The sequence below is a fragment of the Carassius auratus genome, unplaced genomic scaffold (genome assembly GCF_003368295.1).
Source record: "Carassius auratus strain Wakin unplaced genomic scaffold, ASM336829v1 scaf_tig00024766, whole genome shotgun sequence".
NCBI lineage: Eukaryota > Metazoa > Chordata > Actinopteri > Cypriniformes > Cyprinidae > Carassius > Carassius auratus.
In genome coordinates this window covers 104,797-221,440 of record NW_020525372.1, presented here as the reverse complement: position 1 = coordinate 221,440, position 116,644 = coordinate 104,797, and the positions used below count along the sequence as shown (strand labels likewise).

General features: G+C 37.4%; 4 protein-coding genes and 1 long non-coding RNA gene across 7 annotated transcripts; 4 read left to right on the top strand and 1 right to left on the bottom strand.

The window, feature by feature from the left end:
• Positions 1-6,343: 6,343 nt before the first annotated feature.
• LOC113078237 (beta-2-microglobulin) lies at positions 6,344-8,202 on the top strand. The gene is made up of 4 exons (XM_026250561.1): positions 6,344-6,542; positions 7,184-7,456; positions 7,539-7,584; positions 7,722-8,202. The coding sequence occupies exons 1-3, from the start codon at positions 6,479-6,481 to the stop codon at positions 7,550-7,552; spliced, it is 351 nt and encodes a 116-aa protein (XP_026106346.1). The 5' UTR covers positions 6,344-6,478; the 3' UTR covers positions 7,553-7,584; positions 7,722-8,202.
• Positions 8,203-9,421: 1,219 nt separating this feature from the next.
• Positions 9,422-16,301, top strand: LOC113078231 (interleukin-1 receptor-associated kinase 3-like). The gene is made up of 13 exons (XM_026250553.1): positions 9,422-9,950; positions 10,308-10,490; positions 10,986-11,029; positions 12,170-12,236; positions 12,408-12,559; positions 12,949-13,013; positions 13,107-13,218; positions 13,309-13,427; positions 13,514-13,712; positions 13,947-14,009; positions 14,804-14,971; positions 15,044-15,497; positions 15,627-16,301. The coding sequence occupies exons 1-13, from the start codon at positions 9,836-9,838 to the stop codon at positions 15,737-15,739; spliced, it is 1,854 nt and encodes a 617-aa protein (XP_026106338.1). The 5' UTR covers positions 9,422-9,835; the 3' UTR covers positions 15,740-16,301.
• A 2,004-nt stretch (positions 16,302-18,305) lies between these two features.
• Positions 18,306-24,905, top strand: LOC113078236 (deoxyribose-phosphate aldolase-like). The gene is made up of 9 exons (XM_026250560.1): positions 18,306-18,438; positions 18,913-19,010; positions 19,089-19,236; positions 20,218-20,313; positions 20,437-20,571; positions 20,786-20,914; positions 24,112-24,224; positions 24,305-24,454; positions 24,675-24,905. The coding sequence occupies exons 1-9, from the start codon at positions 18,408-18,410 to the stop codon at positions 24,729-24,731; spliced, it is 957 nt and encodes a 318-aa protein (XP_026106345.1). The 5' UTR covers positions 18,306-18,407; the 3' UTR covers positions 24,732-24,905.
• A 4,828-nt stretch (positions 24,906-29,733) lies between these two features.
• On the top strand, positions 29,734-60,136 carry LOC113078235 (uncharacterized). Its single transcript, XR_003281472.1, has 3 exons — positions 29,734-30,117; positions 40,042-40,124; positions 59,870-60,136. It is a non-coding gene; the product is annotated as an uncharacterized LOC113078235 (long non-coding RNA).
• Positions 60,137-60,632: 496 nt separating this feature from the next.
• On the bottom strand, positions 60,633-102,362 carry LOC113078233 (LIM domain only protein 3). 3 transcript variants are annotated; one of them, XM_026250558.1, is made up of 4 exons: positions 102,285-102,362; positions 94,292-94,505; positions 70,648-70,773; positions 60,633-62,165 (listed from the first exon to the last, which is right to left on the bottom strand). In XM_026250558.1, exons 2-4 carry the CDS (start codon positions 94,495-94,497, stop codon positions 62,060-62,062), a joined length of 438 nt encoding a protein of 145 aa, XP_026106343.1. In that variant the 5' UTR covers positions 94,498-94,505; positions 102,285-102,362; the 3' UTR covers positions 60,633-62,059. The 3 variants fall into 3 exon arrangements, with proteins under 3 accessions (XP_026106343.1, XP_026106341.1, XP_026106340.1); XM_026250556.1 differs by lacking the exon at positions 102,285-102,362 and adding an exon at positions 98,961-99,360; XM_026250555.1 differs by lacking the exon at positions 102,285-102,362 and adding an exon at positions 97,909-98,292.
• Between the last annotated feature and the right edge of the window lie 14,282 nt (positions 102,363-116,644).

The window sequence follows — 116,644 nt, the reverse complement described above, 5'->3', positions numbered from 1 at the left end:
TAAAAATTATAGTTATTAAAAATCGTTATAACTAGTGTTTTTTAGTATTTGTTACAAATGTCGACCTATAGGTTTTACAGTGTAACCATGATGAAGATGCTTCTTCAGGCAGAAAGATGGTGTACTTAAGATGACAATCCTCTGAATAGTTTATTGATCGTGCATGAAGTGCAGTCCAGGGTTTTTTCCGAGTCTTCAGGTGGCATATCTGATCCATCCCAGCACATTTGGACCACCTTGGCCTCATTCAAGCCTTTAAAGATCAAATCAACTCAGATAGAGGTGAGTCAGCATTAAATTTGTACACTAAGTTCTACACTAGTGAGATGTCTGAATGGCCCTTCAACACACAATCCTCCTCCATTCAGAAGTGTCTATTTAGAGAAGTGAGTCACATTGGACACCAGATCTTCAGGCTGTGTAATCCTGCCTGCTTTATTCTGAATATGAAACCATGTCTGGTTTCCTCCAGCCTGTGTATAGCAGAGGCAGACCGCCGCTGAATCTGTCCCGGAGCTCAGCACGAGTTGCCCTTAAGGTGGGCGTGTGTTTTTCTTGGTTCCAGAGCCAGTGTGTGGAGAGGTGGAAGCATGGACGGGATGAATGGAACGAGTGGGTGGCTGTGGGTTTGTGTGTGTGGCTGACATTCCAAGTGAGACGAGTGTCTGTTTGTGTTTGGGACCTGTTGAAACTGAGTACATCTTTGTGTAGCATATGAAAAGATAAAACAGAGCGTTTGAAAACCATAGCTTGCAGGGTTACAAATGTCAAAATATGTTTAGTTTAATCTAAGTACCAGTTACTAGAGTTGTTAGATGCCATTTGCAGTTTATTTAATTGTTCTTAATTTGTTAAGATTTAACTTTTTTAACTTATTGAAACTGTCATTATTTGTCATGTTTTTAATAATTTATCATATGTATTTATTAATAAGATAATGAATTGCATGTCCAGATAGACAGATAGATAAACAGACAGATAATTAAGAAATATGTTTTTAATTATAATTTAATTTTTAATTTACTGCGATCATGAATTCTTCATGATTTTACTATTAATATTTATTATGTCACTATTTTTATAATTTATAAACAATATATAATTACATAATATTAATATAATGTTCATTAAATTACTGTAATTTTACTTTTAAAATTTGTTTTATGATTTATTTTATTTTATTTTTTGTATTTATTATTAGTATTATTATTTGTAGTAATAGTAGTAGTAGTAGTCTATATTTGGTATTTATTTATTATTGCACAGATGGCTTTTATGTTCATTCGGTCAGGCGTCTTATATCATCCAGAAGGGGTTTATTTTGTAGTAACTGGCCAATTATACAGATAATTACTACATAAGTAAATATGATATCATAATAAATAGTTATTTAAGTTGAAATAATTTTCTGTCATAAGAAAAAGAGTGTAGAGTGATACAGGAGTCATGAATCTATAGGAGATAAATACATAGTTCAGTGGGAACTATAAAAATATAGGCTGTGACTTACCAATCAGAATCAAATTTTCCTTCTGTATTTATATCAAAGCTTCCTTTTTTCAGTTTAACCGTAGTTTTTCATTTATGTATGAAAGACCATTAAACTGTTTTTTAATCTGCTACATAAATATGAGTATGATTTTCCGTCTTTAATGTGTATTTATGGATGCTTTTCGAGCAGTGAGTGCTACTCAGAGCACCAGGCTGCATGAATATGTGTTTGTTTACATTATATGACTGATGGGTGTGTGTGCACTTCTGTTTGAGGGTGTGTCTGACCCGAGTGTCATGCTGTCACTGACTCACACCGGCGGTCCTGACTCATCCCACCATCACCAGCTCCACGAGCTCGCGTGCTGCTCCGCACAATCCGGCCACACTCGCACAGTCATTGAGGAAAGATTTCCCTTTCCTCCTCTCCCTCTCTCTTTCTTGTTCTTGGTCTATGTGACTCATCTTGGTTTCATTTTGCCAACCCTCCCCACCCGCCACCCAACGCGCCTCCATTACAGCCTCCTCCCTCAATGGGTTTATCTCTCTTTTCACTCGCCTGTCTCATTCCTTCGCTCCCTCTCTTTCTCTTTCCTTCCTGGCTCTGTAAATGACCTCATTTTAATGAAGCACAGTCTTGGCGGGGAGACCAAACCACATGGCTGGAACCTCCCTCCCTTCGTCGCTCTAAACCACCCTGTACTCCAGAATCTGGCACTGAGAATTCTCAACGTTAATAGAACCGACCAGGAAGTCTGGGAATTCTAGAATAACTCTAAGAATTCCACAACAAATGTTTGATTGCATTCCATCACTTATAGCAACAACACCACATGTAATAAAGCTGCTTTCCATGGCTCTTGCTACATCATTGTCCAATAAACTTGGAGACGATGTACACAGTCTGAGAACACGGAAGGTTTTAGGATTTTGTAGCCTTTAAAACGAGGAAATGTAAAATAAAGAAGAGACATTTAAGATACACTAAGCCAATTTGTGACACCTACGCTCTTAAAAATAAAGTTTCTTAGTTCTTATGCATTGATAATTCCACAAAAATCCTTTACATCCATGGAAACTTTCCATTGCACAAAAAGTTCTTAAAAGTGGAATAAGATTCTTCAGATTATTAAAATATTTTTCACACAAGGAAATAATTGTTCTTTTTAAGAACTGTTCAGTGAAAGGTTCTTTTAGGGAACACAAAATGGTAATTCTGTTATATTGCTACAAACTCCCCTTTTCTGAACCTTTAGTTTTAAAAGTGCAGAAGCCCTGACTTTTTACATTGTAACAGGTGACAATGTATGATGGTGGGGTCTAAAATCTGAGAAAGAAAAATCTACGATTAAAAGCCTGAAAATATGCAATATTTTAAATATTGCAATATTTGTGATTTTTTTTTAAACAGGAAACACCATGACGTAAAATAAAATTTGTGATAGCTACATTCTTTAAAATATTGTTTTGTTTTTTTTTTTCATTGGCAGGTTAGTTCTACAAAATGTAAAAACATTTTGTAGAACTATCCTGCCAATGAAAAAAAATATATATATTGGAAAAAGGTTCTTTAGAATGATAAAATATTCTTCACACTAAATTTTTTTTAAAATAAATAAATAAAATAAAAAATAAGTTCTTTAAATGGTTCTTCTGTTGCATTCTATTGTATTTTAAATAGTGCAGAAGCCAAGATTACTTCTTTTCTTTCTTTTATTTTGCACAGACAGACTGAAAGTACGCCTCTATTGTCATGTCAGTGCAAAGAGTAAAATACTTCCTATAAAGCCTGATGGTTTTGTTATGGCCTCTGTCTGTAGCCTTTATGAGGTTGTGAATGCTACCACATGCTTGTGCTGCCGTCCCAGTAGGCTACACCGCAAAGATTTGTAGTGCACTCTAGATAGAGACATGAAAAATGAGACAGGTGCAAAATAAGTTAAAACAAGGTGGTGTTACGTTTGAGTGAACATCTTTCTGAGCAAAGAGCCCTGACTTCCTCTGTTTGACATTAACTGAAGGCTGCTAATTGATCTTTAATCGCAATTTAAGCTTTGTGTTGGATAGGAACATTAACTGACCATTGGACAGAGACTTTGATGAAAAAAAAAAAACTTTTATGATATTTATTATAGGAACATATGTTATATGACCAAGTCAGCCATTAGAATTTATAGCTTATGGTGAGCTTGTTTTTAAGTTCTGGTGGTTTAAATCATATAAAAGTTTGTGATGCAATGACATAAATCAGTCTAAATCTGAGGTACGTTCAGTAGCTGCTCCAAACCTGTAGACCAGAATATTTTTATTTAGATGTATTTGTGAAGTTTTAGTGCATGATGAAGTTATATATACTGCATGAGTTAAAGTCTGCATGAACATGTTAAGATCATATGACAGACACAGTACATGTAACTTGTTCCACTGATGCCTAGGGTGGCTTGTTCTTTCCACCGATGTATACTTGATGTAATCTATTTTAAACAAACCAACATGTTTTATGTACCTTGTAAGGAATTGGAAATCTTTTGGTCAGCTATGGTCACTGTTAAAGCCCCAGAGAAAAACAAATATACAGCTGGCAAAGACAACTAGTTTCTCTCCTATGCCTGATACATATGACAATAAAGATTTTTGACAAGGCAACTGGTATGCGGCCCTGTGATTGAATTGTAAAAGGGGACAAAGACTGATTTTAGATCAACAAAACCTCAAACTTTAGTTTTCACTGCCTGACTGGAGATTGAATTCTGTGCATGATTTTAGTTTCACCTTCGATGCTAGTACAACACTGACAGCTAGTGGGAAAAAGTGTGCCATTGCAGACTGCCCTATTTATTAAGATCTACAAAAGTACCAGTTTGAGGGTTTGACCACAGAAAAAAAAAAAACCCTTACCAGATAATCAGATAATGTTTGTTTACAGTTTTTCATTTTCGGTTTTAGATATAGAGGTAATATTGGGTAATAGTCATTGTTCTTGAAATTTACTTCCGTATATTACGTACAATAAAAAAATCCCAGGGTTTATCACATGATTTCCCAGATATGTTGTTCGAGCCTTGGAATCTACTTTCGCTTTTTTGTTTATACAGTGGCCTCAAATGTATTTAGACACTTAAGCAACAAACCTTAGATATAAGACATAAAACCAGTTGGCAAGTTCATAGGTGTCCTGTAGAGTGGCAGCCATTTAATAAAATGCTACAGGGGAAAGTATAGTTCATCAAATCAGTTATGGACATGTTTATTTTAGCCACTAAGAAACTTGTGTTCTTGTGCTATTTTTCCTTAGTATTGATTGTCAGTTGATTTATGCATGATTTATCTGATGCAATTAGATATTTTTTCACTCAGTGTATGCAAATTATTTACAAGAAGGCTAAGTATCATTTGCCAAGATGACAAGTCATCTGAAATGAGCCCAGACTGGTAAATCTGCTTTGGTTTCATCCAAAGGCACAAACAAACCTATGCACTGGGAAACATCCTTCCTGTTTGAACTTAAAGTGAAAGCACTTTCAAAGCAAATGGGACAAAGAGTGCATGAAAGTAGAGTTTATAATTTTCCCCAGCAGTTTAATACATTGGATTACAGATCTACACAAAGCACAGTGTCATAATATTGTGCTTAGTATCCATAGAGACAGAGATGAAGAATGTTGTGGCAGGGAATCTGGCATCCAGGCCAAGCCACAATTCATATAGCTTTAATGTTTCTATGGTTGATGCTTTTTATTTAGCTCTTTGTGTTTTTTACCAGCCTTTTACCACACTTTGCACTCTGCCCCAAAAAATGAATTGGTAAAAAAAAAATTTTTTATGTTGTCATGATGTCCACTGGTATGGAGACTATTTTCACACAGAAATTGCTAGGAAATGTCACAAATAATTAGAAACAAACCGAAACACATTAAATTAATGTGAAAGAAAGACTGAATTTGTATTAATCCAGTGCTGTGGTAATCTTTGTTTTATTAACAAAGTAGTAATATGTAGTAATCTTTGTTTTACAGTGTATTGGGGAAAAGGCATCTGGAGCCCCTTGGAACATTAAAAGATATAGTTAAGTGGTACAGTATATCTTTTAATGCTCCAAGTGTGTTTTTTTTTTTTTTTTTTTTTAATATGGAACTAAGAGTCTCTACATCTATGATGATTTCTATACTATGCAGTTACTTTAATAGACTTGGTGTGATAAATTTTTTTAACTATAAAAATACCATTGTCTATCAGTTTTTAAGAAGTTTTTAAGAACTACCGCTAAAATAACTTTTCCCCATTTGCAAATTGCATTACCTTATCTTTACTATTATGATGACAATTTACAATAATGTTCCATTTCCATTTGTTAACATTAGGTAACTACATTTGTTAACCTGAACTAACAATAAAAAAATCATTGTAACGCATATATAAATCTTAGTTAATATTAATTTCAGCATTTACTTATGCATTAAACGTTAACATCTGTTAACATTATCTAATGAACCTAAGCTGACATGAATAATCGTTGTATTTTTTTTAACTAATGTTAATAAAGATAAATACATACTGTAAGAAATGTATAGCTTATGTTAGATTATGTTAGTTAAAGCATTAATAATGTTAATGGATGGGACCACTATATAAATACAGGTTTTTTAATACTTTTGTCGATTTCAATTTGCATGACGGTGGATTGGTTATGTTTATGTGAACAAATAAAAGGGAGGAGTCTTATTATTGTTTTGGTAAATTAGGGTATTTCCAAAGGGATTGTTTCCACCAAACCGATGCCACAGTCTGTACAACCTCCCTATGTCAAATCTACCTAGTAACAACTTGTAGCAATTTTGCTATTGGCTGCGTCTTATTTTGCATGCTGTCCTTGTGACGGTGATGACAGTGCATTTAAGGATACTGGTCGTTTACTTTCGATATTAACTGCATTGTGCCTGAGAGCTGAAGCATACTCTTCTTAAAACTCTGGACTAAATCACCAAAAATGAGATCACTCATCACTTTTGCCCTATTCTGTGTGCTGTACGTCACTGTACAAGGGAAAACATGTAAGTAATTCATAATGAATATGTAAATACTGTATTGTATTGTTTGTTTATTGTGTTGTGTTACCGTTGATAGTTTCTGATATGCATGAAAAGTTCCCCTCGGGAATTATCTAAGTACATAAATTTAAGTGCTAGCCTATGTGTGTATCTATAGTAAAGTGATTTAATCAATATTTTCTAAGGGTCGTCTCCTAGCATACATTTGAAATAGCTTAAAAACAGTGCGCCATGTCAGTTAAAGTAGTTTCATTTGAGTTTAGAACCATAGTTTGTCAAATTGTAATTAAAAAAACACAGTTTAAACATATTAAAAGTCTTTATTTTGTGGGCTTACAGTGACTAATGTTAAGAAATATAATAAATCATCATTTGTATGTTACCTGCTGCTAAACACACTGTTTTTCTTTTTTTATTGCATAATATCTTTTTCTGCATGTTAGTGAGAAGAAATTCTATTGTTTGGGAAAATTCCCGAATCAGAAAACATTTCCTTCCCAGATTCCTTTGTATAGAGTCAAAAAGGACGACATACATTTTTATTTGGTGTTTTTTGTTATGTTTATCATAATTTAAATGTGTGTTACGATAATATTTATTTCAATGTTATCTTTGTAAACCAATATTTTGTTTTCTACTTTCAGCCAGTCCCAAGGTCCAGGTGTACAGTCATTTTCCTGGAGAGTATGGGAAGGAGAACACCCTAATCTGCCATGTCAGTGGCTTCCACCCTCCTGATATCACTATTGAACTGCTGAAGGATGGTGAGGTTCTCACAAATACCCAGCAGACTGACCTGGCCTTCGAAAAGGGCTGGCAGTTTCACCTTACCAAGAGCGTCACCTTCAAACCAGAGAGAGGAGAGAACTACGCCTGCAGTGTTCGACACATGAGCAATAAAAATGTCTATGTTTGGGGTTAGTGCAAAGTGTGTGTTTCAAGAAGATACCTTGTGAATTGACATTGCATGTTTATTGAACATCTCATGACTTTCCGCAGAGCCCAATATGTAAAGCTAAAACAGTCAAAGGCAGAGAAAAGGACGGTAAGTTTATTATTGTTTATTATTCATGGAAATAAATAGCCAAAAACCAAAAAAAAAAAATTCTGCCAATAAAATGAGGCATTTCAGAATTGTTAAGATGAATTCATTGGTTTCTTTATTTCTTTCCTTTTTCTTAGGATAATTTCACGTTTTGGACATTTTCCATCATCTACAGAAACTACAATATCCTGCTGTTCAATATTACAAACCAGATGTTGCTCAAGAAGTTGCTACTATTGATACAGATGACTTCCACAATCCATCGATTTTAGCTTTTTCTTGAGTTACCATTTTTTTCTTCATGAATTTAAGGATAAATTTAACCAAAATAGCTGCTACATGTTTTTGAATATGTTTTGATCAGTTTCCGGGTTCTAACACTGTTTCATTCCTCTCTGTGTAAATTCTGTAAAGTATGCAATAGTGGGGAATATTTCTGCCTATTTTTGGGCTTCATTTTGTATAATCAAATATACAAATTTCACAATCAATTCTCTCTTTAAACAAATAAGACCACTGCAAACTGCTAGCCTATTTAATGACTATGAATAATTCAAGTTGACACTTTTAAGATAAATGTCATTCTAAGTGGGGAAAATAAAGTTTAGAAAACCCTAATGGAACAGTTGTGTTTATTTGCTTCAAAAAAGTTCTACTACTAATGCCTGTACTGAAGTTAAATCAACGTTATAGTGAGTTTCAGTTATTTCCCCAACCTAAAACATAAATGTCTGCCTAGCAACAGAACAACTAAGGTGGTGATTGGATTAAAAACAGGCGACAAGTAGAGTTTCGCTTTTCTATGAGGCTATTGAAAATTTTGCGTTATGTGGCGTTTTTTCCTTTTATCATAGTTCTTTTATGGCCTGAAGTACCAGAAAATATAAGCCGTTTGTTTCGCGCGCCATTGCCGAGTCTGCCGCGCGCTGAAGATAAAGTCACATGACTTCTCGTGAAACCTGTGACAGTGACGCGCCTCTGATCATCAAGAGCATAATCTCTGGCACAACTGACGTCAAGCGGTCATATTAATATCACAGATCATGCAACCATGAAGCTGAAATACCGTGAATCATACTGCTGAAAATCACCAGCTTTTGTAATTTTAGAGACACTTTGTAAATAAAGAAATGTGTTTTATTTCTGAGTGAATCTATCTTTATTGATGCACAACTGTAGATTGTGTAGTCAACAGTATTAAAAAAATGTATTTGTTTAGATCATATAGCCTTAGATACAGTTTGTCAAGCTAAAATATTAATTACATTTTGTGTTCATTGTCATTCTAAAAAGTATATTAAGACTATATTATAGAATATTAAATATATTTAATTTATATTTTTGTGCACTTGCTCTTTTAGATAAGCTAGTCTAGTTTTTTTTCACTTATTCTTTAAATTGAAGTCTCCTCTATTGTACATTGTAGAGCTATAAATGAACTTGATCTCTGATTACAGTTAGAAGGATTGCCAGACCGTTAAAACTTATTTTACAGTTTACGTACAAAGTATCAATCATATATCAATTGTATAATTCGATACAACTGTATTAAAAATTGTATCAAATACGTATTAATATGTATGTTTTATTATTGTCTTTTATTTTACTGTCCATATAAAATGAATAATACAAATGTATAATACAGTTCTTAAATAGGCTATTAAATTAGTAATAAAATAGTAACTAAATGATATAAGGATGTAATAAAAATACATAATTTATTAATAAATAATAATAATTTTTCTTAAGTATATAATGTATTTATTATCTGCTAAATTAATTGCTGGATTGTGTGTGTATGTGTGTGTGTACATACTTTTTTTACCCAAAAGTGAGCAAAACTGGTATAAAAATAGAGTAAATATTTGTATTATTTATTGTAAAAATGCAGGAAGATTTCTATGAGGAGTAAGGTTAGGGGTACGGGTGGTATTAGATTAAAACGTGTTTAACTATATGTATATAAAACAATAGAAGTCTGTGTAATGTGCCCATGTAGATAACTAAGTAAACGTGTGTGTGTTGATTTGTTTTGCTGAATGGGTCGCAACCTTTCTCATAGAAGCAAATACTCTGAGGGTATTAGCCAAATTATTTAGAGGATGTAGGTGGGGTTTGGGAAATTCCATAATGTAGCAAGAGTTATCAACACAAGAGAGCACTGTCGAGTCCTCACTTCGAGAGGAATGAATTTAAATCTAGTCATAGCATAGGCTACTTCACACACCTGTGTGGTCAAGACTAGCGAGACATGTCAGGTAAAATAGACACGTCGACATTGCTCTTCGACGTCCCGCCGGTGCTGATGGGGTCTTTCTGCAGACTGATGGACAGCGGGATCGACGGTCTGGGATGGAGAGCTTTAGGTAAAAAAAAAATCACTTTACCATCATAACTTTGTACGACCGTTACCAGTTAAGTATGAGGCTCAGTGACTGTCTTATCAATTTCTCAATATTTATTTTCTTTAGGAATGTGTCAAAGTTAAATAGTCACTGTTAAAACTTTTTTCTTTTTTTTTTTTTTTTTTTTTTTTTTTTTTTTTTTTGTAACATTGTAGTTATTAGCTGGTCCTGTCAGTACAGTGTGGTCATTAGTTGGTCCAAGATGGTCTACCATCAACGAGCAAGCTTCTAGTTTTTTTAAGTCATTTAAGACATTTGCTAATTTTTTTGTAATGTTTTTAAGTAATTTGATATTCATCCCTGTCTGATTCCTTACAGCTGCTCACATCCTTCCCAGTCAGCTTGAAGTGAGATGTACTGAAATGTATGTGGCTGCTGGAAAAAGTCCAACCCAAGAGCTCATGTGGTTGTGGGCCCAGCAGAATAAAACTGTAGGGGATCTTTTGAAGGTTCTGGATGAGATGGGTCACAGTAGAGCCAGGAGTCTTTTCCAATCGCAAGGTAGAATCTTCATCTTAATCATAAGACTACTACAGTTATTGTAGTCTACAGTAAACAATAATTTACTAAAGAAAAATCATTTGAAATGGCAAAAAAGTTAATATATTAAATACTTAATAGTTTTAATGTAAAGTAACTAATATATTAACAGGAAGTCAAGGGGTTTGTATACATTTTACTGCCTACACAGCTTCCTCTTTTAAGACAGAAGCTTTGAATAGCATATGGCATTATTATAGTAGTAATATATATTTTTTATTTTAAAGAGGAACTTGACAAACCTATATATGAAGTGAACTGTAAAGCGAAGCAAAACAAAACATGCGATTGAAATAACCACAGCGCTGCATGTAAACCACAGTGCAGTTCTAACGAACCATATCACCAACAAAACCGCGATCCATCAGGAGACAACATATAATGAAACTGCTAGTGATGTTCCTTTGAAAGCACTTTATAACAAACCGTAACCAAACATATTTGATTTTTTTCTAGACTCGTGCAAACTGAAGTCATCCTCAGCCCCTCTGTTTGCCAAGGTAATGTCTTTTTTAAAGGGGTCATTTGATGCGATTTCAAGTTTTCAAGTTTTTGGAGTGTTAAAAGCTCAACTAGAAATCAGTGGTTAAGTTGTATTTACATGTTCCAGAACAGTTCAACCCAAATATGCAGACGTAAGCAATGTATTTTATGTCTATAAGTACATTTACATATGTAAAGGATTTGCCACTGATGATTCAAATGTGAGTTTTGAGCAATGTGGCTGTGGACTGAGCAGCTGTTCTCAATTCCAGTCCTCGTGCCCCCCTGCTCTGCACTTTATGTCTCTCTTATCGCTTCGGACGTTTGTTCTAATCGAATGTAAGTGCCCTGCGAAGTGCACATCAAAGGATATTCCTCAATGATTCCAGTTTCAAAGCGAACATATATGTTCCATTCAAAGTGCACTGAAGTGTGCGAGATGTGAACTTAAATTCGATTTATTTAAGGAGGTATATCATTTCACACTTGTCCGCGTGTGAAGATGATTCGCAGCGTCAATCTGTGAATGAATGTTCCGAAGTGAGGTCAACTTCAAAAGTTTTCTTCTGCTCAGAGATTAGGGAGCAATGAACACTGTGTAGGGACCATGTCAACGGGAACACAATTCATGCACGGAGCTCTTTTCTAACGAGCTGGTTATCTGAATCAGGTTTGAACAAAGAGAGACGTGTGAAATATGCAGAGCTGAAGGGCGCGAGGACAGGGATTGAGAACCGCTGGGGTCGAGTAGCGCTTGTTGTTTGTCGTTTCTCCAATCACAAATGCACACATGGTTTTATGTTTACGCGGCGTGGCGCAATGCAACACAAGACAAAAACACAACACAAGTAAAAACACAGTATATGACATTTCCGTCACACGCATGAGGCATTTGGCCAATCAGAGCACAAAAGCTCAGACCAACGAGCTTTTTTTTGCAACATCATATGACCCCTTTAATGTTGTTATCAGCCTGCAGAGTTTTAAAGCAGATGCTGCTCAGGTGCTTGACTTTATTCTGGTTCAGGTGTGTTAGAAAGTAAAAAGAGTGTGCACTTGCAAAATGAGCAATTTTGTTTTTGCTTATTTAGTTGCATTATGCGAATATATTATGTTTCCACGTTTCACTCTAACTGTATTTTTCGTTTTCCAATCAGTATCTGCCAAACTCTGAGAAGTCCTGTCAGACTCCAGCTCTTTATCCAGAGTCTGTGTCTGTTAAAGGTAACTGGTACAAGCGCATTTCAAATTGACCTTCATTGTCTTTCATTGTAAGATGCCATTATTGTACATACTAACAGTAGCTTTCTCTGTAGATATTAGGTAGAAAGTTTCATTTCTGTTTTTAGTGGTTTCATGAGGATCTGAGATTAAACCTTTTTTTGTCCATTTCAGGTGAAAAACAGAAGTATTTCATCACATTTTCTGATGTCTTAGAGGGAACGAGACATTTCCACCAGGACTTAAAAATAGGATCGAGCGTGTTCGCCGAGGTCTACTGCGGAAAATGGGGAAACAGGTCTTTTGTGGCAAAAGTGTTCAAACAGGTCATAATATATGAATATCTAAAAATGTAACTCAAATCATCTTTTGCGAATTGTGTACAAAGCAAGTATTGAACTAAGGTTAATTTTCACACACCAGTTATTGTTTAGTTTAGTTTCTTAAGTATTTGCACATTAATCTACAGAGCCCCGCACATGACATGCAAGAAAAAATAAATAAATTGTACAGATGATTTACTAATTCATTAGTAAAGAAATTATTTTACTATTTTTAAATTTAAATAATTTAATTTGTTTAAACTAATAAATACTAACAGATATTTTGCTGTGAAAGTTTTTCAACAGGTCCGAACTTATTAATATCTGATTTCACATACACACATCATGATATTTTGAAAAAACACTGATAACATTTTGTATTATCTTAACAGGAAAACAAGGCTAATTGGAAGGCGTTGTGGGAAAAATTCACCAAAGAAATTAAAGTTCTACATCTGTAGGTTCAGTCGGTGCATGCTTTATCATATTCCAGTGACTTTTTGAATGGTGTTTTTCTTTTTTGACATGGCTCTCAATTTTGTCTACTTAGCTACCTCCATCCTAATATCTTGGAGTTATGGGGCAGCTTTTCAGAGGCAGATCGCTTCTGTTTAGTTTATCCATACCTTCATAACGGATCATTGTTCCACAGGCTTCATGAGGTAAATCATCTGCCAGCAGACTGTAACATGTTTTATCACAGCAAACTAAAGTTGAAGTCTTCAAAGTTTTTACACCTGCCTTTGTTACAGGAAGTTCAGAGGCCTCTATCATGGCAGGAAAGGCTGAACATCATCAAAGGCACCGCAAAGGCAGTCCACCATCTACACACTGCACAACCGTGCATGGTTATTTGTGGAAACATTACGAGGTGCCAGTGTGAAGCCAAATCTACAGATTCTAGGTGCCTGTGAAGATGATGCATTGAAATGAGCTTGTTTTGTGTTCTGTTCACAGTTCAAACATACTTTTGGACGAGCACCTGCAGCCCAAATTATCCGATTTTGGATTAGCTCATCTCAGACCACACTCTGTGGACCAGAGCTGCACTATCGTCATGGATACAGCCTCCCATAGCAACCTTGGCTATCTGCCAGAGGAGTACATCCGTGATGGCAAGCTATCAGTCAAACTTGATGTTTATAGCTTTGGCATGGTGAGTCCAGCATCCTGTTTAAACAAATTATATTAAAATGATCACAAATAAAGCTTTTTGTCAGCATTTTAATGTCAATGATTCAATTCATTGATTCAGTTCAGTTTTAGCTGCAGAATATTGGCCCTTAAAATTTATTTCTCATTTATTACTAGTCTGACATGACTGACCCAAAATTATCAAAGTAAAAATTTTTTCAGAAAATGCTTTTAATATTTATTTTTATGCTTGTAGGTTATACTAGAGACCTGTACAGGACAAAAGGTGAAACACGAGTCAGCAAAAAATCTGTTTTTGGTAAGAATCAACTTAAAGAATAAAAATTATACAAATTGTTACTTTAACTAGTTTAAAAGGGGTCATATTATGAGATTTAAAAAAAAAATTATCTTTGGAGTGTTACAATCTCTGGGTGCATAAAGAAGACCAAAGTGTTCCACCAGTCACAATGCACTGGGTTAGTTGGCCAATCAGAGCAGACTGCGCTTGTTGGAAGGAGGGGCTTGTAGAAAACAACGCTTCTAAGAGATGCGGGGCATAGAGGACCTACAATAATGTACAGTATTTGAAAACAAATGTGTTTTTTGAACATTAAAGCAAGTCAACATATTCTGTTACACCAAATACACAAAATAATGCTATTTAAAAAAGCATCATACAACCCCTTTAAATTTTTGCTTTTGAGAGCCATAAATGCTGTTCTTTCTATCCATCAAAAAATGCTAAAAAGAATCTGTCTCAGTTTCCAGAGAAACATTTTGCAGCAGTAATGTTTTCAAAATTGATAACAAAGGAAATATTTTACTCAAGCACCAAATCAGTATATTAGAATTATTTCTGAAGTATCATGTGACACTGAAGAAGACTGGAGTAATGATGCTGAAAATGCAGCTTTGTTTTCACAGGAATAAATTACATTTGAAATGTATTAAAATAGTAATTGTCATTACAACTACTTGTTTAAATTGTAATAGAATTAAATTTCCAATATTATGATATTATTGTGAAATTTTGAATTCCGTGAATTTTTTAATATAATTCATATTTTAGATTAATATAACTGACTGACTAAAGCCATTGCATTTTTTTAGAGAGATGTACTGCATTCTGAGTTTGAGGAAAAAAGCTCTGTGGATGCCTGTCTGCGGTTTTTAGATCCCAAAGTTGAGCATTGGCCCACTGCGGTGGCACTTTGTCTGCTCCGAATCGGACTGGAGTGCACAGGCAGCAAAATGCGAGTCAGGCCGAGCATGGAAATGGTTAGTAAATATTCTCATTTATGCAAACATACACATATAGACTTCTATATAATTAATTGTATTCCTCTTCAGGTGCTTCAGAGACTAAACCAAATCCTTCCCACACCTGCACAGCTTGAGGACCAGCCGAACACACTAGATGATACATTCCCTCTTCAGCGACCATATAATGGCCTCAGTCAGCGTCTAAACGTGCCCATTGAATTTGATGAAATGTACAGCCCACTGGAGGAACCGCTACCTCCCAGAGTTCCCAGTCTGGCAGAACCCTGCGAGTGCAGCCAGTCTGAGGTTACTTTCTTGAGTGTTGGAGATGCAAACTTGTCGCATTCCATCAGGGAATGTCTTCAGGAAAATGACAAAGTGGTTTCAGCATCACAAAGTCTGCAGTCAGACTCTGCAGCTCGCTTGGACTTATATGGGAGCTGGCCTGTGGAGTGCAGCTGTAGCACTGGAACCGAAGTGCTGGGATGTGAGGACTGCTGTGCAAATGGCTTCAGTCAGTCTGTTTTATGTGCCACACTAGGCAAGTAGATTCAAGAGACCATTCACAGTGAAATCTGTCTCAGAATTGTCAAACTTCATTGTCAGCACAAACTAATTTATGTCCAAGCAGGTTCAGTATTCATTAATATCCATTATTTTTCTTTTTCAGATGATGATGCCCAGCCCTCTCAGAATGGCATCACAAATCCAGCAAAAGAGAAAATAAAGAATAAAATTCATCTGTACAACCAGGGGTTAATAAAAACTGAAGAACTTCTTTAGCTTAAATCAGAGTGAATCAGTAAGGTTGGACGTCTCCATAAAAAAAATTATAAAAATTCAGCAATGGGTAGTGCTGGTGATCATTTTGTTTAAATGTCTGTTACTTCTTTCAAAAATTATTTGAAGGTATGTTAACAGTATTTTTACATAATATCCCAAAACGAGTTTATAAAATAAAAAAGATTAAAAGTGGGTGTGGGTGATGTTACATAAAAATTGTTTCTAAAAGAATATCAAAAGTAAAAAAAAAATTATGTAGACTTACAACTACTGTCACTTTAAGAGGGTGGTGGTAGTTTATAGTAGTTGACGTTACATATTTATAATTCATTAAAAGAGTGATTTTAAAGTTTAAAGATGACACCATGTTAAAGAATTTGTTGTCATCGCTACCTTATAGTGTCCATGAATCTCTCAATATCTCTTTTGTTTTAGACGACTCTAGCAAGTATAACTAATTTGTGGAAACAAAAGTGCTTTTTGATCTAATTTATGTGCGGACACATTTTAACCACATGAAAATGATGTACAGAGTTCTTGACAATAAAAGAAACGAAAGAAACCACAATACGTGTGTTTAATTTGAAACTTTTATTTTGGGATAATCTGATTGTTGTGTGCTGCAGTAATATCATCATCTATAATATGTATTTTCTAAAAGCCATTCACTCATTTAGTCCTTTTTATTTTCTAATCAAGCAGTTGTTGGAAAAGGAAGTAATATTTTTTTTTTTTTTTTTTTGGAGTTTCATTACGTGAACTAATCAGTTATTTCTCCAAAACCAGGGGCTTGATATGCAGGGCATGCACCTGCATATGGGCCCGGGCTAATTGGGGGCCCAAATACTGTGGGCCGGATTGCTGGTTTGAGCTGGTTTAAGCTGGTCCAGCTGGTCATGTGCTGGCTTAGGACCAGTGATGACCAGCTTAAATCTTAATAATACATTTAAGCTTTTTTTATACCCTTACATCCCATAAATAAATGTTGGATACAAGTGTTGTGTTTGAGTAAATGGGTTAATATTAAAAAGTAGCAATGTTTAGTGATTGCACTGTTAATTGTTTAAACTGTACATTTATACAGGTAAAATTAACTTAAATTTTATTCCGTTTCATGTAAAATTACCATGCTCTTTCTTCTCACTCCTGATAGAGGAACTAAACTTTTTTTTTCATTCCGTGTTGTTAGTGGCTGGTAACAAGAAGTACAAGGTCACAGGCCAATTTCACCTTGGTGATCCATGGTGGAAAGTAAACTGTAGAGTTAACTGTGGGAGGCGCAGGTTTTTTACCGTTCGCTCCAGCTATCCCTCCTATAGTCTCCGCACCAATCTGAGATCAGAGGACTGGAAACTTGTCTCTTTTCTTAAAGAGTATGAGGCATACCCTCTGTTAACATGCTTATGGAGTGGTTGCACAATGACACAGATGTGGAGCCTATCAATGTCCCGGATGTCCTGCAGGATTTTGAAGATTCAGCTGTGGCTGAACAGCTCAAATCAAATGTCAGTACCTCAGGTTGGATCACTTTTATCACCTACTTTCATAGCCTTTAAAACTATTTGTTTCTTCCATTCAATAAATTCACGAAAGAACCTCTGGAAGCACATACATTGAACAGAAGATGCTGCTGGAGAAGATGCAACAGTGGAAAATTGCTTTGAAGGGGCCTTTTTCCTAAACGAGCAAGAGGTGCTGATAAATAAGAACAACAAGGTGGCACAACCTCTTCAGCTACGAAATAGACATTGCTGAATGCTTGAGGGACCTGTTGAGGGAGACTCTTAGAAGATCCACTTGGATGTGAGGAAAGTTCTTCAAAGAGCTGTGATGGAGAGACTAAGGGGGAAGGCGTGTGATGCAAGAACATCGACCTCAGAACACAATGACCTTTTGTGTCTTGTCCTCCTTGTGCAAAGTGTCAATGGTCATCTTTTGGACAACTGCCAAGACATCAGTCATCTCCATGATTTTGTAGCATACAGAACTAGACTGAGGGACCATTTAGAGGCCTTTGCAGGTGTTTTGAGTTAATTAGCTGATTAGAGTGTGGCACCATGTGTCTTCAATATTGAACCTTTTCACAATATTCAAATTTTCTGAGATTTTGGGATTTTCCTTAGTTGTCCGATATAATAATCAAATTTAAAAGAAATAAACATTTGAAATATATCAGTATGTGTGTAATGAATGGATATAATATACAAGTTTCACCTTTTGAATGGAATTAATGAAATAAATATTGATATTCTAATTATATGACCAGCACCTGTATATATTATAATACGTTTTCTATTTAGTATTGTTAACTTTCTGAAATTTAGGTTGCATTAAAAATGTGTTTGTGTAATTGGTTGCTATTGACATTCACAGAGCCAAATATTAATCATGCGATCAATGTTGGTTTTTTTTTCCTTAAATTTGATTTATGCCTTATTTCCTTTTTATTATTAATCAAGAAAATATTACAATGTCATGTTAAATACAATTCTACGCCTTGCGTAGTTGTGAAATGATTGGCTGAAAGAGTTCTGTAGCGACGTATCAGTGACGAGCAATCCCGGAAGACGCGCAGTGTCGTCAAAGCTGTCAGCAGTTTGTGGTGCTACTACTTCAAATCAACGCTATTGTTTTCAGTTCATTGCATTCAGTAATTTATATTTTAATCATGTCCGCTAGAAATCCAGGAATGCATCTTGGTGAGTCGGTTTTTATTTAATTCCATCCTATTAACATAGTCTCCAAACGAAGCAAGGCGTTTACGTTAATTAAGTTATCCTTTCCACGTGATAGTGTGAACATTTAATTAAACGGGACAGAAGATGTTTTTTGTGAACTACGATTGAGCTAGAGATAATATGGGTGTGATGTAGTTTATACGCTGAAAACTGTAAAGTGCAAAGTATATTCTTAGTGTTATGTGTAGTTAATTTTTAACTCCATCTGACCAGTTATGAACTCCTTATTCAACCTTCTGGCCTTTGTAGTTAATTTGAAATTTTATTCTGGATTTCTTCCTTCCTTCCATATATACAGTTATTTTAAAACTATTTACAGATGAAACGCACTTAATGAATCTCACATGACTTGTGTGTCTCATTGAGCAGAGGGAAATAACAGGACAGTAACTGACTTTAAAATGTCTTTTATTATTTATTTTTGCCTTATTTTAGATCTGGAATGGGTGTCAAAAGTCCGAGTCAACACTCAGGCTGTTCTTAAACGAGCTCAGCAGATCCAGGGACGCAAAGTGGCTAAAAAACAGTGGCAGGTAAACAGTTTACTGTATTCCCGATTTTGCTTTATGCCAGCTCAAATACATCTTTAATGACCTGCATTGTTATTGTAGGCTGCCTGGTTGCTGAAGGCCGTCACATGCATTGATCTGACGACCCTCGCTGGTGACGATACACCTTCCAATGTCCATCGACTCTGTATGAAGGCCACACAGCCAATCCGTCATGATCTGCTGAAGAGCATGGACATGCACAACAAAGGTCTGTCAGAAAGGTGCCTCTGCCTGGAGGATTTTTTCAGACTTTTGTCACCTCATCCCTCTTGTTGCTCTCGAATGACTGATTTCAAATCTGTGTTACCTTCTGTTACTAATCTTGCAGTTTGCAATGTAAGATAAAAAAAAATGTCCCTCTTAAATGTAACTAAAAATGCATTTTAAACCATTTAAATCCATTTAAAAAAATTACTGTTACAAGCATTTTAGATCATAATGACTGACAAATCTATTCAGAAATTTGTATCCGTGCAGATTATTAGAACATTTAATGATACTATATATTAATACAGCTTAATGATAAATAAAGGGAGTCTCTCACTTTAAATATAATACACTACTTTTTAAAAGTTTTCAATTTCAAATAAATGTAATGAATAATTTAAATCCACATATTAGAATGATTTCCATGGATCATGTGACACTAAAGTAATGGCCGCTGAAAATTCATCTCGCATCCCATTTATTATTATTATTATTATTTTAAAATATGTTAAAATAGAAAACAGCTATTTTAAATTGTTACAATGTACAAATAACACTTTTTCTGTGTTTTTAAGTCACTAACAGTCTTACCATGACTCAAACCTCTGAATGGCCATATCTATTTTATTTATGAAATTATTTTAATTATATATTTTTGTGTTTATGGTTATCAGTGTAAATAACATAGGCTTGTCACTGTAGATCCGCCCACAAGAGGGAGACAAAGCTCTTTTCACAGAAGTTGACTGACTGAAGAGATCAGAGACTTCAACAACTTAAATTCTGCCGTTTCCTAAATAAAACAATTGTATGCAACATAATAAACATTAGACATTAAAAGGACTTTTATGTAGTTTTCTTTATATTTTCATTCTGCATTTTTATGTGTTTTTACATTATATTGTCTTACGTTAAATTAATTTTAGTTTTCTCCAACCTGAACACTGTGTGTGTGTGTGTGTGTGTGTGTGCATGCTTTCAGGTATCACGACTGCAGCAGTCTGTGTGTACCCCTCACGGGTGGCTGATGCCGTGAAGTCTCTTAAAGCAGCCAACTCTAGTCTTCCTGTTGCATCTGGTAAGACATTTGAAACAGCTGATCTCAAAACCCGTTTCATTCCTTCCTCAGACATCTTCCCAGAGAGGGTGCAACCGCATTGTCTCACCGCACGCTCTCTTTTTTTCATTCTCTTTGCTTCAGTGGCCACTGGTTTCCCTGCTGGACAGACGCCATTGAAGACCCGTCTCGCAGAGGTACAGATGGCTGTGGAGGATGGTGCTACGGAGATCGATATTGTCATAAACCGGACTTTGGCACTCACTGGGCAGTGGGGAGGTGTGTGTAACAATGGGTACTAAGGGAATTCAGATACTACTCCCACAAAAAAATAATATTAATAATTTTGCTGTTGGTTTAAGCTGGTCTCTTCTAGACTGACTAGCTGACACTGGTCATAACCATCAGCATGTTTTTTTCCTTAGTTCTAGTTTGGTAGTTGGTGAACATACAGCTGGATGACCGTTAATTTTAGTCTCTATAATCTCCTCAGCCCTCTATGATGAGATCCGGCAGTTCAGAGAGGCCTGTGGAGACGCCCATATGAAGACCATCCTGGCAGTGGGAGAGCTGGGAACCTTCACGAATGTCTACAAGGCCAGTTTGGTGTCCATGATGGCAGGTGAGAACATTAAACATAGATCTCAGAATCAGAAGTGCAATTGAGTTGTAAATTGCAGAAATGGGATTTCTTTAGGAAACTGCTTGCAGTCGTACAGCCTTGAACTTAGAAACAGATAGATTAATAATTAGTTTACAATGTCAATATTAAGAGTTTTTCATAAGTTTGTTTATTAGTAAAATGTTAGAGGTCTGTTACACACCATTATACTTCAAGCTTGATTTGCTTCAGTGATAAATATGCCTTACAAAATATGCGAAAATGTCAGGGCTCATGATTCAATGCATTTATGTTTAATTTAATATATATATATATTTTTGGTAATTTATATTATTTCAATCACCATTGTCTATTATTATTTTCTTTCTTTTTTTATTGGGGTTGCTCCCCATGACTTCGGACATTATTATTATATGGACATAGTTTATAATATTATAATATTCAAATGTAATAATATCATAAATTATATCAATGCATACTTCTTTTTTCTGATGCCAAATTTATGCCAAACTACTTCATGAGGTTTTCTTTTAAAGAATTTAACTATATTATGATATCAGTACGGTTGTATCGATCTTCAAAACTTGAATTTCTATCAAAGTTTATTCCAAAACATATATATACATTTTAATTTTAATTCATAGATGCTGAAACATTTTTTAAATTGCATTTATTTTTTGAAACATATAATTGTAATTATCATTATCCATTATTCTGTAATTAGGGCTTCAGTTTTTTATTATAACATATAGTTAAGTACATGTTTATTTTATTTTAATTTTAATTGTCTAACAAACATTTATGTAGCATATAATTGTTTAAATGATCATTATATATTGCTGTGTAAATAAGGCTTTTATTTATTATTATATATATATATATATATTTTTTTTACAGTATGATTTAATTTCTACCTTTTTTCAGAAGAACACAAATAAGTTTGAGTTCACCAGCAGGAACTAACTTCACAAGCTAACCAGTTAAATCTGGTCTCCTGTTAGCAAGTTTGATAGTTTGATCTTTTGCCCACAGCGTGGCGCCATTGCTCATCCATTCTGCACTCTGCATCCAGATGTCCAAACACACACACACACACACACACACATGGAACAGGCCAGTGACTGTATATGCTTAAATAGCCATTGCACATTAAGCCGATTACTGTACCCAGTTGTCAGCGGCTCTGATAGGGATCGTTATTAAAATGCATTGCTTTTGTCTCTGTGCTCATTCCTTAATCTCCCCTTGTTCCTATGAATTGCGTACAAGGTTTCTGAAATTGAATGATAATTTCACCTATTAATCTCCGACGCCGGAGCTATTTTACTCCCACGCTCTCTGGCAGTGTCCCTCCGCTCCGCCGCAAATGAATAGAGCTTCATTACTGTCGCCTGCGTTTAATAACCGTTATCCATTATCGTGTAATTAAGACTCCCCAGAACGAATCTCAAGGATTATGTCAGTTTGAGGGAGAGGGTGAGAAATGGAGTGAAAGAGTGTCAGAGGAAAGAGTGGAAAAACATATAGAACCTATCTTTAATGAACTGGAAAATGTTCATCTTGTTCTGTGCGGTAATGAACAGTCATTAGACACAAGGAAGGGCAGGCGGGACACGGGTGATGGGGGTTAGAGCTGGTCCACAGTTTGTGGTTCATCTATTAGAAGCATCATTTTATCTTCTATTTTTATCAGAACGCTGATAAACCGTAATTGGCTATGAAGGAGAGGAAGGGAGAAATGAAAGCTCTTATTGATGAATGAACGCACACCCTCTGCGCCCTGCAGACGGGACCATATGTTCTTGTCTAGCCTCCCTTGCCCTCGCGACTAATGTCCTGACGCGGTGCAAAAATCTGACGCCTCTCTGAAGTTCTTGAATGGAGATGCTAAAAATGTGCAGGACTTTCTATTTTCAGATCTCGTTGGAGTGAACTTTGACTAGGGGTTCACGATAAATATCGGGCAATAATTAATGCGCATCTCGTCGGTTATCTATCAGTCTAATCAATCACGTTCGTGGATTTGCGCAGTTTGTCAGTTAACAACGGCTCTGTGTAGTAACAGCTGCTCTGTGTGAAATCACACACCTGATGGAATTTACCGCTGATTAGAGAACCGGCTTTACTGATGAGATGCACATTAATTATCGGCCGATATTTATCATGCACCCCTAACTTTGACCTGTCTGTCGGAAACAAAACAAATGTCAGATGGAAGATTTTGCATTTAGAATTACTAATCAGTGGAGTATGCGGATTAATTTTGACAGTTAAGAAACATGTCATGTTTTAAGAAATGTACTTTTTACAGTACATTCGCAGTTTTTAAAATCTTTTGTATACTTTAAGAAAACTTTCAGCTTGATGAAAATGGCATGTGGTTTAATCCTCAAGTCAAAATTAATAGCATTTTTTCTTTACAACTTGAATACATGTGACTGTACGCATCTTAATGATTATGTTCAGAAAGTTTTTTAAAATATTTTTTTAGAGGTCAAAATTATTCACTTATTTATATGGTTAGTTCAGGTTGCTAAATGTCAGGTGGTGTGACTCCCAAAATGCACTGATATTTATATCGAGATATGATATATGACCTTAAAAAATATCAAATTAATTAGATATAATTCATGTTTTGTCTTCTTCTTATTTAATTAATTTAATTAATTATTATTATTATTTTTCTATTTAGTAAACTTTTAATTATTTGCTTAGATAAATAGAATATTTTCCTTACATTTTGAATACATGTGAGATTATATCTTAATGATTATGTTACAAAAAGTTTTTTACACATATTTTTTGAGGTCATATATCAAATTTTGAGGTAAATATCATTGTTTTTGGGAGAGGCTTCGCATGACATTTAGCAGCCTGAACTAACCATATTGTGACTGATTCATAAAAAGGTCAAATTATTTGATCATTCAAAGCTTTTCAAATATTAATAATATTTGCATTATTAAATGAATCAAGATTTTAGTAATAAGAAAAAAAAAAAAAAAAAAAAAAAAAAAAAAAAAATATATATATATATATATATATATATATATATATATATATATATATATATATATATATATATATATATATATATATATAAATTGGCTTTTTTGGCCTAAATAACCATGAAAGTGGACCAGACCTCATGCCAGTAGTCAAAAGGTTTTATGTCTCCTGTACTTTCTATCTACTAGGATCTGACTTCATCAAAACTTCAACTGGCAAGGAGACTGTCAATGCCACTTACCCCATTGCCATAGTAATGGTCCGGGCAATCCGTGACTACTTCTTACGGACAGGCTATAAGGTAAAGGTCCCACTGTACCTCAAAATCACCATATTTTCCATAAATCATCCTGCCTGCTGACTGATGCTTTTGTTCCTCAGGTGGGTTTCAAGCCTGCGGGAGGCATCCGTACAGCGCAGGAGTCTGTGGTGTGGCTGACCCTGATGAAGGAAGAGCTTGGAGACGAGTGGCTAAATTCTCACCTTTTCCGCCTGGGAGCGAGTAGCCTGTTAGCAGACATCGAACGGCAGGTAATTAAACCAACACAGTGTTTCACACTCTCACAGCTGCTCTATTCTGGCTTCAGGTGTGAGAAACTGATAATTACCACCCATTATAGATGGAAACAGTCACTAGTATGTGTCATGACCCTGGTCTCCTGTGGTGAACAGGATATAGATTAGCCCTTTTAGTTATGTATAAATAAGATTGATTTACTGAAGTAGAATTATTATGTTTTTATTATTACAGATTTACCACTACGTGACCGGACGCTATCCTGCATATCATGAACTTCCTATGGCCTGAATCTGTGAAAAATCAGGGGAGATTTGAGCCAATGAAAACTGAAAACAGCCTCACATCTGTTTATGAGGTCTATAAAGAAAAGTCATATTGTCTTTAAAGGGGAAGTTCATGTGTTCAGAGTGAAAATTCTGTCATCATTTACTCACCCTCGAGTTTTTCTTCTGTTGAACACAAAATAAGATATTGTGAAAAATCTTGGTAACCAAATAGTTGACAGTCGCCATTGACTTCCAATAGTATGGAAAAAATACTGTGGAAGTCAGTGGCTACCATCGTGTGTTTAAATGTGTGTTTAAAAAAGTTACTCATACAGGTTTGGAATAAGCAGACACTGAGTAACTGGTGACAGAATTTTCATTTTTGGGTGAACTACCCCTTTAATTGAAGTCTTGTATCTTTCATAAACTAAGAATATATTTTATTATAATGTAAAAACTTGAGATATGGTACGAAAGTCTTTTTCAAGTCGTCTTGTATAATATTTTAACCTTAATATTGCAACCTGAACCATCAGAAGTAAAAGTGCTCACTTAACATCAGTGCAAAGGCCTCTTGCATCACTTTCTCATCTCTGCGACTCCCAGCAGTAGTTGTTCCTCAGACAAGCGTACAGATCTCGTAAGCTGCACCTGGGGTTAACGCTGTCACTGTCCGAGGCTGATGTTATTTGACTTCCGCTGAGCTAATTTCATTAATCAAGAGCTGGATGTCAGAAGTGTGTGTTTGGGATTAATTAAGAGGGGTTAAAAGAGTTGAAATGATCAGATAAAGCCGCGTGCCAGTTAGAGCTTCGTTTGAAGACCGAGAACTTTCTTTTCCTTCTCCATCTTTCGTCCTTAATTAAGAGATCTCGGGCCGTGCCCTTGACTGGGATGGAGGATAAATGACTGAATTAATTGTAGAATGGGGAATGAGCCGAGAGGTGCGAGTGGGTAGCAAGAAAGAAACTTCCGTAAGTTCAGTTCGAAAACTGGAGCACAAATAGATTTGTATTCCCAGAGAAGCGATAAAAGCTTAATAATACCTGCATGAGCACTATTGTAGTGCTGGTATTAGCATTCACTAGAGATCCACAAAGCAGCGGGCTCCAGAAAGAATCAGCTAATTAATGCACAGAAATAATTATTTAGAACTTGATTAAAGCCCAATCGATCCTCCTGTCCATTTATCTGTCCTTTTCTTTTGTGTATCCATCCATCCATCCATCTATCTTACATGTTTATTTGCTGTGCAGCTGATTGTCAGCTGTGTTTTGTGCCTGTGTTTCATTAGCAGTGGTAGTTTATGAGGCCACACTGGCAGGACTGAGTAAGAGTGATGGAGCCCCTGCGCTCTGTCTGGCTCTCCCCTCCTCCTTCAGGCCATGACAGATTAGCTTCACTTACATAAAGGCATGTAGATCATCTGCAATCTGGAGCCGTGGCCCGTGCCACCAAGCCAGATAATGCTGAGCGATTGAGTTAGCCTTCAGATTGATTCTCCCCTCCACAGACAAACACTTCCTCTCCTTTTGCTTTCTTCCCTGTTTTGCTTCTAGCTCTCACATCTCTCTTACTCCAGTTGTGCTTTGTATTTCATACGAGCTCATATATAAAATGTTTTTTTTTTTCATCTTCATCTTCCTCCCTGCTTGTCCAATACAAAGCAGCCCTTTAACTGCATTCTAAGTCAAAATAAATTAATTTGACTAAATATGTGAAGAAATATGCTATTGAATATTATACAACATTTAAGTGTCAGTAAGTTGTAGGCAAATAAAATATAATAAAAATGCAACTTTTCAGAGTATTATTTTTTATTAAATTAACAGAACAAAAATGTAAACACACACACACACACATGTATATATATATATATATATATATATATATATATATATATATATATATATATATATAAAATACATAACTTCAATGTAAGTATTTTGTTTCTGAAGTTTGTTGTAGTCGTTATTGTCAGTGGTATTGTGAATGTGTTAATAAGCAATATATATCACCAAGTCCTAGTTTCTCCCCAATGTTACATTTCTTTATTTCGAATCTTTATGAACAAATCCATTTGCTCTAGCAGTCTAATTTGATTATGAGGTCATGCAGTGAATGAAATGTAAATGAAGCCAGGAAACAGCTGAAGTGCCAAAGGGAATGACTGAATTACATGTGAATTATTCATTAGAATATGAAGGTCTACTGTTGAAGGCGCTGTTTTGCATTTGAAGCATTTCATTGCATTTGACACACAATCTGAGACAATTCTTAAAATCCCATAGAAAGCTTGTAATAGTAAAACTTTGTGGTTCACAATGCATTCCCAGTGGGATCCAAAATTAACATTCACTAAGAGCCAAATGTTAAGTGAAAATTGGCTTTGGTGCATGAATAAAACTTGCTTTCTGTTTGGCTGGTTACTTTGCCACAATACATGTTTTAAGATTTGTAAGAACAGTAATCTGACCTTCAATGTGATTGATGTTAATCAGAGACTTGTGACTTGGAATAGCTCCCAAAATTATACTATTAGGACTAAACGCAATTATTATATAAAATAAAATATACAATTATAATATATACAATTGTTATCATTTATGAGCTCCTTTTTTCTTTATTTTGTTTTGTGTTTTCATTTATTTACTTTTTATTTATTTATTGCTGTTTTGTTTATATTTCAATTATGAGCCCTTTTTAAAGTTGTTATTAGTTTTGTTTTCATTGTGTTTTTATTTTTTGCTATTATAGTTTGTTTTCATTGGAGTAATTTAAACTTTTTAATATTATTATTATTTTATTTTTATTTATTTTTTGCTGTCAGCTTTCATGGAAACCCGTGGAATATTTTTCTTTGCATGAAGCTTCCAAAAATATAATATGTTTATAATCTAAATTATGCAAAGTTGTTGTTGTTGCTGATGTTATCATTCAAATTATTTATATAATTTATTATTTATAAAGTAATTAGAAATAAATACATATTTTGGGGTGTATTTGTGGACTGAATATGGACCTTACTTTCCATCTCACTGGCAGCGGTGGCAAAAAAGTAAACCTGGACCACGATTGCCAGCATTATCAGTCCAGGTTTTTATTAATAAACTAATGTACAAGGAGTCAATCTGTCATATAGTTTTAACCCAGTAAACGGCGGTGCAAACGCTCTGGTACACTGCGGCAGTAACCCGGTTTCTGAAACAATCTGATTCTGTCAGCTGGTCACCACTCACTCACTCTCTGACAAATGTCTTTTTTCAGATTGATTGCTTCAGTGCTGTTTTATTCATAAATGTTTTCTCTTTCTCTTTGTTCCTTGAAGCAGTTGTGAAAAATTGTGTGCTCAGGGTGGTGTTTCCAGGCTAAAGAAATCATTTTTAATGGCATGTGAGTCACCTGTCAACTACATTCATCACAGGCCAGGATTTTGCGTGTTGGAGGTTTATGTGTGTGCTTTTCACATATTACCCAGCGGCAACACCTGCCTAGCTCTTAATCAATTGCTATGGAAACATGTTATTCTGTGTGATTAATAGCATACACACATCTTATGTTTCTCTCATTTGTCTGAGAGTTGCTCAAGGATGCTTAAACAGAAATATCCAGCGCTGTGCTGCGTTCATTCTGGTAGCTTGCCTTTGCTTATCATTGGGAAGTCATATCTCGGCTGCTGAATTTAACATACTGAGAGACAAAAGAGAGCAAAACGACTGTAAAAGATCTGTGACAGAATGTCAGAAGTTGTCTTCGAAACACAGCCGGTGAGATTATGAATAATTGGTAGAATTTGTTGAGCTGACATACGACAGTGAAGCCTGACAGTTTTGTGTCAATTGCATGTTAACTTGCTTGTTTTGACATCCTCAATTTTTGGAGTTTGACAAAACCGATATTGTCCATTTATACGTGTAATGGTGTGTTCGCATTGTTTGAGAACCTGCTTTTGACAACTTAACTTTCTAAGCTACATGCAAGTCACAATCTAATAGAATTTAGCTACAGTCAATCTACTCTTATGCTGAAAATAGCTATAGCTATTTTTCTCCTCTAATAAATCTTAATTCATTCATTCATTTTTGCGGGCCTAAGCCTTTCAATCTGGGACACTTTTTTATTTAATACTATATTTTAGTACATTATTTAAATTGTATTATTATGGAGCCCCACACATGACATGCAGGAAAAAATATAAGGCTAAATCGTGTGCATGATTTACTAATTCGTTCCCTAACTGTACTAAAATGTGCACACTATTACTATTGCGTTCCCTCGATTTACTATTGCGTTCACTCAATTTATAAATTGTGCACATGATTTACTAATTCGTTTCACTGTACTAAAACGTGCACACTATTACTATTGCATTCCCTCGATTTACTATTGCGTTCACTTGATTTATAAATTGTGTGCACGATTTAGCAAATTGAGTGAACGCAATAGTAAATCGAGGGAACACAATACTAAATCAAAGGAACGCAATAGTAAATCGAGGGAACACAATACTAAATCGAGGGAACGCAATAGTAAATCGAGGGAACACAATACTAAATCGAGGGATCACAATAGTAATCATGTGCACATTTTCGTAAATTGAGGCAACGAATTGGTAAATCGTGTGCACAATTTATTTATTTTTTCTTGCATTTCATGTGCGGGGCTCCATATATTATATATGTTTTCATCTTATTATTATTATTATTATTTTTTTTTTTTTGTGATCCGATCTGATCTACAAGAAAATTTGCCAACATTTCCAGGTTTAAATGAGATTATGATTCATTTAGAATGAAAATATTTCATTCAGTTCTGCCAGAAAGGTTAAAATGACAGCTAGAATGAATAATAGTTTGGGAAAAAGAATTCTGCACATAAGAAAAAAACGTCCTTCAAGTACACAGCAAGAAATTCCATTCAGCCACTGGAGAACATATTTATTTTGTTCTCTTTGGGTTGAAGGTCATCCAAACTCGCACTTTGCACCTCATCAACGCAATAAAAGTGAACCAGTCAGAGGAGACAATTAATCCCTTATGACATTAATGATGCAATTAGAACATACACTAGCTTTTCCTGTGAAGGGGACGGAAACCGGTAGCGATGGTTGCTATCTTCACTAGTGTCAGTCTGGACTCTCTGATGCTGCTGTGATGGGCACAACAAAAGAGTCACGACTCGTAAAGCACCGCTCGTGCAGGAGTGTCTTTCACTGTGTACAGTTGTCTTCGAATGTTGACCTTGGTACGGAGCTCCCTAGCGACCGAGTAGTGAAGGAATACATGTATACGAGATCAAACCTGCACTCGGGCCTTACCTGGCAGCAGCGGTCTGATGTCTGACTTTCTGAAGAGTCTTTGCTCCAACCACACTTGTCAAACACTGCTGCTGAAATTAACGAGGAAAAGGTAATTCGCTTTGATCTGTCTCAGATATGCAGAGGATAAATGATCATTGTCATTGACCGATCAGCCAAGTAATCCATTAAAATGCTATAGTGCTGACGAAACGGGAGGTGAATGGCTTTTACAAAGACTAACGCGAGTTTTACTGTTGGCATTTAACTTACCCAATAAATCCTCATTCAAGTAACGTTAGAAGGTTATGTAAGCTGAGAACAGAAAACTGTACCTAAAAGACTGTTTATTGTGAATCACAGCTAAAATATGTTAATTATTATTTTTATTTTTTTTAATTCTATTGAGCAAATCTTCCATTTTGATCCCGACACATGATCAGTTACATATTAGCTGGCTAGTCTCATTGGCAGTTGCTATATCATGTTGTTTAGCATTAGCATTGACATTATGTAAGGTCATGCCCTGGCCAAAAACGTTTTCAGCTAATCAAAAGCTTTTCTAGTGGGCTGTTGTGTTAGCTTTTTTAACAAACAAACAAACCAGACCCGTTGGAAAAAAAATTGCCTGTGGCAACATTTCTGCAAATTGATATTGCATTGTCTCTTGCACATTTTGCAAAAAATATTTTGTCCCTGTAATTTAATAATTAATTTATTTGTGTGTTAAAAATGGGTGATTTTAGTGTTTTACTACCACTGTGTTTATTTCAGCTGGAAGCTGCAATAATTTACTTTTTTTTTTTTTTTTTTGTGATTTAAGACGTATTAAAATAGTTTCGTTTCTAAATAGGCATCTAATTGAGTACCCATAAAAAGTTTTTCAGGATAGTTTATTTTTTTAACTTTGTGGACTTTTGCAACTACCTGAACATAATACTAATTAATAATTTGTGTTTGTAATGACCACCGCAAGCTCTCAGCTTCTTGATAAGGGAGAAACTGAACATATGCAACCTGATATACATTTACAAGGGCATATTTCAGGCTGACTTTGGGTTTTACCAAACAAAAGGCCACATTTGCAACACAATCAATGCTCCATTAAAAAAAAAAAAAAAAAAAGGCTGCAGAGGAAGTTCAGGTGGTGGAGATGAGTTTCAGCGAGGGGCGCTGAAAGATCAAGCTCCATTCGTAGATTACAACATTTGATGGATACTCCAAAAACATGCCGGTGATCTTTATTGATCGTCTTGGTTCTAATCAGAATGTGTAATTATTGACTCCTGTGAGGCCGTCTGGGCAATTTTATAAATGTCATTTTAAAATTCAGGTTTGCACATCATGAAATGTGGTTAAATTGGACCAATCTGACTATTTTAAAATTACAATTTATACATCCAGGCTTTTGGGGCAAACGTTTTCCAAAGTAAAATCAAATAAGACTAAAAAAGGTTCAGATTGCACTCTTAAAAGTAAAGGTCCTTTATTGACTTTGATGGTTCCATGAAGAACCTTTAACATCCATGAAATCTTTCCATTCCACATTAGTTCCTTAAGAGTGGAAAAATGTATAGTGGATGTTTAAAATGTTCTTCATTCAGAAAAAAGACTTTGGGGAATCAAAATGTTGAGCTGTTAAAACCTCCACTTGGAAGCTTTATTTTTAGTGTACTTTGGTAGAGAGGTTCTTCACATGAGCTTCTGTATCTAGAGAAGCTCCTCGCTCACTGCTGCATTCACGCAGCCTGACTGTGCACAGGTTTCCTACCCCAGCTTTCTATATTATCAATCTAATTAAATGATTTAGTTTCACAAGATGAAATCCTGTTGTTTGTTTAACAAAACTTTCTCAGGTACAGTCACTGCCTGAAGCCTGCCAAAGGTCGAAGATACACAGAGAGAGCGTTCGCACAACCCAAACATGTTCTTCAGGCTTTCTTGGTTCTAGAAACTGGCATCAGCGCTGCTCGTTCATATATATTAAACATGATAGCATATAGAAGCATTACTGTATTCGAACCTGCCTATGAGACGAATATGTATCAGCAAGTCCTCGGCATTGTTGATGGTTCAAGGGGACCTTTTCATTAGCCGTAATGCTGGGAAGAGATCTGCCGATGTTTGGGAAATGGAATAATTGTTTGGAATGGGGATTCACAGCGGACTCTTCTGAGCTTGTCAGCTGGTGTTTGAAGTGTGCGCTGACATTGAGAATAACTCAAGGGCAGGGGTTAAGCAGGAAACAGGCTCTCAAATAGAAAAAAGGAGGGGAGCGAAAGAGAACAGAAGAGGAAAAACAAAGATAAAGGCGACTTCACACAACTTGTAAGTGTGTTTAAGTTGCATGTGTATGTTTGTATATGTGTGGAGAGAGTTGCTTAACTTTTTTTTTTTATTAAATATGAGATGTAACCGTTTCCCTCAGAGACTTTCGAAAGGCTTAAGAACCTCAAGTACCTGATAAAAAGATCTCGAGTGGCTCATGACTTCGAGAGTCCTCACTTAGTCTTCACTTATAGGTGTCTCTCTCTTCTTCTGAAGATAAAGAAAGAAACCAGTGTACTTTTAGGAATCTGAATATCATATGAAACGCCACAGGGCCTGCAGATGTCCCTTCTGGGGTGGGATTGTGTGCAGTTGATTGTCTTGTGTCCACAAAAGCATTCTGTGGCCAAGAAGATGCTCTTCAGTTTGAGGTGGCTGTATTTTTTTTATTGTACAAATAAAGGTGACTGGCTGTTTTGAGTTTGTCTTCGTTAAAGCTGTTGTTCGCAATAGCACACGTTTTATTAACCATTAAGGTTCAAGAGTCTGATATATTTTGAAAATAGTAAAATGGTGTTTGTTTATACGGTAATTATGAGATGATTAATAATGTTCACAAACTTAGGAATAATTTGTTTCTATGGTCAGAACGTGTGTTTTTTATAATGTCTTTTTTTATTTTCCAATATTTTAAACACAATCTTGTATTGTTTTAGGTATATTATCTATAGCTAAATTATTGTAAATGTCAAACAAAAATATGTAAAGGTAACTAATTAACAAACAAATTAGTGGTAACAAAAAAAGGAAACTATTATAGGTCAATTATTATATAATATTGTACTTTTCATAAAAATAAATTATATCAATAATACTAATACTACACAGACATAACAATTAAGGACAATAAATGTAACTTTAAACATAAAAGCCTATTTGAAACGTCAAACCTTGTGTTGGTAACGGGCAGTTATTATTATTGATTATTACATAAATTTGCACCTTTTTATATATAAAATGTGTGAATATACAGTACACTATAAACGCTAGATGTTTTCTCTGAACTAACTTTTCCCATTAACCAGCTGGTTCTGAAGTAATTTTCTAGTTTCCAAAACTGCTGTCCCATTGCACTTTTTAATATCTATCTGTAATAAAAATAAATAATAATAAAATGTTATTTAATATAAAAAAATATGTAATATTAAAAATCAACCAATCAATCCTTTCCTGTTACAAACATTGGTTAACACTAACTCTGAAGTTATTAGTAAATATCCAAGATTTGCAGACAAATGAATAATAGTGTTTGTATGTACAGTGTCAAACACTGTCATTTTAGGCCACTCACAACACATGCTTGACACTAAAAGTCTGTGAACTCCAACCTGGAACAATGGGATAAATGATAGCAAACAACAAAAAGTTGTATGAAGTTCCCCTGGGTGTCCTTGTGACAGAGGACAACCCACTAGACAACCAGATGAAAAAGGAAACAGTCATGAAGAAAACATGATGCTTGTTTTCTCTTCCTCGACACACATTAAAACTGAGCGAGGCTGGAAATGATTAAATAAAACCCACCGTCAAGGGAAAATATATATAAAACCTTTTTTTTTTTTTATCAATCAAAACCATGACAAAATTGTCTCAGTCTACTTTAAAAGTTAGCGTTAGAAGCCAACGAGGGACCTTGTAAGTGGGTAAATAAAAGCTGGAGCATTTCTCCCCCTCTTTCCTTCGCTGGTTAACAGGGCAGCCCCCGCTGATCAAAAGAACATTAGCTTTGATTAATCAATCAATGCCCTGGCAGCCCGCTAGTTTCCTGTTGATGATTGGGGTCGCCAGCAGCACACCGAATGGAAGTTAGTGTATGATCCAGAATCCTCCTTCAAGCACGGCAAACATCCTGCTGCCGTTCTCACGCTGTGATACCTGCTGAAATCCCCCACAATCGATCTTTAGTGCCTTTTACGGCTTTAATTTGTGAAGTCTTTCCTGCTAATGACTATGTTTGAGGTGTATTCGTTTTACCACCGCAGACTTCATCTTATCTGCGCTTCCTCATTTGAAGTTTTATTGCTGCTGTAGAGCTGAATAACAAGCAAAACTTGCAACTTGCAGTTTATAGACATTTTGACTTTCTTTTACAACAGTGGAGGACAATCATTGGAGTTGATTTGCTAGTTTAAAATTGAAAATTTGTATTTCATTGTTAAAAGGTGACCGTCTTTATGAGTGAGTCAATTACTTATTCACTCATCCAGTTAGTTAGAAAACACTGATTTATTTCAAAATGAAACAAATGACTGTATTTGTGAGTGAATCATTGTATAATTTACTCAATTTGAATTGGAATGAAACACTGTGTGTTGTGGTTCTGCTTTAGTTTCATTGGTACTGCAAAAATACAGTAACTGTGTAACAGTTACAGTAACAGTATTGTGCCTACAATGTAACTTTGTCTTAACATTGCTTTTATACAAAGTTCAATTAACAAGATCATGTTCACCACTCTGCCTTGGGCTGTTGAACTTTAATGCTAATGTACCTATATTAGGGCTGGGACAACGCGTCGAGGTCATCGATGACGTTGACGCAAAAAATAAGTTGAAGCAAAATATGCGCATCGATTCGTCGACCTGTTTTTATTTCTCTAAAAAACGTTTGCAAAACGTTTACCTTATGTGCGCTGAATATACGCGATGGCTGGATCAACTTTCTGTCCAATGTCCAATATATAACCAATCCAGGGGCATTGATCTTTTTTTTTTGGCGGCTGTCAAAGCCTTATTTGATCGGTGAGTGATGTAGAATAGAATGACTGCTGCGCCTGACGGGGCACGTACGAGAGAGAGCCCCGGCTGCCCGCGCACTCACAGTCTTCAAACAACACGAGCGCTTCTTGCTCACTCTCTCCCTTGTGCATATTAATCAAAATCATTAAATTTTATATAAATATATATAATTAATCACGGCACACCAAGATTCCTGACTTGATTTTTAGTTGTTTGACCCCTAGAGTCAAGGTATGCATTCAACTTGAAAACTTCATCTTTGTTTCCAAATGCAATGACTTCAGTTTTTTCCTTGTTTAATTGAAGAAAGTTATGAAACATCCAACTATTAATTGCATCAATACATTGGCAAAGAGAGTCAATGGGAGCTTAGCTGTGATAGGCCTTTTGGTTCTTTCTCATTATTTGACTTAGTGGGAGCTTATACATGCTAAACAAGAGCAGTGCAATAATTGACCCTTGTGGGACTCCGCATGTCATGGACGTCCACTTAGACTTATGCTCTCCTAGACTCACATAATAACCTCTCCCTTCTAAGTATGACCTGAACCATTTGAATACCATCCCAGAAAGCCCGACCCAGTTTTCCAGTTTTTCTTGTAGTACTGTATGTTATGATTGACAGTGTCAAATGCAGCACTGAGATCTAGCAATACCAACACTGATATCTTGTATCAAGATAGCAGGTTGACGATTTTAGGTGCAGCACTATTTCTTCCAAAATGTTGCTATCAATTGCTTAATAAATAGACATAGCATCTTTTTGATATTGCGGCCAAATCTGTCTGAAACTCTGCATTACTTGAGGATGTGCTAATCGCCTTGCTGATATTGATGATCTTCTCAGAAAAGAAAGAAGCAAACTCATTGCATTTGCTGTCTGAGCGCATTTCACTGGGAATCTGACTTGAGGGTTTGTCAGTGGCAAAAAGAGTACGAGTGTTGTTTAAGTTAGTGTTTATAAGGTTTGAGAATTAATGCTGTCTAGCTGTGGCTGGTTTCACATTAAAAGCATGAAGGCTGTCTTTATAGATGCTATGGTGAATTTCAAGTTTTGTTTTCCGCCACATCTGCTCGGCTTTTCTGCATTTTCTTTTTTTTTAATAGTCTGAACTGCTGTTGATCTTCTCCAAACTGATTTCTGTCTGTTTGTTTTCTTACTGATTATTATTGGACCAATATCACCAATAACATTCTTTAACTTTTGAGTTGAAGGAATCAAGGAGAAGTTCAACAGAGTCTGCAGAAATGCTTGGCTTTAAAGATATAGCCTCCATAAACAGCACACTAGTGTTCTCATGTAATGCATCTCCTTCTGACAGAGACCGATCTAGATTCAGTGGTAGCAGAGATCAATATATCAAAGAAAATACAGAAGTAATCAGATAGTGCTACGTCCTTAAAGTTTAGAGTTTAGTCCCAGTATACACCAATTCCTCCATTTTCTGTGAGAAGCACAAAAGTTGAGATGCTGGAGAGAGTGTTTGGTGAGCGGGACTGTGGCTCTGGTGTTTCCGGTGAGTGTGATATGTTGTCCTGGCTTCCCTGGCTGTTTTCCAGAAAGTCGTCATTGGGTGCTGAATCTTGTAGCTGTTTTGATACATCACAGTCAGTCCGTGAGGAGCTCTGTGGGCAGGGCTCAGCCGGGATAGTGTCCATCAGCAGTGCTTGTTGTGGCTTCATGGTGTTATCAGTGTCCTTGTGGGATATGTCAGCCTCATTATGACTCAGACCAGGTGTGTGTGTGTGCTGAATGGATTGCCACACTCTGCTGAAGGATGATGGAGGGAAAAGTACATATCCTGAAACACTCTAGCACCAAGTTTGTTTGGGTGGAGGCCATCCGCTTTAAAGAGTTGTCTATGACCACAGAAAAAGATTGAAGTTGACAATGAAAATCACACCTTTTATATTACAAGATCTTTGTAGCCATGTGTTCAGCCCAAACAACCCGTGAACACATATTTGTTCCCCTTGCTGGGAGTGGTCCACTGATGAACGACTGAACTTTGAGAAGTGTTTCAAAGAGTTCACTGAAGTCCTTCACTATGACCAGCCTTAAAGATCTTTCATATGTTTCACAACAAACCTTACTGGTTTCCAAATGCAAATGTAATTTCATATGACAAGGAAAGTAAACTTTCTTTCCAGAGTTGTGTGTGTATGTAGGGGGATGGGGGGCTCCCAGTGGGGGATAGAGTGCTGAAGAAGCCCTGTTCCAATTCTGTCATTGTCAAAGTTTGACATAATAAGCAACTGTTCACGCGACTTTGAGTGATTCAGGGTCCCAATTCCTCAGTGTTAATTTTGTTGTTTAAAGGGAAAAACACAAGATGTCTATTCCTTTAAGTGATGCTCAGCAGTGCTTATGCGAAGTAATATAACAAACCTGTTGTGATGTCTGTTTGAGCATCTTTTATCTTTCCAAATCCACAGTTTCTGAAGTGATTTAAGTAGCCCTTTTTTGAAGCCAAGACAAGTTAAGAGAATTCACATCTAAGACCAAAGCTGTGCTGTTGCAGTGCCGTTGGAGTAAGTATTGGCTGTCTAGCTTTCTATGTTGTGATCAAGTGCTATTTTTTTGTGATAAAAAGGCTGTGTTAGCTTTTCCTAGCGTTTAACTATAAAGTTGAGCGTGTTTACTGCCAAGTGTGTGAACAGCAAATTAAGTGTCAAGATATATATGATGTCCACTGATGGAAAGCAAGCATTTATTATGTACCAACCGAGAGACTGATTGATCTCTAACACCAACATCAATGTAAGTCAACAATGGTCATTCATATCTTTTTGCTCTTTGATATATTGCATCCATAAATAATAAAAAGGTAATTTAGAGAAAAAGGTTGTGAAAATGAAAAATAAATATGCAATTGTGAGATATTAAGTTGCAATTGCCTTTCTTCATGCTGTGCCAGAAACAAAACCCAGCATAATAGCTGTGCTATTTTATTAATTTAGCAGATGCTTTTATCCAAAGCCACTTGTAGGATATAAGCAGAAGGAATAAACCAAGCATGTAACCCAACATAAGTATTTTTAACTTTTTTTTTTCCTGTAAGCTTTAGAATAGTGCTAGATCTATCTATCTATCTATCTATCTATCTATCTATCTATCTATCTATCTATCTATCTCATTCAGAATAGGTCTTCTGAAACTGAACGATAACATTATGTGAAGAAAAGTCTAAAATGATTTGCAGATAATGTTGAATCTTGTATATTTTCAAGTCTAGAATTGAAAAAAAAAAAGGCTTTTGCAACCAAAGCCAATAGTGTATTTGTTTATTTATTTACTGTGGCCTGTTCCTCACACAAAACAGAAGTATGACTTCAAAAGTCATGGAATATACTGGATTAGTCATGTTAAGCCATTTATTATCCAGATCATCATTGCATTTAAATTGCAAATATTAATCAGTTTTTGCTTTCCCTGGGAATCGAACCAATGACCTCGCGCCATGCTATACTTATACTGTTTGTTCTAAAAAAAAGTTATATTTCCGTTTCATTCCATGAATTATTGACAGAATTTTCACTTTTAGGTGAACTGTTCCTTTGATAACACCCTGTGGTTTGTCTAAGATTCATCCAAGCACCATTATGTGTAAGGTTGAAGACAACAAAGTTATTTTGCTAGTTTCTTTATTCATCTATTTTCTTTTTTGACGGATAAATCTGCTGGGATTTTCTCTTATTTATTTTTTTTCTTAGACAAGATCACCTCTAATTTCATCAGCTCTCCTGACTGACAAGCATCATTACGGATAAAATTATCTTGGTAATTATCCTGCCGAAAAGAGATTTATTTCCCTTTGTGAGGAGGAGAGCAGATCTATGGGGCCACGCAGTGATATGCAGCATGGAGACGCTTCGTTAAAATAAGCATCCTAATGAGATGAGCCCTCCTGCAGAGCGCCGAGGCCTAAACGTTACGCCTAGCAGGAACACTCGCTTTTGTTCAGATGTGCATTAAGTAAGCATGAATAAGGTATCGTCTGCGTTAAGAGGGCCACTTATGCAGGAATTCACAGTATGTAATTATCTTAATTTGCACCCCGGAGCCATATATGATATGAGACCTGTCCATGACTACTCTGACGTAACTCACTCGTAGGCCCGTATCACAGAAAGGTGTCAAGCTACTGTCGCAAATGTGAGATGATGAACAGAGAGTTTTTTGACTCAAATACTTTGAGATATTTAGTTTTGCAAAACATTTCCCGTAGTTGCAGTTTTGAAAATAGTAGACTTAACATGCACTAGTTAGCTGAATGTAAAACCATTGTAAACCCTAGCATTATGATTTTTCAAATGATAGAATTGTTTCTGGTTCTTAGTTAATCCCATTAACATATGCCTTTGGGTGAAACATTCATCCAAAGTGATTTACAGATACATTTTATCATTATGTGTTTTCTGGGATTCGAGCCCACAACCCATTGCAAGTGCATAGGATTTATTTCAACACAGTGCTTTTTGAAATATGTACATGATTTGTGTTGGTAATGTTTTCTGAAAGTGACTTTAAAGTCTCCACTTAACTGTTGTTTGTGTGTTTGATTTTCATAATTGATCATTAGCAGCTGTACAGGTTGACTAATTTTGTCATTAAGCTCAAAGTTTAGGTGACGCTGATGAGGAAACAAGCACTCTAGTATAATCAGCACCAGTGGTTGTTGTAATTAAGTGTGGAACAAGTGGCCTCTTTTCCTAATGGCTCTGCTAGTTAAGGGTCATTGTCGATAAAGACTGAAAGAACCTAACAGGCACCTACGGGAACTGTAGGACAACTTTCAAGATTCTTAACCAGAAGGAGTCATGTTTTTTTATATATATATTTCCTTGTGTTAACCTTAGGTAACATTGCTAGATGTTTACAGTTGCAGTACAGATGGACTAAGGGCATCTCTAACATTAAGCAGGGTCCATCCATCAATCCATTTACCATAACACTTTATCTTCTGCAGGGTTGCAGGTGGGTTGGAACATATCCCAGTGCCTCAGACCACAGGAAAGGGGCTCCCTTAATGGATGGCCAATATTAAGCAAGGTAAAAAAAAAAAAAAGTGTAAATCATCTGAATGGCCCTTCAAGGTTTATTTCATTCATGTAACCATTCATGTAACTAGGAGTTGGTCTTGCACGCCTAAAAAAGCTGCAAATATGGCCACAAAGTGACCTGATTTTCTTTGAAATGGACTTTGGTAGCACTGTTAAGTTGACATGGACAGTGGTTAAGACATACTGTTTGGTAATCATTATGCAAGAATATTTAGCATAATGCACAGTTAGCAAATCAGAATCAAGTATTCCAGAGAATCTTGTAAAAAAAAAAACAGGTAGACGTGTTTTTGGCGGCATAAAACTGTCAGCCCTATCAAAGCAAGTCACCTTCACAAGCAGATTGCATGATGTGAAATTTATGGTGTACACATGCACTGAAACACGTATTCGTTCATACTCAGCATTCTGCTTTTGAATGTCCAGGCACAGTGCATGTGACAGTGCTGGAAGAAATGTAGACGCCGCCTTGGGTCGATACAAAAATGTATGTGCTTGGAGCCCAGGAGGCATTCAGTAATGAAATCAATAGCTGTGCTTGGCTCCTAGCATTAAGATCATTGGTCTGGCTGTTATTTAGTCATCGTTGTCCTACAACCCGGTTGCTAGTTGGCTGCCAGTGAAAAATCAATAAAGTGACACCACAGTCTGCATCCCAATTACTGGTGAGACTAGTGAGAGATCAATTCATGTGTTGGCCATTAGCAGGTCCTTTTGGGAAATCATACTGCATTATTTGTGTTCGGTTCTCACTCGTACAAGCGTTCTCCTTCACTGCCTTGCTCTAAAACAGCGAATTATACAAATCAACAAGAGATGGTACAGCCAGTCCTAGTTACCTTGTTTTGCTTTGCCTCATGCGACTCTCACATCAATGACCTTACAATAACATTTATTATTAGGTTGTGTGCTATACCTACCAGAGTTACTGCAAAATGTAACTTAGAAAGACGTTAAAAAGAAACTTAGAATCTCATTTAGAAAGACATCAAATAACATTAAGTTGTGATTGTTTGACTGCATGATTGATTTTTTTTTTTGATTTTTTTTTTTAATATGGAAGAAAGAAATGCTACTTTAGTCATAAACGTTCTGACTAAATTGTGACAAGCAACGTGCAAAGTAGCAAAAAAACAATTAATACTTTTAAATAGGTTTCCTGAACATTTCCTTATCTGGACAAACATAGATACTACTCGGAGCATCCCGACCAGTAGAATGTTTTAAAGTTTAATCTTAACTCTAGCAAAAAATATTTTAGCGTTTAAAAATTATCTTTGTCTTTAAAAAAAAATTATTAGCGTTTAAATTAAATTTGTGTATAAGGATATAATTGCTTGCTTTTATATTTATTATTTTATCCTCAACAAAGCTGCATTTATTTATAAAAAAATACAATAAAGCAGTGATATTGAGAAATATTATTAAAGTTTAAAATAACTTATTTATCAGCAGCCATTAATCTCTTTCATAAATCATTATAATATGCTGATTTTATTATCAATAAACATTTCTTATTATTATTATCAATGTTGAAAAAGACTGCTTAATATTTTTGTGGAAAACGTCCTGCATTCTCTTTTTTCCTTTTTTTTTTTAGAATGTTATACATGTTATTTACTGTCAATTGATTAATTTAATGCATCCTTGCTGAATGAAAGTATTCTTTGAAAAAAAGATCTTCCTGACCTACACTTTTGAACAGTTGTTTGCTTATACTTAACTTTGCAATGTATAAAAAATGGTCAATTAATGCAAATGAAAGTTGCTTTGCCATTCACCAAATGTATTGTAAGAGTTTTAAACATTCATACTTTGTTTTTTTTAATTAGTTACTTTGTATTTGTATACTTGTATACTTTGTATTTGCAAATCCAACACAAATGATGTGTCTTTCAGCATTACTGTTCTGATGGGAAAGTTGTTGACACCTGACATAGACCACACTCATAAATCTCTGAGTGCAGCACGACCTCTTTAAATCCCCTGTCCCATGTTGATTGACATCTCTCATGTGCTCCTCTGGTAAAGTAGCACAGCCCCACATTTCCCCCTGGCATGGTAAACACGAGTTAAAATGTATTACTAGGAGAAGATAGCAAACAGCAGCATGTCAGTAGGAGAATATATCATCAGTTTACATTCTTTATCGACTAGTTCTCCACGCCACAGTTTCTCGTGCAGCTCATGCATATATAAAGACCAGAATATGTTCCAGCAGAGATAAGGATGTTGCTCGCACCTGCAATGCCTTACAAAAACACTAGCACAATGGCAACATGAGGTGCAGCTTTTTAGTGTGACAATGGTGTAATTGTAAGGAGGGAATTAGACGTCATGCTCTTCACTCCGCTTGAGACAAGACTAACTTCTCGCTCCGAGATACTCTGCAGAAGAAGATGACAGTAGTGGAGATGACTAGATCTCTTTAGTGCCTACAATTACATGGCATGATGCCTTTATGTGTGCAGTCAACCGAATAAAGCCTAATGAAGCAGACATCTTAAACACATGGCTACAAGATAATATTGGTTGAGAATGCACCATGCAGCGTTCAGCATAACACTGAAAACATCTGAGGTAAAAAAAGAGAGGCACATTTATATAGAAGCTGAAGAACACAAAATTTATATTTTTTCAGCTGTAATAATTTGTAGTCAAAATCATACGACTTATTTTGTTCATAATTTCTTTTTATTTTATTTTTCTCATTAAAAATTCCTATAGCTTCTCATGAGACTGGGTCGGACCTATAACTTTCCCATTACGAGTGTCATAACAGCACTTTAAAATCATTTCTAGAAGTGTTTTGTGATTATACTAGTGCTAAGTTTAGATGTATTGTGTGATACAAACCATAACTTCAAAGCTTGAAAACACTGTTTAATTTTAAAACGAAATAAAACCTCCTTCAAACCTTGTTTTGTTTACATCTAGTATTCACACATGAAGTACTCATTCAGACTTTCACATGTGCTGCTGATTAATTTTATATATATAATATGTATACAATATGTGTATATGTGTGTATGTCCCTGTATGTAGCTGTATGCAATTTCCAAAATTGTCAACATGTCATCTGTTTTTTTTTTTTTTTTTTTATAATTTTTCAGTTACCAGTTAACAAGTCGTTGTCACAGTGACTCCACATTACAATAAGGGTTGCTATCAATGCTAACAAGCTTTTAAGGGCGTGCATTCAAAATGCTCAAACCTGCTTTTCTCCATTGCTTAAACATGACCTTTTTATTTTAGGTTTTAATATATCTATTGCAGTCTTATCTCATCTGCTCGAGTGTGCAAAGAACAGTTTGGGAGACATTACAAAACCAAGTCAAAGTTTATTTATTAAATGCAAAACAGTGCAGCATGCAACATTCGATGTTTCATTTTGTGTTTGTGTGTGTTTCACATTAATTACATTGTTTAAATTTACAGTTTTTAATCCGTTTAAAAGTCTATTGAATAGACTATCAAATGGCATAACTTTATTTTTTTTGAAATAGCTTTAAGATTTGTGTTAACCATGAGAAATATTAATAAAATAGGCAAATAAAAATAACTAGCTTTTACTTTACGTTAATGGCATTTGAGGCAAGATTAGTGACTGCACTCAGTAATATTTGCAGTAATAATGCATTTCCTGAGAATCGAACTCAATTGGCGTTGCAAGTAATAGCAATGTAAACAAATTGTGCCAAAAAAAGAAAAAATAATTGCTTTAGTATAACAGTTGATGGCCAAAAAGCTAAGAAATGCATCAAAACACTAATATTTAATCTTAAATTTCAGTTTAACTTCCTGCTATTGTACTTTTGTTTGTTTCTTGTAAATATTAAGGCTATTTAAAGTGCATTTGCATAATTTTTTTTTACATTCCAAAGAGGCCTTGTGGCATCCTAAGTTCGTTCTATTGTTTCTATTATAATCGTTAACAGACAAATCGATACGTTTGTGCAAATTAGATTTTATGTAAAAATAATAAACATCCAAAAAAAATTTAATCCTTTAAATTATGCGACATAAACAGTATTAAATGAGTTTGCTCTGTAAATCCAACTAAATCCTTTTTAATTTGGTGTGGGGCTGTTCATAACTTTTCTATGGCTTACCGGGTGCTCACCACAGCTCTTTTTCTCTAATGGGTAACAATCAATTCATCTTAAATAGTTAAGTTTTAATTTACATGTCTTATGTCAAAGAAAATACATTGATGAACCAAAAAATGCTGTTTTTATGTCACTTTGTTTTAGTTGGCTCTTTTTATGTGCATTTTCTATTGGCTTTCACTACCACAGTCCCATGAATGCTTTATATAGTATGAATGTAACTAAACATACGACTTTACACTGCTGATAATATTTAATTAATCTAATATTTAACTCCTGACACACAATTGAGGATGAAACTACAGCTTTGACTCCTACTGTACACTAAAGACATTAGTTTTTTGTTACTCATTAATCTTGATAAGACATTGAGCAAAATCTTTTCTATTTAATACATTTGGAGTGTCAGGTATATAGGTTTGTCTGCACAGTTTCTCAGTAGTTGCAAAGACAAGAAAAGGAAAATGTTTAATTAGCAATGCATCAATGAATGACAACAGAAAGTGTATTAATGGATTTAATAAAGTCTAAAAATAAAAAAAGAGGACGTTTGTGACAAGTGGTTGCAATGCTTTTAATGCTGCAAGTGTAAGAAAGCATTACATGTTGTTTCACTAGAGGGAGCTATTTGAAAGCCCAAATGGTACCAATGTTAAGTTCAATGTTTGTCTATTGCACACGGATTACCTCAAAGTACTAAGTGTTTCAGTCTAAGATTTCAAAAATAGTTCGGTTTTTGAAGTCATGAAATCTAAGTTCACTTTGTTTCAAACTAATTCAGGACCTCCATTCTTTTGCGACTAATCAAATCTTCTGGAAAGCAACTCTTCAACTTCGAAGTCAAACAAGAATATCTGAAATTCTGAACCACATGAAGGTAAGTGAAAATATGAACTAGCCTATTTGTGTCTAAGACTGTGAAAGTATATTATTTGCCATTACAGGAATTCAGTTTTACACTGTCAGACAACTTTGGGACCTTCTGAAATGCAATTTATGACTGACTTTAAGTTTGTGACTTATTTCTAAGTGAAATGGCACGTTGAACAACAAAATAAGTAAGGAGGAATTTGATCAATTGGTTGTTGATTAAAAAAAATTATGAAAAGTGAATGTTGAATGAGTCAGATCAGGGGAATAGCAAGTCATTTGGATTAAAAATGACCTTAAAGTAATGCATGGATTTTTTTATTTACATTAAGACCAGCAATGTGCAATAAAAAACAATCAAATTTGACTGTCAGAATTTCAATGGACAAGTTCCTTCAGCTCCTTCCTTCGTCCCTCTCTTGGTGTCACAGTAAATACTACTACTTAGCCTCAAGGTCACCACGGCTGGCCATGCATATGCCCCGTAAAGGCTTTTTCTCATTTGTTTTGGGTCTGTGCCCAGCTCCAGGGTGTGCAATATTTCAGTCAAGCCAAGCAGTTTACAGGCTGGCCAGATGAAGAACAGCTAAACCCTGCTCTGTGATCAATAATCACTGATCCGCCCACAACGGGCTCTCTCTCTCCACTGGGGAAAAGCAGGGGTCTGGTCTATCTGAGAAGATTTTTGGAAACCTGATGGAAACTCAAGGCTCTTCGATTCAACATTGAGTGTCCATCTTAAGAACAACTTCAGTGACTGACATGTGCTCAAAAAAGCGCTAGTGGTCTATATATATTGATAGACCAATGCTAAAACGGTGTATTCCTCCCACACTGTTTTTATTTTACAACAGACATCATATATTTCTCAAATCTTCCAACTGCCTTATTGTAAGGCTCGTTAACTGTTCGGACGCTTAATTAGGCAGCACTACGCAGTCATGGCATGGGCCAGTATCAAGGTTCAGAAGAGATTTATATCACACAATGGCTCCACAGTCCTGAAAAATTAATGAACGCTTAGCCAGGATCCGACTTATAGGCGACACGGCGCAATATAAATCAATTTGCGTTTGAGCCTTGCAATCCGGAACCGACTGTATCTGCTGGACTAGACATTTTTAGAGCATTTTTGGAAGTGCATTGGACGAAATAGGTCAGGGGCTAGATGTGAATGCACGGTCTTGTGGCCTTTCGTCAATGACGGCATGCTTTCTTTCTTGCACAAACGAATGACTTGTGAGTTTATGTGAAGGAATTATGGGTGTAGAGATCAGCCATAATCGCATTGAGACAGTAGCTAACGCAGGTCAGGAACATGTGTTTGACTCCTTTCTCAGCCCGAGAACAGAGTCAGTGGAATGCAAACATAATAAGGACTAACTAATGCCTTTAGCATTGCTGCTCTCTTCTCTGCCCTCAATCTCTAACGAAGCCCATTATTGAGCTTTTTTTTACACTTGTCAGTGCCATTTATAGACAGGAAGTCATATTACCTCATGTGGGGTAAAACTCGCATTGCAGAGGCCTCTTGAAGGGGCAAATAAATCTACCTTAAATGCTCAGTGAAGCAAATGCCCTGTGTTGACTCAATGATTTCAGCATATTTATCTCAGCGTTATGCCTTATAGATGGCCTGTAGGCCAAAAGCCATGAGAAAGTGGTGCTTCAGCTAACATTTAAGCATAAGGATCATTTCAGCGCTTGTGTTAACAGCAGAAATGCAGCCGCAAGTGCGAGTAGATTTTCAGTACTGAGCCTATTTTTGCAACATGTCAGACAAAGAATGACCTGAAAATGTACTTGAAACCTGACTTATGCATTTAAGAGCTCAGTGCTCACCTATTGTTTGAAAAAAAGATGTATGAATTCAGATGTATCAAAACTTATAAATTCTGTTTGAGCCAACTCTTTAATTCTGAAATGATTAAAACTCTGTGCAATTGCTCATTCCTGATAACCATTTTATCATTTATGAATGACGAATTTACTATGTTTTCAATTCTGCTGTTGCATATCGTCTGCTGCTTTGTTTACACGTGCAATTTTCATTCAACTCACACCACGAGTCCCATAATAGCAGTCACTAAGGCAATGCCCTGACCCAATCTACTTTGAGCATTGGAAAGCGTGACCTTTACATATGTGATTCAGTAGGAGATTTTGAGTGCTGGAGCTAGGGGAGTGTTAGACTCGGCTGGGGTCAGCAGATATCCTATGCTGATCTTAGTGATTGGATCACTGGTGATTACCATAAGCAATTTAAATTATATTGATTTATCCTCTTGCCTGCTGTAATTGAACACCATGACCAAGCCCCTGCACCCTTTCTCCTTTTCCTCTTTTTACTCTCGCATTAACCAAAACGCATTGAGCGGCCTGGGGAGTGCCCCATAAAGAGGAAAGGATCTGGCCTTGAAGGGCCAATCAATTGGCTGTTTGCCACAGCAACAATGGAATTGTTCAATTAATATCCTATCTCTGGTTAATTTTGCTGCTTAGCATCCCAGCCCCCTTCACATTATACACAGGGAATATCAACGTAGCAGTGGGACTTGTTCCAATTTGGATGCAAAAGTCCCCCATGTTTCTCATCTGGACAAGAATAATAGAAGAAAATGTTGTTTCCTGAGAGCTTCCTGCCAGATAACCCCCCTAGTGTAACAACCTTGGGAGTTAATCAACTTCTTTTAAATCAAATGGCTAATTCGAACGATAATTATAATTTGGCATTTAGATAGCATTGACTAAGCACTTGATTGAGGTAACAGGACAAAAAACAGGCCTAATGACAATTCTTCCCATGAAAGGACCCTCAAATAAATTTCGTATCTACAATATTCCCTTGTGCTTTTATGCGGAGCTATATTTGGTGCTAGGATCAATGAATGAATGGAAAAACTCCACCTGGGAGACACGCTCATGCGTTCTCCATTTTTCACCCACCTTTCCAGCACCTCGGGAGTGTGCGCAAATTTCTTGTTTTAATATTTTAGCGCTCTGACTTAAGTTTCGGAGTTCTCTGCAGGTAGCGTACTAGATCATTCTGACATTTCAAAGTACTGAAACCTCTGGAATAAAGTGTTTTTTATTTCATTCTATTAACATAATTTATGTTTGTCAGAGAGCCTTCCTCTGTGGAAGTCAAGTAGGGAGGGGTCTTGGCATAATTCATCGGCAACGTGGCTCTCTGTGTGTTCACGTATGTGTGTGTGAGACACATGAGAGCGACTGCGCGACATTCGACTTCATAACTCGGGCCTGAAACATTGATGAGGTAGAGAATAGACCATTTGGACTCTGTTATCATGAAAAGATCAAAGCGCTTTTTCCCACTCAGACAGAAAGCTGGTGTGATGTCATCTTGATTTAAGAACAATCACAGTCAAAGATTACACCCGTTGACCCCTAGGAAGCTGACAGAGAATAGCACATTAAACACCTTTACGAAATGACCCTCCTTCGTTGATCGGTAAAAAAAAAAAAAAAAAAGTTTTTCTTTACTTCTAAAAGCAAAGCCATTTGACTAAAACATTTTGAAAGTATCTAGGCCATGCGAATACTGTATTTGATGGGCTGTTGCTAAGTTTTTTTAATTGGATGTTGCTAATTGGATTCAGCCGACCTACAAACTTGACAATCTGAAGATGAACGTGGCATTGAAGGCTCTGCACACAGAATACAAGACTTGAACAGTTTAATCTGAGGGAAGGATACATTTGATTTATTTGACTATTGTTGTATTGATTAGAGCGTATAGATTCTTTGTGCAGTTTTGTGTGGAGCCATTCAGTCAGTTCTCCAGACCTTCAATACTCTTGTTTCATGACCCCATTGGGCATACACACATCACATATGAGTCATTGTGCTGCTAAAATGGCAAAAGATTTAACTGATTTAGCTTCTCCAACTACTTACAATGCTTTAAGTGTTTATAATGTCGCTGTTCTTGAGAGCGTCTTACAGAAGTTGTTCCCTCTGTGGGTGAATCTAGACTTTCAAAGTTCCAGTATGTTGCATGCTGCAGTGAAGGTGCAATGGGATTGTCTCTCAGCATTACTTCTGCTGTACCCTCATAAGGCCATAATCAGAGACGGAGCTGAAGCCGGTCAGAGGCCCTGGTTTGGAGCTTCGCTGCCTTCTGAAGGAAAATCAATAACCTGGAGGCAAGCTAATTAACTGAAAATCATTTAACCCTGTCTCAGCAATACATAAAAATGTGGCTGCTATGAGGAGCAGAGTTAATAATAGATAAATCTGCCCGGTTTTATGAAAGAAATAAAAGCTGCTTCAGAGGCTGTGAGTGGCCTGAGGGAGACGGCTGGCAGCTCAATCACTCTGGAAATATCATTCAAATCCATCCTGTCAAAAACTTACGATGGGAATAGTACCGGACACAACTGATCCGAGATGTCATAATAGAAGTGAAACTGATGCTGTCCGCATCTGTCAATTATAGAAATGGACCATAATAGACTGCATGTTACAAAGGTGTTGCAGCATTGTGTGTCTTAACAGAACAAAGTGCAGTCCTCTCAAACCTTTACAGTCTGGCTGATAAGCTGGGAAGCCCACATTTTGAACCTGTGGAGCAGATGTTTGATTTCTTCTTGACTTGAGAAATAATTGTGGTTTTAGCATCATCATTACTATCGCAAGTCCAGGGAGTCGAAGGCACAGCCTAAAAAGTCCAAACAAAGATTTATTTGGTCTTCGTATAGCGCACTTTTGGTCACCCTGTGGCATTCACCAATCAATAATTGAACAGACCGAGGATAATAGCTTCTACACACACAGCACCATTTCTGAACACGGGAGAAACTCATCTGCAGGTGAAATAAATTGCTGCTTGAATTCCAAATGCAGCCTGAAGGAGAGAGAACTTCAGAACAACTAGTGTATTAATGTTTGGCAGCACTTTTTTAAGCATTAAAGACAAAAAGTCCATGTCTATTTCTTTTGAGGACTGTTAGATATGTCTGAAAATCCAAACTAGCACTACCTAGCAAAACTAAAATTTTCACCCATTACAAAAAACAACAACCGAAAACATTTAATAGAATTGTGACACTCAATGCATAACATTTCTTGACAAGTATAATCTGCAATAATTATTTTTCTTGAGAACATTTGTTAAGCACAACTTTAATCGCTGCAACTCAAGTTATTATGAATTTTTTTTTAAACCCCCCCATTAATTTGTGAGAAATGTAAGAAAAAGAAAAAAAAACTTCTTCTGGTCTAGTTAACTTTCATATAAATTAGTTCATTTTACTTTGATGCTTATTTTATTAAGTTTATTGCGACAAATCTAGTTTACACTATTTAAGCCCTATGTTTAGGCCCATTTTTCTATTTGTGTAAGAAGCTTATCACAAATATGTATGAACTTGAAGATGTAAAGACTGAGTGATAATATCTACTACATAACTACTACAATAACTAGTACTATTGGGATTTCAGTGTTTCAATAAAGTGTGTGAACCCTTAATTTTTGGTACTTCTGCACAAACATGGTTAAAACAATATGTTGGTGTTATTTTTGTATTTTGATTTTCGTTGTAGGTCAAATTTATGCAGAAATACAGAAAGTTCCCAATTTTAATGGTGCCTTGAGTTGTCGGGAGTTCAGTGTGGTTCAGATCTGGCTTGGGAAATTTTGATCCAGACAATGGCAGAAGCCCTCCTTGAGACAAATAGGGATGAACTATATAAGCAAACACACCGGTGAAAACCGAACACCATTAAGTGTGTTGCCTGCAAAAACCTCCATGAGCTGTGAAAAAGCTCCATTACTTTAGGTTAAAGAGAGGTGAAATGCAGAAAGGCACTTTTCTGCTGGGAGAAGGCCGTAATGTGGTGCAAATGGGCAAAAGTGAATTGTCACCTCCAGACTTGATGCACTACCATTCTGGTTTAACAGACGCAGTACTATTATTGCCCATACACACCTGCTTTGTTACCACAGACACTGAGCTACGCTCCCAAAGAATGGATTGTGTAACACCCATCAAGTCTTTCAAAAATACTTAGGGTTTAGGGTGTATTTGAGCTATTTTTAACAAATTTTCGTACAGCTAATGGTTCAGCGCACATGCCAGTTGTTAAATCACAGCAGGCTTTCCACCCAATTACAGTACGACTTTGTGCTTACAAAGCATAACAAACTTGTTGCTCAAAAGGGAATGCGGTGGATTCGCTCTCATTGGTCCAGCCCATCAGCCATCTAAACCAATTGTCGCAGCAAGGGGACATGGTTTAGATTACTCTAGATGTCTAGCCTCTCCAGCTAAAACATCCGTGCCAAAACCAAAAGCAGATTACCGGGCAGAAGGAAGGAGAGAGAGAGAGTAGTTACATGAGTGTTTATTACTTTGGCATAAAACTTTGGCAATGAGTCCCAGACGCAGGACAGCAAATTCATTTTTGATGACGCAATCGATTGCGAAATACTACTTTTTATTTTTTTTTACTCCCTTCTTCCCATCTCCCTAACACAGACACGTCTAATTTGTTGCTTATCTTACGCCAAGTTTGAGCATTGTTAAATCGTACCTTTCAGCTGTTTAATATCACTTGCTGCCTCCCAAACACTTGATATTTTACCGGCAAGCCTAAAGAAAGGGAGACGCCCAGGGTGCAATTCGAAACGTTCTCATCTTAATATGGCCTCCATCTCCCACTTGGAGCCTCTTTCATGATGGAGGTGCTTGTGTGAAATGCTGATGTGGAGTCTTTCCTTCTTTACACCGACTCTCTCCCTCAGGTCTTTCTTCTCCCCGTTCTCCCTCCTGGCAATAAATCCGATCTCCTCAGGGGAAATCATTACATGGCATCATTACCATTCCAACACTTTCATCCACCAGCCCTTGTTTCAAGCCCTCATCATTTGATTAAGTTTAGGGAGGAGAGTGGTGGTGGTCGAGGAATAAAATGGCCAAACTAACAAATGGCTCCTGGAGGGCTCTTTTTAAGATCAGGGTGCTCTTAGGACACAGATAATTCAGTATGGTCCAGATGGATGCTCTTTCCTTCCACGTGACGCTTGTTTTTGTGTGGAGAGCTGTGATTGTGGGTGGAGATTCGTCCTAGCAGATGTTCAGCGACTCCTTGGTTGATTTGCAATGGAAATTAGTGCTGTGGTATGCTTCACAGAGGTCATTTGTGTCTGATATTTCCAGTTATCCAACTTTGTTTCCATCAAGCGAAACAAGAGGTGTTAGAAACTAGACTTTCACATTTTCTGAAGAATATTGGTGTTTGCGTGTGTGAAAATCATGATTCGTTATCATGATTTTTGAGTGCTTGCCGTAGCATTGCCGTGTAGTTTCTAAAAGGTTCTGAATAGTTTTAATGCTAGTTCACACACAACAAATTTTTTGTTGGTTAAAAATGTGAGACGCAAGCCAGTGAAATTAAAAAATACAAAGGGCTAAAGACAGTTGTTTAAAAGTTTAACTTGTGCTCTGTATTTTTAGAATGCAAAAGATGCAAGATCGAAGCACAATTTTTTTTTTTTTTTACTTTTGTTCAAATTCCTAATCCTAAATTAAATTAAAGTGACAGAATTTTGGAACTCCATGAAACTCCATGTGTTGAACATTTGTTGGGTCTTTTGCGACAACTTTCTATCGTTTTATGCTTTCCGGGTATTCTCTGAATTGCTCTTGTGCATAGTTTTCTAGGAGGTGCTCGAAGGTGACGTGGAGAGACAGGAAATAACTGTGTGCTTTATTTTCCCAAGCCTGCAGTGGGCTGGCAATAGTAAAGCTTTCAGACGACCATCCAAGAACTAATCACTCACATTTAGAATTTGCTCAGAGGTTCAGAACAAGCGAAACACACTTTCTCTCTCCATCTCTCTACTGTTCTCTTTGCCCAACCCACATATCTGACCCAAGACTAGAAAGCACAGCAGGAGTGTGGGTGTACTTTTCTAGCTTCATCCAGAGGTCACGGGTCACCAGTCGAGGAGGAAAACAGACGTCTTTATCGCCATTTACTAATATAAACACATTTAACTGGCAAATAAACAAACAGCGGAGATAAGCAGACTTTATTTTGCACATTTCGTGATTGAGGGAGAGTTGTTCAGTATTCCCATGCAGTATTCCTGCTCGACAAACATTGTCAAAATCTATTGTTTGTGTTGCGCCTACTTTTTTTCTTGATGTTAGCTTACAATCTCTGATAGGTTAGTGATGGGTCAGTGATGAGACCCCAGTCTCAAGTCCAGTGTAAAACTAAAGTCTCGTCAGGTATTACAGCCGTCATAAGTGTGATGGTGGGCTGTAATTGCATGGCTCCGCTGCTCTGTGGTGTCAAAACGGATGCCGTGGATTGGCAGAGTCTACTGGCCCTGGTCTCCTGGGTGCCCATTAGTAACGTGGCTCACTTGACTGATTAGCACCCCATTCTCTTCCCTCTTCTCATATTCTTTCTTTCTTTTTGCTAGCTATGTGGACACAAGGTGTAGAATATTTACTGCAAGGCTTCTCAACCTTTTTTGGAAACCAAATATATTTTTCTTAATAATAGATATCTATACTCATTATTATTATTATTATTAATATTAATGCAGACTTTTAGGAATCTTGTCCACAAAAAATATAGTTCATGACCTGCAGCTATGGCGATCCCAGAGTTGAGAACCTCTGGCTTATTTCGTTTGTTAGGACTGACTTTGTGATTCAAGTCCATCCTTAGTAGTAGAATTTGGTTTATGTAGCTCTACCCTACACCTGTTAAAAGCACAGAAGTCGTGTGCAGAAATCCCTGTGCGCAAACATAACCTTGACAGATGTGGTAGTGCGCCAGCACTCCTCCAGTAAATGAGGCCATAAAAGCCAGGAGTCCAATTATGCACCTGAATTAAAGCTCTCATCCACCGAAGGCTTCGGCTTGACGCTCAAGGCCACACGTATGTGCCGGCCCACGTCTTCAAGCGCTAATGCCAGACAGATCAACATTCTTCTCATATCGCTCATCGGGTAACTCACCACTTGTTTGAGAAATCACAAGCCCATCTGCTGCAAATAAGTCTCAGTGGAGGGTTTGCGCTTGTTTCTGAGGTTGCTCGAGATGAGGTAGTGCAGTTCTTATCTCACTGGACTTTAGTTTAAAGGGCTTTAGTCGGTTCCCATAGCAGTGCAGCAATGCTTGATTACTCTTAAATCACCCGCTGAGAAAACCTGGAGCTCAGCTCTCTCTGTTGCCGCTGCCATTACAGCCTGGCAAAATAAGATGTTTCAAGTCGTTACGCCTGTCCTGAGTAAGTAAGCTCGAGGTAGGGATGGTAGAAAATTGCCTTGAATAATCTCAAATATTTGCTTTGAAAGGGTTTGTGAGGGTGTTGTCAGGAGCTACGTGTGTCTCGCACCCCCCGCTGAATACAATCATCTCTCCATTTTAGTATAAATTAGGTCAAATGGGAATAGCCCATCATAAACAGCTAGAGCTATTCTCGGCTTCAGCTGTGTAGATGTACTTGAAAGAAGGTGTTAACTAAGACACTAAAATAGCCATTAGTGCTGCGCTGCATGACCAGCTCAAGTGCAATCTTCATTTAAATTCCACAAATCTGGGTCTTTACAACTCAAGGTCTGTAATAACACAGTGATGCATGTTTGCCGACCTGAGGTGTATCCCAGTGTGTAGTTTACTAAAGCCCCTTTCACACTGCACGAACACTGCCAGATTGACTTCTGTGTGAACGCATACACGTCCCTGAATTGATTTCAGGATCGATACTGGGTTGGGGACCTACTGGGTTCAGTCCCGGAACGAGCTCGGTGTTGAACAAAAGCCAGAACCAATGCCGTAAAGGGTGTGTCGTAGTGATGACGCACATTATCGTGCAACTCTTTTAACGGGTGTTTTGAAGGCAGATCAACCTTCGCGACAAAAACATATGTGCAAACTGTAATAAAGCAAACTGTAATCCGTGCTAAAGCTGAGATCGTTCACAAGCTTAAGTGAAAATTAACGTGCCTAGCGTTTCGACTTGTACATTACACGTCATACCCTGATGTCACGTGTCATTACGAGACCTTTATGGGTTGTGTGTGAACACGCGCACATTTTCCGGGAAATCACTAGCAGTGTGAAAGAACCAAAAACTAACAATCCGGGAACAATTGCCAGGACACATTACCCATGTATTATCCGGAATCTCAGTGTGAAAGGGGCTTCAGTGTTATTCTATACTGGAGGCTACTAAGGGGTGTAAAGTATAAAAATATAACATAAATAGAAAAGTACAATACTTACGATAGAAAATTGTAATGATAAATAGTTAAAATAAATACAATGTCTTGCACCCTTTTGGCTTTATATATATGTATATACATATCTTTTATATTTCATATATTTCTCCTTGTTTTGTTCTCAGATATGTGTCTTTGTTTGAGTCTGTTTATGTGTGTTTCCTTATATCTCCATTTGTCTGGCATGTACATTTGTGTCATTGCTGGGCCTCCCTGCTGCACCAACCCTGGTCCATCTGGTATAGCTTACTGTGCCACATCAAAAGGGAGAACTTCACAGGGCCTGCAAACTCCGAATCTCTCAGTTCGTTTGGCGGCACTGCGCTATCCAGAGCACATTACTGATAATGGCATGCCGCCTTTGCAGATCCGTCTGTGTCGATAACACGCCTTGCATTCTTTAAATAACAGATCACAGATCAGCTGAATGAGCCGCATGGAATAAATTGCCAGTGACATTTAAGGTGAAATAACTAGCATTCTTCCCGCCTAACAGTGTATGATGAGCCACTTATGTGCATCTGCGGAGTTGAGATTGACGCGAGGATGGAGAGGCATGTTTGTATGTGCGCACAAGCTTGGGTTTTTGTGGTGTGTGCATCTTTATTACAGACCCCTAGACAGGCATTTTGTCATGTGCCATGAGCATAGATTATTGTGTTAATGGTGATGGTAATAGTTTAAGCAGCGATAACAGAGTCACAATGATTCGTCTGATCTATGGTTTGCTTCAGATTTAACATAAAAAATGATTTGGTTTTAGTACATTGAAAAAGCAAAAACTTACAAAAAACTCAAGGTCATCCATCTATTTGTGGACTTTAATGTAAATGATGTTTAATGTTTAAGTTTTCTCGTCATTTAGGAGAAACACTCCTAGTGTTGTTTAAGTGAATTGATTTTGTTTTAAGGATATTTCAGCTGTAAAGCAAGGCAAAAAAAAGCTACCTCGTAGCATAGGCTATGTCTTAAAAATGTTTGATATCGATTTTCCTGATATACTTCATAATTTGTGCTTGGTAACAGGTGCATATTTAGGCTAAGAATAGCATTTTTAGCTTAAGTTAAATGTTGACAGTTTAAATTAACTGGTGCATGTTTAGGCTAAAAATAACATTTAGATTAGCATAATCTAAATGTTGACATTAATATATATAGCTTTATTTCAGCTGCTCAAATTAACTTTAAAACCCAGGCTGACGTATAAAACACCTTCTTTTACTGATTGTATGTGGATACTAGTCAAGAATGAGGCAGAAAATATATAGTTTGTAGCTTTCTATTTTGCTGAATGATGCTAAAGGCTAATTTCTCACATAAACATCCTTTCAGGTACTATACAAATACCCGAGACACACTATAAAGAACAAAGACAAACCATATATTATAATAAAATTATATATATTAATTCATGTTTGATATATAATTTTCTTAAGCTGTATAAATGGAAAAAAAAACATGCTAGTGTTCACTGTTTTCTTGTAAAGGGAACTACATGGATCAGATTTGACCAATATTTTGCAGCTTGTCTGAACAAAAAGGCTAGCAAAATCCTCGAAAGTGTGACGTGTGATTAGGGATGTGTTTTAAAGTTTGAGTACAGTGATTACCATTATCCAGACACAATTACAATGTCTTTATCAGGTTTTTGAGTAAGAAAGTGTCATTGTGTTTAGCCGATACCAGCTAATGATCCGCTAATCAGGAATGGGAAAAGTGCTCATTGAGCATCCTTACTAGCCATTGGCTAATCTATCCAAGGGCCGTTTTCCACTGGGTAGCGTACACTAGAATTGGACCAAAAATTCTTAAGTCCATTATCGGTGCAATAAAGAGCTAATGACCCAATGACGAGAATATATGTGCTGTGGCACACATCTCAACGAAAAGGCCGAAGGATAAGGAGTCATTAAGACAGCGTTATCTGGTCCAGATAGCATTGGCATGTCTACACAGATCATTATTTTCACCCCTGGAGCCATTTGCCAAACGAGAAGAGTCGTATGAGCAGAGCGGCCGCTCAGACTTGGCGGTCAGCTGCGGTGTGGAGGGGGAGCCGCTAACGATACGTGCCCTGGCAGCTAATTCTCTTTCTAAATGCCCCTAATGACTATTTTATGAAAGGATCTTACATTTTATTATTCGCTTTTGGTTTAGTCAGCTTGCTGTTTTTTAGAGGTTTGAGGACGAGAGGTTTCTAAGTCACACACACACACATCATCTTTTATTCTTTTGTCGAAGACTGGTTTAAAACAAACGCCCTTGTGAATAGCCCATGATAAAACAATAAAAGTGTTAAATAAGACAGTTTGTGCTGTCTCCCTCAGTGCTTTCAGAGTGTTCTTTCTCTCTGATGTGATGAAAGAAGTTGTATTTACATAGAAATACAGAAATGCAAGATGAGGAGATCTGACAGAGGAACAAAAACCCAAATTTGATGCTATTGTATGCTATTCAGACAGGTAGCAAATAGCTTTTTGGTGCATCTGCCTCAAATCGGTTTATTATTTATTTACACACCTGAGCCAAACCACATCCGACAACTGAAATCCCCTCTGTTCATTCATTTTCAATTTCAAGATCTGATCCAAATCACATTCACCAATTAAAATCTGATTTAAATTTGATTGATTGATTTTTCCTAGATCTGATCCAAATCAAATCCAGCAATTAAAATGTGAAATAAAATGTTTATTTTTTAATTTTTAAATATTAATACAATTATTGATTTATTATTCTGAACATTTGACTTTTGTTTATTTTGTATATATTGTTTTTATTTTAAGTAAATTTCAAGACCTCACTTACAAATTATTTATGTATTTTATTTTAAGACGTGTTCCAAATAACATTCAACAAGTGAAATTTGATTACTATTATTTATTTGAAGACCAAATCTGACAGTTGAAATCTGATTAAAATTGTATTTAAATAATTTTGGAATTATTATTATTATTATTTTAGTTCAGAATGTAGCATGCAAGTAGTGCTGCACACTCATGCTCATTCAGACCCTTTTCTTTATATGTTGTAAACAACTATTTGATATTCATCAACAGTGATATTGATATTGTGCAAGATTGTGTTGCACTTTTAAGTACTTTTGTTGTATAAATATATATATATATTATATATATAATGACCACAGTGTTACCGCTAACAGTATGGTTTCATTATATCTTCCTTCAAACACTTCAACATATGAGAAAATTACGATAAATTAGCGGAGTAGATCCCCCATTTCTCGTCGACTGGATTGTTATCTAGTGAGGTTTCAGAGGCGTCTCTGCTTTTTATGGAAGGACTTAACAGCTTGAGTCTAATCAAAGACATTTTTCCCTCTGTGTTTCAGACTAAAGAAATTCAATTAGTTTAATTGGTCTGCTTATTATAGGCTGTAATGCGATGTGAGTGCCGCTGTTGTCAAACTTCACAGGCTACTTTAAACAGCCTCCTTAATTAGATGGAGAACTTTAATCTCAGTGTTTCAGTTGTACAGTAAAGAGGATCTTCAAGTAATATTCTGGCTTTGCTTGCAACTAAGCAAACTACAAAAGCTGTTAAATAGCTCAAGTGTGGGCCTCTCTTACATACTTGTATAGATTTATTGGCAGACAATATCGCCGGTTTTTACTCTCTGGAATACATAATTCTGATCAAATGTTTGTGTAATGACCTTTAATATGTATCTGATTATTGTCTCAAGCAGCTGATTTTTCTACACACAGTTGCTATAATAGTTTCATGTCTCTTGTATCATTTTGTGGTTGATTTATTTTTTTTATTTTTATTTTTTTTTGGTTATATAAAAAAATAAAAATGTTTTAACTTCTGATTTATTTAAATTGTTAACTTTTTTTTTAACTTATTAGATTTTTGTTTAGAAAATCAGCCACATGATACGAGACATATATGTGTGTATATGTGTGGTATATATGTGTGGTTATTATTTTTATGAGATATGAGAATATACAAATCTTTGTTCTTTAGTTATTTATTTGTAATTATTTAGATTAAATTTTTTGCATCTTTTTTTTTATTTTGCATTTCATTTTGTCATCAATAAAAATGTAAAATATATAAAAAATGAATTGAAGAATTTAATTGCATTTTAAGGCTTGATGCAAATCACATCCAATAATTAAACTAATTAAAATATTCATCTGCTTAAAAAAGCATTTTATTTATTTAGTCAGTGGGTTATTTTTGTTACTCATTATGAAGTTTATAAATGTAACGAATAAAAGCCATATCACACTTGCTGTTGTTCTGAATCTCAGCAGGATATTGACTATTTAAAACTGCACTCTGTGTGCATTACATAGTCTAAAAAAACCCTTGCAGGATAAAATAGTTTTGTGTCAGGGTTATTTTTTTACTGGGTGTCTACCCTAGCCAAAGCGGAGTAACTTGCGGTTAAACACGCAGCTGTTTTCAGCTGGACTGGTGGATCCATTTATTTCTCTCTTGCCCTTTTTTCCTTCCTACAGACTAAAGGGGTGGAAAAATTTGAGGGGCAGTGACAACAAAATGGATGACAAAATGACAAATTGCACTTATGATCAATCTCAGAACCGGAAGTGGAGCATGGTCTGGTGGATAGGCTAATGGAGTGGAGACCTGAAGCTTCACCACTGGCTGCTTGGCATCCACAGTTGTGCCCTTGAGCGAGGCACTTAACCCAAATTGCTTCAGTAAACACTCCGTCTTAGAAATGACAGTGTATGCAAACTGGCCCATCAGCTTTCTTCACACAGAGAGAGAGAGAGAAAAGAAAGAGAGAGCGAAAGATCTATCCATATTTGTTATTATGAGAATACTATTACATACATTTTAATAAACTATTATCAACAGTACATAAACTGAAGGTAAGTTTGCATGATGTCGTTCTTTAAAATGGGGATTTTGACCAGTTCCAGCTTCATCTTCACTTTATTCTAAAATTAAAAACAGTTAAAAACAATAACATCATTTGGACCCATTGTAGAAGCTCAAATTTAACCATTAAACAAATTATATGTAAAAATAAATTAAGATTTTTTTAAGAAAACATTTTATTTTATTTATTTTTTATTCATTAATAAAAATGTGAATTCTTTTTTTAAATATATATATACTTTCATTCATTTTATTTTATTTTTGGTAATGAGGAAAAAGTATTTCAAATACTATTTTGTTCCCTTTTGTGGAAAGTGCCAAATGCTTTTTGTGAAAAAAAACAAAGAGGACACAAAGAAAGCCATCAGACAGTGCTAACACAATAAAACTGTATTACATTTGTGCTTAAAATGATTACAGTACAGTATGTACACGTCCTAAAAATAAACATCTCATGCTGAATAACACATAAAAAGAAAATCCATATACAACAGCAAGCAAAAAAAAGAGTTTTTTAAAATATGTACAACCACCATTATACAAATTAGGTTTGTCCTCATATTTTCTAGGCTATGTCCTCGGTTTCCAAAGGAAGTCATAGCCCAGGAAAAGATTATCAATGTAGTAGGCTACAGTAGTGATTTGCGTTTGTGTGTTGCCTTGAGTTGACAGTAAACAAAACCCGGTAAAGGCAAATCCTCCAACCAGGTATTCACGTGCTCCAGTAATGCCAAGTTTATGCAACCTGATTGTGTTTAAAGAGGACCATGGCAGCTGATCAACACAGCCTGCACAAAAAAAATATGAGGTGACATCCATCACGTCTGGAGGAGATGCTTGGCGACTGAGTGGTGATTCAGTTCAGGTATAAACATGTCAGGAATAGAGCCTTGAGTTATGTGCAGTGACGAAAAGCCTATTAAATAAATATAGTGAAGAAAGCAACAAACCCATCATTTCCCAACCCATTACACATGTGCCAAACCCAAATGTTCAAAGAGTTTGCATTTGACCAGTGGGGTCTTTAAGGTATAAAACAGGCTGAAAGAAGTTTTTCAAAACGTCGCTTATGAAATCACACCACATGTTGAAGCCCAAAGATCTGTTAGAAAGCGAACACCTTAACCAGGTGCGATTTTGCGAAAGGTATCCTAAACAGCCAGGACATTGCGTCTATATCTGTGGCATTGTTCTGGGTAGCTCCGTCCACTATGAAATCTCATTGGTTCTCGCAACTGTACATTAAACATCAAATATCTTCTGATTGGCTGTTGGTGTTTATTCCAAATAACTTGTCACTGGAAACGTAATTAAAACACAATGTAATGAAAGAGAAAGGACAATGAGGAAACCCATTCAACCTGAGATCTTATGTTGACATGGCTCATTTTCTTCTCGCAAACTCATTCGCCAATAAATACTTGATTTTTTTTATTCTTTTTTTTAAATTGTGGTCTTCACCCTGTAAAGCAAGTGACTTAGAATTGCAATGTGGACTTTGTGTGTGTTTAAGTTCACAAAAGTTGGGCCTTTGAAATGTCTTGTCTTCATAAGGCCGTTAGGCAGCGTCATTAAAACCAAACCACAGACCTGGTCCATCTTCGAAAGATTCTTCCACTTACCAAAAATGTCTCTATGGCTAATCTGTACAAAACACGTCCCTTATTTGGGCTCTTCGTATATACAATGCAAAGTACATGGGCTGGAGAGGACACTAGTGCTTTTTGTGTCTGATTGCATGTCCTCCTTCAAGACCTCTCACAGCTCTTTCCCCTTCTTAGAGCAGCGGGGTCTTGGGGTGGTCAGCGAACCTGTGGCGCATAGCCCTCCTTCATCAGTCCTTCCTCGTAGTCTGTCTGGCACAGGATCATGTTGTTCTTCAGGAAGAACTTGTCTCCGACGCAGAACCTGCATGGAGGCGAAACGAGAAACAGAAACATGGTGTTTACATAACTCGAGAGAGACGCAGAAGGACTCATTACTAGCTAAAGTTGCAGGCTTCCCCACAGAGTCGCATCCCGCCCCCACAAATATTAGTGTACATTATCCTGCGGACACGTCAGTCGGTTTGGAAAGAGTATCTCTAGAGTGCACCTAGCATCTTCTTCACCTGCAGCTGTTTCATAAATATACCCCACAGACGGAGCGCAGGCTTTAGCGCTGCCTGACGGGCTACTGTCTCACTTGACCTTTTGGAAAGTAGATTATGTTGGTCAGGGAGAAGAGAGAGACAAAGAAGGCGGCAGAGAGGGATCGAGAGCGAGCGCTCTGTGTGTTTAGCCATCCTGAGGGCCACTTATCTTGCTTGTAGCGAGAGTTCGACAAGGTCAGAGCGCCGGCGAGCGCTCGTGTCTACTGGCCAGCGTTCCTTACTAAACTCTCCTGCCTGTGTACGAGGAGAAAGGCGATGTGTTCGAATGTCTGCTGGTACCATTTTAATGATTAAAAGTTTGTATTGGGAATACAATGTTAGGCAAACCGAGTTTAGCTCCAAACCTAATCAAACACAGCTGAACAAGCTAATAAAAGTCTTCAGGATTACTAGAAAGTTACTGGCATTAAAGGAACGGTCTGGGTTTATGCCAAGTTAAATTCTGCAATGTAAATGGTAAATCTGTCTGTTATTGATTTTACTGTGAATGATTTAATTAGATTTGACTACATTTTCAAAATATCATGCTTCGATCTTCTAATGAAGAACTGGTGAAAAACCAGTGGACTGTACTGAAGTGATCTGAAGTTCCCGCCCTACATTATTTATATATATATATATATAATTATTATTATTATTATTTTTACTTTTTCAATTACCTGTTTCACTATGATGGACACCAAAATATTGCAGATACTATTTCTGTTACATAATGACTTTAAGCTTGAGGGCTTTGTGGCATAACTGTCATTTACCAAAGAAAATCATTTAGACTTGTCCATCGTTTTCTTTAAAAAAAAAGCATAAATCAAGGTTACCTTGAGGCACTTACAATGGAAGTAAATGGGGCCAATTGGTAACACTTTCTGACAGTCCACTTTAGTCTTTCTACTTATCATAAGTAACTTTGCACTTAAATGTCAAATACCACTCATTAGAGTATTATCTGCTAACACTTTATGTTGACGGCCTGCCAACAGACTTATTCTACTAACCCTAATGCTAACCTAACAGTCTAATACTCTAATGAGAGCTTGTTGACATGTAATTGCAAATTTTTGAGAGATAGTTGACATTTAGTTGTCTAGAATGTCTAAAGTGGACTACTGTAATAAAATATAACCTGAGAACTTTTGCAGGATTTCAAAGCAGAAATGTGAACCTCATTTTATAAAGCACAATTTTTCTGTTTAGACTTGTACTATTTGACATGTAATCATGTTAAATGATTTTTAAAGTCATTTTAGGGTTTTAGGCTGTACATTGTCATTGCAACAAAGTTATTAATTGGATGTTTAGACAAAAGGTTAGTTAGTGATTTTTTTTTTAACTAAAATAATTTTGTACACATTATGGATTAGCCTTGCTTCACTGTGATAAAAATTTTTTAATTTTTTTTTTAGAGAAACGTAATGTTTTTTTTTTTTGTGGTAATCACTATTATGCATAATTTGTATTGAGCATACAGTATTCCTTCAAACATCCTCAGGAGGGGTTGAATATGATCGGAGCGCCTTTACCCTTTCCATCATTGTTGAATATAATGAGCAAGCACTGCGATACTTTGTAAAAGGCTTCCTCCCTCACAAACACACACACGCACTTCTGAAAACTTTTTTATTTGTTATACACGGCAGTGTCAAGCGGGAAGCCACAGCCATTAGTTTGGACCAAGTATCAACAAGTAATATCCATTAATCGCGCTTGTTGACACGGTGATTAACACAAAGCAGAGGTGTGCTTAATGTAATGGTGTCATTTACTCCAATAAAAACGTCCTGTTTTAAATGACACATTCTTGCCAGGAATCCATTAGTGTCTGTCTTCTCTGACATCCTGGCCCTCTCCACCTCTTCTTCTGAGCACCTCCATCTCACTCGTTCGTTCTCTCGCTTTTGCGGCTAATAGGATCTCTCTGTGTTTATTTACAGCCTGTGTTTTCTGTTTCCTTTTAGCCTCGTCGCCGCCCAGTTTTGCAGTGCCAAATTGGTTTCTGCTTGGTGAAATGTCAACAGCGTTTGTGACATCTGTGTGCCAATTATGACGAGGATATTGCAGTCAGCCCGTCAGAGGTAGCGGTAATCAATGCCCTTGTGCTGCCCTCCGTTTTTTCTGCTTGTGTAGTCATTACCGATCACCACATGTTTCCGAGCACCTACATTACCCTTAGTTTGATGCATCCTCCTCGCCCTCCCTTTCAATCTCTCATCCCAGATGAGTTCAATTTAAGATTGCTTTAATTACATTTAGTATTTCCCATCAAGTGGAGGAAAAATAAGTAAATGCATTTGATATGCTGTAGTGTTTGCTCTGGTATGACCAATAAATCTGGGGCTTTTCAGCTATTTTTTTTTTTTTTCGAAGGCTGCCACTTTAAAACATTAATTGAGTGTAATTAATTATAAAGAAAAAAATGTGATGAAAAAAAAATTCTGCAATTAATCATGGACCCATATGTAAATTACATTTACAAATTTATCTGAGCACTGTGTATATATATATATATATATATATATATATATATATATATATATATATGTATATATATATATAGATAGATATATATAGAAATATATATATATATAGATATATATAGAAATATATATATATAGAGAGAGAGAGAGAGAGAGAGAGAGATAGATTTTGGTTTGGCCAATTTTATTTAATTAACAATAGAATATTTAGAAATTAATATTAACCTGTAGATTGATAAATGCTGTAAAAATATTTTGTTGTTAGTTCATGATACCTAATGCTTTAAATAATGTTAGGAAATGTAACATTATTATAAAAGTTTTTTCCTTACATCTGAGCAATTAGAAAAGTACCACCTTCATTTTTGCTTTATTCTGCCCTTGTTTTTTTTTTGTATTTTGTTTATAGTATTATTAAAATAAATTAAATACAAATATTTCAATTCTCTTCATTTTCTAAACAAAACCTTTATAGATATATGCATTTTATGAAATGCTATTTTATTTGATCAATTAATCGGCATATTATTCTAATTAAATCAGTTATATTTTAATTGATTGTCAGCCCTATATTTTTGATTAACATTTGGCTTTACATTGTTCTATTTTTGTTTCTTATATTCCCTTTCATTTCTACGTCATTGCCTCTCTCCTTTTCCTCAGGTGTGACAGTAATGATGAATATGTCTTTTGAGACCCATCTTGTTAAAGAAAAGATGGCTTCCAAGGCAGTGGACTTAATGATGTATGGCTTCGCCAGCTATTTGCCTCCGAGGTCTTTGTTAACTAGAGTAGTAACATTCCTCTTCTGTGAAATAACATGTTGGAGCTGAGTGGGGGAGAGTGGACTTGAAAGAGTGAGGGAAAAGAGAGAGGAAATGAATCACGGAGGGAGGTCCGTAGACGGAGAGAAAGAAAGTGAACGTCATTAGATGTGAACAAGACATTATCCGACAGAATAGAGTGGATCTGCCGCACCGTCTGCAATGCTACCGCATGGTTTCTTCTATCGAATGAGCTTTGCAGATGTCTCTGAGTGGTCAAGACTGTCGTCTGTGGCGTAGTTTAGTTATTGCAGTCCCTAAGGACATAAAGCCCAATTTGGCTCTGGCTTTCCAGACTTTATGACAAAGACGGTGACCCGCACCGATGACCTCCCTGCCCTGCCACCCAGGCCTTCTCCGGATCTCTCATGGGGCCTCGGAGCATCTTGGCCTGGGCTCATCACAAGGAACTGGGACTCCTGAGTTTGGCTCATGAGGCCTGAGCGGACGACAGCCTCATCGATTAGCTGTCTAGAGCCTCAAAACCCCACAAACACACTGTGCTCGCGCTCACCGCCATGGCTGTTGCCATGATCCCTGTTAAGCTGAGGATATAACCTCAAGCCAGGTGAGCAAATTCATATCCAACCCATGAATAATCATGCCAGATTAATTATAGCTGCACGGAATGATTGGAGACTTTTACCGACGACACAGAGCATGTCTGATGTCCTCTGTAATGTCATGAAAATCTGAAACATAGTGTTCAGTCAGTGATTAGCAGTGCTGTTATTGTTAACTAAAACAATAAAAGAAATATCATTAAATAGAAACTTTAATTTGATGCAAAAATGGGTGTCAAATGCTAGTCCGTCTTCAAAGTGAGGATATTAACAACTTGTCCACTTAAAAGATTTGTTACCATATTGTGTGGAAGTTTCTGGTTTTTCATATATGCAAGCCAGTCATAGTTCAACACTGTTTGTGGAAATCAAGCTAATCACGGTATTTAATGGTGCTTTTGTGTGGCCTGACTAATGAAACGATTCTGTAAGAGACGATGGCCTTGCTGATGTGTGTGGGGAAAAGGAGGGGTGGCCCAGCTGTATTAAAAGCTTGACTGTAATAATTTAAGCATCAAACGGTAATGTCGGGACATTACTGACCCTCATAGAGAAGCATAATTATACGGTGTGACCTCTACCGACCCGATAGCCTGCTCCCAGCATCAGAATGCCTGTCCCATGTCACTGACCGCGAGGAGAGCGTTTTGTAAGATGGATTAGATGGCTCTTTTAAAGGCCACAGCCTCTTTAATATTGTTTGAAGAGTCGAAATGAGAAGGGTACAAGCAGGGTGGGATGTATATGGAAGTAGATAAAAGCCATAAAACTCTATTTTTGATTTCATGTGGCCCTAGAACTACAAAAATTAGTGATTTTACCCCTGATTTATTGATCGTTTTCATTCAAGCTCTAAGTCCATAGAACAAAACAAACGGAAAAAATCAAATCAGGCCCGATTAGTTAGTGGAAACAATAATGTGCAATGTGTTTCTCCTTCTATTAAAGGCTCTTGAGACAGTCTTGCTGTTTGTGTTGATGTTTATCAAAGAGCATCACTGAACTCAGGCTGTACTCGGGATAATGCGGCGATCTGTCACAATGACGGACGTGTCATGAAAAGCCCTGCCATCCTTTTCTCTTTTGGAGGAGTCCATCAAAATTTGCGAGGCTTTCATGAAAGGCACTGACAGAACAACAAAGTGTCTGAGACGTGTCGGGTGGCGGGTGTCTGTGGAGATAATGTCTCGTCAGCTTGTTGACAAATGAATTTTCTTTTGGTCAAATGGGGGGTATTTGCATATCAGGTCCTCTCTTGGGTAGTGTTTAGACCATAGGAGATCTGATGCAAGAAGTCCTTTATAATGTATCGATTTATTTGTTAAGTCAGGATAAATACAGCGTTAAGTAATTTGTAATGTATAGTGGGCCTAATGCATATTTAGACATCTTTTAAAGCTGCATACATGAATTTCACTTAATTAGAAAAACATTAATTAAATTGGTTACTTAATTAGAAATCAAAGTGGCATCATCATACTGTTGACCTATATTTAATTTAAATGTATTTTAATATTTATTTCTGTGATGGCAAAGCTGAATTTTCAGCACTCATTACTCCAGTCTTCAGTTTCACTTGATCCTTCAGAAGTCATTGTAATATACTGATTTGGTGTGCAAGAAACTTTTTGTATTATCAATGTTTAAAACCACTGTGCTACTTCATATTTTTGTTGAAACCATGATACATTTTTGGATTGAATAGAAAGTTGAAAAGATAAAAGTGTTTATTTGAAATGGAAATCTTTTGCAGCAGTATAAATGTATATACTTTCGCTTTAAATCAATTAAATGTGTCCTTCCAAAATAAAAGTATTAATTTCTTTCAAAACATCTTACTGACCCCAAACTTTGAACAGAATAAACTGGATCTCATTTTATATTTTTCATGTAGTGCAATGCATTTTAAAGCATGGCGTAAGAATACTGTTTAGAACCTCCGAATGTGAGTTTGTTGCGAAGGCCACCATCCGACTCTTTGCCAAAACAACCAAAAATGTCAATAAACTGACAGGAAATTTAAGCTTCAGTCTGAAATGTGGGCAATTAGCATCATCTCCATGCTATAAATCTTGTTGTAATGGACGAATGAAAGATGCATTCTAGAGGCCTCATCAGAGCGTGTAAAGCAGACTGACGCAGATTTTATATTTAACAGTTGATCGGCTGGCCTAATGTAAAAAGAAAGATTTGCCTGGCTCTAAATGGGCTGTAATGTTGGGTGAGCGGGTGGACCTGTCTGTGACTCTGCTGATGAAGATTAGCTGACTTCTTAGATTAGGTGAGCGTGGTTCGTGCAAGCAAGTGAAGAGGCAAGACAATAACCCGGTGTTAATTGAGCGTAACCGGATCCTGCAATCTGCCCCTCTCATGTGTACTGCTCTCCAGCACCTATGTGTTAATATGAAGCAGATATCTATTGAATAGCCCGTGCTGAGGCCACGTTCTAAGACAAATGGCCTTTCTTCTTAGAGAGAATGAAAACAAATAACACAATTTTTCCCAAAGTAATGAAGAAAACCACAGGCCACAGAATATTTAGGTGTTAAATTGCTGTTTTTGTAGTGAACCACAGAAATAAATAATTTATTTAGACATTTCACAAAAATGTTTGAAAAAATGCAATGTGGTCCTCTCATGACAAGTGTTGCTTTCGTCAACTAAATTTATGACTAAATATCGTTGTCAACGAACCTTTATCACGTGGCGAACACCAGATGAGATGCAACGTAAATGCTGGTCATGTGACAATGAGAATAATTGAATGTATAATGCAATATTGTTGACGAATAAAAACGAGACTAAATGTGGTTTACAAAATAACAACTATGCTAAAATGTCTCTTCATTTTCGTTGACCAAAATGAGATGAAACGAAATGTTATAACGTTATTTTGTCTTGTTTAATCGCGTTATTATTATTATTATTATTTTGCAGTATTTCTGTCTCTCTTCAGGGGCCGCATCAGGTCGCACTGCGCAGACGCAGGCGACAACACTTCAAGTCCCACTCGCAGTATTATTTAGAAGACGACAACACACAAAGTTATGTCTGACACAGAAAAAGGGACCGATGTGTATACTTCTAATATGTTTGGTGGGAAAAATCAAAATCAAACAGAGCGTCTTCCGTGTCTGGAATGGATGTATTCTTGAGTCTATAAGGTAACAATAATATAATAAGATAACCTTGTTTGAAATGGGTTTGGCTAAAAGAAAATGTTGGTTTTGTCTATACTACTAGGTACTTGTACTATATTGACTGGGTTAAATAGAATTGCATTACTAAAAAGAGACTAAAATACTCTAAAACTAGAGTAAATGTCATCAGTTTTCGTCCTCTAAAACCAGACAAAAATAGTTGTGAATAATTCTGACAAAAATGAGACTAAAATGCTCAGATTTTAGTTGACTGAAACTTGACTAGACTAAAAAGAGCATGAACGTGACTAAAACTAATAAAAAAAAATGACAGCTTCACACAAAGGCTAGACTAAAACTAAGATTAAAACAGGCAGCCAACAACACTACTCATGACTGCAACAACAAGGACATATGCAAATATTCAAGATTAGGGGTGATGGAATGTAAAAAAGAGAGAAAAAAAACATAATAATCTCTACTCTTTAGAATATAAGTAAATTCAATACAATGAAATGTAGAAAAGTACTTGTTTACTTTTAAAACCTAACATGATCAGCAGTGATTGTTTAAACCTCAAATCGATTTGAGGTTTAAACTGAGTTATTTTGTTCCTGATGATCACTGTGTCTTGATGCTTGAGGGTGAGATGCACTATAAACCTCTTTGGAGACAAAGGTGTCTATTATTTGTGACACAAATGGGCTTGTGGTTCAGAGGTTGTTGGTAACAATCACTAGAAATTGCGAATGATGGTGGTTCACTAGTTGAATATAACTGTGCCCGCAATCGTAAGGTTCTGGTTCAAACCCCAGAAGGGCGATTCATGTGCTTGAGAGTTATCCCCTAAATCACTGTTTTGCCCTTGAGCAATGTACTTCTTGCTCCAGGAAGACTGTACTTGTAGTAAACACACTGATGTAATTTGGATAAGAAAAAATCTGCCCAAACTGTCTTTCTGTGGTAGGGTGGTGGGCTTTAATCCGAAAGTCATTTTTCAAACCCTAGAGGGTATGATTCATGGACCGGAGATTTGCTGGGATTCCCTATCTCCATTTTGCCCTTTAGCAATACACGGTATGGGGGTTGACGGGGACTGTCCTTGCAGTAAATGTACTGTGAGATGCTTTGGATTCAAGAAAGCCTTTTAGTTTTAAGAGGCTCAGCACATCTGCACAGAGATACATATGTTTAAGTACTTCAAAATGTTGAAAAAGCTGAACATGATTTGACTAACCTCTGGTTACACAGCTGGCAGGCGAAGCAGTCCAGGTGATAGACGTTCTCCTTGGCTCTCATGACCATCTCAAATGCTGGGATGAGTTTGCTGCAAGCCGCACAGTTCCCAGTCACGCCGAACAACCTGAAAGATTGAAAAATATGTGTTAGGGTCAGAAAATAAGTTTTTTTTGGGTCAGAACCACTTGATAAAACCATATCGTTAAGATTGAAATGGGAAAATAAGGGTGATTCATGAACAAATGAATCTTGCGAAATAGTTCTTTTAAGAGAATCAAAAACATAAAAAGCAAACAGTTCTGTCTGATTCACAAACAAATGACATTTATGAAAGTTTCTTTCTAGTGAATCAAAGATATAAAGAACAACCACGTAATACAGTTAACTCTTGTCTCTTGTGAACCCAGTTTTTTTTTTCTTTAGTAAATCAAAAACACACAAAGCCACCAGTGAAATCTGATTCATAAACAATGTCTCTTATGAACCCATTCTTTCTAGTAAATCAAAGACATACAAAGCAAACAGTGTCGTTGGATACACAAGCAAATGACTCTTATGAACTGGTTCTATTTAATGAATCAAAAACAGTGTAGTCCAGTTCACACTCAAAATACTCTTTTAACCTTACTGTGTTACACAGATAATTAGATAATAAGCTTTACTTTTTATCAACCAGATTTGATAATGCTCAAAAATATTAAAAGTTATAGACACTGAAGTGCCTTGAACTTGATTTTTTATTTTATTTGATTAACGGGTTCTTTCTAATGAATCAAGAACATACAAATGACTCTTATGAGTTTGCCCTTTAATGAATCATCTTTTTCATTCTAATTTATGGGGGTTTGTTGTACAAGTTTATAATTTTATACACATTATTATAGTGTTTTACTCCAGAATGATTAACAAAATGAATCTTGTGAAGCTTGTGAATATAATCCAAAAAACTATAGTGATACCAAGAGTCTGCCAGTATTTCCATAATGCATTCTTCTACGATATTTAAGGCTCAAAAAGACTGTGCATTAGACTAAAACACGTAAGTGGAGTGCGATGTGACCATCATGGAGATGTCCAGGCCGTATGAGGTTAGTGCTACTGAGCCGCTGCCCAGGGATGAGCCTATTATCTTCCAGTCCGCTCATGGGACATTACGGAGAGGATTCATTAGGGATTCATGGCTGTTACGCCACCGCGACCTAGACCGAGTAAAGGGAGGAAGGGGGAAAATAAATATCTGATAACAAAATCATATAACAAAATAACCTATTAGGCGGACTTCTTCGGGCACTTTTAGCTGTCGTTGTTAAAATGATAAAACTGCATGCCACTCTCCAGCTCTGTAAGAGATCCCAATCTGATAAATGATCTCGGCGTCTGGGATATGCAGGGTTGTTTATTAACTTTCAGAAACTATGTTTCCCACAGGCAAATAAAAAAGAGCTGAGCAGATAGATTGTACTCTCATGAATACCAACAAAATTAAGGGTTACAATAGCTTTCCAGTTATGAGGAGAAAGGAAACAAGAGTTCATCTTGTGGATTGGTGCCGATTTAGTTAAAAGGATTTTACCTTTTTCTTTGAGCTGTCTAAATATAGACACCTTCGTGATATCACGTCTCCACTATTTTCAGAAAAAGTGCATAGCCAGAAGGCCTCAGCATGAAAGAGATAAAATGATGAGGCATATTTTCTTTCCACTAACATCTTGCAATTATATAGTTAAGATCTAAATGCAAATATAAAAAAGGATAGATTCACTGCTCGCTGATATATTATTACGATGCATGTATTTATTTGCATGTTAATTTGCATTTATGCACATGCCAGATTTCACCCTGATGAATGATAGACACTATCCATATGAAAAATGACGCTCGAAGGTCTTTTTGTCATCAGGTTGAATCAAACTAATATTGGGTTTGCCACTCTAGCGAGCTGTGAGCTCAAAATGTCTGGTCTCGTGCAAATTTAATGTAACCAATACCTTTACTGGAATTGGACAGTCATGCCTTTTTGCTTTGAGCATTTGAGGACAGAGGTCTGTGCTTTTCAAAAACACAAAGCATTGAGTGAAGACAACTGCTCTCACCTGAGAATCTGGCTGTGTATTACATGCACTACACAGAGAAATGTGTTTTTTTATTTAAAGAAAAGACAGTATTTTTTTTCTGTGGAATGGATTGTGATCCATCAGAAACTAGATATAAGTGGGGTATCTTGATGCACAGTAATGTTCCTTGGGGAACTTGTTTTGCAGCTTCATTCTGACTGCTGTTTTTAGCTATTCCCTTGTTTCAAAACTGACAGATTTACTCTTGGCTTACATTTCACACAGCACATTAATATACTCCTTTATGTTTGAGTTCCAAGTTGAGTTAGATCTTGTGCAAAGGTAGTCTTGAGAATTTACTGAAATGTTTTTCAAGCCAACCAATTTATGTATCTGAACTCGTATTTGATATATAAACATTGTACAGCTTGTTTTAAATACTAGTTTTAAAAAGTTTGACGCAAGTTAAACTCTATTTGCAGCTTTTGTGGCATAATGTTGATCTGCAATCCTTAAATTATTTTTTTAGAAAAACACAAAAAGTGCAGCTTAAATTTTTAGAAAGTAATTATTCATTTTTCAGTAGACCAGTTATTATTTATACACTTTTAATTTTCCAATTTTTTTTTTACTATGTGAATTACTTTAATGTACACTTGAGGTGTGTGTGTGTGTGTGTGTGTGTGTCTATATATATATATATATATATATATATATATATATATATATATATATATATATATATATATATATATATATATATACTGTATATATACTGTGTGTATATATATATACTGTATATATATGCGTATGTGCATCCATTACTCCAGTTTTCTCATGAACACAAGATTTATTTGTAGTATTATTTGTAGAAACATTAGAATATTATGTTACATTAAAAAGTATCTTTATTGTCACTTTTTATCAATTTAATGCATCCTTTCTGAAAATATGTATATATATATAATTTATTTATTTTTCAGAAAGGATGCATTAAATTGATAAAAAGTGATAATAAAGATACATTATATATATCGACCACTAGTGGGGAATTTCCACAGACATTATAATGACCCACTGCTGCTAAAAGTAAGTAGGGAACTGTGCCACAAGCTCCTAATGTCCCTGCGTACAGTAGAATCTCAGAGAACTCTCTCAGCCCAACAGGAAAAGGGGAGGAGCGGTAAGACGGATGAAGCCCTACCTGCCACTTGTCTTTCACCGGTCTGCCAGTTTGATGCTGCAGACGCTAATGGCTCTCAAGGGAGGCGGCAAATTAAGCGTGCTTGGCTTGTAATGAATTCGTTGGTGCATGTTCTCTAAATGCAGTCTGCAAAGAAAGACCTGAGAGTCCGGAGACAAATGCAGACCAGTTTTCCCATTTATGTTCTGTAGGGTCAGGAAAATGTACAACGGTACAATCGCTCAGTCCAATTTTCAGTCAATGGTCAGTGGCTGTGTAATATCTGTAGAGTATTATAGAGGACATCAAACTCCCTTTGACATAAAGGTTGACAAACTAGCATGTATATTTTAGCAGGCTGAAGAGGCAGTGTGAAATTAAAATTCATGGCGGCTCTGATTCATAAGTTAAAAGAGAATGCACAATCAGTACCACCTGATTGGACACAAAAGGTGTTAGAGGTGCACAGCGGCTTTTCACAGTTGAATGGCACATATTTGATGAGAGGAAAACAGACACCAATTAAATTATTCCACAAGGCTTTATCCTAGTGGTCGCAGAAGCGAGGCTCAAGCGTGCAGCTTTACTGTAATCATTAGACAGTGCCCCAATGGAAAATGCATGAGCGATGTCATCCAGCTTGATGAAATCCTTGTAAATTACTCCCTATCAAACGAGTCCATTCAAAGACTCTAATATGCAAGTGATTCAGATAAGACAAAGAAATGAGACACTCTGTTTATGGTCCAAACTGTGTCATTTTAGGACCCCTTATACTCAACCAGTGGTCCACGGAGAAGATCATAAAATTTTCATTTAATTTCGAACTATAAACTTATTTCTAATTTTAGCAGTAATGATCCAGGGTAGTATTCAGGGTTCTGCACCATTCACAACTGAATTAAGAATGTCTTTTATGTTTTAATTCATTTCCTGAATTTAAATAGATTATTAATTGATTATTCATTATTATTATATAATTGAGGTAACAAGCAGAAATGCAATTATAAGTTTGAATGTAAGAAAGTAGAATTAAAGTTTACACTTTTTCTTTAAGGTGTCCTTGTTACAGTGTAACTGTACATTACTGCATTACAGCTCACTACATTACTTTTTGTGGGCCAGTGTGGAAGAACACTTCATTTTTCAGAATACAATGCTTATGTTGAATTTCTTGGAATTCCAGTTCAGTTACACAGTTCAGTTCTATTTCCTGTCATCCCGATGCTCTTGAATTGAAACAGAGGCTGAATTCTGTACAACCTTAGTAGATAATGTTTTAAATTAAATTTATAATGGAGAAAATGTTGTTGTTTTTATGCTGGGATTGGTAGTTGAGGTTATGGGAAGAAAAAAATAAAGATTTTTGAGCAAATCATAACGTTTATCTGAAACGTCAAGCTTGTATTATTTGCTTTCTTTGTTTGGGCATTTTCTGAACATCAAGGGTAACAAATTAAGCATTACTTTCTCCTTTCTGTACATCTTTTTCCAGTGAAAAGATAAAGAATGATAACACCGCCACCTCCAGAAGCATTTGAATTTCTGACAGTGGCTCCCTCTCTCCGTCTAGCTCCTCTCTCCTGCCACCACCCCCGCGACTTCAATCGCTCTGGCCTCAGTATGCATTCATCAGCTGCCGAATTAGAATTTGTTTCCTCACAAACCATTGATCATCGGCCTATTACCAGGCAAATGACAGTTAATTACCCACTACATTAACCACCGGGACCCAGGGACCAACCGCCTGTGCCATCAGTCACAGTGATGAATGTGGCAAGTTCAGTAATGCGCGGCCGTTCTCGCGTCCGCCTGCCACGCTGAGAGCAACCCCTGGATCTCACTTCTTGGCACCCAGTGAAAATCTATGGCAATCTGCATAATTACAGGCTCAGGGTTAATAACAGACAAATGATTTGTTGCGTCTCGAGCCGCAGGCTCTCTGACTGCTACAGTGCGGCACTGTGTCTGCGGTTAGCATTTGCGCTAACTTTAACATTAATGTTTGGGGTGCTGTGAGTTGGGGCTGGAGAGCCTAAAAAAGCCAGGTTAATCTTGAAATATTGATGCTTGTGTTAATTATGTTTTAGGGAGGATTGATCCTGTAAAAATATTGACGTATCATGCGTATCATGAACATCTAAGCAAAAAAAAAAAAAAACTTGCCCAGCAGCAAAAAGAAGCATCATCTGGAGCTATTTTGCTTTACCAATGTGACTTTCATTAATATGTTAATTGTTTATGTATGATATAACTTAAAACAATTGCGAATCCTTTTAAATTACTTAATTAGCACAGTTTTCTGTCCTAGACGTGTTTCCAATAGAAAAATAAAAACCTTTTTTGCCATTTTGTTTTTAAAACATTCAGAGTCATGATTTGCTACTAGCTAGTCACTTTCAGTTGTTATTAGGGGGAGGGGCATTCTTATTCTAAAGAGCATTTGATTGGACAAAAATCTTTGCAGTGCAGAAAGAGTCATCAGAAGAGAAAGATTAATTTAATGATGAGAAAGAGATTAATGTCCATTTTGATTTCTTGGGGTTTTGACAAAACAGTCTGATAATTAGTATTGGCCTATATGATTATTAAAGTTAAACAGTTGCAGTTGCCTATTTTATCCTCAGAAATCACAGAACATTCCACTTAAAAAAGGTATCAGTTTTGATAGCATTTGGATTGAGAAAAAGTGTCACCCAATCCCTTTACAAAAAGCAGAAGAGACCAGCTGGAACGGGTTGGGAGATGCAATCAAATGTGTACTTTCTTCAATCTAGCGCCTACACGTGATTTTCGAAGATTAAACAACTCTTGGGGCAAAATTATTTCAATTACAGCGGGCGTGACCTGGGAATTGTCTGTGGGATAAGATTTTCCTCCTTGAGTGCCCTGACTTTGCCTGGCCGCTGGCTCAGTCAGTTCTAATCTGCACCTGGACTCTGATATCCTAATGATGAATTATGGGCCTCTCAGCTTTCCACTGCAAGGCAGATAGAACAGCTCTCTGCTGACCTGTCAGCTTGTTTAGGTTGAAGCAGAGACCCGCGATAATTACCCAAAAAAGACCATGTGCATGTTTAAAACTCATGAGCATCGCATGAACATCATTCAGCCATTAGGCCCTTCACTCTGTCTCTTCCTCTCTCTCACCTCGGTAAAAATGCAGCAGAGATGATTTTTACGACCTGGGCGTGAGATCGAGCACAGAAATTCTTCCTGAAAGTAAAAGGGTAATTGTTTACTGACATCGAAAGTTACTGCCTCTATCTGCCTCAACAGGGTAATTACTGTAAACAGCTCTCTAAGAATACAACAACTTGAGGAGTTCACTCGAGAAACTGCTGTTATGAGATAATAACGTAGAGAATTTAATGGACTCTCGAAAAACAATGGCAGTCAAACATTTTCACGCATCTGTGTATTCAATAAACAGCCGAGATGAAAGGTGCGAAGCCTCTTTCAAGTGAAAATCACAGCGAAACACAAAATAATTATGCCCTCACCATACAAAAACCATCTAAAAGCTTTGGAGGGCTTTTCAGCAAGAAAATCTGGCAGGGGTGTGCGGGGATTCGGAGGGGTAGTTTAAAGAGGGGTGTAATGAAAGTTTTCAACCCCCGCAGGGCCCAGATGTGCACTTTGATAGGCACTTCTCGTGCCAACCCACCTGCAGTTGCAAGCTGGGCACTGGGGTGTGCCACACTAGCCCTGCAATTATCTGCACCAAACATGCGCAGTCCCACGAGTCATTGCTCTTCACAGCCAATTAAGCTAATCTCAACTGGAGGGGACCATCCAAAAACATAATGTGTCCAGGCGAATGATCTCAAAACCGTTTAGCCCGAATGGAAATGCCGGCATTGTGAACTTTACATTCTTGGATGCAAACAAAATGGTGGCTGATCTAGAGGTTGCATTCATATAGTCAGTATCTGGGATTGACGAGCATATTTACAAACAGGTATGACTTTTGAATTGTCTTATTCATCAAAATAGCAATCAGAATCAAATCAAATACGGTGTTTATGAATAACTGAATTCAAGCACTTTTATATTCCTACAATAGCCAACTAATTGTCAAAGATGCCAACTTCCATAACAGCTGACTGTAAATTTGCAATTGACACATTAATGCCGCGTTTCCACCGAAATTACCCGGAACAATTGTACCAGGAACTTTTTATCCCCAGGAACTATTTCCCCCCCAGACCTGTTGCTTTCTGATTTTCCACCGTGGTCTAAAGTACTGAGAAGATTAGGCAAATAGTCTGGTGATGTAGGTCAGTGCGCGTTTCTCAATACAAAGTATGCAAATTTCGGACTTGCATCCTCGGTAGTTCGGACTTTGCGCATTCGACTCGGGAGTTTGATGTCCACGACTACGCAAATCCGGTAATTCTGCAAACAGCAGCGTACTTGATAACATCAGTCAGCTCGTCTTGGCTACTGCAATTTTCTTCTCTGTATATTTACAATAAAACGAAATAGGATATGAAATACTACTGCCTTCTTTCCTTTTCATTTAAACATAATAATAGCCAAATAAATGTACTTAGTTAGGGACATGTGTGTGTATATATACAGCCATTACAATTAAACAAAATATTATATCAATTGCCTCTTTTTATTTTCATTTTAACATATAGATCAATTGAATACAGACCAAAGATTACCTGTTAGATTTACCCAAAACAAATTATATTTCATGTTTTACCACTAAAGAGACATCAGAGCCAGCTGCAATTGTCAGAAGGACTAGCCGAGTTGAGACTGCTCTCGGCGGATACATGAGGACTGAGCTCCCGTTGATCTGTGGTTATAAATAAACCTCAGATTTGAGTTTTAAACAACTACATTCTCACCTGAAATACTTTTAAAACTACATTTCATGACACAATAACAGTAATATTTTGAAAATTATCAGAATAAATGGTGGTTGACAACACAATGCTGCGTGAACTCAACTAATTAGCATGTTTAGTGCCCAAGTCCCGCCCCCAAAATGTCAAGAACTTTGAAAAAGTACAAACTTGCGAGAAGGGACTTTCTGAGGGGATTTTTTTACCCGGAACTTTATTTAGATCCTGGTTCCTGTGGTGGAAATACACAGAGTACCAGCCCAAAATCTCTACTTTACCCTGGGTAAAGTTCCAGCAGTGGCCGCATATTTAATAGCAGTCACAAGTGTATTTAACACTTTAAACCAGGACTGACATCCTTATTCTGCTGCTTTGTTAAAAGAGAAAGAACTTGAAGAAGAGGTTGCTGAAAGAATGTCCTACGGATGTTTATGGCATCACAAATAAACGTGTTCAGCTGTCGCATCAGGGCACTGTGTAGGTGTCAACAAATTGAATGGATCATTCTAAAGGTCTAACTTCATAGAAAATGCTGGAAAGATGCATTGCAGCATATGTGGACTTGCATATGGAGAATGATTGTAATGACAACATGAAATGCTTTGAAGGATACATCACCTAGGAACGAATGGCATTTTAGAGAGGAACTCCTATTCTGCCAAGGATTGAAAATAAGGAGAAAACAATACTGTCCTACCCCTGACCCCTTAGCTGAATCTCTGACCTTCCCATCAGGACAATTTAGCATGGAAGAAAAATAGAGGATTAAAAATTTGCACCTCTATTTCAAATTCGATCGATGGTGATTACAAGTGCCCATTTTTGACCTCTCCACGATTTCAGATTACATGTGAAAAGCCCAATTTAATTACAGGAAGACTAGAACACACACATTTGCAAGAATGGAGCATTATTGGCCACGTAATTGCCAGACATGTGAAGTGAATTGTATTGAGGAGAGGTTAATGGTGGCAAAGCTTTTTTTCCAAGCACAACATAGCAATTACAGGACGCCTTCAGAGCTTTTAACATCTCCACGCCATCTCATTTAACACAAAATAGAGAAGAGAGGGGACGTTGGATTTCTTTGTTCTGTAGCTTTATCTGTTAATTTATTTCCAGAGGATGCAAGACTTAAACCATCTGTTCCTCAGATGACAATTTGTTCATAATATGGAGGCCTCCTGCTTTGAGCCGGTGTTTGAAATGTCATTAGATACGAGAAACTGTGTGAAAGGGAGAATGAGATAAAAGGAAAAACATCTTGGGGCTTATTGAAGGATAAAAACCACTTGTTTGCAGCCAGAAACTGGACACTGCCAGACACTGTTTGTATTTAAAGGCAACACATATAATGATATTTAATTTAACATTACATAAACATTATTAATGCTTATCACATGCATGCACAGTACATTTGCGATTTGTGTGCAAATATATGCATTAGCTAAAACTCAACCATGGCAAACTGACAGTGAACAAATTTGTTTTTATCCAGTAATGATTCCTAAATCTTTAGTTATTATTAAAATCACGGATAGAGTGTCTATCAATATGTGTTTGAAAATATTCAGTAAAAAGAAAAAAGAAATGCTATTATTTATCAGTGCGGAATTTCAGAAAAAAAGGATTTCAGGTTATTTTGATAATGGTTGTGTCTAAAATATTGTAGATATTTTATAGTTTATAATATTTATCTTTAATTGCAATTTATTTTTGTTTTTAATTTTGAATTATTTTTACAAACTGTTTTCATGTATTTTTCCTGCATGCACTGCAAGCCTGTCAGCACAACTGAAGCAACAAATGCTTCAATAAAAGGTTCTTAAGTTGTTTTGAACTGTACAAGCTTTACTGAGTTTGAATAGATTTTTTATTGTCGATGATGGATGGACATGCTGTTACTATACTGTATGTGCATCCATTTAGTTTTTATACCTCGTTTAGTTTTATATGCACTTTTTTTCTTGTCAGAGAAATTTCATTAAATAACAAAACAAAGCAAAGATGAAATTTTTAAATAAATGATGTGTCAAACAATGTTATTTTAAACTATGTACAGCTTTGACTGTAGGAAAGGTGAAAACCAATAGCGCCATATTGTTGCAGCACTAGATTTCCAGATCCCATCTGTGGAAAGGTCTTCAAAACCAACCTGATTAGTTTTCCTTTCCTTTCTTTTACTGAAAAAGATAATTAATAAATATTTAATGTAGGATTTTAATTAGACAGAATCCTGAATGCTGCCCCACATTGAGCTTGAGGGGTGTTTTTTTGTGGACCCAGTGATTGAAATGTTTTAATCACTGATAAAATAGATTGGATATATTTTTTTTCTCCCAGGAATTCCCAGTGGCAGTTAAAATGAAAACCACCTTGATATTATTCAGAGTAAAGTAATTAGTAGAATGAAGATAAAGCCAAATGAACTCTTGATCAATACATTAACCGGCACTCCGCTCTCTCCACCCACATCCCTCTTTTCAAGATCAAATTAATTATACACATTCCTCTCAGTATCAAAACCCTCTCTTGCTTTGTGCTGGGGACATATGGGTATCAGAGTAATGCGTTACGGACAGCAGCACCTACACTTCCTGTGGTGTGATGCTTCTGTTTTATGCAGATTGGTGGTAGAGAGAAGTGAATCAGTGCAAATGATCTTGCCATCCATGCCTGACAATGGAAAAGTCTCTAATGAACAGGCCAAGAGCAGACTGTTTTTTTTTTTTTTTTAATGAGAGCTTACAAAGGCCATGGGTCTGATCAAATCCAAATATCTGGAACAGATAGTGTGGAGGGATGCCACGGTAACTTTGATTGGAGGGAAGATGCTTAGCAATTTACGACAGCCTGCTTTGCCCATCATGTTGCGATTTTCTTTTTTGTTAGCTTATAATCTCACTGTAGAGTATAATGTCAGTTCTTGAATTGGTCAATGCTATACGACAAGAAACCAATGCTATACTGTTCTCTCTCTGTCTTTGCCTTGAAATAGCTAGTCAGTGATAGCATTTAACATGCAATGTGCACAGCATTTAGAGTGCTAGTCACAGGACAACAGCTCAACACTCTCTCAGGCAGAGCTGCCATAAAGGAACAAAACAGTGTGCACGATTGATCTGGACACGCATGGCTAATGCAGAGGAGCTAAGCTGAGCCATGGACTTTGGTGCACACTAATGCAGACTTTAATTTGCCTCTTTAGCATTTAGAGATTTAAAGTATATGGAAAATGGTGTGATTCAGTGTCAGCAGAACCCTTTTCTTTCTCCCTCTCTTTTTATGCATTTAGTACCCATGTCAGATATACATTTATTGAAGAGGTTGTTTGCGATTTTAGTAATGCATTGATTTATATTAGTGTTATAAGGGAGGAATAAAGAAAATGGGACAATAAATATATGAGAAAACAAAACTAAAACATCTAAACATAAGATTGACGGCTTCTCTAGAGCAGTGCTGAATGCTGAACTAGAGTTGCACAGGAAGTATCCCCCACACTTACATGAGGGCTATATCCAATGATTTAAAGAAGTTGTTAATTCTTTTGGTGAGATGGAATTGTTTGTGGATGTGTCCGGTTCAAGGGCAAACATGAGAGCCTCATTTGCATTCTTCTCTTTCTCTTGGCTCTCTTATGAATAAATCAGGGTGTTAAAACGGCTGCATTTACATCTCATTTTACACAAGCACATTTGAGCAACTGGGCCTGACTGGTTTCACCCACACCATTAATATAGACTAAAATGACTTGATATACAAATTATATATAAAAGGAGAATGCTGCATTTTGATTATAGTCAGAATAATGAAATAATTTTAATAAGATAAACCATTTAATGTCTTGAAAGCAGTGCTCTACAGGTTTTTACCAATACCTAAAAAAAAATGTGTGCCTGCTGAACTTTTCAGTTAGGCTACGCTTTGGTCTGCTGCTCTCAATAGAAGCATGTGTATTGATGTAGCATCCACAGCAAAATAAGCCTTACCATGTGATCATATGAGATATTTTGGCAGATGCTGTGTGCCTGGAGCTGAGGGGCTGAGGTGAGGAGCATCAAGTGGCGTCTCACAGTTCCGCTAGGCAGCACACTAATTGAGAAGTCGCTCAGGGGTTGAGCGCAGGGTGCTCGCTACACTGTGCTCCCTATCCAAATCAAGCCCCTGTAAGTGGGGCTGACATGGACCAATCACCATCATGAGATTCCGCCACTAAAACCCTACCATTCCTGACTACCATGAACAGATCTGCTGCTATCCCTCGCCCTTTTTTATCTCCATAAACACTCATTACTAAGGTTGTGCAACTAAGGGGCTGAGGCCAAGCCTGTCCTCACGAACTGCAGTGTAACTGTCAGCAAGTGGAGTTGACTGCTTTGTGGAGGTCCGTAGAGCTGGCAGACATACGTAGGAGAAGACGGCAAGGTATTCCAGAGTGGGAGAGGCTAAGACATACACAATATTGCAGAGCCCTAAAGCAAGCATTTCAGGGAAGATCCAAGGTTTGAGTTGATGCTGTGGTGCTTTGTTCTGTTCAGTTGTTAAACTTGCATGTGCGAGAGATAGTCGTTGATGTTCAAGTTGGGTACTGAGAGGCATTGTTGTCTTTTGAAATCTACAAACTTATCACTGTAAAAAGGACTGATGTCTACAGTCTAAAGGTGTAAGCATAGTGGACAGGTCTGGAGAGAGAGAACTTCCTTGGACCAAGGACCCATAAATCTGTACTAAATAATTGGATGTTCAGAAAGTGTGAAGGTGAGGAGTGAGAATGCCTTAAACAATAAGTCTGAGATCTTGCGTTTTAGCCTTCGATGTGTTTCTTAGTCAAACAGCTGGGATTTAAAAAAGAGCTTGCGGATTTACAGACTATGCTACTTGCACTTGAGGAGAAAACAGAAAACTGGAGGTGTAGGCTTTATGGGATTGTGATGCAGACCAAATCGGGTTTATACCTAATGACAAAGTACCAGCTAAAATAACTTTGTGCGTGCATCTTATCCTATAACAACATGGCTGTCTTTGTTACTCTGCACAATTCCCCATTAATAGTTTAAAAGCTACCAGGCCATGCAAGGCAATGCTCCAGAGAAGTGGGGTTGATTTTTTTTGGCCTACCTCTCAGGGCAGGGAATCTGTTCCTCTTGTTTGCTGGATTGGGTCTGTTGCTTTATCACAGGTAAAAGAGGAGTTGGTTTTGGAGGGATTGCACTAGGTTGGAAAATGAGCCACAAGGTTTTCAAATGGCTGTGTTGTGAGCCAAGATGGCGGATGGCTTCCAAATGCACAACCCAGAAACAAAAGCCGATCAGTGTCTGCCAAAGCTCTGGGGGAGGCAGAGGGGCTTGCATATGTTAGTGTGTCAAGCGACAAGGCTTGTTATCACACTCTCGCATGCCGGCAGAGAACTGATGCCAGCCAAGGATGCAGTGGCACCACCTCCCCAGCCACAGCTGTGCCAGACAATGCTTCTTCTCGCAAAAGAACACTGAACTGAACAAATTAAAATTGAATGTTAAAAAGAGAAACCCATTTGACAGTTACACGCCATAAAAGCACATCTCTTGGTTGCTAACGCTCAGTAAGGCCTACCTAAAATGATATACTTGATCTTCAAGTTTTCCCTCCAACAGCAGATATAATATGTGGCCAATATTCTTCAGCCGCACCTCCCCTTAATCTGTAAATCAGAGTGGATCATGGACACACTAGAAGTAGAGAATAGCTCAAATGAGGTTATATATGCATGGAAATGACCTATGGCAATCCTCACAAAGAGGGGGCTGAGAAAGGTCAAATCCAAACTGTGCTCAAGTTTAATTAAAAAGACAAAGACGAGCGATAAATTCCATATGCTCAGCCCAGATTAAGGCTTCTCGCTTAGGAGAGCCCAGGCCTGGATTTTTTTTCAGGAAGCTCTCGGATCTCTTCCCACATGGCCTTGCGCCATTTTCGCCATTCCTTTGATGTCAATATAGAGCATTTATTAAGGGCATAAAGGTTCATCTCTGAGGAGCAAGGATATCAAATGGTTGGGATCGGAGGAAAAAGAAATTCACATAAATGTCTTCTGGAGAAAGTTAAGTTCAGGGTACAGGAGTGATCGCCCCATTGAGTACAGTCAGCAGGTGCAGGATTTAATTTTGGCATTAAGCGACAGCCACAGTTTCTGAAAATTAATGTAACGACAAGAGCGCAGGGAAAAATGAAGTACCCATATGGTCGTAATGCCTGTGGAAGTGCTTTCGACAACGTAATGTATCACGACAACTATTTCAGGAAAGTCATCTCATCAAAAACGACGCCCCATAAGGTAATAGTTTATTCAAGCCTTGTTCAAGCCCTAATATAACCTTGTTCAGCTGCTTCAGGGACTTAAATAGACGAAGGTAAAATGAGGGTAAGAACATATTTAGGTGCAAATGTACCTGTTCATCCAGTAGAAACTTTCTGTAAGAATCTTTTCCTTCTACGTAACTACACACACACACACACACACACACACACACACACACACACACACACAAATTGAATAAATAAATAAATAAATATATATATATATTTACTTTTTTGACCTCAGAAAAGCAGCTTTTGCCATTGTAATAGATTCCTATTACAAACGTATGAGAGTGGAGCAACATATCTAAAATCTGAGGAGGAGAATTGGGGTTCCTCTTGTGGTTCAACATAGCACCATTTGACAAAGGCGCTGTAGAGAACCGCTAAAGACAGGTGCTGTATATCGCTTAAAGTGGTTCCCCTATGATTATGAGCCAATTAACACACACTATTTAGCACCATTTGTTTAGAGTGTATAAGTGATTGAGGCCTATTGTTATTGATGCATGTAAACAATGTCATGAAAGCTTTGCTTTCTCTGTTTGCATTCTGTTCAAATTTCACAGAGCTGTAGACATATACAAAGAAAAAGCAAGAAAACTGAGGAAATCTATACAGCTGAATGTGCAGCTACTGTAAGCAGCGGAAAAACAGTTCCTCCAGCATTACAATAACAGATAATACCACACTCAGCAGGTTGTTGTGTTATAAGAGCATGTGTTCCTCAGCTAGCAAGGTGTTTTTCCACGGACGACCATTTTAGGTGTAACAATCCTACACGGTATCACCTGCTACTGTCAGGCATCATGAATATGAAATGATGGCTTTCTGCAAAACACACAGTATTTCAAAGCCATTTGTCTAATGCTCTGTGATCATCCATGTTGTGCACGATTGTCCGGCCAATTTCACTCTTGGTAACAAAGTAAACACATTAATTTGGAAGGTGCAAGTTGAGATATTCAGTAATGCACCAAACTCAAATAAAAAACACAAGTTAGGCGAAACACATTAAAATCAAATCACATTTAGCTGTACAAAGAAATAAAAGGACTTCAGTGAAAAGAGCTCTGGCTTTAATATTTTGCAGGGGAAACTGGGCCGTTCACAGCAGTAAATCCACAGGGGTTCCTATTCCTGCTCTGGACCAAATCAAACCCATTTGAAGCCCCTGGGGTGGCCCTTTCCGATCAGCAAACAGGGTCAAAGTTAACATTTAATCTAGCCTTGGCCTCATGGAGTCTGTCTACTCCTGGCACAGTTGAAGTCATCCAACAGTTCGCTTCCCATAAATCCACAAAACAAATTGGACTTGAAAAAACGATCATCCCTCTTTCCCCTCTCGGTTTATTACAAGGTTCAAATATGCAGGCTCAAGAGTGCAGCAGTGCCTGGAAAAGGTAGGGCGGATTAGGTCTTTATAGTCCTCTCCCAGATTAGATGGAAATCATAACACAACACCGACCAGTGCGCTGAACTCTGACCCCTCCAAAACCAATTTCATTCACAGAGATTGGAGTGATGTAGCTGAATGTCTATGTGGTACAGTGGAGAAAATTAAAGCAGGATTTGTAATGCATTCAAAGTGAGAGTGCACGGGAGAGGAGGTGAGCACAAATAAATTGCTGTCACTACCCTCCCACACACATCTTCAGCGCCCTGTTTCAGTTATAACATTCATTTGAATGGAAACTTGTTGGATTAGAGGTGGTGTAGGGAGATTGGAGGAACACTTATTTGGAATTGCTCTGACCACAGCAATGCAGCTATGCAGAGAACAACAACATCCGCTATTTTAAAAAGAGTGAGTTTCTGCAAAGACAAAAATACATACATAAATAAAATAAACTGTGCAGTACTAAATAAATTTTACATATCCCTTGTGATATAGGCAAATGTATTGTAGCTAGCCCATATGTTGTCATTTTTCATAGAATTTGTAAAAATATTTTACAAAGCATTAAATTATATTACAGAAATAAGTATTATTCAATTGTATTATATAGGCACAGTTGAGTAAAAGTAATAATTATTTGTTTACCATACAATTAAAGTGGATGATATATGAATATTTTTTGCATCTATATTAAATATTTTACACTTATATTATATTATATTATATTATATTGTTAAATGTTGTATAAACACAGTACATTTATATATACAAATATATTTTATAAATGTTTTTATGGTTTTTTTAATTATTTTATAATATAATTTTAGAATTATTTTTAATATAATGTTAGAATTATATTATATTATATTATATTATATATTAAAGGCTGAGGTGAGTAAATAAATATTTTATTTATTTATTTATTTTTAGATTTTTTCGTTTAGGCCACAGTCAGGTGGGATGATGAGGAGGGGGTGTGACTGGAGGTGGAGGTGGGGAAGGGAGACGTTCAAATGCTGTCTTTGCTCTGTCCTGTTCTAATAGATAGCTTCGTGCTCTGGCAAAAGGTATGCTTAACAGGGCAAGGTAGTGACATCTTAATTTTTCACGGCTGGAAACATGGCCGTGCCCTACTCCCCAATCGCCCCCATGCATTATTCCTGCCTTAAGCACTCATCCTCTAGGGAAGCAGGGAGTGGGTATTGTTTTACAAGGCGCCCAGCTGCGGCCTAGTTGCCTTGCCCTGGGTTCTTTTCAAGGAGTTGTCGTGGGTGACCCCCTCTGGCTGACAGTTATTAATAATAACGCACAGCAGGGAATGGTTCACCTTGTGGCGATGGAGCAGTCGCTGTTGTTTAGAGGCACGCTGTGCTGCCTCCAGGACGCCATGGGGAACAAATAAAACAAACAGTGGGAAAGTGCATAAAAAGACGTTGAAATTCTTACTCACTAACTTTCTTGGGTTATTATTGTAGTTGTAGTAGATTTATGGTATAGCTTGTGACTGCATTCTCTTATTTTCCACGAACTCCCAGGTGTTTGAAAAGAACATTTTACATTAAAATGTACATTAATCTCATCAATGTGGCTAAGCTTGAAAGCATCCTCATTTTTTTAAGCAAATCAGTTTACCAAAAAGGGATCTGACGGGAACTTTCTTGTACATTCTGTAAATTTCTTCTCCATTTCCACAGATGAAAGAATGCCATACATGTTTGGAATGACACGAGAGTGAATAATTTTTTTTTTTTTTAAGGACTAATCAAACTTACACTTGAGTGACAACAATAACCTGGCCTGCACGAAAACTGGTCATCACAAGGATTCATTCACAGTATTAAAGACCGAAGCTCAGCAGAAAGGAACAGAAGATGGTGAGGGGCTTTCTAATGAGACAAGTGGGATGAGGAGATAAAGTGTCCAGAGCCACAACACCATTAAAATCTTCACTCGGAAGAAGCTCTTTCATACACGCTGAGTGCTCTGTTGTAACGAGTGCCGTTGAGACAGAATACTATCTGCGGCTGAGAGAAACTGCACACCTGCTGAATCCACACCTCAAGTGCCTGTGATTCCACACCACTCCTATTGGAGCACCTCTCCACAAGGATTTAACTCCTTCAAGTCATCAATAATTCCTCTTTTGAAATCAGAGTTCATAAGGCCGCACAGTCTGAAAATGATGGCAGGATAAATCAAACTCTCCAGTAAGTACCAACAGAATTCTGGAATGGTTTTGACATTAAAAGTTAGTCTATAAAACTTTTTAACAACACTTTGCTAATTGTTTTTAATGATTATGGATGTTGTGACCAGTTAAAGTACCTTAATTATACATTGTCCCTTCAAATTCAAATTAAAAAAAAAAAATGTTGATTTAAAAAGGTTCATTGAAATGTTATGCATCAACTTCCTACATAATGGAGAATTGTTTTCTTGACTAATTGGGCTATCTAACTTTTTTTTTAAGCCATCAACAAATGCACTGGAGATGAACATGCAAAAACCACAATAAGACGAACAGAAATATACCATAAGCATAAAAAAAAAAAAACAAGTCTTCCATTAGCTTTAAGAAAAATACATTCTTTTAACAGACAGACAAAAAAAAAAAAAAAACAATTACAGCACAGGTGCACCCACAGAAAACAGCTTTATGTAGGGTGCAGTTTTTTCAAAAGCTGACCTTGTAAACTTGTCCCAAGGGCCTAGAAATTTGTCAGCTAAAGATGGCGCTGGCAAGAAACGTGGGATGCTCATAAAGAGTTTTAATATTTAAATGTAAACAACATGCGTTTGATGTGTTGTGTAGCATTTTAATATCTCAACATGAATGGTAAACTGTTCTTCTGCCAACTGTTTTGTTTTGTGCTTGTCATTAAAGGATTTTATATTAATACAGGTCTTTATTCAAAAGAGCATATCTCACCTTCTGTTTAAATGCTGTCTTTTTGCTGCAGACAAGAAACTTTTTTCATGCGGATTAGATTTTAATATATTATCTGGAAAAAAAATGACTTTGCTGAACTATGCTAAAATGGGTAGTTAACTCATTCCAAGCTATTGAAAGCAGTTGTCAATACTTCACCATCTAATTTTTTTTTGTAAATAAACATATACATTAACTCAAGGATGACAAGCCATTCCAGTATATTCATTTATCATACTTTGAAACGTGTTGTAGCTTTCCAAACATGCTCTAAATGTAAAGTAAAACAAAGCGAACCTTTGAAGAAGTAGCTAATTCTATTTAAGCCACAAAACTTCAATATAAAGCAAGTAATTTATTTTTAAAAGTAATGTTTATCTGGCACAAAGACAAGACAGGCCTCAATGACTGATGGTTAAACTTGAAGTAAATGTGTTCTAAATACACCTAAAAACACACTATATAAATGAGTCAAAAACATAGTGATGAACAGTGTGCTTTTTTATCTAGATATTTCTTTAAAGAAAAAAAAATTCAAACTAACAGATTTCCCAGCACTATATATGTATAGTGGTTTTGGTTTTAGGACTTTGATGCACTTCAAATGTTGACTAGTGTATATATACCAAAAAAACTGATTCATATTGATGCTGGTATGAGACAGAAGAGAGGCCTCTAGTTTGTGTGCATTACAAAAACTATAAATGTTACATTTTATCATTTTACATGGCTACTGTCACAATAGTTACTTCCCAACACTGATTCTGGCTGAAGAGAAGCAAAATGAAATGTTAACAATGCCCTGTTTTAGTATTCTGTGTTTGTCAAAGCCAAAATCATGCTTAATGCCCTTCAGAGACAGAGAGCACTGCACTGTTTGTGAACATCTGCACTGGTCATTAGAACAAGAGATGGCCTCAATCTTTCAGCTAGCTTCAAAACGACACAAGACAAACTACACCGGGCTGCACTGCGCTAGTCCCGCCGGAGAGACCATCCTAACCTTTAACAGACAACACGGCAGCAACTTTGTTACTTTAGTGTCATGTCAGCTTACAATAAATGCATTTTTATTCAAGAATTATTGCTCTTATCGGTTGAGGGCATAAACTAGAGCACTGAAGAACAAGAGAACTTCTTTTTCTGACCTTTTCCAAATTACAAGGAGAGTGCTAGCTTAGGTTAGCTGAGAAAAAAATGAGTATTGCACACCTACATAGCACCCAAAACATAGATTAAACTAAAATAGCTGATTGGACACAGTTTGTGTCCACACACTGCAATTTCTATTCAAATAATTTGACTCTGTTTCCTTAGGTGGTGACTCTTTGGACTTCTCCATGGCACACACCCAAGTATGAAGCTTCTCATGTTTTCGAGGGAGATAGAAGCTGAACTTCACTTTGCATGATAGTGAAGAGCAGAAATTGTGTCTGAGGTATGCTATTTGTTTTTCTTTTATAAATTATGTAAGCCACCTGCAGTTTTCAATACAACTACTTTATCTTAACACCATCATTTTGTTCAAAATGTACATCCTTAAATCATAATTTCATCAAGCAACTAGGTAATTATAACTTTATCTGTGAGCGTGCATCACAAAACCGATTCTGTTGAGCTCAATTTGCCAAAGTTCCTGACTTCAGAGATTACTCACATTTTGTTGACCTACAGATAAACATATGGCACATCCATAAATGCATATAATCTACGGCCTGACTCCAGATGCAAATACTGTATGAAAAAGTGAGAGATACATTTTTATAGTTCATTTCCAAAAGTGTACACAGCACAAGGTAGACGGGGTCTACAAAGTGGTTCCTGAATGAGGGGCAAGAGGAGAAAAAAACAAGTTATTACAACCAAACCATGCTTTACATGTTGCTTATCTTTCACCGATAGCCAGCTTTCCATAACGGTAATAAATCCAGTCATGTTGACTGCTCTGTGAGTTTGCTTGCATTTACAATCTTAGTAAAACCACCGTAGAGGAAAATTGAAGTTGGATTAAAAAAAGGAATGAATAGATAGATAAATAAATAAGTGGTCACCCTGTGCTGTCTTTAAAATGGATGCCTTGAAATTTACAGTTTTCCATTAACTGATGTCTAACAGCTTCCCTCTTCCTGCTTGCACCCTGGGCTTTTCTGTCTGTAACTACTTTCTGACAGGGTTCGTTTTTCAACTTAAATGTGTCCGTTGCTTTTTCTGTCTGCTCCTTTTAACTTTATCGCTCCCCGCTATGAAATGTAACCGCATCGGCATAAACATTGGCATGCCGGTTATAACCTTTATCATCGATAGAGATGCCTGCATGGTATCAAAAGAATCATTTGTTGTTGATATGACAGGCCAATATCATTTTCCCATATTTTGAGAGCAATACGAGCATTCAGCCGGGCCAAATAATGCTTTCCATCAATAATTACCTTCTCGATGCTTTGAATATGAATTGATATTTATAAATGATATTCCTTCCCCAGACCAAAATGATTTCTGCCTCTCCCTTTGACTACCAAAAAACCCCACATCATAGTTGATAATACTTACTAAGGGAGACAGGTCCAGGAAGGCATAAATCTTTTATTTTTTTCCTTATTTAATTTGTTTTTGTGTGTGTTGTGATAGGGATTATTATTTCTCAGCTGGTAGGATCACATGAAGACCCCTGAAGAATTCTATTAACCCTGGTTATGTCAGCCTTAATAACATGCCACACTGCTAAACAGGACTGGATTGATTTTGTGCAGACTTGGGGGTGGGGAATCTTGTAAAATAAATCCAAGCATAATTTACTCAGAATACGAAAGGGCGAAAAAGAACACAGAACAAAGAGGAAGGGATTAAGTCTATCTCTTATCTCGCCGGCGCTAACTTAAGAAAATAAATAAGGAAATGATCCAATCGAGGGGAGTGTGCGACGGAGTGCTTTGTGGGACTGGCGATTGATTGGCTCCTCAATGGAGGCTGCTTTTCTTTTGTTGTTTTGCAGATGTGATTTGAGGATCTGGGACCGTGCCATACTCGCCCCTAATTTGCTGCTGGCGATGAGACATTGAGCTGGAGGCATGGGAAGACTGCTCAAAAGATGGCTAGAATCGAATCGATTCAGTCACCTTGAACTTTGCAGATAAAAGAATCACATACAACGGGTGTTGTCAAATTATTAAAAGAGATAATACAGAGTATACCCATGCACAAGAACCTTATCAGTTGCATCTGGTACAAACCATCGCCTTAACCATGAAGACGGATCTCCATGTCTCCTAATGACACATCTGGTGCCATCTATCTCGTTGCCGCTGTTGTTTGAGACACAAACTTGTGAGCATCGTCGTGAATGAAGATGCAGTTTAGCAGGGCACAGTCAATGAGGCTTACTGCGAGATGCTAATCTCAGCCTGCCTCTGGCCCTCTGGCGATGCTTTACAGTCACGTCTCCCCAAAGCCTGCTTGTGTACCGCGCCTAATGGAGACTCTCTCATCGCCCATGCCAAAATTAAATGAACTGTGCCATTTCAAAGCGCCTCCTCCCTACTGTAGCTTCTAGCATGCTCACAAAGCTCTGACTCCCTGGAGCATCCTGTTGAGCATTTATATCATTTTATACACATAAGTAGCACATGTGTGTACATGGGTTTATTAACACGAGCATGTGTAAGTACTAGGTAGAGACACTAGAAGGGAACAAAATGCTGAATAGTAGAACTAGACAAAAAGTGGCAACTTTTGCAAATCAACATTAAATCTAAAGCATTAAATCTGTATGCTAATGATGTCATGTGTCATGCAGGAGTAATGTGAATGTAAGATGAAAATGCATATATTATTTTTTTATTATATATTATTTGTAGTTTTATAGTATGTTATATGTTAATATTTATTTATTAATATTTAATTATATATTCAAATTACAAAATGTGTGTGGAGCCAATCAAAGATCAAATACCATAAACCTCTTCAGGCAGTCTATGATAAATGAGATGTAAGGTTTTTAGATTTCAATTTGATAGTCATTCATTATTTTTGTAGAATATCAGAATTTGCTGGTCACTTGGAGAAGTTTGAGTGATGCTTTCTTTACCCAGGTAGAACTGAATATATGCATATTATATGTGTAATCATTTTCTGGCTTTAAATCTACTTTAAACAACTGAAATTTATTTAATTCCATCAAAAGTTGATTGCATATGTTTTTCTCAATTTCATGCAATCCTATAAGTACGTACCTTATGCACTCTTTCCTTTTTACTTATTAGGAGAAAACAAGAAGTTGTAGAGCAAAGAGGTTGAGAAATATTTTTAGGGGTGAACAGATGACCGATATTGGAGTCTATATTGGTCTGTATGCCAAAAATCCATACTTGCAGACTTGTTGCTTTAAAAGTGATGCATGCTGGGCGCACACATAGAAAAGCAAGAAATTGAGAGGTTGGGTTTCTAAGGAAACCCTTCCATCAGTGGACAAAGGTAAGCTGATTGAACAAGAACCAGGGTGGTCTCTTGCTAAACAATGTCCCTCTATCAAGCCTCAGTGTGTTGATTGGATCCAACAAGTGAATCCATTGAAAACTCCCAGCAATGGCAGCAGTTTATAGGCTCATAAAGATGCCCTTTGAGCTCCTTTTCTATTATGAAGAGCAAAGGATATCTAACAGCATGGGAGTACTCTGGGTGTTAAGGGCAGCCATTAAAGCCAGTGTTAGCAGCAATATGGCTTTTTGTGGTGCTTGCTTTGTTTGGGATTTGACGCAAGGCCAAGAGAGAGTTCTCTATTGAATGCGGTACAGATTCAGTTATTTTCAGTGACATCTTGTAACTTACAATCTGTAGTGTCCAGGGTGTGTGTTATGACACACATAGCAAGTTTTTCTCTTACCTTAGGTAGTCCCTCCGACAGAGGATGAGGTTGGCTTTTGTGTACAGCGTGGAGCCCACCTCACCGAGTCGACAGTCGCAGCAGGCGCACTTGAGGCAGTCTTCGTGCCAGTACTTGTCCAGGGCCTTCAGCAGATAACGGTCCTTGATTTTCCGGTTGCAGCCGGCACAGCCCTTTGGCTTGGTGTCCGGCTGGACGGAGAGCATTTGTATACCTACAAAGACAGGTGACAAGGGGCGACACGAAGGTGAGAACATAGTTCCTTGGTGACTTTTGACAGTCAATCAGTCAATGTGCTGTGTATTTCAGTCAAGAGATCAACACACACTTTTTGGCTAACAATAACAAGAAGCCAATGTAGCTAACATCCTCCTCTTCCCCCTTCTTTAAGGGAGGGGCCAGAGCTTGCCCCTAGAGCAGGCATTGTGTAGCCCTTTACAGGGCGTGAAAGGGCTTTGTTGGGTAGAGAGGGAACAATGTGGTCTAATGCTGAAGGCCTGTAATTAGTATTCTCCTTTCATACAGAGGAGAGTAAGCTGTACCCCGCTTCCCCCACGCCACTGCTCCAGCCCCTCTTTTTTTGTCCCGGCCCAAAAAGTTTTTGTCCTACATTTTTACAAGCACGTCTGATTCTGTTGTCCTGCAACTGAGACAGTCCCCATTTCTCACCTTGTGCAGGAGAAGCTGTCAGAGCCAGAGATTCCACCTAATGTATATGCTGCTCTTGTAGGGGGGTGAGAGCGCAAGCAGTGAGAAATTGCGAACTTTGAGTGAGAGGGTCACTGAGAGATTTCTCAGCTGTGGTAAATTGAGTGTCTCTGTCTGAATTGAGGACCTCTGTTGGGATAGTTATAATGCACTCGTCGCCATGGTGCGTTGTTCAGGCAATCTCGCTGAAATACATTCATAGAGGAATATGAGATTGAAAAGCCTTATTTGGGCTGTGTGCATCTGAATCTGACAAGAAAGTTTGTGAAACATTTGGTATAACATTTAGAGATTTGTGGTAGTTTATCCAAAAAAGGCAATTCTGACATCATTACTCACCCTCATGTCATTAGAAACTTATTTTATTGTATGAATATAATGCAATGAAAATTAATTGACACATTCAATCCCTTTTGCGTTCAAGAAGAAAGAAAGTCATACATATATTTTGAATGACATTAAAGTGAGTAAATGATGTTGGGATATATTTTTGAGTGCACTATCCCTTTAAATAGTTGTGCATGTCAACACATTTGGAAACCATTATGACTCTGCCCTACCTAACCGAGAAGGAGTTTGCTTTTTTTTTACATGTGGCCTTGACGATAATTACTTTCAAAAATGATTTGCCAAAAGCGTGGCAGTTGGCCCTCACAGAAAATAAACAAGACCGTGCACCAATTAGTTAGACTGAGGACAGGTGTGAAATTGTTTCAATTCAACTGAGCATTACAATGCAGGGAAAGGAACAGCAGGTAGCCGATCCCTCCAGGGTCATAATTATAGCCTAGAGCAAATATCTGATGCAGTACCATAGGCTTAGACTGTGAACAACTTCTTTCCGCTGTGGGACCATGCTCGTTAAGAAGTAGAAACATTCAATGAAAACGAGGCAAGGGATAATGATGATTACTTCGACCTCGCTGGTGTTTTTATGATGCTTTATTTTGAGTTTATTCAAAGGAGAGGGCTTGATGTGGGGAAAATAGCAAGGAAGCAAATCAGACAGGTAGCACTGCCGCACTGTTTGCCCCATTGTGTTTAAGCTGTTGAGCTTTTAATTGGCTGGATTGGATTGTTAGAGTAGCACATGGCTGATTTCTTCTGCTATGTGTCCTTGTTCTGTCCCACTCATCCCCGCCGTCCCAGCTCGCCTGCTTAACACAACAAAGTCACCGCCTCTCATTACCAAGCCAAAGAAGTCAGAGATTCAACTCCCCTCAGTCAACAAACACGTAGTTCTAAATGAATCGCCTGTTGCACAAACGAACTAGCCCTTATATTCACAGGCCTTGATACCAAATTCAGATTTTTTCTGGAGTGTGGGATGTTCATGGCCTCATAGATCTTTGTATATCAAATAGTGAACAAGAAATTAATCTAACATGCTGAAATTGGGCCTGGGCAGTCATTTTAAAATGTACAAAAAACTAAATTATTTTCATAAAGATTTTCTATTGATGCAGAACACTGTATTGAACAACTCTGATAGTGTTTTCTGCACTTCTGTTCTCTGAGTCTACAGCACGACCGCTTTGGTCCGATTTCTGAACATGACTCTTAACCGGTTCTTTTTTAGTCAGAATCATGCGAGACCAGTTTGGTTCAATTGTATAAAGAATGACTCTTATGAGCCGGTTCTTTTCAGTGAATCAAAAACATACAGTGCTATAGCCCGAATACCGAACGAATGACTCGTATGAGTCGGTTCTTTTTAGTGAATCAAATACATGCAGACTGAACAATGTAATCCGAACCTGAACTAATGACTCTTATGAAATGGTTCTTTTAGCGAATCAAATATACTTTTTTACCAGTCGGAGCTATAACTGAACTAATTTGACGCTTGACTGAACCTCAGATATTATTTTTGTCATATTCGAGTCGAATGAACCAATAACTGTCCCTGTTATGTTGTAGGCTACTTAAGGCTCGTGAGACTTCAACTGACTGAATGCCATGAGATAAGCACTTTAAGGTACACATTATGAGTCAGTGGGCCTATTTTATTAAAATAAATGAATGCTTAAAGAAATAGGTCACCACATTTTTGTTGAACACGTTCACTTATAAATACGAACAATTATAAGACTGCATTTAAGCCGCCCCTCAAAAGTCTATAGGACAAGTCGTCAATTCCTGAACTGAATTAAATGTATTGCTTGTTTGTAAGATCGGTGCTGATGAAATCTGAAATTATATCATCATTTGCTAATAGACTGCTGAGTGCAGTAAATGCAACGCGAATCGCAGTTTCTCCCGAAATATTTCTTCCTCAAGAGTACTAAAAGGATCATCAGTGGAACCGTTACGGAACCGAACCCATTACGTGCAATCGAATTCGCAACCAAAATCGTTCAGTTGTCCCTCCTATAGGCCTGGGACATGGGTGTCTTGTTTGTCTTTGCTCGCTCACTCAGATCTGTCATTATGTCCCGTTCGCACAGTGATACAATGCTCTTTGTACGCCTCACCGTTCGCAGACACTGATGGGGAAATTTCAGGCGAGACTTGGCAAACACCGGGCGCAAAGTACCAATCTGATTTCACATCACAGCTGCGCGAGCCGGAGATGCTGACATTTCACCCTCTTATCAGTTTAATTACTGTTGCCATGGCAGCGCAGTGCACGAAAAAGGCCAATACGATTTGCAGCTTGCAAAACGACTAAATGAAACCGTTAACGTGCTAGAAACGGTGATACGCGACGGCACATCACATTAAACGCTATTCTCAAGTGTCTAAGCAAACCAGGACAATTCACACGGGGGAAATGAGGAAAACGCGTCGCTTCGGTAAAATGCAGCTGTGTGAGGTTAGACCAAACTGCCGCTATACGCATAGAAACATCCCAACTACACATTTAAACATCACCCTCGCGTTCATAGGATGCAAAACTCAGCTCTTACCGAAACTTTTCTCCCTTTTCTGCATTGGTTGACCCGCGTCGGCTCCCAGAAACACCATTCAACAAGACGAGGCGCGAGCCAAAGATGCGCGTGAAGTGAGCAGCTGTACGCGCGCGAGGGTGCTTCGCTTTTGTTACAAGTAACAATTCGCAGGAAAAGAGTGAACACGACGAAAACACCAATCAACAGAACACGGGAGGAAGAAAGAAGGAAAGAGCGAGCCGCTATCGCTCAGCGCCACACGCTGTTAAGACTCCGTTTGTCACAACAGTGCTCGACTATGAAATTAGATCGAGCAGCAGCCGTGGCGAGGCAAGTGGCGGCGAACAAATGACAGCGGATGACAAAGGCATATGCTTTACCCCTTCGCGCGCGCTGTAATCTTATAATCCTATCGTGCCTCTTGCTATTCGCCTATTTCACTGCGCGTGCAGGAAGAGGCACCAAGTTGGATATATACAATAGACAACATACAGGAACTCGCATATACTAAAACGCAATCATTTTGTCAAGCACTTATACGAACTACATTAGTTCTGATTCATGGCGTGTTTTTAGAATATAAACAATAAATGCGGTTACCAACACCTTTCACAGTCTCTTTACTACGCTACTTGTAGCCTTGTTTTTAAATGCACAAACTTTAATGTAGGCTAAATATTGTGTGCTTGTTATTCTCATGCATACTATACATGCACATCCACATCTATTATATATGTTGCTGTCTTACTGTGATAAAACTGTCTTGCTATTGTTTGTAATTTATATGCATATAGCTTGAATGTTCGTTATGCGTTGCAATGAAGTTTCCTAAAGAAAGAACATCCCGTTTGTGTCCGTTGCTCTGTTGTGCACACACAAAAAAATTTCAGCACACCTGACTCCGCAGGATAATTTAATGTGAAATAATCTGAATCACATGCATTTATGATTTGATCCATTTACGTGAGGCACACATGCCTGAATTTTGTATTTGACACCAAAGACGAAGTAATTAGTCATAAAGAATTGGAGCAAGTCCGTTCGGAAAAGACAATTAAAGCACAACTCACCTTCTTGACCAAGTTATGCAGAAGGTTAACTTAGTGCACCCACTCCAACTCAATATTCCTCGGAGCAAAAGTTCACCAATCTGACATTGCACCGGGGATAATAGTGATCTTCAGGTTGAAAATAACGAGGTCCACATGGATCATCTACGAGTAGTAGTTCACACCAAAATCTACAGGTGTTCTCGCGCGAGCCGTCATGTATTGAGTATTCTGAGAAAGCTTACAACAACTTGCCCATCAGTGAGTGAGGAACGAGGAATAGTGAAGCCTAGCTTTATTATCTTCAAACCCAATCCCTCACCAGTGAGACAGTACACGAGAAGGAAAAGGTCATTCGGTTATTACCGACACCCGGAGTAACTGAGCGCGCGCTCGCTAACACAAACTTAATGCTCACCTCTCAAAGACGCGCGCGCAAACATGCTATGAGCTCTGTACTACACATTTAGACTCGCCTTCTCTCTCTCTCTTTATTTTAGCAGCTAGGCAACAACTTCTAGGTGCTACATAGTGTTTTATAGGCCTGATTCATAAAACACATACATTTATTTATGCATACATATGTCTGTCATTATGCACGTGCATCTTTTTGAATCGTAATTATATTAGTACTTCTGAATGCAGGTTAATACACTCTAAAAGATAAAGATTCCAGGTAGAACAAAAACGGCTTTCACATCCTGATGCCCTATATAACAACCTTTTACAAATAACTTTTGATCATGTTTATTTATAAAGCCATTAATATAATGACGTTTTAAAAGAGTAAGAAGCAAGTATGCTGATATGAAGAACTTAGGCTATAATTTATTATCAAAAACTTTTTTTATCTCCCCCCAAAAAAAGCTTATAAATGACTTTTAAAGAATCCTATAAAACAAAAATGGGAAAAAGCTCTTTGCTGATCATAAGGTGCTGCAATAAATCACTAAGGAACATTTCATTTAAAGAGTGTAAGAAAACGCAGGCTACATTACAGTATATGAATAAGTACAGCACCTGTGAGGACATCAGGTGCACATCAGTTTTTTAATCGAGGAATATTTTGGTCTCATATTAAATCAACGTCTAATTTATTCAGTATTTAAGTGGTTAATTTAGTAATGCTTCATAGGCCATGTTGGTTAAGACCAAACTACTCAGTGCAGCCTTTGCTGACTTAGAAAAGCAATTATATAATCTAAAACAGTGTTTTGATATTAATTTGGCTTAATCAGAAAACCAAAAATGTGATTCTTTTTTTAACTCATATTACACTGGATATCCTTTAGCATTAGCTGTATTGTTAGTCACTTAAAAACAATAATGTAGGTGTAAGATAAACTCACCAAGTAGTGTACATTATGCGACATTACGCACTATTTTGTTTTATACCTAAATCTTTCCGGGTAATCCCTGAAACCTGAAAGTGCCTTTGGTGTCCGTGTACCTCTAGTAGGGATTCACTGATCTAAGAGGCTAATTCTTTTAGGCTTCAACATGCTGATCATTCACAGAAAATTAAAACATAACAATAAAACTGTCTCCTCGACTGTGTCATCTGTAAACACACATTTAAAATACCCCTTTTAAGTAAAAAAAAAAAAAGAAAGCTGATGATGCTTTTGCATAAACCTACAATATCTAGCACATTGTGTGTGATCTTGTGTCTTAAATCATTATGGTTATTGGTTCGTCATCAGACGTTTAGGAATAAATCAGGATGTATTACCCCAGGCCACACAATGATCATTTTCCATTATTGATCATAAACTTTCATGCTTTATGTATGAGATCACTGTGCACCTGCAAAATCAAAGTACATGAAGATCCTGATAAAAAATGTAACTGTGCATGTGTGTTTGTGTGTGAGAGAGAGAGTAATACATTTCAATGTTTCACAGTTTTTTTCTCAGTCTGTGTTTCTAAAGCTATTCCTCGCCTATTGTTTACACCTGTTCACTCTAATTAGCACTGCTTGATGCCCATGTTGCCGAGGTAGGATGAATCACAGGCCTTCAGTGCCACCTATCCTCCCTCCCCACACACAGAGAGAAAAGGAAACATAATCACACATGCACTGTAGAGTTTATTTTCTGTCATGGCCCAAAAGAAGAGACTAAACCGAAAATGTGGAGATGGATAACTGTTGGTAACAAAGTTGGTAAGATTATGGTCCCATGCCAATCATCTCTGCATAAAAATACTGCAGTAATGAGATGGGTCATAAAATGCTCCTCGCTACCATTATGAGTGATGAGATGCATTAAAGCTGACAGGGTATTACCTGCCAGTAATTAGGTTTTGTCATGGATTGAATTATTTCAAAGCGGGCTATCTTGGTAATCATGCAATTTGCGGGGGAGATGCTTTAAGCTGAGTAAAAGGGAGCGGGAGAGAGAGAGCGTGTGTGTGTGTGTGTGTGTAGGGGACGCTGTAACCCCTTCTTCCTCTTTCCCCCCGCCACCACTTCATCGGGCGCATTATCGTGTCAATTATTCACCGAAGATATCTGAATTATTGGGGGTGATGAGCTAGAGAGTGCCATCAACGGATAGTGCCGCGCGAGGTGAACTCAGCCTTCCGTCACGTTGTGTGACGCTCGCGCGAATCAGTCCAGCACGCAGCCCGCATGACGGGAAGCACGCGCAGTCTTGGCGAACGGACGTCGTTAAAATGAAGAGCTGCTTATTATTTCGCCTCACTCTCTCTCTTTCTCACAGTCACTCACTACCACTCCCCCTCTCCTTTTCACACACACAGACACACACAGAATGTCATGTCAGCAAAGCGAGGGATATCCGACAGACGTTTCGACGACCCCTCTTCATCCGAGCGAAAGGAATGGAGGTTCGTTTTTGAGGTGGAAATGAAAGCAGGAGTTTAATTACCGGGGTTCACAAGAGGAGAAATCTTTTTTTGGAGAGGATTGGAGTAAAAAATGTATTTCCTGGTACTCGTACTCTGGTTTAAGCCTCCTTTGAGCATCTCCAGAAACCATTCATTTCACGGAAGCTTCAACTTAATCCCAGTTTAAACCGCTACTAGTAACGTACAGAGAATCTAATGCTCTCTCGCACCCACCACAGCCACTCACATTGTAACAACCGACTCTTAACTCTTCCCTTCCTTATTTAGGAGAGAAAACGTCAAAGTACTTGGCAATTATCCAGAGATCCTTTATCCTAACAACTTCAATGAGAACAAAAGATCATCACCAGTTAGTTCCGGTTTAGGGTCAAATTAAAACACTGCACGAAAACATCGTTCCCAAGCTTCTTAATGAGGCTGCAGAGCAGAATATGTTTGAGGAGGGGGAAAAAATCTGATTGAAAGATACTGTACCGATGAAAAGTTGCAGATTAAGACGAGATGATAGCTCAAATATAGCCGGTTCCCTTGTCAAGTTCCAGGCAAGCGGGTTAAAAACACGCAGCCCGCCTCTGTGCAACTCCTCCTCGCTCCCGCTCTAAAAAGATTCCCCTCCTTCTCCCCACGATGGCTGTTTCTTTGCTCGCGGTCTCGTTCCCTCCCTGGCAGCAAAGCAAAATAGACCTGAGCCGGCCCGCACGTCTCCTTGCCTATTTAAGCACCTTCACCAGGTCCCTAGTTAGCAGCACACTCCAGCTCATCCAAGAAGCTGACAAGCACCGTTAGGGAAGGCAGCGCATGTTGCTCTAATGGACCTCATTAAGTTCTACTTACAGATGTTCTCTTAACATAATTGATCTGCAGCGAGTTGAGAGGACGGCAACCTATTCCCTAGCCCCCAATTATGGCCCGGTAATTAGATCCCCAACCTCCAGTTCTCCACATTCACCCTTCTAACATTCCGAAATATCAAAGTATCTCTTTCTCTCAAAGCAAACCCTCCTGCCTCCCCCACCTAACCTTCGTGTCTCCACCTCCTTTGCTCCCTCCCCTCCCTAAGACTCCATTCCTCTGACAGTATTGACAGTCAGATCTGCTAACCTTTGTAGTGAAGCCAGACTTAGTAGTGCACACACTCCAATTGACAGAGCTCAGTCTAGCTTTTTTCCCTTTCGTTTTCTTTTTTTTGCGCTCTCTCTCTCTGGTTCTCCTTTTCTCTTCCTGCTGAAATACACAGGGAAAGAGTGAAGTATGGAGAGTGAGACACATTGGGGGGGGGGGGGGGACAGATGGATAAAAACGTTTAAACGTTTATCAAAAAGTTTGCACTTTTTGATAAAAGATTGTAATGATAATATCTGTCAGGGGAGGATCTCTTTTTTCCACAGTGCCTTTTTATCTTTAATAATTCCTCTAATGGTGAACGTGAGTGCAGGAGGGAAAGGCAGGTGGTGTGAATGGTGAGCAGAGATGGTGCAGAATTTATGATGCCATTCAGAGCCACTCCCTCCACCCGCTTAAGTATCCACCGTGCTAAAACACAGAGCACTTTAGGGAAATGTGAATGTCACGCTTACACACTTAAAGGGTTAGTTCACCGAAAAATGAAAATTATGTCATTAATGACTCACCCTCATGTCGTTCCAAACCCGTAAGACCTCCGTTCATCTTCGGAACACAGTTTAAGATATTTTAGATTTAGTCCGAGAGCTTTCTGTCCCTCCATTGAAAACGTATGTACGGTATACTGTCCATGTCCAGAAAGGTAATAAAAAACTGAGTCAATCTTTTGTTCGTTATCTGGCTCGGCTCGGTGTTCATCTTCAGTTCTCTCTTCACAGACTGTGTACTGTTTGAGTAAATTAATTACTCTGGGATATTGGTTTGTTTTAACTCAGAGGGAGTGTCAGCCACGTGAACCATTTCAAACAATTCCGTTTGATGTGGTGAACTGGTTCAAGAATATCCTGTTATATCGAGTGATTCGTTCGCGAACCGGATATCACGAAACTGCTTTGTTTTGAACGCACTCACAACAGACCCAGAAGAGAAGACAATGCTGAATAAGTCATAGTTTTTGCTATTTTTGGACCAAAATGTATTTTCGATGCTTTAAAAAATTCTAACTGACCCTCTGATGTCACATGGACTACTTTGATGATGTTTTTCTTACCTTTCTGGACATGGACAGTATGTACACACAACTTTAATGGAGGGACTGAGAGCTCTCGGACTAAATCTAAAATATCTTAAACTGTGTTCCGAAGATGAACGGAGGTCTTAGTTTGGAACGACATGAGGGTGAGTCATTAATGACATAATTTTCATTTTTGGGTGAACTATCCCTTTAAAAGACACGACGGTTTCGTCACACAGGAAGCTGGGGTGGGTGCGCTTGGTGCCAATCATTGGCATACATTTTTCTAGTTCATGCACAGTTTGTGGTGTAAACGTGACGCGAGTGTGTAGGCAGCGGTGCTTTGCAATAACACAAAATATGACTATTTGTGATTTTTTTTTTTTTTTTTTTTTTTCTTTGGAAGTCTTACAGGTGTTCAATTAAAATTCAAATAGGTCCAGTCTGTAAATTTCCTTCCTTTACTGTTTCAAGAGCCTATATGATGTATACGCAATGTGCCTTTTATTAGCAGGAATGATTCAGTGAATTAATTGATTATAGGGAGTATTCATTGTGATATTAGACTTAAAGTTCAGTCACATTAGCAGAATTTCTGCAAAATTCCATTGTCAATAGTAGCTACTCAGAGGTCACTTCCAAACCAGATAACTTTATATTGGAAAACACAGCAAATGTGCCTGTTAAAAGTTAAACAAACAGTAACAGAATTGAAATAAAACATTTGATTTTGATCAGATAGAACCAATCAGGGTTTTATTAGGCATCACCTGCAGTCATCATATAGCATGTGTCAGTGTCCAGTTTCCTTGCCATGTACCGTTTTATATCTTTCTTTAACGAGCCGTTGCCCTGTTGAGATTCACGAGTGTCCTTTTATATTCATCCATTCATCTCATCCCATCATCTTTTTCTGACGCTTTTCAAAATCTCACTAAGTTACCCACACTATACTTCCACAATCTAGTAAGAACCCCCTGACTCTGGTAGAGTCACACTCAATCTAATACCACATACTATCCTAGAGTTCTCTTCTCCCAGTGGACACAAAGGGACACATGTGACACTAATGACCACAAGAGTCTCTCCTTAAAGAGACACCCAATAATTGCTTCAGGTAGGTGACCCTCAACAGGGTCAAAGGATGCCTAGTTTTAATGACAACTTTTATACTCCCAACCTTGCTCTCTCTGCCCTGTAGACCAATTTTAGTTTTTGGCCAAGAGAAAACTAGAGCGAATAATGAAGTCTCCTCTGCAAAGTCTGGAGAATCACCTTTAGTAATGGGCCTGAGGGGACACCTTTAAAGTTGAAGAACACCCAGACCACTATATACTGGCTTATCGTATTGTCGCAATGGGAATCTAAAGAGATTATTTAATTCAACCAGCAAATAATATGTTAAGGCCAGTCTGAGAGCTATTATATGCAAGTGCAATGTAACGCCATGTCAGAAGGAGGGCATTCCTTGACTGGCTGAAGGCTGGTTGTAAGTAGGTAGGTCTGCAGTAAGGTTAGATCATTTGAATGTGCGACTACTTTTCGCATTCAGGATGATTTTAAGGATGTTGAATTTCTATTGCTCATGTCTTCCTTTCTGATTTGGGATGTTTGTATTTTAATAGTCATTATGTTTAGAATAAACTGCTGCTTTTTTGAAGACAATAGAGACCTTTACAGATTATGCTTTGGTTATTTTGTATGGATCCAAGTAACATATTACATTAAATATTTGATGTGATTAAATATTTATTACAATTAATGTTTTGTTGTGATTTGACACTTGAGCCTCTACGTCATGTTAAGTTTTATGCTTTCCATTTCAGTCCAGTTCCATTTCCATTACAATGGAGCCTATGCTGTCAATAAACTAGTCAATACTTTTTGAGTGTTAGGCGAAACACAGCCACATGTTTTCAAAACCACAAGATGACGAGCCTTTAAATAATATTTCTACAATCCTTTAATGATAACCTAGAGCAATACTGGTACCTGCTACATAATATCTATTGATTCTATCCAGCATGATTTCCTTGAGTAGCTCGCTTGAAATGACTTGTGTGTTTGGAACTAAGCATTTCAAACAGACTGCTGTATACCTCTGCGGCAATCAATCAGCCTTAATCCAAAACCAATTTACTCCGCCTGAAGAGGAAAATATCTTTTAATCTCTTGCCGACAATCCCTGATTGCAGTGCTGAGCATCAGTTGACAGTAAAATGGAAGCTCGCTTGTGATGAAGCCTCTAGTTTATGTACTACACAAAACAGTCTTGACTTGTTGTATACACACTATAGACAAGGAGATGCTGTAAATCGCAGTATAATTGTCTTTGGAGTTCGTTCTGCTCAGAAGCAGTGCAGTTATTGCTGCATATGTGTTTTTTAATTAATATTATAATATTTTTTTCAATTCAGTTCAAGGTTTATCTTTGAAAGCTCACATAATATATTATCTCGAGCACAACAACTAGTGCAAATTAAACAAGAATAAGAACAATTCTAACTACACACTCCAATAATAATTTAAAAAAATTATGAACTGCAACTATTAATCCACTTTGGGCGTCCGTTTTGTCACTGGCGTAAATTTAAATAGCACTCTCTTAAATATTAATATCAACTATCTGTCATGCATAAAGATCATGTCTTCAATCTCATTATCTATTGCAAGAGTAGATGGATTTATATTTTATTTTTAAATCCAATTGAAAGGTAAAAAAATTCACCCCAACTCTCGAGGGCACTGAACCTCACGTTTTATTTATTGTCATTAATTGATGGAAAACTGTCAAATCTTCATGTATACTGAACATGGCAACAAGTAGTTTGTATTCATAATGAAAATGATTGTTTAAAATACAGTGCAATCTGTCCCCTTTTGACCCATCAAAAGTGTCTTAATCATGTCTGCTTTGTCTTGATTGCAAATAAAAGGAGTCAAAATATGCAAGCAACTTTGTCTCTCTGACAAATGACTCCAGAGGCACAGGAACAAAACCAGACATCTCATTGTAAAGTTTTGGCACTGCTGATGCGGTTTTGGGGGCTGGGGGGGTTGATCTCAGAGTCTGTCAGCCAGTTAGATGAGACTCTGATATTCATCTGTGTGTATATCTGGGAACGCTAATTGGCAAGATGAAGCGATGATTGATGTCACTGATGTTCTCCTGCACTCTTGCTGCAATTTTCCCACCCACATGCGTCAGTCAGTGTAATGACATGGTGTTGCTACTGTACAAGTTGCCCTTTTACACTGATCTGAGATCAGTGCTGTGCCATTTCTTAAAATAATTAAGCCTGTGATTCAAGTAGAGGGAGCTAAACCTTGATCAGCACATGAGAGGCAACGACATGATGGCCCATCCTCCATCTGCTTTGACGTTGTAAAGTCTCTCACTTTATTTGAAACATTGAAGGACATCACCTCTCTGTTCAGTGCCATTAGCCTCTAGCTCATTCTCTTCCCCAATGCTAATTGACTCAAAAACACACAAGGTGAGGTCCCTGGGATGAACTAAAAGCGTGCGCAGACAGCCTCACAATGGCCTCATTATAAAAAAATGAGATGTAATATTGTGCGGTAAGTGTTCCAGTTCTTGTTGGCCCTGGGAAGGGAAGAATTTGCACTTTGGTGAGCTTTTCAAAACATACTTAGCATGCAATAATTTTTTTGTACGTCAATAGGTGGCATTTCTAAGCACCTACACCTCTGTTGTTTGAATGAGGAGCGTTAACCTTCACCTTCAGCAAGGGCTGCGAATTTGGCAGGTTCCAAAACTCATAGACCTAAAACATAAGAGAAATAGTCAAAGCAATATGCTTACTTCCATGCTATTGAGTGCTCTCAAGGTAAGTCTATGTAAGTAGGATTGAAAGGAAAATCAGCTGAAGTGGCTTTTAGATGTCATTATTTGACTAATATTTTGGACCCTGATTGTGAATCTCTCTGATACAGCCTTGACTAACTTTGCAACCTTTTTTCTAGTATGTAAGTTGGAGGGATAAAAAAAGAATTTAAAGACCATTGCCTCCTCTTTTCTATGATCGATCCTTGGAGAACAACTTTCCAGAATACAAGGGAGGGGGCCGGTGGCTGAGCTGGATTCGACAGCTAATTAAGTTAGCTAATCGCCACATTTCACAGTGGCTAAATCAACTGTCACGCTTTACGATCCACTCGACGGCTTCTGCACAAGCATGTGACATCATAAAACTGCGCCAATTATCCACTCCACTGTTCCGAGTCAAGTCCTGCTTGTGAATAGGTTTACTTCCCCTTAACACATTATGCAGAGGCGCTGCGCCATAAGGCCATGGGAGGTGAGAAAAGTGATATAATCTGCTACACACCTGCCTACAGAAAATGCATCATCATATTAAGTACATGCTAATCATATACAGCCATGCTTTACCTTAATGAGTGGTTTAGCTTCTCCAACAGCCCTTGAACTCATTACCTGAAAGATTAGCTTTGAGTAGAGACATACCCTGGAGGAAATGTGCAAGATCTTTTTTTTTCTTGGTCCTATGACTTCCCAAATATGAAGGCACCCTTTTAAGGTGTGGGGGGGGGGGGGCTTTCTATAATGTAATTATTGGTTTGATTAAATGGGCAAATACTGTTGAATATGGACCCATGGACTCTCTGGAACCCTTCATGGCTCTCATTGGGGCCCTCCAAGTTTGAAACCCCCTAAGATAAAGGAAGCTATCAGCTAGTTTGTTTCTATCACATACAGTCCCTAGTACGGAAGCAAGACAATATTCGAAACATCTGGCAGACTTGGGCATTCATTCATTTTTTTTTTTTACATTTGGTTTCTCATGTCACAGCCCCTGTGTGCTTGATGGGAATGTGTTCTGGCATAAAGCTGCAAATTAGGTGTGTAGTTCAAGCTTCTTTTGGTGGTTCAAAGCCAACCAGGATTGAGGCTTTTTCCATGATTCATATGGTAAACATCGACGAAAAAGGGACTGATGTACAAGCAAACTGAGAATCTTTACATCTCACTCCTGTCTCTTCGTCTCCCTCTCTTTCTCTCGCACACACTTTCCCTTTCTCCTTTTTTATTTCTAACCATGTTTTTGGGGCAGCTGTGGCCTAATGGTTAGAGACTAGTTACCTGAAGGTAGCTGATTCAAGTCTCGGAGCTGGCAGGAGTTGTAGGTGGGAGGGAGTAAATGAACAGCGCTCTCTTCCACCCTCAATACCAATGGCTGAAGTGCCCTTGAGTAAGGCACTGAACCCCTGGGTCCTGGATCTTTAGCTGCCCACTGCTCCGGGTGTGTGTTCACGGTATGTTCACTTCTCACTGCTGTGTGTGTGTGTGCACTTGGATGGGTTAAATGCAGAGCACCAATTCAGAGTATGGGTTACCATACTTAGCAAATGTCACGACTTTCACTTTCTTTCACTTGTGTAGGAGCTCATTCATGTTTTAATTGGCTGCTCTCTTTGCATGTCAGGGTACCTGGTGGAATAGTGACTAATCCTCCAGCGACTATCAGACCGGATGCCATTCTTGGTAGGAGATGAAAAGGTGTTTCAGACATCCTATTTTCACAGTATCTTCACAATAGCCCAATCTATGGTGCACTTTCTTCAAACGTGCTGAATTATCACATGTAAAACAACTGGGATGAATATATATCTATGGCTATGTCAGGAAATTTGAAGGACAGATGTACAGAAAGAAACACAAAAATTATGATTGAATGTAGAGAGACTGTATAGCTCCGGCAGTTCAAGGCCCATTATTTTCCAATATGAGGCTGTCTTTATTTGCAGGGACTCTTTCGCCATGATAAAAGCAATATTGAAAATGGAAGGGGATGCGCAACTGAGCTGAAGCATTGGGCCTACCAAATTGAAGGCAGGAGACAGAGGCCTATGAGCCGGCGTCTCATCAAATGGCTCATGAGGCCTTACTTTTTTTTTTTTTTTTTACTAAAGCGATTTGCGCATCCTCTGTGTGGAGAATAACACCACCCTGGCTAAGCCCTGACGAGTGCTTATAAGAGAAAACTGTTTGGGAGTGATTTCCCATCTGGATTCAGCTCGGATAAGCAGTTTTAAATTGCAGTAGGACTTATACCATTGACTACATTACTGAGTCCGCCAGGCCACGATATTGCATCACTTGCTCATTGTCTGATCTCAGAATACAGCTAAGGTTAAAAAAGAAAATAAGGCTGGCAAGAAGCGGATGTACCCGTTTCAAAAGAATACAAAGTATGTCACAAACTCGCAGTTCTTGCCGGTGAGGTTAGCGCAAATTGCCGAGGTTGTCTATATTTGGTTGATTGAAACATTCAATAAAAGAGGCGTAATCATAAAAGATTCGATTGTTCTTTTTACTTTGGGAATGTCATGTATTGAAGCCACTGCAATGTTCATACGGCTCTTGCTTCTTTCATATCCTAGCAAAGTGAGTGATATTCTCAAATGCACCCCGGTCATAAGGGAGGGAGAAGGAGAGGCTTATTTGTGCAGCTAGGGACTAAGTGTTCTTTCTGGCAGTTTTTTTAAAAGTCGAAAGTCGATCTGTTGAGATTCTGAATGTGTTGCAAAAAAAAAAAGGACATGAGTTTTTGATTCACTTCTGAATCATAGTGCCATGCAATTCTTTTGTTGTTGTCTGTTATGCCCTAATAATTTTGGATTTTAGGAGATTCTATCAGGACATTGTATTTCACTGAATTACCCTGGGTGTTTAGCCAACTCCATTGTTAAAGCATGTGTTCAAGCATCTTTTTTTTAAGAGGACAGATATATAAATGTTAACAATGTTTAGATGGTATCGATTAGGTTCTACACACTAGAGTAAATATATTAATTTTTTATAAAAATATTTTTTTATGTATATGTGTATACATATATATCTATCTATCTATATATATATATATATATATATATATATATATCTATATGTATATATATATGTATATGTATGTATATGTGTGTGTGTGTGTGTGTATGTATGTACAGTATGTATGTATGTATGTATATGTGTGTGTGTATATATATATATATATATATATATGTATATGTTATAAAGTATTTTATATTTACTTTATTTTTAGAAATATTTTTTACATATTTAAATTGAATTAAACTGTATTATACAGACATCTAGATTACATAATTTTTTTACATAATGTTATTTAATATATGTAATAACAGATTTAGATTGTGAATTATTCATGCTGTTTTTGTTGGATTTATAGGTAGTACAATAATTACGATTATTTGTTTAAATATATTTGATAAAGGAATATAAATTCTTGTGTATTTTGTGTATTTTTAAAAAAAATAAATAAATAAAGAGTATTTGCTCTCTAGAATACTATTTTTTATTTAATATTTTAGCTCCTCAAAACAGTAGCATAAATAATATACTAAAAGGTATGTGAGAGCTATCCATCACCCCCACCCCAAAGTGTGTAAACATAACTAGAGTCAGAACTGGGCAAAGACTTATTCCATAGTGGGACGTCCAACATATTAATATCTTTTTGCAGTAGAAGACATATGATCGGTATCTTTGAGTTCTTCAATCTCCATTTTGATGTGAAGGCCTGGCCCACTGTAAAGGCAATGCTGCTTCCTTTTCGAGATTTTTTTTTCTCACTATTGCAACATTCTGTTAAAAACTGATTGGTTCAAACCTGCGCTCGTGAATACTGAAAACCACTACCTTGAGTTGACATCAGAGTACATTGAGCACTTGTTTGCGGGTCTCCAGTCTGCCTCCCTTAAATGAATTCCTTCCTCCTACTCCAGTTCCTTGTGTCCTTCAGTCAAATGCATTCTCCTCCAAACATGGCATAATCTTCCCATTTGTGAGGGCAATGCACAACTCCAAGAAGGAGTCGCCTCTAAATAATTGCTTCAAATAAATGAGCTCTTAAAGGTCCATTAGCCCAGCTTCTTCCTCAGCTAATAGCGTTTAGTGATATCAAAGATTGCTGGAAGGGACCTTGCCACAGAACAGATGGGGCCATCCTCTCCTAGCTGTAAATGAGTATTCTGAATGGATCCCAGGCCTTCATTATTACCTGGGCCTCCTGATGAAAAGGAATCTAAACCTCTCCGATTATGTCACGCTTCACAAAAAAGTATATGCCCTTCACATGGTTCAGTCAGTCATTTTAGTGCATTTAGGTGTAATTGCATGCACAAGTGGTGGGAGAGGGAGGGACTTGAGCTGTTTCTAAGAGACCACAGGTGCAAAAAAAAAAAAATATATAGATATATATTCTACCATCATACTTAAAAAGGTACATTTACTTTTACATATACATTTAATGTATATTTATACCATAAATAAAATAATTATTTATATAATTTAATTTACATAATTTTTTTATATATATTTACATAAGTCATGTAATGGGACAATGTTTAATGTGTGAAGAAATTGTTCTTTCATTGTCTCTTTAATGAATACACTTGATACACTTGAATGATATTTTCATGAATCAGACTGATTATGTTCTTGATTTCAACTCACTGATTCATGATTTGGTCACAGCACTCCATAGCCCACTGGAGTTGAAGATTATCAGTGAACAATTACTTAAATTTTGTCTTACACACAAATAAGACTTAAGAAGATGACTTTTAGATTCCCTTTATTTGTCCTTTTCATTTCAACTGCATGTAAATAAGCAACCTGTACAAAATTTCTTCATTTGTGCTTTAGAAAAAATGTCTTGGAAGGTCTAGAAAGACAAATATGAGTTACTGACAAAACTTTCATTTTTGAGTGAGCTATACCTTTAACAATTTTATAAATGTATTTACACCGAATAGAAATAAAATACAGACTATAAGGCAGAACCCTAAAAAAGTCATTCCTTTCCTGAGAAGATGTAATTTATTTCACCTCGGACAGATTTAGATCACTTTAGAACCGAAGTAGGTGGGGAAAAAAACCCTCTTTTTGAGGGAATACATTTTTCATTTGCCACATTTGTGTTACATTTATAAATGCTACAGCGTCGTTAGCATGTTCAAGCAGTTGTCAGACTGGTAGAACATCACTCAGCCTCTCAAGTGACCAATAAATTCCTCTGGGCATCTTCTCCCTAATCACAATTTAATCTGTTAGCTGCCTCCTCCTCCTCCTCCCTCTTAGGTGAGTTATGTTTTTTAGGGGGGGTGGTGTATTGGTCTCCAGGAGTCAACACCCACTTTACCTTCCAGTAACCAATCTGGTAGTGATCTAAATATCCTGAGGCGTTCTGTCATCTTCAGCTCAGTGCTCCTGTAGTAATGGCACATTAATTTGGGCCCAAAATATTTCATAACATGTCCTCAGACAGATACCAAGCAGCAGTTTGTTGGCAACAGGGCAGAAATGCATTGGAATGAGAGATGTGGTGTGTGAGAGAGAGACATATATAAAATTTGCTTTTAATGAGAAAAAGCAAAAAAGCATTTCAAGAGAGCATCACAAGAGAGCAGAAGTGGGATGACAGCAGTGTGTGTGGCTGCAAAAGTGTGTGTGTGTGTGGTGATGGGAGGGGTAATGATTTTTGAGAATTTCCCAGGGTGTAGTTAGAGAGGCAACAGAAGGCGGCCCTGGCAGAGTTCTCGCCTTCGATTATGTATACTCTTTTATTCGATCATTGCATCTCTCTGCGCCTGACATTTGGTCAATAGTGCAATCTTCTAGTGATCAGAAAACGGCAGTCAGCCCACCGCGCAGAATTCCATTAGTTTTGCTTTCAGTGGATGCACTTGAACAAGATAACTGGATATAACCACACATGGACTGATTCTGTTCTCACACTGATTGAATAGCAAACAGCATATAAACCAGATATTTTAACTGTTCCTTCTTAGGGGCCGTTCACATATCGCGCCTAAAAACGCATGGAAAACGCTAGGCGCGCTGCTTTTTCCTTCTTTCCAAAGCGCTTGGGCAGTTGCGCCCCTGAGGCATCTGCCTTTGCTAAGCAACCATGATGTGCTCTCTCCATGAAGACGCGGAAATTTCAGCAAAGGATAAATGGATTTGCAGCTCTAAAAATCGCTTGCAGTAGCTCTGCTACTAAATTTATTTCAAAATTGCAATCCATATACAACTATGATCAGCTGTTCCTTCATCTTGGCTGAGCTTTCAACGTTGTTACAGGAAAGGATGAAGCTGATTGGTTAGTTCTTGTCACATGACCCGCGGTGCACTTGCGGCATTCTGAAAAGTTTAAATGTTTTTAACCAGGCGGCAAGGAAGTCGACCGGAAGTTGAAGTTGGCCGGGTGCCGCCATCTTGTAGCAGAACTTCACTTGCGTTAGCATTCCCATTGACTCCCATTCATTTTGGTGTCACTTTGACAGCGAATAACTTTACATATGAGGCGTTTAAAGACTCCGTTTGTCCATTATTTATTTCTAAAGATACACGACTATCTACAGTATAAAGGGCTCCATTACCTTCTATGTTACATTATGGCCCCGTAGAAACAGTTTTTGTAAAAATAGGCTAACGATTGCATCATAACCACGCGACTCTCTGTCGCATTACCGTACAGACAGGAGGAGAAGCTCGCAGGCAATTAACTTAATATGGCGTACTGGCATTACATTTTAAAATACTATACAAAATAATTAATCAGAATACTTACTCCTGCTCACTCATGCCAAAGAACTCCCCGCTCAAGCTCACCGTCTCTGCAAGATTAACGTCAATGTTCTTGAAACTGGAAATTATATACAGAGAGCAAATAGACGTGTACAAAAGGTTACACAGGACAAAAACTTTAACAAAGAGCCCTAACAAAAACCTAAAATGAGAGACACAATCATGTCGCTAAATAAGCTCCGATGGCATTTAAAGGACAGATTAAGGTCTTTTAATGTAAAAGCAGCCCATGGTGGAGGGTTTTGTAAAGATTCAATACATCCTTTCCTGTTCAGTCACTATGACAGCCTTGATTCAAATGAGGCCACCTCACGCACAAAGCAGCGAAAATAGAGGTGAAAGTAGTTTTCAGTTACGACATATGTCAGTAGGATGGAGGTCATGTTTTAACCATCATTTATTGAGCCTCTGTGTAGCAGCTTACAAAACCATTCCTCAATGCATCTGTGAGAGTTTTTGTTGCTTTGCTATTAGTGGCTCCCATACTGCGCCTTTGACCTGCTGAATAGAATTCAGATATACGCTACACATTCGATGACAGTGGAGGTTTGCAGGGAGTTAGTGATTATTTTTGACATTTTTAATAATTGACTGCCGTCGGGCCCTCAATCTCTCTCTTCTCCGCGTCGCTCTGGCCAGTGCTCAGGAGACGGCCAATGAGTTTCAACAGATTGCCACTGTATGAATATTTCAAGAAAACACCATGAATAAATTAATGGCCCACAGCTACTGTACATGCCTTGCGAACTTGGACAACAGAAATGTTCTGTGATGTAACAATGTTCTCTAGGACTGTCCTGGACATGAATTACTGAAATTAGAATGAGACCACCGGCATCATATTAAGGTTGTGTATTCTGCCCCTGCGATTCTATAAAACATCGTAATTTTATTTAAATAATATATTTTGTATTGCATTCGATCTTTCTATATTCCGTCCTATACGTTTTAAATAAAATACTGAGCATATACTACATTTTAAAAGATGATATATCAGTTTGCATAGAACTTTCAGCGCCATAAATTTGCAGATAATGTTTATGCTCAAACATCAACATTACACACTAAATAACGCTAAAAACGTGAAATCACAATCAACCACCCCTTTAAGTATAATGTAATCTTCAAATTCAAAAAGTTTTCACCCCCTGGCTCTTAATGCATCGTGTTTCCTTCTGGAGCATCAGTGAATGTTGGAACCTTTTTTAATAGTTGCGTTTGAGTCCCTCAGTTGCCCTCAGCATCAAAAGATGGATCTTAAAATCATACAGTCACTGCTGGAAAGGGTTCAAATATGCAAAAGATGCTAAAGAAATGACAAAAAAATACTAAAATTGACAGATATACAGTACAGACCAAAAGTTTGGACACACCTTCTCATTCAAAGAGTTTTCTTTATTTTCATGACTATGAAAATTGTAGAGTCACACTGAAGGCATCAAGGGCTATTTGATCAAGAAGGAGAGTGATGGGGTGCTGCGCCAGATGACCTGGCCTCCACAGTCACCGGACCTGAACCCAATCGAGATGGTTTAGGGGTGAGCTGGACCGCAGACAGAAGGCAAAAGGGACAACAAGTGCTAAGCATCTCTCGGGGAACTCTTTCAAGACTGTTGGAAGACCATTTCAGGTGACTACCTCTTGAAGCTCATCAAGAGAACGCCAAGAGTGTGCAAAGCAGTAATCAAAGCAAAAGGTGGCTACTTTGAAGAACCTAGAATATAACCCATTTTCAGTTGTTTCACACTTTTTTGTTATGTATATAATTCCATATATAATTCCACATGTGTTAATTCATAGTTTTGATGCCTTCAGTGTGAATCTACAATTTTCATAGTCATGAAAATAAAGAAAACTCTCTGAATGAGAAGGTGTGTCCAAACTTTTGGTCTGTACTGTATATTGGTAGAAAGTATATTTATGTAAATTTGTTTTGAAAATACATGTATGGGTTCCTAGCAATTTCTAAGTTAAAACTGCTTCTACCTTATATATTTTTGGTGCTTTTATCAGGTATTTTGTCATTTTCTGGTCTCCATTTACTTT

Coding starts and splice junctions, on each gene's coding strand:
- LOC113078237 (XM_026250561.1), top strand. CDS start 6,479: ATGAGATCACTCATCACTTTTGCCCTATTCTGTGTGCTGTACGTCACT. Junction 6,543..7,183: donor CACTGTACAAGGGAAAACAT/GTAAGTAATTCA, acceptor TTCTACTTTCAG/CCAGTCCCAAGGTCCAGGTG.
- LOC113078231 (XM_026250553.1), top strand. CDS start 9,836: ATGTCAGGTAAAATAGACACGTCGACATTGCTCTTCGACGTCCCGCCG. Junction 13,014..13,106: donor GAAATTAAAGTTCTACATCT/GTAGGTTCAGTC, acceptor TTGTCTACTTAG/CTACCTCCATCCTAATATCT. Junction 13,428..13,513: donor ATTTGTGGAAACATTACGAG/GTGCCAGTGTGA, acceptor TTCTGTTCACAG/TTCAAACATACTTTTGGACG.
- LOC113078236 (XM_026250560.1), top strand. CDS start 18,408: ATGTCCGCTAGAAATCCAGGAATGCATCTTG. Junction 19,011..19,088: donor TGGCTAAAAAACAGTGGCAG/GTAAACAGTTTA, acceptor TTGTTATTGTAG/GCTGCCTGGTTGCTGAAGGC. Junction 20,314..20,436: donor TAGTCTTCCTGTTGCATCTG/GTAAGACATTTG, acceptor TCTTTGCTTCAG/TGGCCACTGGTTTCCCTGCT.
- LOC113078233 (XM_026250555.1), bottom strand. CDS start 97,966: ATGGTGTTTCTGGGAGCCGACGCGGGTCAACCAATGCAGAAAAGGGAG. Junction 70,774..94,291: donor TGTCGGAGGGACTACCTAAG/GTAAGAGAAAAA, acceptor TCAATCTTTCAG/GTTGTTCGGCGTGACTGGGA. Junction 62,166..70,647: donor TGCCAGCTGTGTAACCAGAG/GTTAGTCAAATC, acceptor GCCTCCATGCAG/GTTCTGCGTCGGAGACAAGT.